This window comes from Quercus lobata, chromosome 5, assembly GCF_001633185.2.
Source record: "Quercus lobata isolate SW786 chromosome 5, ValleyOak3.0 Primary Assembly, whole genome shotgun sequence".
In the NCBI taxonomy this organism is placed as follows: domain Eukaryota; kingdom Viridiplantae; phylum Streptophyta; class Magnoliopsida; order Fagales; family Fagaceae; genus Quercus; species Quercus lobata.
Window position 1 is genome coordinate 22561137 of NC_044908.1, and position 135923 is coordinate 22697059.

A 135923-nucleotide genomic window follows, 5' to 3' on the forward strand; every position below is an offset into this window, starting at 1 on the left:
AAACTAATAAAATGTATTAAGGCCACCAAACTGCACCAATGGATCTTGGGGCAGTCAGTTCGGTTCGGGGTGATTGGTTTGGGCATGTGCCTTTTTATATTTAAAAAAACTAAATTATAGATCTTAAACAGATAAAACAAACAAGCAAAATTAATGAGAAACTATAACATTATTGCAACAAACTTTTTATTTGATAAGAATTAGGATCAGAAACGCAAATGCAAACAAAAACAAATAAAAATAAAAGTAAAATCTCAACGATACCCATAAACAAGACTAAAATACTTTCAACCACACCATATCTTTTTGCAGTGATTACAATGGAATGTCAAAAAATGAAAAATAAAACAGTGCCAATGCCAAACAATTGCGTTCAACAATACCAACTCTGCTTTGGCAAAGAATCAAAACCCCAAAAACAAAACAAAACAAGCAAAAAATTAAAAACTTTACAGCCCTAGGGCAGTACTTAAAGGTGAAGAAACTTGGATCGAATCAGTGATTGAATTGAGAGGAGAATCTGGATGTTCGATAGGTTAGGGGAAACAACGGCGGGGGCAAACGGTGAATGGCAGCGTGGGCAACAGCAAAGGCAGTGTGGGCATCGACAAACGGCATTGTGGTTATTGGTTAATTGTAGGGAGGGCATCGACCTTAGAGAGACTAAGGAGCAGCAGATTGAATGGAGGCAGGGAGAAATTATTAGGGTTGGAATAAACTGTCTTTTTGTCAAAATATCCACAAGGGGTCGAACTTGTGACCAAGGATGCGTTTTAAAACACCTAAATATGTATATGTATCAGTCGGTACATAAAACCAAAGTTTCTAATTTTCAAAACTGAAACTGACCAAAATTTTGAGAAAACAGCCAGAACAGCCTTTCGGTCGGTGCCAGTCAGTCAGCTCAATCTATTGGTTTTTTTTTTTTTTTTACCAACCCTATGAGTTACAAACTACTTGGGGCATGTGAATAATAGGAAAATAGAATCTCTATCCTTTCACTATAAAAGGGCCACAATTGAAGTATCTTCTTCTTTCAATGAATCTTGTGTTAAACCTAGTGGTCTCGTTGTCTTTTGGAGTGGTCTCGTTGTTGAGGTTTTACTGATTGTTCTTCTCTCTCTGAGTTTATTCTTTCCCTCAGCTTAGTTTCTTGATTACTCTTTTTGTTGTGCTGCTTGTTCTATTTTTTCTTCTTGTTCATCGTCATGAACAACTTGTACTTTTCCTTATTTTCTCATTAATAATTGTTTTCTGATTACCTATCAAAAAAAAAAAAAAAAATCTTGTGTTAAACCTATTCGTTATTCACAATTGGTTTTTTTTTTTTTTTTTTTTTTTTTTTGAGATAGCATTCTTGGAACTCCATATTATTTCCACGGATATTGATTTGTGATCAGGATATTTTTTAGCAGAGAGTAATGACTTTTTTATTGCGCAGTCATCTGTATGTTTGAAGCTCCTGGCTTTTGACCTTCTTGAGCTGGTGGTTTTGTCAGCATTTCCAGAGCTAGATTATGTGTTTAAGCAGTTTGAAGAAGAAAAGCATAAATTTGGCGAATTTAAGGAAAATTAGTGGAAATTTGGTTATCACTTGATAATGTTTGCCTATTTGCCCTCCACATTTTACCACACGTTATTTAATGGCTTGTGATTTTGCTTCATCAATTCATTCATAGATCTGAATTCTGTAATTAGCTTTTTTGACTTGGCGTCTTTGAGGAAATTGTATGTAAATCATGAGAATAGTGCAAATATATAACTTTTATAAAGCTCTTCTTTTATACAAATTTGTGGAGATTTTGACATTTGATGAGATATTTTGCAATTGTGCAAGAGAAGATGTAGTTGTCGTTAGATTGCCACTATAACCAATTTTGTATAATTATTGACGCTGCAATAATCTTAATCAACAAGCAGAATAAAGCCTTCCCTGTCCTGCAAGCCCTCTCCCATTTATCTTCCGTATGAACCATCCTTGTTTTCAATGATTTTATTCTAGAACAATGCACAGTTCATGGTGCTAGAAGAATTCGTATTTGAATCTGTGGCATTGTCCATAGAGGCTAGCAAGGACAAACAGAGCACTATCATGAACCAAGGCTGTTAAGGATTTTCACGAGCCATTCAAATAGATGGATGGTGTTGTTGCACACATGGGCAATACGGACTCTTCGACTACAATATAATTCCTCAGTATGAGAACTTAAGAGTGGAATACTGTTTAAGTTAAAGGTTGATATTGCAAGAGATATCAGACTAGTTGAAGCTAAGTGGAACTACATCTAGCTCGGTTTAGTAGATTTGAGGCATTAATCGTCTGATTTTGAACTGATCCTTGCATATTGGTCATAATATGAAACAAGACGTTGTAGTGTACACTCGGGTATAAAATTTTGTTACTAGAGTGCAGAGGAAGGGTATCATTCATTCTCACACTCAAATCTCGCATATCTGGAAACAGGAAATTTATTTACAATACAAAGTAGAAAAAGAGCTTGATGCGAGATGCACTTAGCTCGAATTCATGTTTTATCCCTTGGTTTTTTTTTTTTCGACACAATCCCTTGGTTGTAAAATAAATGAAATTGTAATCAAAACATAGTGATAGCCATTAATTCAGTGCCCAAGTCCCTTTGCAAAACAAGGTTCGAAAGCACGCCCATAAAATACCAAGTTAGCAACTAGGGCACCTATCTGCTCGCAGAATTGAAACCCGCAAATCTTTAACTCACCATACAACCCTAACTTGTACATGGGGAATAGATTACATTCATTTTTCAAGCATAATATTAACTGGAAACGTTCCTGATCTAAAACCCAACGACCCAGAAATTGAATTAAAAACAATAACTCTACCGCAATGTATGTCATCATTTCACAATCAATAACTCCTCCAGATTGCTGAACCCGTTCACCAATAGTCTGTAAAAAAATTGACTGAATTTCTCTCTTCCTAGTAAAAGCAATGGCAAAAACAATGCAATCATGTGTCCTGAACGCCACTTACTCAAAGCTCTTATATCATTCCTTTTCTATTAAAATGAGTGGCAGAAAATACATCCAATCCAGTTTCTGAAACAAATTCAGGCTAATTGAGCTAATATTGATTATTAATTGTAGAAACTATAATGCAGTTAAACCATTGCATGTCCAAAAAGTCTAAACAGTAACTTTAATTCCCCCTGTTAATCTGACATTGTGGGGTTAAGCTCACTATTATCTCAGTACTCGAGAAAAGTTAACCAGAAACAAAATTCAGAATTCATTTTGGAATATAACCAGGAAAACATAGTAGACGCATTCATCCTTGTCCAAAATTAAAGCAACTACATATTGAACCAAATCAAAAATAACTAAAATCATTATAAGGTTATGACACCCATCAAACATTACATTCAAAAACCAGTTCCAACATATTAAGCTCAATCTAAACTTGTAATTTGTGTACCAAATTACACCAAAAACAACTCTCCAATGATGCCTTAAGCAGTAGCAGCTGCTCCCTTCTTCCTTGGTGCAGCTTGAGTACCTAATAAAAATAGCAAACAAGAAATCAAGATAAGACTACATAACACACACCAATTTCGTTTAAAAATTACGACCAATATAAATCAAATAAGGGTAAAAATATTATACCCTCTCTGAAGCCACTCTTGAATCTGCGAGGAACGTGGCGGAGGTACCTCATCCTTCCAGTTCCGGTGGTCTTTCTTCTGATTGCCTTCACACTCCAGTTATCTAAGAACCAAGAATAATAAAATAAATCCTCATTTGCCCCAAGCACAACCCAAAAAATATAATTACTTGCAGTAAACACAATCAAATCAAATCAGAAAATATTGTTTTCATTTGTTAAAACTAAAACCAACAACAACCCAATACCTCAAATTCATATACAAATAAACCCATTGTAAATATTCAGGCAATAACATCAATTACCAAAATACAACAGCAATTCACAGAATAACCAGAAACACAATCGAAAATCGCATCCATGAAGGGCAAGGACCATTTCCTTAAATTCACACACAAACAAATCCACAAAGCATTTCAGCCCAGAAACATCAGCAACACACACACACATCATCATCACAATTATATATAATAGTAAAAACATTTTTTAAAAATGACTTTGATTTAAGCAAATCCACAAGCAATAACAACAACCCAGTTCGTAAAAACTGAAACGGAAGCAAACCCAGAAGCACAAACGAGTAACACTACTTACACATTCACTAGACAAATATATATTTACATGAATTAATACAAGAGAGAGAGAGAAAGGAGGAGGCATACAAGTCCTCTTGCGGGCAGCAGGGTAGGCACAGGCAGAGCAGCGACTCTTCTGAAGATGGAAACTGCGGCGGCCACACCTCACACACAGTGTGTGGGTCTTGTTCCTCCTCTTACCGAAACTCCCTGTTCCCTTACCCTATTCCCCCATTTTTAAAACACAGACAGAGAGATATAAAAACATCAGACACATATAGATACAGAGATGAAGAATAGATCCAGAGAGAGAGAGAGATATGCTGTGTTTGTTTACCATTGGTGCAGATGCAGATGCAAAACCCTAGGAGGAGGAAGAGAAGAGGTGTGGTTCTTCTTAGGGCTAAACAAAGAAGACTAAACGCGGCGGTGAAGTTCACGTTTTATATTAGAAATAGAACGAGGGGTTTTTGCTTTTAGGGTTTGTTAGGGCAATTTCGGAATGTAATATGAGGAGGGCTCTCATCTGGTACTTGGGTTGGGTGTGCTTCGTTTTTATTGGGCTTTTGGGTTGGGTTTTTGATGATTGGTTGAGGACGAAGATGGGCTAGATTGTGGAAGGGCCTGATTGGGATTTTCTGAAAACCTGGAAGTTAGATGATTGAGTCCATAGTCGTTTCAATATAAACGATGTGTCGTTTGTGTAGTGGGAATTTTTTTTTATAGATCTCATAAAATTTAAACTTATGGCATCTAATCTATAATGATTGCTCTTAGGGGTGATCATGGTACGATTTTGGACCATTTTTAGCACCGCACTTTGCAATGCAATTTAGCCAAAACCATCATTGCACCACACCTCAATTTGTGGCCACACGTGCGGTGCGGTTCTGTGTAATATACAATGTGCAATTTGGTCGATTTTGGGCTGATATATTTTTGAAGATGTCATGACCAATTATTACTTTGCTATTAATAATCATTAAAATATGACTGTAAGTTTTTTTTTTTTTTTTTAATATAACCTGTGTAACAAAAAAAAGTAATACAAATATGTATATGACAAAAAATATATATATATTTATGATAGATTGACAATAAACTAAAAGTGCTAAAAATATATACAAAACTAAAAACTAATCCATGTCAATAAACCATACACAATTATATATGTTAAACAAATATAACTTGTAACACAAAAATGCTTAACAAGCAACAACCATAAGATCTATAATAGTGAACCATATACACGGCTAGTCATGCGTACTGAGAGTGAAAGGGTATTTTAAACCTTTAAAGGTCATTGTTCAATCCTCTATCCCAAATCCTGAAACTTTAGACGTTAAATCCTTTAAAAAGAGTTCAAAATGAACTTAAAATTTTGAATATTTTTTTCCTTAGAATGTGATTATAGATTTCAACAATTGATATAAGAATATCTTGATAATCGAGAATTATGTCTTGAAAGTTTTTTCATGTTTAATCTTATTCGGCCCCACAATGAAATTCTGCTTGCAATTAAAAGAAGAAAACAACCATAAAAATTAATCAAAAAAAAAGCCAAAGTAATATGATTTACACAACCAACTATTTGTACTACTATCAAAAGAAGAAAACAGCTATGAAAATGAATCGAAACAAAAATAGCCAGGGTAATCTGATTTACTCAACCAACTAATATAGTAACATAGATTAAACAGACCATTAGAACTAGTAAAAGAATATAGACATGACAAAAGACTTAGGGAATGGGGAAGGAAGGAGTGAGAAGACACAACTTACAGCACTAGCACTTACAAAATGGTCTAACCTTTGTAAGTACTAATGAGACTTATAAACCGAAAACTTACTCACTAACTGACTGATGTGGTACTTTAGACCACTTTTTTTTTCTTTTTTCTTTTTTTCTTTTTTGAGATAATATAAACAGAAAACTTAGGGAATGGGGAAGGAGGGAGTGGGAAGACAAGACTTACAACACTAGCACTAATAATTGATAAAAATATTTTAGATCAAATTTTTGCAACGATATATTTATTATAATAGATAATTATTTCATGTTTGTCATTACAATAAATTAATATATCATTGAAATAGATTGTAATAATTTATATAAAGTTATTGCAATGATAACTTTGTTGCAATAACCTATCATTTCAAATTTTTCATTGCAATAAATTACAAAAATAATTAGTATCAAGTTATTGCAATGATGAATAATTTTTTTTTATTATTACAATAGAATTATAGGTTGCATTTTTACTAGAGCAAGAGAAGGTAAAGCTCGGTGACCTTTAACCATGCAAATACCAAGCAAAAGATGGTCATATAACAAATCATTCACTTTTTCAAGTTTATGTACCTATGATATTACATTAGTATGAATGGATAATATATTAGTTAATGTAATAAGAAAAGACAAGTTAGGTCGCCCTCTCTACCCTTTTTTATTTATAAAAAAGAAAAGACATGTCATTCCTTTTAATTTTTTTCATAAAGAAAAAATTATAGACAAGGAGATATATGATAGAGATATAAATTAATTTAATTGGGAAATAGATTCATAAAAAAGAAAATATATGATGGCCCTTATCCTTTATGCAGCAATTGCTACATACAAGGTTGCAACAAATCCTCTCCCTTAGTTAACATACTTAACCAAGTCAGTGGAGCTTTCTTCTTAAAAAAAAAAAAAAATGTTAGCGGAGTTTATAAGCAAACTTAGGCCCATTCAAAAAATTGATAATGCAAGCATGGGCTTGTTCTAAATGTTCAAGTTTGGGCTGGGGTCCATAGCAAAGAAAACAAGTCAAGCTTAATTTTCTTTTTGGTTAAAAAGGTTCCTGAAATCCTTGGAAACAAAAAGTGATATGAATTGGTATATTAAAAAGGTATAATAAATTATCAATTGCAAGAATTAGGATTTCTCTTTCGCTAAGAAAGCTCTAACTTTTCTTAGGTAGTGGAATTGGAGCCCCTTCTTTGTTGAAGGAGTTTCTGTCTTCCTTGGTTTAATAAGTTTATTCCTCGAAGTGTTGGGTTTTCTTTTAGGGTTACAGAGAAATAGTCATGAGTGTTTTTTTAACCTAGCCTTTTCTTTCTTTTTTCTCTCTCTTTCCCTTTTGCTTTCATCTATGGATGATTTAATAAGCAACTGGAACCAGCTCACGCTTTCTGAGAGGGAGGGTTCATGGTGCTACCTTGAGAAAGATCTGAGTTTTGAAGAATTAATTATTGCAGCACAGTTTTTTACCAAGCGAAACCTAAATAAGGAAGCCATCACAAGAATTTTTAATCACCTATGGTGGTCTCAAAACAGTTTCAAGGTGAGAGATTTAGGCTTTGTTTGGGAGGAGGGAGTGGAATGGAATGGAATAAAAGGAATATTTTTAGAATATTATTCCCTCCCCTGGTGTAGGAGTTTTAACAGAAAGAATGGAAGGTCTATTCCCTTATTTGGGAGTTTAAGTGGAATGGAATGATTAGAAGGGAACACTTTGTCCTTCCTTTTTCCTTAAAACATCAAATTTTTGTTCCTCCCAAAATTGGTAGGAATGGGAGGGAATGAATTTAGATTTAATGAAATTTTTGTAAAAACTCCAAAAATACCCCTTTAATATCATACCTTTTTACACATCACGGCAATTTTTTTTCTCAATCAGTTGTTAAAAAAATATATATATATATATATATAAAAATAAAAAATAAAAAAAAATAAAAGGTTGTCATTCTTACACCCTACTGCTCACATTGTTATTGCCCATTCTTTGCAAAGCGAAGCTGCTGCTGTTCATCAAATTTTCAGAAAGACATCTATTGTCTGTTATTCTTTGCAATTTTTGGTTACTGCTCACAAGTCTTTCTTTTTCTTTTTCTTTGTCTACTAGTCATTTATATTGTCTACAAATATTAGGTGGGTTTTTCAACTCTTACTTTGTCATTTCTAGCCATGAGGATTCTACCATGAAGAGTGATATATATTGTCTTTTATATTGCTTTGTGTGTAGTCTTTTATATTGGTAGAGTGGTTATTCTGCCATGAGTTTTATTTGTCTCTTCTTTCATTGTGTGTAGTGTTTTCTTTCTTGTTTTATCTGCTACTATGATATGCATAAGACTACGTGATATACACTTTATGCCACTTTGTCTGCTACCATTAAAATATTTGACATTTTTTTTCCTTTTGTGAAAGTTTCTTGTTCATATATTTAATTTTATGTTAAAATATAAAAAATAGTTAATTTACAATTTAAAAAGCTATCAAAGCATATTGTGAAGTGTCCAAATTTTATAATGAATAGAACATGTGCCTATAATTTCTTTACCTAGGACTCCAACTGATAACATAACTATTTTTTTTACTAAGATGGATTTGAATGATGAGGTACTTAAGACCATAATGTTTTCGGACTTTATGCGGAAACTAGCCTTGGTTCATGCTTCATGCCGTTCTTTGTGCTACATTATTCATCAAAGGCAACGATTGAAAAGACGTGTTCCTCACATTCCTACACAATCAACCATAGAAAGACAATTAGTTCATGATAAAATAATGCATCGACTTAGAACTAGTGAAAAATGCTATGATGTAATACGCATAGGTCCACAAGCTTTTCAAGGTATGCGTGACATTTTACAAAGAGACAATGATCTTCAAGACACGCAACATGCCACAATTGAAGAGAAAGTTGCCACGTTTCTTTACATTCTATCACATAATGTGAAGAACCGTACAATTTCCTTCTTTGTTTGTCGTTTTGGTGAGACCATTAATTGCCATTTTCATAATGTGTTAAGATCAATAATTATATTAAAGGATCAATTCCTTCAACAACCTAATGGAACCCAAGTGCCAGTTGAAATACTATAGAGTAATAGATTCAATCCATATTTTAAGGTAAATATATCATGTATATATTATATATTTGATAGTAGTTTAGTATAAGTATATTTTAAGGTAAATGTTTTTGAAAGATATTGTTAATTTTAGGATTGTATTAGGGCACTTGATAGAACATATGTTCATGTCAAAGTGTCTAATGAGGATGCACCCAAATATCGGGGTAGAAAGGGTTAACACAAAATGTGCTGGTAGCATGTTCATTTGATTTGAAATTCATGTACGTATTACTGGGTTAGGAAGGAATTGCTTCAAATTCGAGAATAATAAAAAGTACTTTAACTAGAAACGATAATTAGAAAATTCCACAAAGTAAATTTAATTCAAATACGTATTAGGATATATTCTTTATAATTAAAAAAATTTATAGTATATAATTAACAATTGTTATTGTTTATTCAGTAAATATTATTTTGTTGATGTGGGATATATGAATAGAAGTCATTTGGTTGCACCTTCTAGGGGAGTGTGTTATCATTTAAGAAAGTACTATGTTCGTTTTCCTGAAAATGCTAAAAAATTGTTTAATTTGCGACATGTGTCAGTGCACAATGCTATTAAAAAAGCATTTGGTATACTGAAAAAAAGATTTCCTATCATAACAAGTACTACAGAACCTAGTTATTGTGCTGACACACAAAATAAAATCATTTTATCATGTTGCACACTTCATAATTATTTAATGGATGTCAATCTTGATGAAAGTTTTATTGCTAAAGTTGATGAAGAGGTTTTACATTCTCACCGTGAACATGTGGCCCCTACTCCAAGAGAAGATGGTAAGGATGCTAGGCAAGGAGATATTATAAGAGATTTTATAACATTAGCCATGTGGCAAAACTATGTCCAAATGTGATAGTTTTTGGGTTTACTGTTGTCATGTAGTTCAAGATTATGTTAGGTTTCAATTACTTAGACCTAAATATTATGCAAAATTCTCTTTTCATTTTGATATTGCTCTCTATCTTTTGATAAATAATATTAATATCTACACAATATTTTATATGAATTTTTTGTCCAATTAATTATAGCATGGGTAAGATATCAAAGAAGAATGGTGAAGATCCAAGCAAAGAAGTACAATGGAGTAGTGTTATAGATGATGCTTTAGTGGATGCTTTTTTACATCAAGTGATGATAGGTGGTAGAGTTAATGGAACTTTTACCTCTAGTGCATATGATGACATGGTGAAAAAGTTGGTTGAAAAATTTCACATGAAAATTAACAAGGATAAGGTGAAAAATCGACAAAAGACACTAAAGAAGAATTTTCATGAATGCTATGACATATTTAAAGATGGATTGAGTGGTTTTGAATGAAATGATTCTTTAACTATATGGATAGTTGAACCCGATAGTTGAACCGGAAGTTTGGGAGCAACTCATAGTGGTAAATTACCATTTTTTGTGAGTTTAATTTTGTATTACATAATTATATCTGTTGTATAACCATTTTCTTAGTTTGTAACAGTCTAAACCTATGGCCAAGAAGTGGATGACAACACCTATGCCTAACTACTTTAAGATGACACAACTTTGGGCTAAAGATAGAGCAAGAGGTAATCATGTTAAAACTATAAAGGAGAAATGTACTAGGTATGCTGCATCGACCACTATTGATGAGATTAATAATTTGATATCTCAAAATGAAGTTTCTTTGGAGAACTTTGAAGTTGAAGATGATTAGAGGTCACCAGAAATTACTGTTGTACGTTCTCGAGTGTCATCACAAGATGCAATGTCTTCTAAAAGTAAGAAAAGAAAATTGGCAGAAGATGATGAACTTGGGAATGTAATTTCTCAGTCATTTGTTAATGTATCAATGGCAATTGATAGGGCAATTGAGGTTATGGAAAAGTATTTTTCAAAGTCATATGGAGCCGAAGTTTACCCAACTTTGGGCATATTGGACTTGGATCCAATATCAAAGACTGAAGCCGACATATTTTTTATGGAAAATCCAACATATAAGGAGATGTTCTTTGGTTTCCCAAATCATGAGTGCAAATGTGTCCTATTGACACTGATGTCTAGGCCTAAAAATTAAGAAGTTTGGGATTTCTAGGCCAACTTTAGATTTGCTTTATTTTGTTATTTTGTTTTGTTTTGGCAAGACTTATTACAGGAGTTTTTTTTAAAGATATTTGCTTGCGTTTTTAGACAAATTTTATTCTGTTGAAAATAAATATGCGATGCATGAATTACTTTACAACATAGAAACATACATAACTTGTTTTTTAGCTACAATAAATTTTTCATTTTCCATAAACTAAAATAATTTTTTATGTTCTTTAAAATGAAAGGTATGATAGTAATGTTATTATAAAATAATTTCATTTCATTCCTTCCAATGTCACTTCCAAACAATATTACTTACATTTTATTCCATTCCATTCTTTTATTTTATAACATCCAAACAAGATTTTTAAATTCCATTCCATTCCTTTAATGATTATTTCATTCCATTCTATTCTATTAATGATTATTCAATTCCATTCCATTCCCTTATAAACTCCCCAACGAATCCTTAGGCAATCACAAAATTCTTTTTGTGTTTGATAACAAACTTGATGCTAATAGGGTCTTTTTGAGCGAGCTGTGGAGTTTTGATAAATACTAGGTGGTCATGAAACGATACGAGAAGAATACTCATATATCTAATCTGAAGTTTGACAAAACAACATTTTGGGTGCAAGTCCACGACATCTCTATTAGGTATATGAATGTGCAAGCGGCAGAAAAGATTTGTGAAGTTCTTGGCATAGTCCACCACTCTACTGATTCTTCACTAATGGAAAATCTGGGTAAACTTCAAATATGAATGACTATTGAACTCATGCTACTAGTGTGGGTGCTTAGAACATGATGACGAGGATTGCGATATGTGGATTGCAAATGAAGGTAATCTCTTAAACAACTAGAAATAGTTTGGATCATATGTAAGAGCTCCACTATTCATTCTCTCTCAAAAGAATGTGGTGAATGTCCCTAGTTTCTAAAATCTAAATGTGAAAGAGTTTTATCACTAGTCAAGTCTAGCCCAAATGGTGTCAATTGTCCCAGAGCAATGGAACAGAATGAAAACATCACTCAGGCACAATTGGTGGTGGAGGATACGCTGGAGCAATCAACTTCGGTGGTTGGAGATCAATTAAGGAAAGAAGTGGGGAATAAAGTAAACCCGACTTTTCTGCTTAATTCAAGTGTTTCCTTTCCTACATGGGACACATTGGTACCAGATTTTGCGAAAGGCCAAAATCCAATTGATCGTGATAATGCCTTTTCAGAGGAGGTTTTTATATCTCCTATTAGCATAATTGATTCTGAGTTGACAAAATTTGACCCAAAAGAGGACTGTTCCCATATTCCTCAATAGTCAGACCACATTCCTAATGCAACATAACCAACTAAAGATACTGGATCATGTGAGGGGTAGGGGATTCTTTTAGTTATACCTCAATCTAGAGAGAAAAAACAAACCCAAAAGTGGGTTTGTATGAGTAGGCCAGAAAAGTACAGAGAAAATCCATATAACCCATAATTAATCTGGCAGTAGTAAACAGAGTTTTGTATAGGTTGATGATCTCCCTGAATTACCTAGTAAGAAACGATAGAGTTTAAGGAGTGATGAAGAAACATCTTTTGAATTAGTGGCAACTAGTGATCAACCCTACCAAGAACAATGAATTGCTTAGCACGAAACAGTCGTGGGCTTGAGAACCTACATATATGGAAGGAGCTTGGAGATATCATTCGAGCAAAAGACCCCCCTATCGTGTTTATAGCCGAAACATGGATAAATGAAGCAAGGTTTGCTAAAGTACAAAGAAATATTGATTTTGAACACAAATGGGTGGTTCCTAGAGAAGGTATAGGAGGGGTGGTCTTGTCCTCTTCTAGAAAGTATCAGTTAATCTGACAGTTGAGAACTTTTCTAAGTATAACATTGAAATTATACTTGTGTAGGTTCCATAGGGTAGATACTTGTGTCATAGCTACTAGACATGCTCCATAATCCTTTGTTTTTGATCAATTATATAAATAAAAAAAGGAAAAGGAAAAATGGAAAAGAATTAGTAATAATTAAATGTATATGTTTTAGTAAAATATAGGTTCTGTTGGAACATTTTAATATTAAATAATTAAAATGAGTAAATGTTATAAAATAAATGTAAAGATGTGGAGTGAATATGGAAGATGAAGAGTTGTGAAAAATGTTTAATCCCACATTGAAAAGGAGAGAGACTTTTTTATTCTTTTTAATTGTGGTGATTAATGGGCTAACATGAATTGTCTCAGATATTGGGCTAGATACGTGTGCAAGGGGGAGGTGAAGAGTGGAGGTATCAAAAATGGAAATGAATCAGCCCCTTGGATCCTCCTACTTGACAGTCCATTCAGAATAATTACCATATCCGGTGTAAATTTAATTTACAGATAATTGGACCTAATTAATTAGAATAATTGGGTAGTAATTTCGTAAGGCCCATTGACTATAAATAGACTCATTCACCCAATCCAAGTTACTGCATTCACAATACACACTAAAAAAATAGAGAGATTATTGGCAAGGAAGGGTGTTTCTTTCTGGTGGAGCTTTGGGCTGAACACTTTGTGCAGAGGTTGTTCTAGCCATACAACACTTGTTGGGCTGTTGTATCCTGGGGGAGACAAGTCAGAGAAGGTCTGCACCGGTTACAAGAGTTAGCCAACCAAGGGCTTGAATCTCCTTAAAGAGAGCGAGTGCCGCGCCTCAGTCCAAATAGTGTTGTGTATTTCCTTTCTTTATATTAATAATATTCAGAAGTACTATTCAGTTTCTCTTTGTGTATTATTTCCATTATTATTGTGTTTGCACCAACAATTTTAAGGAGATTCAAACACATGGAGTCTTCACAAGAGAAACCAAATGAGCCTGTTGGAGATCTCAACAAGCCCTTTCGCTTTAAGGGAGCCCATTTTAAGAGGTGGAAAGGAAAGGTCCTCTTCTACTTAAGTCTTCTCAAAGTCTCCTACATCCTCACTGACAAGAATCCGTCAAAAGTTCCTACCGATGAGATGAATGAGGAAGAATATATTCTCCATCAAGAAAAAATAGATAAGTATACAAAAGATGAATATAATTGTCGCTCTTATCTATTGAATTGTCTTGCCGATCATTTCTATGATTATTATGATACAACTTACAATTCTGCTAAGAAAATTTGGAAGGCTTTACAAAGCAAGTATGATACCGAGGAGGCAGGTGCAAAGAAGTATGCTGCTAGTAGATTTTTCCGTTACCAAATGGTGGATGGAAAATCGGTGGTGGATCAAGCACAAGACTTCCAAATGATTGTGGCAGAATTGAGATCCGAAGGCATAAAGATTGGAGACAATTTGGTGGTAGCTGGCATAATTGATAAACTACCACAATCTTGGAGGGAGTTCCAAAAAACTTTGCGGCACAAACAGAAGGAGACATCCTTGGAGACTTTGATCACACGCATCCGTGTGGAGGAGGAGGCTAGAGGACAAGATGCACTCATGACACAAGAGAGCAATGGTAATTCCACCACAAAGGTAAACCTTATTTCATCCAATAATAATATGCCCAAAAATCATTTTCCTAGAAATGTTCAATTGAAGCCTAAAAAAAAGAGCCTTTAAAAATAATAATAGACCTCAAGGAAGGGGAAACCCAAATAAAAATTACAATAAGAACCAAGGACCCCCTTCACAAGATCAATTTAATAGATCCTGTTTTGTCTGTGGCAAGAGTGGGCATATTGCTCGATTTTGCAAATTTCGGAAACGTGAATCTGTCCCGCAGGCTAACGTAACCGAAGAGCCTTTAGTGGCTATGATTACAGACATCAATATGGTGCAATATGTTGAAGGGTGGTGGGCAGATTCCGGTGCTAATAGGCACGTCTGCTATGACAAGAATTGGTTCAAATTGTACACTCCTTTTGAAGAAGAAAAAACTGTTATGCTTGGTGACTCTAGTAAAACCAAGGTTCTTGGGAGTGGTGAGGTTGAATTGAAATTCACTTCTGGACGTGTGCTAACATTGAAAGATGTACTTTACACTCCGTCCATGAGGAAGAATTTGATGTCAAGTTTTTTGCTTAACAAGGCTGGCTTCAAGCAAACTATGGAATCTGATAATTATGTAATCACAAAAAAGGGATTATTTGTGGGCAAGGGTTATACTTGTGATGGAATGTTTAAATTGAATGTTGAGAATAATAAAACATCTACCAGTTCAGTTTATATGCTTTCTTCTATTAATTTTTGGCATGCTCGTTTGTGTCATATAAATAGTAGATATGTGGGAATCATGAGTAGTTTAGGATTAATTCCAAGACTGTCAAAAGATTTTGAAAAATGTGAAACTTGTAGTCAAGCTAAGATTACAAAAAGGCCTCATAAAAATGTTGTAAGAAATACCGAATTGCTTGAGTTAATTCATTCCGATTTATGTGAATTTGAGGGAATTTTAACTCGTGGAGGAAATAGATATATTATCACTTTTATTGATGATTTCTCAAAATATACAACTATTTATTTGTTGAAAAATAAAAGTGATGCTTTTGAAAAATTTCAAGATTTTTTACAAGAAGTTGAAAATCAATTCGGTAGAAAAATAAAAAGAATAAGAAGTGATAGAGGCCGTGAGTATGAATCAAGTGCATTCAACTCATTTGCTCAGTCTTTGGGAATTATCCATGAAACTACTGCACCATATTCACCTGCTTCTAATGGTGTGGCTGAAAGAAAAAATAGAACTTTAATTGAGTTAACAAATGCCATGTTAATTGAATCTGGTGCACCTTTACATTTTTGGGGTGAAGCTATTTTAACTGCATGTCATGTTTTGAATAGGGTGCCACATAAAAAGTCACACACCACACCTTTTGAGATGTGGAAAGGACATAAGCCAAATTTGGGATATTTGAGAGTATGGGGTTGTCTTGCTTATGTAAGGCTTACTGATCCTAAAATGCCTAAATTAGGTATAAGAGCTACTACCTGTGCTTTTCTTGGTTATGCGATTAATAGTGCAGCCTATAGATTTTTTGATCTTGAAAACAAAATAATTTTTGAATCTGGTGATGCAATTTTTTCATGAAGAAAAATTTCCTTTTAAATTGAAAAATAGTGGGGGTGAAGAAAATATTTTGTCACAACCTAGTTCTTCTACTTCACATTTTCAAAATCAAGAAAATTTTGAAATGGAACCTAGAAGGAGTAAAAGAGCTAGAGTTGAAAAGGATTTTGGTCCTGATTATTATGTTTTTAACATTGAGGAAAATCCCAAAAATTTAAAAGAGGCTTTAACATCACCTGATGCCATATTTTGGAAAGAGGCTGTAAATGATGAGATGGAATCTCTAATTTCTAATAGAACTTGGAAATTAGTAGATCTTCCACCGGGTTGTAAGACCATAGGTTGTAAATGGGTCCTTAGAAAAAAGTTGAAACCGGATGGGTCAATAGATAAGTTTAAAGCTAAACTTGTTGCAAAAGGCTTTAAACAAAAAGCTGATCTTGATTTCTTTGATACATTTTCTCCGGTAACAAGAATTACATCTATTAGATTGTTAATTGCCATTGCTGCAATTTTTGATTTGAAAATTCATCAAATGGATGTAAAAACTGCTTTTCTTAATGGGGACCTAGAGGAAGAGATTTATATGGACCAACCCGAAGGCTTTGTAGAGCCTGGCCAAGAAAGCAAGGTATGTAAGCTAACTAAATCCCTATATGGCTTGAAACAAGCACCTAAGCAGTGGCATGAAAAGTTTGATTCCTGCATGATTGAGAATGGTTATAAATCAAATGAATGTGATAAATGTATTTATTCTAAATCATGGAATAATTTACATGTTATTATTAGCCTCTATGTGGATGATATGTTAATTTTTGGCTCAAATATGCATGTTATAAATGAAACAAAAAATATGCTTAAAAGCCATTTTGATATGAAAGATCTTGGTGAGGCTAATTTTATTTTGGGCATGAAAATTACAAAAACATGTGATGGAATATATCTTGATCAATCACATTACGTTGAGAAAATATAATTTTCATGATCACAAAAGTGTAGCTACTCCTTTTGATTCTAGTGTTCATTTATTTCCTGTGAATAATGATAATGAGATTTTTAATCAAAAGGATTATGCTAGTATCATTGGTAGTTTGCGTTATGCTACAGATTGTACTAGACCTGACATTGCATATGCAGTAGGAGTGCTTAGCAGATTTACTAGCAAACCTAGTAAAGATCATTGGCTAGCTATTGAGCGAGTTATGAAATATTTAATTGGTACCAAAAACTATGGCTTATTTTATAAAAAGTACCCTGCTGTGATTGAAGCTTTTAGTGATGCCGATTGGAATACTTTGTCAGGTGATTCTCTCTCTACCACTGGTTATATTTTTACCTTAGGTAGTGGTGCTATTTGTTGGAAATCTAAAAAGCAAACAATAATTGCTAATTCAACAATGGAAGCTGAATTAATAGCATTAGCTTCAGCTAGTGAAGAGGCAAATTGGCTCAGAGATTTGTTATATGAAATTCCCCTTTGGGAAAAGCCAATTCCACCTATATTAATTCATTGTGATAGCACTGCCACAATTGGTAGAGTTAAAAACCGTTACTACAACGGTAAATCCAGACCTATAAGAAGAAAGCACAGTACCGTGCGATCTTATTTGAGTAGTGGCATCATAACTGTGGATTATATTAAATCTAATGATAATCTTGCAGATCCATTTACCAAGGCCTTGGCAAAAGATAGAGTCTGGAATACATCGAGGGGGATGGGACTAAAGTCCATAGAATCATGAGCCATGTATGAGGATACCCAACCCAAGGACCAGAGATCCTGAGAATTGGGTTCAATGGGAAAAACGAATCATATGATGGTCGTAAGAAATGCACTATTTATTTTTTTTAAATTATTTATTCTGTAAATAATTTTTTAATTGTTCATCCCTATGATGTAAGTGCATTTATCCTGTAATGTGGAGAGGTTGAGTAAAAAACTCTTAATGAAATTTGTAGCTCGTATGAGTGGGGTGTCAGAATTGCAGGAGCACCCTTGACAAATTTCACCTATGTGAGTGTGGGGGTGGGGCCGCTCCCTATGAGATTTGGACTTAATCTCAAATACACCCATGAAACTGGGATCAGCACATGGCCGTAAAGTGCTAGCTATAAAAGCTCATGTCAACACCTGGGTTGTTATGTGTAAGCAGTGATGTTTAATTTCCCTAAAGCAGTCCTAGTTCAAGTCGGAGACCACTACGACTCTGGAGTTGAGATCGCTGTTTTACTAAGTGAAGGTTCAATGCAGAGCACACCTTCATGATGCATAGTGACCCATCTTTGCCTGGTAATCTCTCTTTAACTAAAATTTAATATTAAAATGAGTGGGGGATTGTTGGAACATTTTAATATTAAATAATTAAAATGAGTAAATGTTATAAAATAAATGTAAAGATGTGGAGTGAATATGGAAGATGAAGAGTTGTGAAAAATGTTTAATCCCACATTGAAAAGGAGAGAGACTTTTTTATTCTTTTTAATTGTGGTGATTAATGGGCTAATATGAATTGTCTCAGATATTGGGCTAGATACATGCGCAAGGGGGAGGTGAAGAGTGGAGGTATCAAAAATGGAAATGAATCAGCCCCTTGGATCCTCCTACTTGACAGTCCATTCAGAATAATTACCATATCCGTTGGTGAGTAAATGGCCCGAATTAATACTCCATTTTTATTATGGACAATGAAGAGCCATTAACCCACTTAATGGACTATCCGTTTGGGCCTATTCATTCTTCAGAAACTCCTCATCTCACCATTAATAGTGTAACTCCAGCCCATCAGATTAATATCCAACAATTAATCTTGTAACACCCATTACATCAGAATAATTGGACCTAATTAATTAGAATAAATTGGGTAGTAATTTCGTAAGGCCCATTGAGCCTATAAATAGACTCATTCAGACCCAATCCAAGTTACTGCAATTCACAATACACACTAAAAAAATAGAGAGATTATTGGCAAGGAAGGGTGTTCTTTCTGGTGGAGCTTTGGGCTTGAACACTTTGTGCAGAGGTTGTTCTAGCCATACAACACTTGTTGGGCTGTTGTATCCTGGGGGAGACAAGTCAGAGAAGGTCTGCACCGGTTACAAGAGTTAGCCAACCAAGGGCTTGAATCTCCTTAAAGAGAGCGAGTGCCGCGCCTCAGTCCAAATAGTGTTGTGTATTTCCTTTCTTTATATTAATAATATTCAGAAGTACTATTCAGTTTCTCTTTATGTATTATTTCCATTATTATTGTGTTTGCACCAACAGGTTCCATATATTTCACTAAACACAAAGATATTATTGAAGCAATATGGTGATTTGGTGTCACAAACACAGTCTTCATGATACATAGGTTAAAATGTACAGGCAATTGAAGTAAATAAACATTACCTATCAAAAGAATTTGGCAAAAGTCCATTCAAATTCAATAATTGCATATAATATTTATACTGAATCTTCTGCAAAAACATAGGGATTTAAACAATGACCTGTGACAGAAGAAGGGAATTGCATCAGCATCACAATTTTTCTAAAAACAAAACATAGGTTATATGTCTTGCTTCATTTCAGTTGCTTCATCCCTGAATAAAAACGAAGAGGAGAAATTGCAAAAAAAAAAAAAAATGGAAAGAAAGACTTAATAAGGAGAGAGAAAAAGAGACATAAAAAATATTAAATGAGGAGAGAGCTAATGAAGAGACTATTAATTAGGTAAGAATTTAATATTGTAATTGATAATGGTGTTTTGTTTTTATCCGTTAGATCTCTTATAAATTTACGGCCTAAAAAATGTGTAACTTTTATGGAGTTACACCTGGTGTAACTTGAACCCATCTATATATATATATATATATATATATAAAGCAATTTTATAATCAAATTTAATGACCTTGCTAAAGACACCAAATTTTTCACAAGAAAGTTCGCTAACTTTTTCACACACTCTGCTTACTAGGTTCCACCACAACACAAATAAAAGCTTGATTGTGAAATTTTCGATGTAATAGTATGTGAACACATACTTACGATAAATTCAAACACCTTGTTACATTGACTTATCAAACACAAATAGCATTATCATTTCCACATTAAAAAAATTCAACATTGCTTAGTATTTGAATAGAATGGAATAAAAGCATGTATGGAGAATGATTTTGATAAGTTGGAATGGAAATTTATTATTGTTATTTATGCTTGAAAGTTTAGGAATTAAGGCTACATTCATCATCTAGATCAGGCAGTGTATGTCCACAATCTCTTCTCCATCCTTGTGAATAAAGGGCCAGTGGAATTTATTTAAACTATTAAGATGTCTCAGACAAAGAGGAATTGAGATCGCAATATCCTAAGTATTGCACCATGTGCAATTACTTTTAATAATTGAGATTGAGAGTTAAAAAAGTAATTTCCAATTTCAGCCATTAATTAAATCAATAAAAAGTTGAAAAAAAAAAGTGAAGAAGTAAAAAAATTTGTGAGTGGAATGGAAGTAATTGCACCTAGATATTGCACTTGATTTCAATTCGACAATGAGACCCATTTTCGTAATTTTCTTGTTCATTGTTGCCTCAAAACTCAAAAGCCCTGAATCAATCACACATGGATTGATATATATGCTACAAATCGTTTGATGAGCTACAAGTATGTTGACATTGGGCTTTTTCTACCAACACATCAAATTCTTATTACATTTTCACAAGTTGTGGTGTCAACCCACCATAGGCCATATATAAAAATGAAATAAAATAAAATAAAAATATTATACTTAGACCCACCACAATTCAAAACAAGAGTATCATAAAATGTTGTGAGATTTTGTTGTGCCTTAAACTTTGTCACAATAAAATTATTAACATAAATTGATTTAACTAAAACTTTATTACTAAATTTTGAAAATTTGCTTAAACCACTCTTTTCTTGCCCTCTCTCTCCTTCCATCCAAACATAAGGAAAATAATAAAATCTTAAAGAAATTTAAATGGGTTATTATATATTTTTTAAGTTTAATAAAATTTTTCTTTTAAAAAAAAGGTTAATAAAATTTTAATCTTACACCACGGCCTTTAGTCACGTAATTTGAAGTAAATTTTCCTCTTTCAGTTTTATATAATATTTTATTAGTACTAATACTAATTATAATTATATTATTTCCTCTGAGCACTCATGGGGGCGCATGCTTAGAGGCTCTTCCATTTTTTTGATAAAAGTTAATAATTTGCATTTATTATAATTTAGAAATATTTTTTTTTCAAACAAATAAAAATGATAAATTTTAGAGATAAGTAATAATTGTAATTTATTTTTTGAATGTAAAAGGAAAAAAAATTATAAATTTTAGGAATTCTCTTTTTTAATACAAAATGAAATTTGTTATATGACATTTATGACCCTAATTTTAAATAAAGTTACCATTTATTAATGAGAGTATTTTTGAACCACATAAAAGTTTAGTTGAAAAAGATGAAACCTCTTTTTATATATATATATAGATAGATAATATTTTTCTTAATTTTTAATTTTTATATATATTTTTTGCTGTAATTAAAAAAAAAAGTTCATTTTGTTAACTTAAAAAATAAGCCGGCATTGGCATTGTATTTTTATAAATGCTCTCCCGCCCCTGACCCTTGGCGGGAACTCTGTATCTCTCTCTGAAAATGCAAAGCAAAGCGCGCAATATCTTGTTTTACTAAGTACCAATACCCACTTCTCAAAAAAAAAAAGAAAAAAAGTACCAATACCCAAACAAAGCCTTAGCAGCCAAAAAAACCACAACTCCACCAAAAACCAAAATCCACAGTAAGAGAGAGATAGTGAGAAATGGAACAAGTAGAAGAAGAAGGAAAATGGGAATCAAAATTCCCAGCATTTCCGTACAAGCCGTACTCTATCCAGATCGACTTCATGAACTCCCTCTACCATTCTCTCAACAAAGGCGGCGTCTCCATGCTCGAAAGCCCCACTGGTCTCTCTCTCTCTCTCACTCTCATCCTATATATCTTAGCATTAATAAAACATGTATTATCTGTTTGTTTGCTGAGAAAACCGAGTAAAACAAATGAAAATAAGATTTGGGTTTTGTTTACTTTATCTTTCTGAGGTTGTTTTTTGTTAGCATAATGTAGAGAATGTGAAATTAGCTACCCACAAAGAAATTATGTGCTCCCCACTAATAATCACATAAAATAATGCTACCCCATTGATAATTTATTGAAAAATAATAAGGAAAAACTTTAAAAATAAAAGCTTTATTCTGTCAATTTTTGTTTTGGTCCATGAAGTTGAAGACTAAACTATGATGTTTTGTAGCATTTGGGTTAGTTGAGTGAAGTGTTAATTTTGTATGCTGTGCTAAATTTGAATTATAGAATTCTAAAGGAATCATTTCTTTCGTTGGCTTATGTATGAAATATTTTTGTTGCAATAGGGACTGGTAAAACATTAAGTATCATCTGTAGTGCTTTGCAATGGGTGGTTGACCGAAGGCAACAACAGAAATCAGAAAAAGAAGGTGATTCTGGTAAGAATCGGGACGATGAGCGTGGCTCAGATGATGAGCCTGATTGGATGAAAGGCTTTGTTGTGAACAAAGATGGCCAAGGTCAGGAGAAGAAGAATAAGACAAAGAAATATGGTGTTGGATTTGGAAAACCTGATAAGAGAGGGAATCAGGAAAGTTGTAGGGACTTGTTCTCGCAGAGGATGGAGGGGGAAGATTTAGTTACAAAGAAAGAGGGAGAGAATTTGCAAAAGAAAAATGATGCAGTGGAGTTGAGTGATGAGGAGTTTTTGTTGGAAGATTATGAAAGTGATGAGGAAGGGTCTGGTGGGAAGTCAAAGAGGAAGGCTGGTGGGGGGTCTCTTAGTTTATCAAGTGATGGGGAAGAGGAAGAAGATCACTCTGATGAGGAAGAGGAGGAGAAGTTGAAGGTTTATTTTTGTAGTCGAACACATTCACAGCTTTCACAGTTCATAAAGGAGTTAAGAAAGACAGAATTCGCTAATGAGATGCAGGTTGTGTGTTTGGGTTCTAGGAAAAATTTCTGCATCAATAAAGGTTAGGTTAATTCTTATTGAGTTTCTTTTTTGGGAATTGTGTTAGAGATTACAATTTTTTAATGTGACATGTATTTCAGAGGTATTAAAACTTGGAAACTCCAATCGAATTAATGAGCGGTGCTTGGAGCTTCAAAAGAACAACAAAAAAGAGGTTTCCAAGATCAAGGTACCAAAATTTCTTATATCATTCCCATTACTTAAATTTGATGAATATTTTTTGGTTTGGTTTCCTGGAAACTTCTCTAATTGTGAGGATTGAAATATTCTATATGCATAATATGAGGCTCATTTTCTCTATAACTATGCTTGTGCCATCTTTTTAGTTCTTGTTTCAGTGACTTATTTAGTTATTTCTGAAGAGCAACTCTTTCACAGTTTCAGCTGTTTAAGTTGTTAAGGCATGTTCGTAAATGGTAGACTTTTCAGATGTTACAGCAAAGGATTCCAGAGGAAATGAATACCATGGAACCCATCATTTTTCCATGTTAATCGCTCTCATAGTATAGGTTTGTGGAGTATTACTGATTCTATACGTCACACTTATTTCACTGTACTTCCACAATTAAAATTGAAGTCTCTCCTTTTATTTTTGTAAGGAACTACTTCCTTCCCTTAAAACAGCCAAGTTCCTCATTGACATTTTATATGCATGCCATGCCATTTTCAAAGGAAAATTTTACCATGATTAAATCTAACTGTACCATTCTTCCTCTTTTATCTGGGATCTGGCTCTTCAGTGCAGGGTATACTTTTTGTGTTGAGAATGTGAACCCATCCTGCACAGCTGGCTAACTAAAATATGATCATGGTGACATTATCATACATCCATAATAATTGATCTGTTTCATGGGATAGTTGACCATATAGGAGGACACAGCATTCTAATAGTTGCATATTTTGTTTCCATGTAAAATGGGAAAATGTAGTTAGACACTTAGACTTCATCAATTCATGTAATTATGGAGCTAATAGCTTGACCAATTCATGGGATGCCCCTGTGCTTACTTGACCATATACAAGCATTTTTACCTCATTCTGTTTAAATGAATAGATGCTAGCATGTGCTGGTGAGCCAAGAGTCTTTCTCTTGACTGATGGAAGTATCAATTTCAGAACTTAGGTGCAGGAGGAAGAATACGCAGGACCAAGGCCTGTTCTGGATGCCCAATGCTTAGAAAACCTAAATTACAAAGACAATTCAGAGGTGAGATATCTCAACAAGGAGCCTTGGATATTGAAGATCTTGTTAACCTTGGAAGAAATATGGGAACTTGTCCATATTATGGCTCCCGAAGCATGGTCCCTGCAGCTGATCTTGTGATTCTACCCTATCAATCTCTTCTATCAAAATCATCCCGCGAATCACTTGGCTTAAATTTGAAGAATAATATTGTTATAATAGATGAGGCTCACAATCTAGCTGATTCACTCATCAGCATGTATGACTCAAAAATTAGTTTGTTACAGGTAAACAAGTCATTTACCACATTTTTATCTTACTACTATTAATGGTTCTTAAAAGCTGGTATTTGGATTTGTGAATGTGGTTCAGCTGCTCTTTGAGCATTGTTCTGAACTCCCTTGGGAACAAATTCAGTTGAACCAATGATAGACAAATGACAATCTTTGGCTAATGTATTTGGACCAAGGGTCCATTTGTTGGCACTAAAGTGAAAAGTGATTTTAGGTCCCAGAAAGTATGGAAAAAATGTCAAATGGTACTAATTGCAAGAGATTATATATATATATAGACACATAATAAATGGCACCAATCGCCTTTTACAATTGTTTTCCCACACTCACTTTCAACTTAAATGGGTAGGCCCCTACCTTCAAATCACATTTTGAAGGCCAGAAAGATGCAAACAAATGCCTACCAAATGGCATCAGCCCCACCCCCTCCCACCAGTAGATAAAGGGCAGAGTGTGGAATATCATGGGTTCAACCCTATACTGTTCTAAGTGGTTCTTACCTACAAAAGCTATTAAAAGAACGGGAGACTGATGATAACCTTAGAGTTCCTAGTCTTCACTTAGTGTACTTTGAGGTTAGAAACTTTTATTGTGCTAAAAATTTAAGCTTTTATGATGGTATTGTAGATGGTGGCTATTAATTTTTTAATTGTATATTGAAATGTTTAATTTTCTACAGTTGGAAAATGTACATTCCCACATAGGGAGGTACTTTGAGAGATTTCGCAATCTCTTGGGACCTGGTAATCGTAGATATATCCAAACCCTGATGGTCCTTACTCAGGCTCTCCTCCGAAGTTTACTTGAGGGTACAAGTGTAGATCTTCCTCAAACTTCTGGAGCAAATGGTGTCTTCTATGTTTCAATGGCCATTAATGATTTTCTATTTTCACTCAATATAGACAACATCAACTTGGTGAAATTGGTCCAGTATATAAAGGAAAGCAACATCATCCACAAGGTGAGTTCTTCTATTTATGTGTGTAACAGTGTGCCATATAATTTTTTCTTGCTTGCTCTTTCCCTGTTTTTGAGGTAAAAATATTCTTTGTTTGCCAGGTCAGCAGTTATGGGGATAAAATGGCTAGCTTGCAAAAAAGTTCAGCACACTATGACACTAGGGAATTTAGTGAGGAGGAAAGCACTCTGTCAGGTTTCCGGGCATTATCTGATATGTTGCAATCACTTACAAACAATAATGGTGATGGAAGGATTATTGTCTCAAGGTCTCAACCAACATGCTCAGGACAAAAAGGAGGATACATAAAATATGTTATGCTCACTGGTGAAAAGATCTTTTCTGAGGTTCTCCAGAAATTGCTTATTTTGACATGCATGGATTATGCTTTGCTTAGATTTATTGCCCCTATATTGATAATTTCATCTGAACTTCCTGCAGATTGTGGACCAAGCACATGCTGTTCTACTGGCAGGAGGAACTCTGCAACCTGTAGAAGAAACAAGGGAGCGACTCTTCCCATGGCTACCACCAAATCAGTTGCATTTCTTTACATGTAGTCACATTGTCCCTCCTGAGAGTATTTTGCCAGTTGCAGTTTCCCGTGGCCCTTCTGGTCAGTCTTTTGATTTTAGCTACAGCTCTAGAAGCTCGTCAATCATGGTGAGTGTAAAGATTCATTCATAATTCTTTATAGAAATTTCTGTCTTCTATCACTGTTAGTGATCTAATTGATTATTTTCTCATTAACTTGAAGAATGTGCAGTCCTGTTCATGGATTGAATATTTTTGTGTCGAGAAATTTAACGTTCTTTTTCAGTCTTAATTAAATGCTTGGTTCAAGTCAATTGAAAGAAACACTAATTATTTTCTTCTACATTTATTTTCCCTAGAAACTACTGTGTATGATGATTGACTATGCTTTGTTAATGGGCTTGAATTTACAGATCCAGGAGCTAGGGCTTTTGCTTTGCAATTTGGTAACAGTGGTTCCTGAAGGAATCGTTGTGTTCTTCTCTTCTTTTGATTATGAAGGACAGGTCCATGATGCATGGAAGGCTTCAGGCATCATGGAAAGGATTATGAAGAAGAAACGTTTATTTAGGGAGCCTAGAAAAAGTATGGATGTGGAATCTGTTCTTAAGGAATACAAGGAAACGATTAATACATTGTCTATTGGGGATTCAAAAGAAAATCCAGCCTCTCAGAGTGGTGCAATACTCCTTGCTGTTGTTGGTGGAAAGATATCAGAAGGTATCAACTTAAGTGATGGAATGGGCCGATGTATAGTTATGGTTGGCCTGCCCTATCCTAGCCCATCTGATATTGAGTTGATTGAGAGGGTGAAGCATATTGAAGGTCTGGGAACTTCAAATCCCATGAAACCTCCCAAATTTTCAGTCACTGAAGAAGCTTACAATGGAGATGTAAAGGCTGGGTTTGACATCCTAAGAAGTTGCAGGCGCAGAGGAAAAGAATACTATGAAAATCTTTGCATGAAAGCTGTAAATCAATCAATTGGTGCGTGATAACTACCATATGCTATCTTTAAAAGACCTTATTATGCAAGCCTGGTAAATCATATTGTTAGTTCACTGGGACATTATGTAATGTCCAAAATCCAGTGAGATGTAACCAAGCTCCAGGTTCCATGGTTCATAATGGTAGAACTTCCAAATGTGGTTCTCCATAGTGTCTTTAGATTCTATATAGAACTAGCAATGTGTATAATCCGTGGTCCATGGAGATACTTTGATAGTCTGTCCAGATGTCAGGAATCAATTCTGAGTTTTTACTTTTTCCTGTATTGTGCGTGCATATTGTGCATTGAAGGTTTTTATTTTTTGGTCACCCATGTATGCATGTCTAGAGGGTTTTATGTTGAATTTTCCTTGATACCCTTACATGTTTTGTTTCAGGTAGAGCAATTCGGCATGTAAATGACTATGCAGCAATTTTGTTGGTTGACGCTCGGTATTCATCTGATCCATCAAACAGAAGCTTATCTCACCCAACTAACAAGCTCCCACAATGGATAAAAAATCGTCTAGTTTCTTCTACTGATAGCTATGGTGAAGTTCATAGACTGTTGCATCAGTTCTTCAGATTCAACAAGAAGAGAGGAAGTCAGTAGAATATTATTTAAGTTGCTAGGACTGAAGAGAGAATGCATTGCACTTATCACGAGAGAGAGAGAGAGAGAATGCATTGCATTATACTTAAGTTGGCAATTTTTTTTAAAGCAATCCATCTACTTTTACCTGTATGTTCTCCTAAGTTGGGTGGGTCCAGAGCAGTTCTTGGAAGAAAGTAGGACAGAGCTGACAGACACAAAATAAAGTGGCTGAGCAGCCGTGATATGGACACTTGGCTAAACTGAATGATTGAAAATAGTATACTAGCATTGATGAATTCCAATCTTGTTATAGAAGATGATTTTTGGTTATACTTCATAGTGTACTTTAGATCTGTATTTCTTGTCCCTCATTTGTAATTATGACAATTTTATTTTAATAATTGAATTGATACAGAATAATTTTTTAATTTCAAAATTGTTTTCCAAGCTATGAGAATTATTAGTGGGTCAGATGCTCATTTTCTGTAACACTTAAATCTGGGTCTGGACATGTGTGTCTATGTGTTTCTTCTCCTTTTGGGTTTTCTTTCTCCATTTCTCTGCTCACTAGCTAGTAGCTAACTTGGAACCGAAAGGTGCTGCTCACTAATTAGTTTTCATTGTAAAGAGATTACTAAGCTGTATTGGGCCGCATTTGGTACGCAATACTGGAGTTCCAATTTTATCCACAGATTACACCAATCACTTCTCTTGAACCACTAGAGACGTTTATTTGGTTGTTACTATAATTTATTACATATAAAACTTAGATTATCTAATATGTTACCATCGTAACAGGTCTAGCGCACTAGAGTATTGGACGAAAGCTTTTACCCTTTGCAATGAATTTGACTTAGGTCCAATGCTTTAGTGCATTGAACCCGTTGCAATGGCAACATATGACCAAAAGTGGACATATGTCATCATTGCAACAAGTCTAGTACACTAGAGTATTGGACTCAAGCTTTACTTTTATCAAAAGACTTGGCTTGAGTCTAGTGCATGACAACACATTACCAAAAGTGCACGTGTCACCATCACAGCAGGTCCAATGCACGTGGACCCAAGTTTTGCTCCCTTCCCAAGCACCATGACAGTTGACAACAGTCATGTCATGAACTCTTTTCAGGGTTTGAGTTTGCTTGCAGCTCTTAGAAGGCAGGGCTATAATTGAACTTAGTTAACTCAACAGTTACTTGCCAAATCTATGCAAGTGAAACAAAATTTGTTTTTTCCTTTAGTGTATGAGGTTGATGGGAGGATTTTAAGTTTTAACGTTGCAACATTGAGAAGGTGACTTAACTGCAGCACAGGAAACGAAATGCACTTTAATGACGTATCCTGAAATCAAAGAGCTCTAATACCAGCCTCATTAAAGATTGGAGAACATAAAGCGCTTTTTGTAAATGCAGTGAGGAATTTACACCGACGACACCTATAATTGATGTCGAAATGCAAGAAGATTATTATTTAGTATTATTTATGTTTATAAGTCAATTGTTTTTTTATGTTTTAGGTCCTATTAATTTATTGAGCTATTAGTATTTTAATTTGGAAACAATATTATTTTTTGTAATAAGGCAATTAGGGTTTCCTAACCAATTAGAACTAGGGTTTATCAATCCTTTATAAGCAACCTATTGTACTCATTGAAAAAATAGTTGATATTTTGATGAATGAAAAAAATGGTTGTTTGGTCTTTCTTTGGTCTAGTGCTAACTCCAGGTTTACCTTAAGTGCTGACTCTTAGTAATTTCCTCGCTTGGTGCTAACTCCTAGCAAAGCATAAGTGCTAACTCTAGGTCATATCTCTTTATTTTGTTGTTGTTTCAATTTTGTTTTGGTTATCCTGCGTTAATAATGGGTGATCAATTAAATATCCAATGCACCAACTTGATTGGCTCTTGAAAAGTATGATGATCTCTTTTTTTTTTTTCTTTTTTAGAAAAAGAGCATGATAATTTTGGATTAATATTTGTTAATAAAAAAAAGTTGAACATTTGATTGAGGAGGTTTAAATATAGTTCAACTACTACTTTTAGTATGGGACCGTTTTGGTCCCTATTGTCTAAAAAATGTATAAAGATAATCACGTAGTGGTTGGACGGTTTAAGTTTAATACAAGGAATACTACAAAAGCTTTACCAACCCACTGGCCACTGCCTTTACCTTTGCATATTAATGAATGCCACAGCACCACTTTTCACAACAAGTAGTCAAAAAAAGGAAACATTCATAATCTTTGGATTCTAAAGTTCTCAGTCTCATAATCTAATTTAAAATATCTTCTGGACATATAGAATGTACCTATTTTTACTTTAGTTTGGATGTACTATGTTCTGGCCGTCTGATTTGTAGTCATATAATCAAAGGATTATCAAGTTTGAGAGAGAGAGAGAAAGGAAAAAAAAAAATTATCTTATATGTCTGATATATGCATTCACCCTCTTATAATAATATGGGAGTTTAAAATGACTAGGGGATTCACAGATGGTAAGAGGAAAGATGCATAAAATAATTATTAGAGAAAAAGATAAAAAAAAGCATCGACAATATAGAAAGGCGTGGACAAAAAGATGAAGAAGCCAAAATAGAAGAAAATGTTCCCTCTGGATTCCATTGCCTTTGTCTTTAGGTTACTTTAAGAAACTTGAATTGTCTATCTTCCTTATCTGTATATTGGAAGCAGCACCAGGAGAAGACAAGAAGCAGCAAAACAGATAGGAGCTGTGTCTGTTCTTGTAGTTGTAGACCCTGACTGTAAAGCAGCCTACGATACACTAGAGCCACAAAATGCTGCTTGGAAAAACTATATATAAAACCAAGACCCTTTTTCAGAAAACTCTTGAAAACCTCCAGTATATCTTCTTTGGAGGGTACCAGAAGCTTTCAAAACCAGCTTCCTTCAGTCCCTTCTCTCGTCGCAGTGGCAAGCGAAAAGATCATCAAAGAGATCAATTCTATACTAATTTTTGTGATGAATGGGAGGCCAATCTATGTAAGGCGAAGGAGAGCTACGATAATAGTATAATGGCCTCAAAAGATCCCAAGAAGGAAGAAGATGCATGTGGTGGAAGCTTCATGAAGTTTGCAAAGCAAAGTCCTGTGGACAGCATAGAAGAAGGGGTGGTAAAAGAAAAGAACAAAGAAAGTCCCCAAATAGAGAAAGGAGAAGAGTCATGTTCTAAGAAAATGAATGGAGCTTGCCAAGGTTTAGCGCAAAAGAAGAAGGATTTGGAAATGATGGGTGTAGGTGATGTGGAACAAGTGTTGGACATAGAAGAGGCTCTTCACTACTATTCTCGCCTTACAAGCCCGGTTTACCTAGACATTGTCGACAAATTTTTCACAGACATGTACACAGAATTCTCTGCTCCGCATGCCTCTGCCAGCATCAACAATTCGAAGAGACTTGACTCGATTAGCGTGTAGATGGCCATAGTAGTGAGTTTTTCTTTGTGCATATGGATTTGCTTTTTCTTTATCTTGTTTTCCTTTCTTTAATTTCCTTTTCTTTTGTTTGTGTTTTTGTGAGTTTGATTTTCATTTCCAGCTTTATTGACCATTCTTAAGTGTCTCCCAATTGATATTTTCCTGAGTCTGTCTTGTTACCAATAGACAAAATAAATTCTTCATGAAGTTAAAAGAGTTATTATTTCCACCCCCATTACTTGGGGTCTATGTATTCGTTCTTTAACATGAATTTCTCTGTGGAGATGCTTGGATACAACACTTGTTTACTGTACATTGAGCTAAAGTAATATCATTCTTACTTTCAAGTTTCAACCATCATGAGTGTATTGGGTATTCCCTTTTCACACACCGACACACGTTTGGTCTCGGTCGGTGCAAAAGCATGCCCATTAGAATAACTATACATCTACAAACCCTGTTGTGAGAGGAATGAAACAATCTAATGCTACAAAGTAATGAATACAACAAAAATTTTCAGAAAATCCACTACCATTTTTTCGTTGAATAAAGAAAAACCAATAGCAATTATCTGTTTTCTGGGTCCTGAAACTATGGCAGAAACAGCAGAGATCTATTAATGTATCTTAGTATCTAAACATTTCAAACCACTATAGACTTGAGAGACTGCAACTGTAGCAGGTGAAATAGAATGCATATAGCACATGTAACAGTTGCCTGAACAAGTATAACAGCCCATTCCAACCCCTCCACACCCCCCCCCCCCCCCCCAAAAAAAAAAGGGGGAAAGAAAACCTTCCTCACCCCACTTTTGAACAATTGAGGCGGATATGACCCGTTGGTGCTGTCAAGACTTGGAGGTTTGAGAGCTTCATCATTGCCAGGGCAAAGTCTCGGCGGAAAAAGGAGGTATGTGAAGCATATGCTCTGACCCAATTCCCAGTCTCTTCCCCTGCCATTAGCTGCTGGTCAACATAAAGGATTCCTCTACCTTGCAAAAGACTATGGTAGTACAGGGTTCCAAAAGGTGATCTAGGCCCCTCGTAGTCCATAGCCATTCCAGGCTCCTCAGGTGAGGAAGATGGCAAGCCGTCGTGGGAAGGTGATTGTTGTGCTCCTGATGATGACAGTGAGCTGCCATAAGAATAGGCTGTTGCTGAAGAGGAAGAGGAAGATGTGTGGGTGTTACTGCATTTTGATCTCATGAGGTTCAGGAAACTTGTTTCTACAGATGGGTCAGGCCCATCAGTACCGCTGAAGTTGTAGAGACGGTTTTGCAAGAATTTGCAGTGGATCACACCGATGCTGTGGGCACCTGGGAGTAAGGAAACACTCAGATTCTGATTCATTATAAATAACAGATATTTTTGAAAGAACGGTATCATTTCTATATCCAACCAAAAGTAAAGAAAAAGAAGAAACCGGACATTACACACATGAAAGACAAATTCATATCAATCAAACACTCCGACCAGGGGTTTCATGGGCACAAACTCGCAAAGTACAAATGAGTAAGTTAAGATAGAAAGCGATTAATTAAAGGCATTTTTCTATCATTTTCGATGGAGATGAATCATGTTAACTTCAGTCAATTCCAGCATAATGTCAATCAACATATGTGATTAACTTAACTCACTCAAGTTTGATTACTTAGAAAACTGTCATTATCTTTAGCAGATGCTGAGAAAACTGAGGAAAAGAGAGTGCAATTCTGATGTGTATTATGTTGTATTCTCATTCAAGAAAAGCGGAAACAACTTAGCTCAATTAAGCCACACTATTTACTGCCCTCAGTTGTGTTAATGTTTCCTCAGGTCCTAATTACTGAATCATGTAATATTAACAAGTTGGTCTTAGTAAATTTAGAACATAAATTTGGTACTTTTACTTAGCATCCAAAGGGATGATGATTTAAATAACAGAGGTTTATATATACAAAGAACTTTAACATGTCTTTGAGCTACTGGCCGATCTACAGGACTATCAATCAACAGGTTAATTCAATTGATGAGAACTTATACCTAAGAGACTGACAGCTTCTCTTTCATCAAATCCTCTTGATGCAAAAGATGCAAGGGTTTGGGATAGATCATGAAAGGGTGAAGGAAGCTCATTTGTTGCAAGGTCTGAGAAAGAATTAGAGCTGTCTCTCCTACCAGTACACAGAGGATAGAATGGACCACCAGCCTGAAATTCACAGTTTTAGTATACTTTTATGAGAGAGAGAGAGAGAGAGAGGTGCATTTACCAAAGCAACACTATCTCTGGCTGCCAAAACAAGAATGTCAGCACAAGAAACAACTCCAGGGCATGCTTCTTCGAGCTCTGACTTGATAATGCCAATTACATCAAAACCTTTTAACGTTTCATTAGGAGGAGACTCTTTCTCGGAATCAATTCCTTCAGCAGCATCCAACAGAACAGAAGCGTCACATCCCTGCACCACTATCAAATTCAATAAAAAACAAGGAACAAGAAAACTACCTACACAAACTAGGAAAAATTATTACAAGGAATGGATCAATATCTGGAAGTTCTAACAATATCCACATCAAATGTGAAAAAGTAAAAACAAGCAACATTGATTAATCATTTCGAAACCCGAATTCCAAATAGATCTCACAAAGCCTGAACAAATCCCACAATAACTTCTACAAGAAAGAACAAGCTTTCACATAAATACTGTTCAAACTTGTACAAATAAGAAAGAACACAAAGAACCCATAATTACCATCAGCAATGTTTTAAAGCAACACGTATAAAAAACAACAAGAAAGCACAAGAAAAACTCACCTCAATGAAGCAGTCATGGAAGACAAGCCGGAGGAGGGCAGGAACCACATCAGGCCGAGCTTCATGCAGACGCTGGACAACGGCTCGAACAATTTGCTCGGCTTGCGGACACGAATTGCGGTAGAAATTGTACTCAAGTGACCCTGAATCATTGAACTCAAGAACATCTTTCTTTGAAGACAAAACCATGGGCCGAGGCAATGGCGAAGCCGAGAAAACCAAAGATGAATTCACTGAAGAAGACCATCTAGCAGTGGTAATACCCTTCTTGGGTTCAGCATTTTGGTTCTTGAGAGAGATCCAAACGCATAGTAAAAATATAAGAAGGCTTAATTTTCTCATTAGCTCTATGTCAAAGATTGGAATTAGCATTTGATTTTGTGTTGTGTACTTGGTTTCATGGACTTGTTTTAAAGATGATGGTGGCGGGAAAGGTTGTGTGAAATGACGGAATGCCCCTTTAGCTTAAAAGTTGTTAAGTTAGTTGAAAATGTAGTAGATTGTGTTGTCCTTGAAATTGAGATTGATCATGGCCGTTGATGGACATGAGTCACTGCTGTTTGGTGGGCCTTATATGAATATGAGTAATGGTCTAAATTGATCATTGCTATTTGGGGCACATAGTACCATATGCAAATATGGACAAAATAATATAAAGACAATTAAAAGGAAGAGTACACAGAAATAGGACCAAAAACAGTTTTGAATAAAGCCCATGTAGCCATGAGCCCATGACTCCAAGTCCCAACTACAAGTCCAAGTATGTTCATCTAACCCCATTTTACACAAAAATAAATAAATAAAGTCAGAAATACTATTTTGGTCCCTACATTTTGGCCTCATTTTCATTTTGGTCTCTATTTTTTTATTTTATCACTTTTAGTACCTAAAATGAAAAATGCGTTCTATTTTAGTTTCTATCGTCATCTCACTAATGGAAATTATCTACATAGCAGACGGAGTGCACTGTTGGCACACTAAATGGTAATGTGACCATTTAAAAGAAAAAATTTTATGTGGGTTCCAATTAGCTCAACTGGTAAAGTCTCTGATTGTTGTATAAGAGATTTGAGGTTCAATCCCCGCCTACACCAAAATTGATTGGTGTCTTGGTCTGATAATAAATAGCTATTATCAGGAGCGGACGCCATAGGTTGAAACTCTCTCTAAAAAAAAAAAAAGTTTTATATATAGATCAATAACGGTTGAGTACAAATACAATTTTGATTGCTACAGTATTCTTTCTCTATTTTTCTGATCCCTTCCTCAAGGAGGGTCTCTTACATTATATAACTCTTTTTAGACCATTTTGATCCTACACTTATAGGTCATCTGAGCCCTTATTTGAGTACCTGTTCCATTAGATATCCTTTTTGGTTTTCTGTGAGCTGTGGTAGTCAAGGCAACACTGTTTAGAGGTCTTCTCCAAATAAATGTGGCCAAAAAAGTAGTTGCAGTGCATTCAATGCGATGATAGCAGATTTTCCTTAGATATTTTTGGGTTCCCCTCCTCGTATGTTCATGATGCACATCTTTATCACTAGAGTTTCATGGAAGGTCACTCTGATTATTATAATACAGTATTCTTTCTCTATTCTTCTGATCCCTTCCTCAAGGAGGGTCTCTTACATTATATAGCTCTTTTTAGACCATTTTGATCCTACACTTATAGGTCATCTGAGCTCTTATTTGAGTACCTGTTCCATTAGATATCCTTTTTGGTTTTCTGTGAGCTGTGGTAGTCAAGGCAACACTGTTCAGAGGTCTTCTCCACATAAATGTGGCCAAAAAAGTAGTTGCAGTGCATTCAATGTGATGATAGCAGATTTTCCTTAGATATTTTTGGGTTCCCCTCCTCGTATGTTCATGATGCACATCTCTATCACTAGAGTTTCATGGAAGGTCACTCTGATTATTATAATACATATTTGAGCTGTACTTATCATTTCCGAGGAGATATTCCTCCTCAGACAATCTTTCTATTTGTATCTTGTTTATTAAATCTTGAGTCTAAACCGTTCATTACCATTCATTCCTCCTCGGACCACTCACGCTCTTGGCTAAGGCCCAATGACCAATATATAATTTGAGCCCTTAATCCTATACCACCCATGATTTGTTGTGAAAATATTATAAATGTAGTACTTCTCTTATTTTAATGATCACGTTAGCATTTAATGTGCTAACAGTGCATTCCGTCTATCACATAAACAATTTCCACTAGTGATATGACAGTAAGAACAAAAATAGAACCCTTTTTTTTTTTTTTCATTTTAGAGACTAAAAGCGCTAAAATAAAAAAGTAATGACCAAAATGAAAATGAGGCCAAAATATAGGGATGAAAATTGTATTTCTGCTAAAAATAAAAGAGAGAGAAAGGGTAGATTCTCAAGTGTTAAATTTTGGCGTAGGTGGAAAAAACAGATCCATGGTCCATTACATTTAGCTGTACCACATGCTTCATAATGTATCACATTCATTACAAACTGAATACAATCAATCAATCCTGTTCACGGATTTTGGCTTTGGACAGGTTACGTTGGATAAGATTCATTACCATTTTTTCACGGATCAATGTCCCCTCATTATCAGGCTTATTAATTTCACATATATTTTCACATTATGGGTGGCCATTGTTTAGCTGTCTCCTTCAATGCGATGACAAAGACGTTCTTTATGACTTTCATCTAGAGTTAAAATTTCTGATATCACACTGCTGAAGAATGCCATATGGCTTGTGGCTTCATAAATATGAGTAACCTGCACAAGGGGCATAAAGGAGTGTTTGTCTTATAGAATCGACCACTAGAAAACAAGCGGTAAATGAATCCAACAGGAATATTCAATCAATTAATCAAATTACAATGCTTTCAAGCTTTACAGTAGGCATGCCCGGTTGGCACATGAATCCAATACTTTGTCTATAAATTGCTTATGGGGAAAAAAATTATAGCAATGATATACTGTGAAAGAGAAACTGGACCTTGCGCAAAGGAAATCTCCAACCCCTCAAACCCAGTAAAGATTACAAACGATACAGATTGGCTATTGAAAAATCCAGCACTGCCACTTGGGATGCCATATCAAATCATGCTCCAATTGAATTTGAAAAATGCATAACCCATCACCAAGCCACTAACCTTGCAATTATATTCTTAAAGCATTACCCAGTAGAATTTTACTAGCATTTGCCCTTCCAAATGAAATCAGTAACCAGAAGCAGATACTAAAACATTATGCTCCTTCAAACGCCTCTGGAAATGAGCCAAACGATTTTGTAGTTGCATGATTCCTGCAGCCTTCTGAGATAGAATGGTATTCAATCTAGAAACATAATCATCCAGTTGATTCCCAGGTTGGTCAGCCTCAACCAGTAGGTTCATCTCCTGCAAATGCAAATGAAACATGTAAAAATGGATGCAAACTAGTCATCAATTGAAGTCCTCACATCAAGTTTACACAATAAATAGAAGCTAGATGAATTTCTGATTTGAGAGTCCCCAAGGAACTCTCTCGTGGTGTAGGATACAGCATACTAAACATTGCCATGAATATCATTTTATCCCCTCTGGCAGAGACCATGCATATGATTACATTCCAAAGTTAAGCCTTAATGGTCAGTAAAGATACTAAATAACAAACTCTAAGGAAGAATTCATCAAATCACACACCTCTTTAACAATATTCATAGTATCCTCCACTTGTTTCCGATGAGCATTTACAAGATCTTCCTCCTCCTGAAAACAAGCAACAATAGCTTTACTTGTCAAATAATGTTGGTTTATGCATAAATTCAATGTATCATTTGTTGAGTGTTTTTACCTGTAAGAGGGCACTCAGATCATCATCTGAATGGGACTTCTTGGGTTCAACTTTTGGCAGGTCCCCCCATTTAGTCTGACCATTGGGTTTCCTTATTTTGTCTTCGGAAGTAGAGAGATTGAATGGCTCTAGCTTCCCATTCTTCTTCCATAAAGGTTTCCCTTGCTCATATGACTCCTCAGTTGCATCAAAATCATCTCTTTCAGTTTGTTCAGGCCATGAATCAATTATGTCATCCTCAAAGTTGGATGCAGGCACTGAAGACAATGGTACAGTTGTTGATTCCTTAAGGTTGAAGGTTGATGATAATATATCCTTTTTAGGATTGTTTCCTTTCGAAAGGCTCTTCACTCTGAAATGTAATTTTTCTTTTTATATTAGGATATTCTATTGGAAAGGGGCAGGGATTGTTTAAAAATGAGTACAATCAAGACTAGAAAATTTATTTTGATAAAAATACTTATTTTCACCTGTCAGCATATCTTAATGTGTTCAGAGTATGTTCACATGATCCCGAGCTGGGAGATATGCATGATATCATAACAGTGCGTGAGTCACCAACAAATGAATCCCTCAAAACTTCGGTTAATTTGCTGCCTCTGAAAGGAATATGACCCTGGTCATTGTCAAGAGCTCTAATGCATTCCTTTAATGCAAGTAAGCTCTTATTGATCTCAGCACCTTCCATTCTGCATAACATATTTTGAAACAGCTAATTAACAAGCAAATCAAGAAAAGAAAGAGCAAAAATTACATAAATAGCATATTTTACCATTCATCACTTAAAATTACTTTATTAGTACCATCACTATCATACAAGAAACGCTAGAGAGAGAAACATGGAGAGATGTTAACTTTAGCTACTATAAACCTAATGGTAAAATATGAGCATTGAAACCTCCTTTGGCAAGCATATCTCCCTATGTCAATATAAACAATCAGAATGTACAATATAATGGGCCTAGAGTAGTATAGTTAAAAACATTTTTTGGGTTATAAAATTTTAATAAGTCTACTCACATTATTATTTTCCACTGAATTATTTTATTTTGATGCAAATAAGTTTGCCCATTCATTTTTTAAACCCTTATGAGTGCAGCAGTGACTCAATGAGTAAGACAATGGAAAAGTACAATTAGAAAGATATCCTAGGTTTAACCTGCCCAATAGTGACTCAATGAACTTAATACACATCATATATTTTTCCTACTGTGAGAAATGTTATTAGACTACAAAGCAGATAGGTTAGCTTTCTTCATGGATTAAAAATGAAGCAAAGCATTACCATACCTTGTCTGTTTATCATTATCTGTAGTGTCTGCACCACGTTCACTTCCAGCAAGATCTATAAAGGAGAGCTTTCCAACACCACGAGGTGGCTTTGATTCATTGCCATCAACAGACCTCTTGATAGCAAGCTGAAGTATGGCATGTGAACGGGAGGATTCTTCATTTGCACCCGTTGTTCCAGTACTTCTTGTGGCACTTCCTTTCTCAATGAGTTCCTTAATGGTTTCCACATCTGATACTTTGTACTCTTGCAAACCGACTATGCAAACTTGCTGCTTCCCATCCTCTCTCATGCAAAGTTTTCTGCAATATCATAGCTATAGTTTTGGAACAAATTTTGAGATGGCAAACTTTAACCAAATGGGGGAGGCTATAACTTACTTCCGATCATTGAGGAGATCAAAAAGTTTTCCTCCATAAATTTCAAAGAAGCTGACAAACAACTGAAACCCTTGATTCCTATAAGTATGGTGCATCAACCTCAAGATATCACGTGATGCCTTAAGGGGCAATGGCTTCATTGTATAAGTTTTTCCACTCCCTGAAAAAGCAGAGAAACAAGAAGCATAAGCTTATTTAGAGCATTTTTATTTTAAATGGGTCAAGCCAACATGAGGGCATCAAATCCTCATTCTATTGGCATAAAGAAATGAGTTTCCTTTGACTTTACAGAATTTAAGACCTTTTAATTTGATGTGAAACAAGCAGATAGTGACTCACCAGTCACCACATGACTGAAATAAAAACACAATTAGAAAGTACATCTTGTTTGACAAAGCAAACTGGTTTATGTTTTAAAATGGCCTCAATCATGGAGGCTACAATATGATCTTGCACTAACATTCAGTTAATCACGAGAAGGTGCAAAGTTGTTCAAGATGAGGTATAAAGCATGTGTATCCTCATGAACAACTTACTTGATAATGGAAAAAACAATTACAAAACAACTTCAAAACAATTGAATGATTTATTCTATTGAGAGAGTTAGCTTTCACTAATCAAATAAACAAAGAATAATTCTGAGACTGAGTTGTCCAAAATTTTTGTAATAGCATCTAGTGAGATTTGGTAGACAGCTATTCACCTGTTTGCCCATATGCAAAGCAAGTTGCTTTTGTGCGTTGAAAAATGATGGGAACTATGGGCTCAACAGTCTCACGATACACCTAGAGAAATGAAATGAAAATCACAGATTGAATCATCAGAAGCCATGTTTGTATATTTTTCTTCTGCATGCTCAATTACTTGCTTTGTCTATGTTCTGCAGTTATTTTTTGTTCTATCAATTTTATTGTAATACACTAACCTCATCATTTGAGACCTCTTCATTCAGAACTGCATCAAAAAAAAATTCATGCTTCTCTACATATTCTGTGAGGTCAACCTACAGAACATTCAGAAGATTTTAGGAATATACAGCAACATAAGCAAAAAAAAAATGACAAACATATTAAAATAATTAGAAGTTCCAAACACCAGAAAATCAGAAGATTTATTTTTTATACATATTTTTCTCATTCTTATTCTTTTAATATACATCATGGAACCTTTTTAACATAAAAAGGCCTGCATTTGTGGTACCTCCTCAGATTGTGTAGATTTAATTGGATTGGATTGTATGATTGTGTATTGTGAGGGTGTGCTAAAACCCACATTGGGTGTTTACAATGTAGATCTTGATTATATAAGTGATTCAAGAGCACAATGCATAACTTGATTAGTCATTTTCAAGTATAGTGCATATGTGGCTAGTGCTTTCCTCGGGTTTTGATGAATGGTGCTAGAGCCAACTTTGTAACATCATGTGGCACTGCATCACAAGAACGCATGCCCTATAGAGGACATTTGTGATAAGTGGGGAAGATTGTGATACCACAGATTGTGTGGATTTGATTGGACGAGTGTGTTGTGTGGAAGTATGATGCATCAAGTCTTTACTAGGCAGATCTTGACTTACCTTAAGTTTGGTCTCATGAACTGTAACAGAATTAGAATGTGTATCTATAATATCTTCCTCATTCTTTGCTAATTCCTTCTTATTAAGTGGTCTCTTGCGTACCTGCATGAAGACATTGGAAGCAAGTCTTAGAATAAAAGCTAGATATTCAAGCCATGTTAGTTAAGCATGCCAAATCTTGAAAGGAAAGGATAACTTTTTGTGCAAAGCAAGCTACTTCAATAATGTGACAGAGTCCACAGAGCAGTATCTCATTGTTTGGGCATCACATTTCATTGGAGAAAACAATGGAATTCTCAGCTAGCATTAAAAAAATCCATATAAGAGATAAAGTTAAAGAGAATGAAAAGAACATACCACGACTTTTATCTTTGCTACAGAACTCGATTTCTCTTTATCTGCAGCAAAACTTTTCAAGAGGTTGTTTTCCGGCAAGCCACGAGTTCTGCCGGTTTGTTTGTTGTTAATGTAGGGCTCCGAATCATCAAAGCTTCTGCCACGAACAGGACGATACAGAGAAGCACCATCATACAGACCAGAGACTGGCATCTACCAATGAGATAGACAACAGCGTCAGCCAAATTAAGCATACAAAGATAATTTCAATTCTTGTTCAAAACACAAGCTACTTTCCTTATTCTACAATGAGGTCCCAAATTCAAATGGCATATATGATCAACTTCAAATAGCACGAGTTTAGCAAAAACAAACAGTACATTATTCCATAGATCGAATCAACCCAAAAATATATAACAGTCAATTGGAATACAAACCCAACTCAGCCAAAGATTCATACAAGATTTAAGCTCTAATTCAAGTTATCAATGAAAACCCTTTTTCTCTACTCACATGAATAAACAATTATATTGACATTTGGAAAGAACCCAAACAAGGAAGCACTTGCAAAGGGTCAACACCCAAGTCAAGTTAACAAATTCCATACTATTATCACAACACGAATTCATCAAAATGCAGATTGTGGAAATGTCAAGAGACCCCACACCTCAGGCAGAAGCTCGGTATCGAAAGAATGCAGATCCAAGAGTCCAGGACTGAAGTCGCCACCAGGCGAATCTTCGCCGCCACCACCGCCGCCGCCGCCGCCATTGTTCTTCCTGGACCGAGAATTACCCGGCCCAGGCGGCGTAGAAGGCTCCAACAAAAACTCATTCCCACCATTGAATCCCCTCTGCGCATTCCTATACATCCTAGACCCTTGCCCACCTCCACCACCGCCACCATAGAATCCATAGTCCTGCTTTTCATCACAAACAATCAAAGGGCTGAGATCTAAAGTTAAAGGCATCAAATCCAAGACACAAATCCCAAAACTTTAAAGTAAAAAGTTGAAGAACCTGAAGAGGAGGGAGAGAAGGGTTGGTGGAGGAAGAAGAAGAAGAGTAGAGGTGTTGAAGACCAGTGGATTGGAGCCAGCGGCCATTGGAGGAGCTTTCAAGAAAGTTATCTGAGTACTGACGCTGATGGTGTACCCCTGCCGCACCAGATCTCTGCCCTTGTCTCCCAACTCCGTTCATCTCTCCGATCCCAACTCCGATTTGAAGTTCTGGGATGACCCTTTTGACTATAATATACCTCCGATCGTAGTTTGAATCGGAGCTTTACTTTCTCTCTCTCTCTAAAAAACTGTCTCTGTCAGTGCTTGTGTATGTGAAAAAAATCAATATTTTGTTACTGAGATAAAGGAGAGAGAAGAAGAAGAAGAAGGGTTGTGTGAGGTTTGTTTGTTGTGTTTTGTAAGAAGTTAACGTGAGAACTGAAATGGAGGCTGGTGTGTGAGGAAGAGTAAATGCCAAGAATATAGCAGAGAGAGAGAGAGAGAGAGAACTTTTGAATTTTTGAAGAAATGACTGAGACTCAGTGAGGTGGGACAATGGGGGACAAGCGTGATACGTGTGGGAGAGCTTTACACGTGTGAAATTTTGTAATTTAAAATTTAAATCTTTCATTACTCATTCCCTTATTTAAGGAAAAAAAAAAAGTTTTCAAAATATATTACAAAAAAAAAACAAATAAGGTCAGAGTTTTGAACAGTTTTCTTTCTAACCGTTCAAGTAATCATTCTTTTCTTTTCATTTCTTCTCTAATATTTATTTTCACACATTTTTTTTCACATATATTTTTATAAAACTTAAACAACATTATTAAAAATCTTTTATCAAACAGGTACTTGATATTAGGGTTGAAAATTAAAATGATTTAAATTAGTATATTTTCATTAAAAACACACCTAAAAAAAATCAATTGAGCTAATACACTTTTTACCGTTCAAATTTTATCTTGGAAGTTGTGATTCACAACTATTTTCGCTGTTAGAGCATTCGCACTAGTACTTGGATATGTCAAATGTAAACTCTAATTTACAATTCAACCCAAAAGCAACCCATAGCTAGATTGGTAAACATGGGATATGCCAAATTTTTTTGGCATAGTGCTACAGTGCCATCGCAAATATAGGATGGCACTATAGCAACTTTCTATATCACAAATTATTATTTTAATGGTATTGTAATATTGTAGTTACTTTTAAAAAATATATGATGGTACTATAGCAACATTATATTATTTTAATGAATAGAATAGGAAAATAAAAGTTGAAATATTGGGTATTTTGTAAAATGGTATGGGATAATTGATAAAGTAATTTTTTGGGATAGTAAAATAGAATAGTCTGAAAATACCGAATATGAATGCTCTTAGAACTGCAATTTTGGGAACCTAAACTCATTTACAATTGGACGTATTATTGATAAGTCTGTGAGGGTGGGGGGAAAATAGGCATTTGCTCTTAATTTATAAATTATGCAATAAAATTTTTATGTTTTGAAATTATTTAGCAAAATGTCCCTGTTTTTGAAACTCGACATTAAGTTCTATGCATATTTTGTCACTTAAATTTTTTTGAAAATTTAAATAGAACTTGACATTGCTAATGCCGAGTTCCACTAAAAATATATATAGAAATCGATTTTGAGAATAACGAGTTTTACACATAAAAAATGAGGACATTTTGTCAAATAGTTTCAAAACAATGACATTTTGCTGAATAGTTTGTAAATTATGGACAAATACCTATTTTTCCCTAAGTTTAAGAACCATTTAAGAGGTTTGAAATTGTGTAAATGGTGAAATATGTAAGAGAAGGGGATTGTGCTATCATAAATTAGCTAGATATGCTAAGAGTTTTGTAGCTAAATTGATATCATTTATTGTTTTCAACAAAAATATTTAACTTCAAATCCAACACTACAATTACCGTATTATCAAATAAAAATAAAAATAAAAAACTAGCTAGATATAACACATTTATATAAAAGGTTATTATGTCCAATCACAAGGATTTCCAAAACTTTTTACAAAGTTAACTTAATAATTTAAAATATGTTTCTTAATTTTTTAAAAATTATAAATAAATGAAATTTGTTATTCTTATATAAAAAATCATTGGCGTGTATAAATGAAAACATGAATATTGATTTGAACCATTATGTAGCAGATTTGATGAGTTTTACTTACTTTTTTAAAAAATCTATCTAATTAAAAATATCAAGAGTATATTAATAAAAATGGAAATTAATATTTAGTTTTAACGATTAAATAAATATATAATAAAAATTCGATAAAAATAAATTATAGTATATTAATAAATTAGTTTACCAATTTTTTTAAAAAAATACGCATAATAGAAAGTTGGTTATTAGATTATTTGAAAATTACTACTAATATTTGAAATGTGGTGTTTAAAATTAAGGACTTGAATTGAGTCGTGTCCAATTACACTAAACTCGTTGAAACGATACTACTTATCCAACTGTGGATGTGTGGCATTATCAAAATGAATCCAGTACAACTGGACGCTTTTATTGGGCTTTCAAAAATCGAAAAAAAAAAAAAAAAAATAGCACAACATTTTCTACAACCATTTTTCCCTGGCTACTTGTCACTAGTTTTCCCTCCAATACTTGCAATTTATAAGTCAAAATTGTGTCAAGTTGGGTTGGGTGCTAGATTTTTTTTTGTAACTATAAATAGTGTTGAAGGAGAAGAAAAGGACGTAGGCTTGGGGATGGGTCCGGTGAGCATGTTAACTTTGTTCCTTCTATGGTTCATCAACCACCGTCCACATGGTGGGGACCACCACCATCACCACTACCCTCGATTTGTAGTATAAAATCGTGATTTATTATTACTCTCTTTTTTTAATGTTTCATGGCGTTGCGCGCTTGAGCTTGACTTTCTCTTAATTCAAAAATTTTCCCAGATATTTTAGATTTGACGTTGTGGCCACGTGGCAAGATTATGCAGCTGCGTTTTATTTATGTTGAGAAGGGCCCGACATTTTTCCTTCATTAGTGGACCTGGTACGGCGGCGTTTGAATGGTACAGTAGAGATGGGATTTAAGATTTTGAACGTAGTTCGTAGATTGGGTGAGCCCCACCGATGTCACAGTGGGCGGTACCGCTCAAGCAAAACTCTTGGACCCAAATCAACACTCTTTTTCATTTTTAATTTTGGACGATTTTGTAAAAGAAACCAAAGTTTGTCTTTAATTTTTTTTTTTTTTTTTGTGATTTTATTTTAAATCCTATACGCTAAGCTCACTAAAAGGAAAATAAAAATGCTAATGGAAAACCATTTTTTATACTCCATTGTAAGGACATAATTCTCTGGCGGCCCAATAAGGATGTTGGGCTCGCGTATGAAAAATCCCTCACAATATGATTTGTAGAGAGTGGGCTTGAAAAGCTAGCCGTTGGTCACGGGGCGGTGCCCGGTCCTGGTTTTAGAGGAATTCGTGTAGAAAAAGGATTTGGGCTTGAACGTTTAAGCCCTACGGCATCGCATCCTATGGGATGGGCCTCCTTGGACTTGATCCGAGGACCATTAGGGTCTTACCCCAGTTACCCGACGATGGGTTTTTTCTGTAATCTCAGGTGTTGTTGAGATGTTCTCACCCAGATCGTCTCCCTTTCTTGGAGGTGGAATGGGAGTCCCCCCTTCAATTTACTTACTTTCTTCTTTTATACTCGTCTGCGTTAACTGTCCTTCGTTCACGTGTAGGGTCAATCTTTACAAGACTGATATTTGTCCCATCAGTCTAATCCCAGAATTGTTGGGGATGGTTGATAAGGCTGCAGAGTACGGCTCTATCAGGTGCAGAGTCTTATCTGGAAGGGTAGTAAGGATAACTTCCCCTAAGATATTTTGGATCTCCTTACAAATTCGTTCCTATACCAGTTTTACCCCTTTATTCTGGTGGGATTCTGGATTTGCCGAGGACTGAACTGTCCTCGGCTGCCTCCCAAAACTGTTTTGTGCTCTGTATTGTAGAGCTTGGGCCACAGCACTCCTCGGCTTGGGCCTTCGAATTTTCCAAGAGCAACTGGGCCTGGCCCTTAAATTATTGGGCCCCACAATAGCCCCTCAAAACCCTGCTACCCGACTTCTTGGTTGGAAATGAGGGTTTTGGTAAACCCGGGCCTTCAGTATGGCTTTATTTAATTCAGCCCTGCATTTAATGTGGGCGGTTTTCCACCTGTCCAGGAAACTCGCCGGTTTACCAGGTATTCCCTTTAATCCCTTCGTAATCTCCTCCTGCCGTTTGGCTGTCCAAGATGCGCCTTTAATGACTTCCCTTTACGAGGCTAATTTGCGTTCGACGACTCATCTGATGGGGTGGGGAAGTGGAACGGACACACCTTTATTCTTCAGATTCCTTTTGGAAATCTGAATGAATTTAATTTCCTTCGTTTTGCCCTTCCTATAAGAAGGCAAGCAGGAGGCCATCACTTTCGTGCAGACTCCCTCTCATCCTTCTGAGATCTGAAACCCCTAGCTTCCCTTAGCGTTCACTTAACCCCATTGTAATACACCCAATTAGAATGCGTTTACCATAACGAGTGATGAAGGAACCATACCCCTCCTCAAAGCACCGTGTTCTAATAAAACTCGAAATGGCTCGGTCAGGGCAAGGCTGGCGGAGACTTAAGATTCGTCTCACCTTCCCTTCAGCCAAAATCCGAAGCAGGGACTCATCACGTCCAACTTTCGGCGTGATTGAGTCGAGAACTCCCATCATCATAACCAACCGCTCTCTTATGAGCTCACCTAGTATGGGCCCAGCGTGTTAGGAGTCAGGACCGAGGCAGGGACTAAGTGTCTCTGCTTCTTCCTTTCTTCGTTCACTGGTGGCCCTCTCCGCCTTCCTTTCCCAGTCTTCCCAGCACCAGATCCATTCTGGTGCTTTCTCTTCTCCCTCTTTTGCTCCCTTTCTTTCTTTTCATCTCTTCTCTCTTCTTCTCCTCCTTCTTTACTCATGTCCTCCATCTTCCTCATTCATCTCCTCCATCTTCTTCATTGATTTCTTCCTTACTATTTTCTTCTATTTCATCTTTTTCCAAAGAAGGTTCTTGTCATAACATGAGCAGCATTAAGGCAGAGATTGGAGAGACCTTTGAAGACGAGTTTAAAAGACGCCTGACTGTTTACATATCTGTACTACGGATGTTATTGTTGCTTAGGCAGTTCACATTTTGTATAGGCTTGTTTGAGCCCCTCTTTGTACGTTGTAATGATTTTTCGTATTAATAAAAAATTATTGTCATTTCATTTCGCATATTCTGTCTCTTTGTTTTTATAAATTTGCAAGTGCTGCTCGGCTCAATAATATCGCATCTAAATCAATGACGACTAAGACCAAGATACTTAATAATAAAAAGATGTTTCCATAACTCCATAACTTTAATAGAAGTGCTTGGCACAATAAGGCCGACCAGTGAAAAGTAATACTTACCCATGCTAGCCGAGGAGAGAACCGAAGGCTTGATGCCGTGTGAGAACCATCTGAAGACATATCACCCGCCAAATGAACAGCCCTCTTAGGCTACTGAATATTGGGGCGTCCCACCACCGTCCTTACACCTTTGTTGGCCTTAACCTTTTATGGTGTTTAAGCCGTGGACGGAGTAACCTGACATTTTTTTTATCAAGTAGCCCATCTTACGGAATTCAAACCTCTTCTTATCCAAGTAGTTGGTTTCTCCCATTGGCTTGGGTCCGAGGACCATATAAGGCCTTGGTTCTGTCCAAAACTTGTAAGGTTTATTTTTTGTACTTGGTTTCCCCATAGGCTTGAGTCCGAGGACCATGCAAGGCCTTGGTTCTGTCCAAAACTCATGATCTTTTTATGTACTTGGTTTCCCCATAGGCTTGAGTCCGAGGACCATGCAAGGCCTTGGTTCTGTCCAAAACTCATGATCTTTTTATGTACTTGGTTTCCCCATAGGCTTGAGTCCAAGGACCATGCAAGGCCTTGTTCTGTCCAAAACTTATGATCTTTTTAGGTACTTGGTTTCCCCATAGGCTTGAGTCCAAGGATCATGCAAGGCCTTGGTTCTGTCCAAAACTTATGATCTTTTTATGTACTTGGTTTCCCCATAGGCTTGAGTCCGAGGACCATGCAAGGCCTTGGTTCTGTCCAAAACTTATGATCTTTTTATGTACTTGGTTTCCCCATAGGCTTGAGTCCGAGGACCATGCAAGGCCTTGGTTCTGTCCAAAACTTATGATCTTTTTATGTACTTGGTTTCCCCATAGGCTTGAGTCCGAGGACCATGCAAGGCCTTGGTTCTGTCCAAAACTTATGATCTTTTATGTACTTGGTTTCCCCATAGGCTTGAGTCCGAGGACCATGCAAGGCCTTGGTTCTGTCCAAAACTTGTATTTCTTTTATGTACTTGGTTTCCCCATAGGCTTGAGTCCGAGGACCATGCAAGGCCTTGGTTCTGTCCAAAACTTGTAAAATTTCTTTTATTCGGTTTACTTTTCGACCATAAGCCCCTATACCAGGGCGGGGAAAGTTGGCTTGAGGCCGGAAGCCCCTAGAGATGCCCGCGCCCTTGGCACTGTAAGGCGTAGCCCCTAGCAGAAGCTTATGCCGGAGCAACAACTGTATGTCGCCGGAGTCGGAGGAAGCCCCAGGAATTTCTGCTTGCTAGAGAGCTGACTCCACCGCCACCTGCGCCAACGCGCAAGCTTTCCCACAGACGGCGCCAATTGTAAGGACACAATTCTCTGGCGGCCCAATAAGGATGTTGGGCTCGCGCATGAAAGATCCCTCACAATATGATTTGTAGAGAGTGGGCTTGAAAAGCTAGCCGTTGGTCACGGGGCGGTGCCCGGTCCTGGTTTTAGAGGAATTCGTGTAGAAAAAGGATTTGGGCTTGAACGTTTAAGCCCTACGGCATCGCATCCTATGGGATGGGCCTCCTCGGACTTGATCCGAGGACCATTAGGGTCTTACCCCGGTTACCCGACGATGGGTTTTTTCTGTAATCTCAGGTGTTGTTGAGATGTTCTCACCCAGATCGTCTCCCTTTTTTGGAGGTGGAATGGGAGTCCCCTTTCGATTTACTTACTTTCTTCTTTTATACTCGTCTGCGTTAACTGTCCTTCGTCCACGTGTAGGGTCAATCTTTACAAGACTGATATTTGTCCCATCAGTCTAATCCCAGAATTGTTGGGGATGGTTGATAAGGCTGCAGAGTACGGCTCTGTCAGGTGCAGAGTCTTATCTGGAAGGGTAGTAAGGATAACTTCCCCCAAGATATTTTGGATCTCCTTACAAATTCGTTCCTATACCAGTTTTACCCCTTTATTCCGGTGGGATTCTGGATCTGCCGAGGACTGAACTGTCCTCGGCTGCCTCCCAAAACTGTTTTGTGCTCTGTATTGTAGAGCTTGGGCCACAGCTCTCCTCGGCTTGGGCCTTCGGATTTTCCAAGAGCAACTGGGCCTGACCCTTAAATTATTGGGCCCCACATCCATTATTTCAATTTCATTCTCTTAAATATCATATCATTTTCATTCTTTCTTTTTTATACTTTAGTATGAACATTTCGGAAAATGTCTCACTTTTTTTTTTCCACTTTGAAAAGGTGGAAAACATTGTCCCCCATGTTATGTTAATTTTAGGGCCTGTTTGAATATTGTTTATTTTGCCGAAAACTGAAAATTTATTACTGAAAACATTGTAGAAAAATAATTTTTAAACCATAAAACATTGTTGCTGCGTTTTTTGGGGGTTGGTTGGTATATAAATAGTGTCATGGGACCAGCCAAAAAAAGGCAAAACACGCGTTCATTCCTAGGCAAATGCACACTTACCTTAGTTAACTTGTGTTTTTGCTGTCCAAAACAATAAAAGAAAATGCAGAAGATGTTTTATGACGAAATAGTCAAATCGCAATTTGTAATAGTTAGAAATTTAGATACTTGCCTAAGCATATTAATTTAATAAAATTTGGTATATATATATATATCAAATATCATTAAATTTTTTTCTATTACTAATAGAACCTTACTCTATTTTTTTTTTAGTATCTGTATTCAATAAAAATTTCCATTGAATTATAAATTCATTAATCAAATGTCAAGGTGGGAAAGTGTATTTTCCTTCAAATTTGGGGTGAAATGTCATTTTTTCAAATCTCAAGGGAAAAGAATGTAATTACCCCTAGTTTATTTAACTAGATAGAATTATTTTCATTCGAGAACTTATAAAAATCTTACTCAGAATTCTATCTTAAGTAATAAAACTTGCATGATCCTATCTCAACGAAGACAATTGAAAAAGTAGTAGTTAGCCCAATCAAAAAAATCCTAGATTTGACACATAAAAATGGACATGCATTTTAAATTTTCATCCATTATATAAAATCCAAGAAATAAAAATGTTATATGATGCATAAAGTTGATAATCTATATATATATATAAAACCGAAGCTTTTGAAGCTTCCACAATTTTCCACGTCAGCATAATATTAAAAAAAATAATAATAATAAAACTTTTTTTAAAACCCAACCCGATGCTCTGCGTTCTCCCACTATTTTATTTTTCTTTTTATTTTAGGTTTTATACCCACTCCAGAAAGACCAAATACCCTTTCTTCTTTGTCGTTCTCTCTGCCTCTCTCAGTTGATGCTCTGCGTTCTCCCACTATTTTATTCTTCTTTTTATTTTAGGTTTTATACCCACTCCAGAGAGACCAAATACCCTTTCTTCTTTGCCGTTCTCTCTGCCTCTCTCAGTTGATGCTCTGCTGCCTCTCTCAGTTGATGCTCTGCGGTCTCCCACTCTTTTATTTTTCCTTTTATTTTAGGTTTTATACCCACTCCAGAGAGACCAAATACCCTTTCTTCTTTGCCGTTCTCTCTACCTCTCTCAGTTCTCAAAATCCCTAAATCATAGCCCATGGGCACTCTCTCACTCCTTCAGTGGCAAAAAGTGCCAGCCTCCGGCCACCGTCATATATCGCCATAGCTAAGTGCAGGTATTTTTAAACAAGAAAATTGGTGTTGTATATGATTTAATTTTCGTTATCTTAGATTTAGGTACTTGGATTTGGTTTGATTTTCTTTAATTTAAGTATTTGGATAATTGGTTTTGATTAAGGTTGAACCCATGCAAAATCAAAGATATCTGCTTCTTCTTCAACTTTCTCTCAGCCTCCATCTTTTCCCTGAAAAACACAAAACACGAACTGACCTCTAACCTCTAGGTTATTGGTGTTAAATACACAAGAAAATGAGGGGAAAGTTAAGAAGATTCTGCCGTGCGAGCCTTTTAAAAGGCGATTCTGACTTTGTTGCTGTCATGGTGGGTTAACCCCTGAATCTGTCTTTATTAATCTTAATTTTCTTAATTTGTTTTTTTTTTTTTTTGGTTTTGCTTTGGGTTAGTAAATGAATTATGAATGAATATTGGCCTCAGTGCTGTTTCAATATGTCTCTCTTATTTTTTAGGTTTGATTTGTTCAAGTTTAGTTGAAGCTGCTAACTCTGTTAGTTGACCAAATTTGTTGATTTAATGATTTTAGCATCATCTTCTTAAATCGTTTTCTAGGGAGGGTTTATTACTTTTATTTTATTAGTTATTGAAGAAGACCTTTGTTCATGTTAGGTACACATTCACGCAATGTTTGAACCAATCTTAGATGCCCTAAACTGTTCTTTCCTTTTTTTGGGGTTTACAATAAATGGATTATAGGAATTCAAACCTAAAGTCTTTCTAGAGAGAAAATTGAATAACACCATTTACTTATCATTGGAGAGGATGTTGTTCCTGTGATACAACCTCATAATTATGAATAGCTACTTTTCATCTATAAGGGCAGGAAGAGAAGATGTGGAAATTTGTGGTGCTTGCATGCCACAAAACCTGCATAAGTTTGCATACTCCTAATTTGGCTTTCAATATTGGTCATTGTCCCTAGCAGGCGATACAGCAAGACTTCATTTGCATCTCTCACACCCACATGAACCACATTGTGAGTGTCCTTTTTGTGTTTTACTTACTTTCTCTTTGTTTATATTACTCTTGGTATTGGAATTTTTTTGTATTCTTCATTGTGTGTGTGATAAATTACAGTGGTTAGATGTTAAATACTTAGTAACTATTTATATACATTTGTATTTTGTTTAAAGTTGTACTACAAGTTGAAGATTTTGGTTGGTGACTATGTTATTTGCTCCCCAAAGCATTTGTAAAAATGTCTAAACCAAACTTTCCATCACTTAGGAAGTACAAGGAAAAAAATCTAATAGAAAACTTTCCATCCTTTCTGAAAGTTATTTTGAATCTTAACTTCAATGAGAAGGCTTCACTGAATTTTTTCAGATAAGCTTTCACTTTAAGGAAAATATTTCCTATTAATATAGCAGTCCTACACTCCTATTGTTGAGTGCTCTGCTTATGGGGATATTTAGATTTGCTTAGGAATTTTGATTCATGGGAACTGTTTTTGTTAAGGTGGTACTGTCTTTGTTAGAAAAAGAGGAAAAGGAAGTTTATAAGAAGCCTAAATCTGAGATAAAGAAAGGGTATTTCTCTCTCCATTGTTACTTCCTAGAAATGCCAAAAATAACTGTTTCACTTGAACTTGGGACCTATATGGCTTGAATTGTTTAAGAACTTTGTATGTCTGAAGCAATTTGGTAATAATTTTCATTTTTTAATCCTACTTAGTTTCTGAAGATATTTTTTTCATCTATTCTTTGTTCGCCGATATCTATTTCTTTCAAATGGTAAATGTTTCAGTGACTCTACTTCTTTACACTATCAATGTTAAAGTTGTTCTCTATATACAGGTGTTGAAGATATCATTGTGGCTGCTACTTCTAAAGATAACACCCTAAGGCTGTGGAAGGTAAAAGGCTATTTTTCTTCAAAATATATCGAATTCTTGTGGGAAAGAATTCCATCCATGTTTGAACCATACTTTCTAGAATAATAATAGTAACAATAAAGAAATGAATAGATATTTTGGAAATCCTATAACATTTTTAGCAGTTATAAATAAAACCCTTGGTATCCGTACCTCAGGAGGTACAAAAACAATGCAAGAGAGCTTGGCGAGCTTCAACTTTTAGAGTTGCTTCCTTTCTAATCGAGTCTAAAATCTTACCAATTGACTCTTCACAATTCATGCTAGGTTCGTTAATTCTGCTTCCAACAATCTCCCTCTATGTTCTTGATTTTTGGTTCTTTATTTTGTGATTTTTAATTATTTTTTTATTTCATTCCTTTTTCAATAAATATTAGGTTCTGTTTTTCAAAACATGGAAACAATAGCCTAAACTACTGGATGGGACTTTTGTGAATTTGGTCACTAAGGCACAAAATATATGAGAGCAAAATCTACATTAGGTTTGTAGCATATTAGTATTGACACAAATCCTTATTATGTTATATATTAAAGCAAGACCATTTAGCACATGAATATGGGAGTAAGATATATTGTATATGTACTATAGTTTCTGCCTTTGTCTGCAAAGTTTTACTGGGCAGGAACGTTATGATGGGGAGCTTTCGCTGTATAGCCAGAGAAGAACGAAGCAATCAAAGAGAAACTCTTTGGGATGCAGTGTAGATTCAACAACAATATGCTTGCACCTGTTTTCTTATATTTAGTATGATAATTTAAACAAAAGTCTTATGAAAATAGTTATTTATATTGATAAAATATAGTTAGTGAAGCTATCCCTGACCAATTTAATAAGATTTTGTTGAGTTGATTTGCAAAACTCTTCAAATATTATAAATTTTTGTTATAAGTGCATGTCGTATAATTTTACTTTTTGTTATTGTTTCTTTTAGACGTGATATGTAATATTTTGATTTGAAATTTTACCTTTTTTGTTGTGCAGGCAATAACCAATGTTTAAACATCATATTATTTTTCAAAATTTTGTCGGTAGACTAAGAAATATGAGACAAGATCACTAAATATACACACACACACACACCCCTTGGCTCACCAACTCAAATCCTTTACATTCTAATGAATTATGTGTGTTCCTTTGAATATTAGTGTTGTAATTAACCATTGTAATTAACCATTTGTGTGACTTATTCCTTAAAATCCGTAGTGAAAATGTCCATTTATCTTAACTAAATTTCTCTCAACCCTCCAAAAACATTAATAGTGACATTCATTTTCTCACTAGATTGACCACTCCTTAATTGGAAAATTTTAGTATTTCTAAGAACTTTCCCGTGCATCGCACGGGTTAGCGACTAGTATTTACTTAAAATAAAATCACCATTTATAACAGAAATAATAACAACAAAAATACATAATGTTAGTGAAATTAGTAATGCACAAGAAGCAATATCCACCTCTTTTTTTGTTGCTGAATAACAAGTATTCCACCTTTGTTTCCCCTTACGAGAAATTTAATATGATGTACTTGCATCATGTGTACGTGTGACCAATGTGATGTACGTGTCCTAAAATGACCGTTAGTTCTATGATCCAAATTAAACTATTATTGTGATATTGTACAATGAAGCAAGCAAAACACTTTCCCCAATTTCACAATGTATACAAATTATTGATCATTCATAATAGTGGCTTCAAAATGTAGAATACCATATACATTGGACATCTATAAAACCATCTACCATTGTTTTCTACTCCTATCCATGTACAATACCATGGGGCCAGCTCTACAGGCAAATAAGTGCCTCAGCCATACCTATTGGCATTTAACATAATTATGCAATATCATAAAAAGAATATCTCAACTACTACTATGCATACCCACGTAACCATCAATACAGAAATGTTAGCACCAAAATGAGAATCACTCAGATACAAATTTCAAAAATTATCTAAGTCAGAGGATGAGTGATGTTAATTATGAAATGTATGAGCACTCGGTTGTCTTTGTTGAGCACCACTATCATAATGATGGAGCTGTGTGTTGGGCAATACATAGTTTGGATGGTAAATTCCAGAGCTTGTTGGGAAATTTGTGGGAAATTCTGGAGTAGGAGGCTAGGAGGATGTCGTGGTTTGCATGAACTCCAACCGACTCTAAGATAAGAGCTCGAGCCTTGCGAAGTCATCTGTACCTCTCTGTTAATGGGATCTGGGAACAACAACAATGCACTCATGTATTCTGTTGAACCTTTCGTTACTTCATCCAACTTGTGCTCTAAGATACAATGACAAATTATATAGGACTGAGCCATGTCCCTAACAATTTCAGCTAAAAGAGCGTCACAAAGTTTACCAGTTGTTTTATCAATCTTACCTATAGTAGTCTCTTTCCCATCACAAGGAGAAAAATGGAAATTAACCCTGATTTTCAAACATTATAATTAGTAAGCCACGTTTTCAAACTATATTTTTTACTAGCATCTTGAGGTTAAGAGGCTCGATTTTGGACTATAAATCGAGTCTTTGAGGGTCGGTTTTCATGTTCTGATCGGGTTCGAGGTGGCAATTTGTCCACCTGGAAATCGAGTCTTAGAAACTCGATTTATATATCGACGCTCAAAGACTCAATTTTTCTTTAAATCATTCAGACTAAAAAGATGAAATTTCATGAAATTTCAGCAAGTACAAAACACAAACACAGATCAAAGATCAGCCAGTACAAAACATCCAACCAAATCTACCCTAACAACCAGCCATCAGATCAGAGAGAGAAAGAGGTCGCGCGCTGTGACTTGGGTCGCGTGTTGTGACCTGGGTCGCACTGCTGCGACCTGGGTCGCGCTGCTGCGACCTCGTCGTCCAAGGCTTGATGTTCTTGGAAGGCGGCTCCTGCTCTGATAGTAGCACCAAGAAATGTTTTGCTGGGTAAGAAAATGTGAGATGATGAAGATAATAATAAGGAACGGAATCCATCAAACACGTGCTGAAACATTATATAAATCGAGTCTTACAGACTCGATTTCTAGGTAGTCGATACGTGGAAAAAATGCCACATTAGACATGATCAACCCATGAAAATCGAGTCTTTAAGACTCGATTTATAGGCCCTAAATCGAGCCTCTTAAACTCGAGATGCTAGTAAAAAATATAGTTTGAAAATGTGGCATACTAATTATAATGTTTGAAAATCAGGGTTAATTTCCCATTTTAGCCCCCATCACAACGTCTACAACGTGGACCACTAACTGAGCTAGTACTCCTACGTCTACACCTATTGACATCATGATTGTCATCATCAAAACTCTACACCTACTTTCTCAGGTTGCGACTTTAATGGGGTGAGTGAGACGAGGTGCTTTACATCAACTAGATCATTAGTGTCAACCTCAAATAAACTCTACACCTACTTTCCCAAGTATTCACATGTCTTTAATATTATATATACAAAGTTTTACTCAATAGAAACAAGTAGCAAGGAAAACACACCCTCATCACAAAGGTCACTAACCTAAAACCTCATTCTAAATCAACACATGACAACTGAAACAACATGAGGGACTGTCCCTTGCACATAGGGCAAGCTATCATACTCCCTAGCAAATTACAATAAAACATCACCATTGTACCTAGGCCCCATCTGTATCCTAGTTTCCCCCTTTATATATAACTGTGTGTGTGAGAATTAGGCAATTACAATTGATGTGCTCGTGTAGAGAGGAAGCCAAAATGTCTTCATTTATACAAAATTATAATTGGTATGCTCCTATACCACATTCTGATATGAATAAAAAGAGAAAGATATCATATATAAAAACACTTTCATATCCATTTCATATCATAGAGACAACAAAAATTGAAAATAATGGAGAAAATCCATGTCACTATCTCACTTATCCATTTCTATTTTCATATGTTAGTGAAAATTATACCTGCTAGAAACCAAAATTTTTGGCATATCAAGCTCTCTTACTACAGACACATTTTCCGATATGATGAAGAAACTAATACTGTCTTAATGGAAATATGTGTCTTAAATAGTTACTCCACATGATGTTGTAACGATCAAATCGACTGGTCATGAGCCCTAATCGGACCATCAGATTGAAAGTTATCATCAAATCAAGTTTTAATGGTTGAGATGCACTATCACAAATTGAGTCCGACTATATGTGATTATGAACAATTGATTTCAATTGGTTATAAGAGAAATTACATCAGATCATGTATAAATGTGCAAAATGGAAAAAGGTAGTCCTTTTACACAATTTGGCCCAAAAAAGCACCCACATCAGTGGGTGCAAAATTGTGCATTTTTGCACAATTGCTACAGTAATCGTGCATATATACACGGTTACTATAGCTAAGGGTTATCAAATAACCCATGACCCATGGGTTGGCCCAGTAGCCTGCTAGCCCACCAGGCTAATGGGCAGCCCAGCCCAGTAATATTGAAGCCCGTGGGCAGCCCAGTAGCCCAATGGGACAGACTATGGGTTGGTTTCTTTACCCATGAGCGCCCGGTGGGCTGGTCCGTTAGCCTAGCCCAGTAGCCCAACCTGTTAGCCTGACTCATTGCCCAAAATTTATAACAAAATAATTTGGGGGTTGGGTGGGTGAGGGATTGAACTTTAGACATTATAAAAACTTTAAGACCACACACCTAACCACTAAATACTTGGAATGATTGTGATACAATATGCATAATAAATATATATTTTGGTATTAGTCTAGTAGCTTTGATTTTTAAAACAAAGTTACTAAGATGACTGTTGCCCTACCTCTGTGCCTCTGGAAAGAAAGTCATTCTTTCCTTTGATAAATTCCAATTCTTTCTTTACAAGTTACAATTATAGTAGAAATTCCTTTAAGAAAAAAAAAAAAAAAAAAGCTTACCGTTGGTTGGAAGAAATTCTTTCCTTAATGAGTTGATATTTGATTCTTCATATATTTCCTTTAAGAATTGATATTTTATTCTTCAAATAGTTTCTTTAAGAGTTGATATTTAATTCAATGTACTTATTTATTCTTATCAATAAAAGTTAATTAATCTTATTTTAGTACCTTTTTAAGAGGTATGTCTTAGTATTTTTTTTAATAGAATCTTTTTAGTAGATTTAATTGTTCAATTTGATAGTTTGTAATAATATATAATTATAATTTTTTTGGTTAAATTTTTATAACCCCATTGAAGACCTGTTAAAAATGCCCATGGGTAGCCCATTAAACCCACCTCACTAGCCCAGCCTGCTAAAGCCCAAATGGGCATTGCCCATGGGTAGGGCCATGGGCTAGGGTTTTTCCATCCAGCATGGCCTGACCCAGGCCATTGACTAGTCAACGGCCCGTTAAACCCAGCCCAGTAGACCCATGGGCCAAGTAAAAACCCAACCCGACCCGGCCCATTGACGAGGCCTAATTGTAGCGCTCCTATTTATTATTTTAATGTTATATTCGCATAGTGTAAAAACCACCTTTTGCACACTTTTTCTCTCTCCTCTCACTGAGCAGCACCCACGCCGAGCAACTTGTTTCTCCCTGTTTCATTCCTAAGTTAATCCTCTCATCTTCTCTCTTCCTCTGGTTCTTTTCAGCTCTTGCTCATTGTCATCATCACGGGAAATTATGTGATCGATTTGGGGTTTTTACAGCACCATGAGGATGGTGAATCAATCTGGAGGTATCTCTATCAGGCTTTGGGCAATTTTCTCTAAGAAGGTATGAGTTTTTCTCATTGAGATTTTAGGGTTTTTTTTTTTTTTTTTTTTTTTTTTTTTTTTTTTTTTTTTTTTTTTTTCGGTTTCAAGCAATATTCTTAGGAATTTCTCTAAACTAATTTTTTTTTTAGGGTTTCTTGTTTCAATTTTTTTTTTGGTTTTAGGGGATTCTTCGGACACACCTGAATTCCTATTTCTCCCCTGTTTCGGACTGCTTGAACAGGGTATGTACGTTCTTGAGGAAACTTAGAAGTGGATATAATTTTTTTATGCATTATTTCATGGTGGGTTTGTGCATTGAGGAATTTTTTTTCTATGATAGATCGTTGTTGGTTTTCAGTTTTTCAGAGTTAATATGCAACATTCTAGTTCTTCCAATTTTCATGAACATCGCCAACAGGTTTGGTTTTTTTTTTTTTTGGTTTTATTAATAAATTGCTAATTAAATTTGCAAGATTTTTTTTTTTTAATCAGTAGCCTGTCACTGGAACTTACGCATTATGTATGAGTGTATGTCCAATTATATATGGGAATCTTTGCTCATTTGTTTACTAAAAGCTTTAATTTTGTTGTATTGAAAATTTTTTATATTGATGCTTTCGCTAGCTTATTGGCCAATTTTAGGATCTATACAGGCAATCCTAAGTAATCTGTTTCTTAATGTTGTTGCCAGGTACTAGTGTTAACTATTAAAATTAGTCCATCTATTTCAGCACAAGAAGACCTTAAACTGGCTGCAACAGACCAGGCTAGCTGATTTAGATTTTTTGAACCAAAATGGACTTTGTTGTGATGTGTACTTAGTGCCTAAGCTTGTTGTTAATTCTGTTTGGTTAATTGCTAACTTGGCATGTCAAATGCCTCTAAACTATAGTTGGTTTAATCCAGCTGTTGTGTAATCGGTTGGGTTGCTTTCTCCCTTTTTGGTATCATTACTTGTTAGTCAGAACAGGGTTTGCAATTTAGGTTTTAGTTTCTTATGGAAATTCTTGTTCTCATTCAAATTGGTCATATTGTATACATGTTGCTGATTTGGAACATCTCTGATCATGAATTATAAAATGCTTGGAGATCATATTAGTTACTGCCAATATAGGTTGTACTACCCCGGTTAAAAAGTGGCCTAAGCTTGTTGTTAATTCTGTTTGGTCAATTGCTAACTTGGCATGTCAAATGCCTCTAAACTATAGCTGGTTTAATCCAGCTGTTGTGTAATCGGTTGGGTTGCTTTCTCCCTTTTTGGTATCATTACTTGTTAGTCAGAACAGGGATATACTTTTTGCTAGTCAGAACAGGTATCATTACTTGGTATCATTACTTGTTGTTAATTATAAAGTGTGATAATTAGATCAACCGATGACATATACTTTTTGCACATGTGGATTTTTTGGTACCTGATAATTACTTTGGTGTTGCTTATTAGTGTTGCTTCTAAATTACTTTGGTGTTTGTTAGGTGATGGACTCACAAAATCCCTTCTTCCTTGACATTTTACAAGACAAGGAACAAGGTTTTGAGTCTTTTGATAGTAGTATTTTGATGTCTACTCCGCATTTAGACGTGAATGTCCATCAATCTCCACCTGAAGTTGAAATGGGACAATCTACACCCCCCATTGCAAAAAAATCAACTACTAAAAAAAGTCAACGGGGAAACAACTTCACAGTAGATGACAACATTAAGCTAGTATCGGTGTGGCTCAATGTTAGCTTAAATGCCATGACATCGATGGACCAAAAACACACAACATTTTGAGATAGAATTTGGTCCATCTTCCACAATGACAAGAAATTTAACCGCTCCAAGGATTCTTTATGTAGTCGGTGGTCAACAATTCAAAGGGAGACCAACAAGTTTTGTGGATACTTGGCTCAAATTGAGAACCGAAATGAAAGTGGTAAAACTGAGCATGACAAGATATTTCGACTCAACATCTAATATGTATTGTATATCAATGCACTTTTAGTTTTATGATTCTCATTATTTTAAATTTTTTTACTTTTGTAGATTGAAGATGCAAAAACTATGTATAAAGAAAATAGCAAAAATGCATTTTAATTGGAACATTGTTGGAGAATTTTGAGGAATGAAGCTAAGTGGTTGATTCAAAGAGATAATTTGAAGGTCTGCACTAGACAGCCAACCACACAATCTTGTCATACTTTTGCAAGCTCAATAAATCTAGATGAAGATAATGATGAGATGAACTCCGGCGAAACCTTGGAGAGACCTATAGGCAAGAAGGCTGAGAAGGAGAAATTAAAGAAAAGAAAGAATTGTGATGACGTGGTCTCAATACTTTCCTTCCAATTGAACGAAATCAAGGAAGAAAAGAGGAGAATGCATGAGGAGAAAAAGGAAAGTATGCGCATTGCATTAGAAGAACGAAGAGAGTTCATGCACATTGCATCCGAAGAAGGAAGAGAGTTGATTCGTATCAAGGAAGATAAGAATAAACTAGAAAAGAGGAAAGCGGAAGATGAAATTATGATGAAAGATACAAGAACCATGGATCCTGAGCAAAAAGAATACATTTGCCTACGTCGTTTAGAAATCTTGGAGAGGTTAAGGTCTAAATTTCCATCATCATCATAATTTGAATATTATTATTGACAATATCTAATTAAATAATTTTTTGTATAGTGCAAAGATACTATCACATAGTTGACATAGATGATTTGATGTTAGACATCTCTTTTGTAGTATCACTTGTGCAAGGAACATGATTATTCAATCTCTAATCATGTTAGATATATTTTTGTAATCTTCACTTGTGTAAGGAAATAGATGCAATGTTGTAAATTTTGTATTGTGCACGGACAATAGTACTTGATTAATCAATTTAATTTGTGATTATATTCTTGTCATTCTGTTTTGGGTGAAGCAATGTCTCTGTTTTGCGAGTGTAAGCAAAGAGCTATCTGAGATTCTATCTGTTTTGGATAAGTGGTTTATTTTCTTGATAAGTGGGTGAAACAATGTCTCTGTTTTGGATAAGTGGTTTATTTTCTTGATATCTTTTTTACTCTTTTTTTTCCCCTCTCATTGTCAGCATATATATAGCACGTTTTATGTTGTACAGAGATTCTATCTAGAACTTTATTTTGTACTTTCTTGTCTCTTTTGTTTCTCCATGGTATTAGAGCCACGTTATTGTGGCCTCCAGTTGTCTCCATTTATAATCCACAAACTTCCAATCTTTCTTGGCATTATAGGAAAGCAAATACACACATCACAAGCCTTTTGAAGCTGTGACGCATTCCTTCATTTCACTAATTCAAATAAATAATCTCATAGAACATCAAAGGAATGCAATTTGCAAATTTTATTCTAATATTAAACTTAGTAAATTTCAAAGTCCAATGAAGGTTCACATTAAATAAAAGTAGTAATACTTAGAAAATTAGAATTCCAAATTCCTACGACTGGCCTTGTAGTTGCCATAGATGCTCAACGAGATCCGTTTGAAGTTAAGAATGAATTCCTCTATCTCTAATGGAATTATGGCGTTAAATGAACTGCATAAGGTTATAAGTGGGATTATATGACACCGGTTCGGGTCCACTATTATCGATTTGATCATAATCAAAGTCATTTGCTCCAAGGTAAGTATGTCGCTCATCTTCAATGATCATATTATACAATATTATACATGCCATCATAATGTCCTTAAGCGTTTCAAGGTGGAAAAAACATGCAGGCCCACGCACAATTGCAAATTGCGCTTGAAGTACTCCAAATGCACATTCGACATCCTTTCTTGCCGCCTCTTGTGCGGAAGCAAAATGTTGTCTTTTACGGTCTTGTGGTGCTGGAATTGTTTTGACAAATGTTGCCCATGATGGATATATACCATCTGCAAGATAGTACCCTATCGAATAGTCATTACCATTTATCGAGTAATTAACCGGAGGAGCACGCCCTTCAGCAAGCTCAGAAAATACAGAAGACCACTCTAGGACATTGATGTCATTGTGAGACCCTGATAACCCAAAAAATGCATGCCATATCCAAAGTTCATATGATGACACAATTTTCAAAATTATCATTGGATCACGGGTATGACCAATATATTGACATTTCCACTTACTTGGACAATTCTTCCATTTCCAATGCATGCAGTCGATGCTCCCCAGCATTCCTGGAAATCCACGGTGTTGGCCAACCGCTAACAACCTTGCAATGTCATTGTCATTTGGTGACCTCAAGTACTCTTTAGAAAAGATTGAAACTACCGTTTTGACAAAATTTTTAAAGCTTTTTATTGCAGTGGTGACTCCAATCCTCAAGTATTCATCCATGAAATCAGCCGACACTCCATAAGCAAGCATTCTAATTGCGACGGTCATCTTCTGAAGGGAAGACAACCCGAGTGTGTTAGCCGCATTTCTTTTTTGAACAAAATATGGTTCAGTAGCTTCAACTCTTGAATGAATACGTAGAAAAAGAGAACGACTCATTCGAAACCTCCTTCGAAATACATTAGGAGGATACACTGGTGTTTCAGCAAAATAATCATGGAAAAGCCTGTCATGACCTTGCAAAGGATTACGCTAGATAAACCTACGAGGTTGAACAGAATGACGACGTGATGTTGATGCTCCTTCATTGTTTAATTCTTCTATGGCAATAGCTAGAGTAAGTTCCACCTCATCATCATCAGAAGATGAGTCAAATGGAGGCTCATCATTTGGAAAAATAAAATCAATGTCATAATGGGAATCCATTAAGAGAGAGAACAAAAACCGAATGGAAGAGATAATTTTGTAGAAGTGTATGGAAATTAGAGAGAAAATGGTCATATTTATAGAGCAAGAATGTGACTTGAGTTTGAATTTCAAAATTTTGACATTTAGGTTTGAATTTATCATTGGGTTTAAAGTATAAAAAATATGACCTTTAGGTTTGAATTTACCATTGGGTTTAAAGTTAAAAAATATGACATTTAGGTTTGAATTTACCAATGGGTTTAAATTTCAAAAATTTGACCATTAAGTTTGAATTTACCATTGGGTTTAAAGTTTAAAAAAATGACATTTAGGTTTGAATTTACTATTTGAATTTCAAAATTATGACTGGTGGATATAAATTTAAAAATTATGACCGTTGGGTCAAAAAAAAAAAAAAAATTCGGCGGCGTTCGTCGGAGTCACTATTTCGGTGGCGTTCGCCGAAGCCACTATTTCGGCGGTTTGGCCATTTGACCTCCACCACAAGCGGCTCCATTGGCCGAGCCACTGGTGTTGGTTGTTTACTTAAAATATAAGTTTAAATTAAAAAAGTATGACCATTATGGAAAATAATAAAAAATTGATAAAGAATGAATATTTTATTGAAATTTCTTGTAAAATAGATAAACTGATGTGGGTGTTTTGTAAAAGTGATGGTGTAAAATAGAAAAAGTAGGTTTTTTGTGTAAAATAGACGGAATCTTTTCCACCAGTTGATGTAATTGCTCTAAGTATAATCAATTTGAGATTGATGATATATCATAATTTGATTGGTTAGGACTACATTTTATGGTAGGGTTGCACACACATAATTAACTAAATAGTTAAACATTAATTATTTAATGAGTAATTTGTGCAATTATCTTTTAATTAGAGTAAATTTGGAATCAATTAAGTCTGAAATGGGAGTGATTGGAGCCATTTAATGTTAATTGGGAGCTAATTTGGGACCTATTAATGTTAATTGTGTTGAAACCATTTTCTAACAAATGACCTCTGCTCACCATTTCATCGATATCTCTCATGATATTTTGAATCTGTGAATGAGGTTAATTTTCTCAGAAACTAGACATCCGAGGCTTCAATTTGAGCACAAGAATGAGACAATTCCGATCATAATTGAGTCAGATATGATTTTTCGAAATTAACTCTACAGGCTGTTATAGCAGCTACGGGAAAACCAAACTTTGCTTGTTCCTCATTTTCATTAATCTCCACATTTAATGCACTAGATTTCCCCAAAGGCTAAAATGAGGTCTAGGTTCATGATTTTTTATCAACTCTCATTAAATGACCTTCCATTCATATTTCTTCCACCACTACTATATAAATCTCTCATCTCCTTCATTCCAAAACAAAAACCCCCCTCTCTTCCCCTCTCTTCCCCTCTCTTGAGTTCTAATGAAGTTGAGTAGTCTTGTCATATCTTGGTCTTCCTAAAACTCAAGGTATTGAGTGAGACTCATTCTTACTCTCCTAACTTTTCTTTTCCTCCACCCTTAGGACCTCTACCAAGAGTCTCCTCCACTATATGAATCTTGCATGAAGGTATAATCCATTTCTTTAATTTGTTTTTTGTGTTGCTATGATGAGAATTTAATATTAAAGTATGATAATTCCCTTGAATATGTTTGAATGTTCTTAATTGTTTTTATATTTTCTTCACATGTTCTTGGTTGTTTATCATATGTTCATGCATATCACTAGATTTAATTTTAAATCCACATCAAAAATATGAAAAACATGTTTATTTAATAATTCTTTCAAATCCTTGAATTTAGGTTATCACCATCCACACACATTCACTAGAATTTATTTTTTAATCCAAATGAAATGCTTAATAAATTAAATTAAGGTTTATCACATGCACACACTTTAAATTCAACATGCAAATTAATTGATAACATATTGGATGATGTGATATGAATGTTGGTCATCATAGTCTAGAAGACCGGTTTCACCGGGTAAGGTGGGTGCCTAACAACTTCCCATCTTGTAACATAACCTCCAAGCTTAGATCAAGGGTTAGTAGATCAAATGCTTATCCATGTAATTTTTGATTTTTAGATTGTAACTAGAAAACAAAGCCATGTACTTTATCTTAAATTGTATCTAGGACCAAAGTCATGTAATTTTTCTATGATCAATGTAAATTCAATTTCAAATTAATAAAATGATGAATTTTTCAATTATAGTTTTCTTATTTTTCCAATAATTAAATAAGTGGCGACTCCATTGTAAAACTCTTAATCTAAAGGGAAAAATATAACTAGTCAAACCTCCACTTTGAGAGGCAATAACACGATTCCACCCATTCACGTGAATTTGACCCAACATTCCTATAAAAATAGACCGGGGGCACGGTCTCTCACAATTAATCATCCTCCATCAGACATTCCACAAGCACCATTGAATATGCAATAAGAAAATAAATAGAAAACAAACACTCTAATTTATAAAGTAAAAAATCTTGTTTGTCCCTAAAGTTTGTATGAATTTCTTTTTTTGTCCCTAAACTTTAAAAAGTTGAATTTTCATTTCTAAACTTTCTAAAGAGCTTTTTTGAATAGTTTAGGGCCGAATTTTTTTTTTTCAATGATTTAGGAATGAAATAAGATCTTTCTTAATTTCTTTAAGGACAAAAGTGTAACCCTTTCAATAACTTAGGAACAAGTAAATGGACTTTTTCAAGGAATGAAAACAATTTTCTAGCCATTAATTTATAAACCAATAGATCCCCCAAAGCATACAAAACCCATATAAGAATCATTCATTAATCACACGCATCAATAGAGATTTCCTTAAAAACAACCCATCGTTTTTTTTAAATGCATTTTATGCATAGAAAGCTATGAAATTAATTCTCAATAGAGATGCAAAACACGGCTTTATTACTCAGTTTAGTCCTAGAATGTGTTCCACATAAACCCTAAGAAAACTGATATCACAACAGTATAGGTCATTTTGTTCCTGTTCCAAAATTATTGAACCTATCTCTAGGATGCCTAGAGATCCTCTTCAAACATTTTTGGGAATCTTTGAAGAACTGTAGAAACATCAATTTGGATTTTATTATTATTTTATTTTGGATATATTCAGAACTAAAACTTGCCCAAAATCGTATAGTTCAAGCTTGTATATGGAAGGAAAGGCAGCACATCTACTTAAGATAGTCAATAGGCAGAGTCATATCATGCAATGATTGGCTTCTTGAATAATATGCTAAATAGGTGCTAGTATAGTTGATAAAAAACAGTGGTTGCAATTATATTCCACCTCCCACCTGAGCAATAATCAAAAGTTTGCAGTTCATAGGACATTGCAACTAGGCTGTAGACCACAAAAACCATTGAAAAGCTGAACCATTACAAATATTAAAATAAACCGGCATGGGCAATTTGTCATTACACTTGGAATGATAGATTAATTAGACCCAATAACAATATAGATTAATTAAATGCAACAACGTATGTAGCCGATCCTGTGATCTAATCTCTAGATATAAATCCATAGTTGCAAACCTACCATGAGCAATAGAAAGAACATCGAATTATCATATATAAACGGTATAATGCATGAACCTCAATGCTTGGGTTTGCAAATCAACGCTTCTCACTTCTCAGAGCAGTGTAAAATATGAAGGGATAATGGAGGGTGCATTGAGAGAGAGAAAGGGGGGACACCATTAGATGCAGAATTCAACAATGTTGATTCCTCAAAACCATGGCAGAATCACCTCTGTAGTTTAAAATGCTACTTATTACAGATACCTGTAGGATCTGCATTCTTGATTATCCAAGGATGCTCTGTTATCTTCTGAAGAGAGAGCCTTTTTGAGGAGTCCTTGACCAGAAGCTGCACATATTTTCAGATTACAGTTTCAAGAATGCAATTATACCTATCAAATGATAGCACTACTTTACACCCAGATATAAATATGAAAACAGCCATGACCAAACATACCCGAAGAATGAGATCTTTGGCTTCTGTAGAAACACAATGGGTGGAAGGGAAGCTCAGGTCAACCTTCATTATCCTAGTACATCCAAATACAACTTATCAAACTAAAAATAACACAACTTATGGTATAATTTTCTTCCAAAGTAATCACACTAAAATTCTAAAACTATTATCTCTACCCTACCTCCTAAATGTATCACTTTGACTCTCAGCCTCAAATGGAGGGACACCATAAAGGAACTCATAGCAAAGGATACCCAAAGTCCAATTATCAACTGCGTAGTCGTGAGCCTTGTTCTCCACCATTTCTGGCGCTAAATAATCCAAAGTTCCACACATTGTGAGTCTCTTGCTTCTTGACTGTACAGACCATCCAAAGTCCGCAATTTTCAGTCGACCCTACATATATAGTTATAACTAAGTTAATCAAAAAATCAGTAATTTCTTTTGCACTTCCTCAGTAATAATATTTAATATCAGTCCAAGTTAAGGGACAATATCATTGAATTTTATCAACTAATCATTGGCAAATATCTATTAAATATATGTAACAATAGAAGAAGAAAAAGTGGAATATGTCTCTGTTTGGAGATTCGTAAAAATAAATTTTTTAGTGGATGTTAATCAATAACAAACAGAATGCATCATGAAGTTGAGCACTACCACCTGAGGATTCTAAAGAAACTTTTGTTCAAATACAAAAAAGAAACCAACAAGAAAAAAGGAAAGAAAGAGGGATAGAGAGACATTGTACTGTTCATAAGCTCAAGTGTTCAACCTCAGTTGCAATTTCTGCTATGGATTGTGCCAAAAAATAAGTAAAAACATTGTAGGTGTACTCATATCGATAGAAGTATTAAGCTGAGAGGAGTCAAAAACATAGTTTTGTTCAATTGTGCCTGACCTCAATTGCAAATTGCAATTTCTGCTTTAACACTGTACAAAACAAAGTTACATCCAAATAGTCCCTTGATAGCTCTACTTACTGTGTAAATAAGTACCATATCGGTATACCATAGATATTCCCAAGTATAATTGAAGTTCAAAAAGATATAGTCATGGCTTTATTAAAAGAAAAGCAGCATCACAAAATTTGGGTGATTTTTTTGAACCAAAAACCCAGAATATTTTGGCATGCAATAACATACAGATAAAAATCCGAAATTGACTTCTTAGAATTTTGGCTAAAGTTGTCAAGTATTAAGCCAGCAAAATGAATAACAGGTTCCTAAGTAAAATTAAAAGGACAAAAAGAAAAGTCATAAGGATTGTTTAAGCATACCTCATGATCAAGCAACAGATTTTCTGGCTTGATGTCCCTATGAATCACATGCTTCTCATGACAATACGCCAATGCTTGTGCGAGACTCATAATGTACTAAAATTCACAAGAGGGATACACCATAGATAAGGATCTCTCCGAAATATGGGTACGGTGTACTAAATCTCACAAGCAATAAAGAATTAAACAAAAGAAAAGAAAAACCTGTATAACTAAACACAGCACTATAAAGCAATACATAGCAATCATGCCTAAAAAGTATACCACATATAGTTGAACTGAAGCAAACCTCAATGACCCAGAAAATTATTCATACTCCATTAACAATACTCACTACTCACTCATAAACAGTAGGTCCCACTATGAATTTAATTAACAAGACTCATGAAGAAGCAATACTCCTAGAATATTAAATAATTACTCCAATAACCCCATCCCCAACATATGGGTTTTTTTTTTTTTTTTTTTTTTTTTTTTTTGTTGTTGATAAATTCAATAGTTATAATGGGGAATGAGGGATTTGAAGTTTTGAATTCTGAATTTATCCATTGGAAACATGAGGAGATGCCAGTTGAGTTACAAGGCTCTTGCCTCTTGGCACACATGGGTCCTTTTGAAAAATAAGCAAATTTTGAAAGTTCCCATTATTGGGTCCTCAAAAAAAAAAAAATAATAATAATAATATCCAAATTTTTTTTTCAAATTTCTTCTATTCTTTCCTGAATTTTCTCAGTAACCAAATAGAGAGAGGAAATACCGTGGCAGCTTTGTTCTCGGAGAGAAAGCCGCGTTTTCTGAGCTCTCCATAGAGCTCGCCGCCATGAGCATATTCGAGAATCAAGAAAATGCGTTCGGAATCGTGGAACCAACCATAGAGTCGAAGTATATTTGGGTGGCGAAGACTGGTTTGAATCTCCATCTCCCTTTTCAACTGGTGTTGAATTTTGTACTTCTCTATTTGCTCCTTGAATATCACCTTCAACGCCACTATGTATTTGCTCTGAACAAAAATTCCAAAAAAAAAAAAAAAAAGTGAGTCAAATTGGGAAATGCTCTCTCTCATTGCTTTAGAAATCGAAAAGGAAGTGTGAAATGTAAGTTCACTTTGGCTTCTCTGGCGAGATAGACTCGACCGAACTTTCCTTTGCCGAGTGGTTTGCCGATCTCGAAGTCTTGCAAGGACCATTGCTTCTTATTCGGCGCTTCGATTTGGGTTTGGGTTTGGGATTTCATTGGTTTTTTACGTTTGGTTTGTTGGGATTTTGGGGGAAAAAGGGTTTGCACTTTGCAGAGTGTGAGAGAGAGCGCCAGTTTAAAAAGTTCCTTCCCCGGTTTTGAAAAACTGTATATTTTATTTAAATTGAGAGAGAGAATCGGGTGCAAACGGATACAATTGAATCCGATGATGCGTACGATTGTACAAAAATGAAAAAACCAAGGAGAAGGTTTAGAGGGAAAAATTTGCAGAAAAACATATTTTTGGAAAAATATTAGCAAAAAAACATGTGGAGGAGGAAATTAATTAGTTAGTTAGACTGTTTTTTTTTTTTGGAAAAAAAAGATGGAACTCGAGTTTTAGCTTTTAAAAAAAAAAAAAAAATGGAACACGAGTTTTTGAAACTCGAGTTCCAAGTTTTTTTACACGAAACTCGAGTTTTGTATAAATGGAACTCGAGTTTCTTAGACTCAGGGACTCGAGTTCCACCTTTTTTTTATTTTTTGGTCTATGTCAGACTTCATTTAAAGAGAGAATGGGTTGGAACTCGAGTTTGTTAAACTTGATTTTCAAAAACAATCCAACTAACTAAAATATTTCATCTGCATGCTATGTATCAAAATTTTTTCTAAAAATCTACTATTTGGCAAATTTTGCCAGGTTTAGAGCATTTGCATTAGTCTTTATAAAATTTGTTGTTTATTTTAGCATAAGAATTCAACTTTTTTTTTTTACACAATTACTTTTTCAAAACACTCAAATCAGATTATCTATTATATACTCTATTTTATTTAAATAATCATTTTATTCATCATTATTATTTCACTCTCTCTAAAGATAACTCTCACTTCTCTAGACCACACTCATCCTGTCACCTCTCTCTCCTCGCAAACCTCCTTCTCAACCGTCGTTGTTGCTCTTTGTCGTCGTCGTTGTTGCTACTTCATCTTCTTCTTCTTCTTCTCGTATCCCAAACCAAAACCACATCATCATCATCTTCTTCTTATCCTTCTTCTATAAATTACCCCGCAGAATAACACAAATCAAAACTACGATTAAACCAAACACAAGTTTACAAGAAAGACAGTAGCATCTCAAACTTGACACTACCTCACCGCCTCCAACATCACACCATTGCTAAGCAAGCCCCAGTTACAGCAACCCATTACTGGCACCTCTGATTCCTTCCCACTTGATGTCGTATTGCCATGGTCCTCATTTGATTTAATCTAGGTTTTGATTTCATCTAGGTATTGCTTGGTTCTATAATGGGTTATTGTTAATTTTAGTTTTGGGGTTTTTGTATTTGGGTGATACTTCCTTGACCAATGGTTGAGGCTAGGCCAAGTGGTGGTTTAGTTGTTCGGTTGGCTATAGGTTACAACTTTATTTAATAAAATAAATATTACTACATATTTTTGAAAATCTAACCGTTCAATTGTATATTCTTTATGCTTTTACTACACTTGTCAAATTTTGTGTCAATTGAATGTTATTTACTATATGATCTAAAAGCTTACATTTTACGTATAATTTTATAATACAAAAATTTGTAATTTAAACAATTTATTAATGACATAACTATTGATCTTTAATTTTCTAGAAATTTTACAAGCATGGAGGATATAAGAAAAAGATGTAATCCAATGGTGGATTTGTCAAAATTAATTTCAATAAAAAGATATTGAGTAAGGTTGTAGTTTAAGACTATAACTAATTTTGTAGCTAAATTTTGTCATAATAAGAATATACATGATAGATTCTCAAAATTCATATCTAATACAAATATATAGAAGGAATTCAAAAGGTTTATCCCCAAATTAGTTTGGAGAGAAATCCTTTCCTTCAAATAGTTTAGTTAAACTCTTGTCTTTATAACAACATTTTTTTTTGGGACAAATGACGATATTCAAACTTCTTTAAGTATCAGACTATTTTCTTGGGTATGTATAGTCTCTATCCTACACAAAATAGGTTATTACAAGGACTAATCCCTTTAGGATGACCCCAAAATATTGGCAAGAGGTTTTGAACTCAAATCTTATGGATATCATGACCTTTTAATTCAAAACACTTGGTACTAAGTGCTAAAAAAATGTTTCAAAATGTTAGTGATGACAGAATAATAAAGAAGTAGTTCAAAATTACACCATTTAAGTTTGAATTAATTGTCATTTGGTCTTTAGATATTTATTTTTGTGATTTTCATCCCTAAAGTTCACATTCACTGCCAACCTTTATCGTTTCGTCCATAGATATTCATTAACCATTCAAATAAACATTTTTAACACTAAAATCTATTAAAAATTTATTAAATTAAAAATAAAATATAAAATTAAAAAACATTAATACAAAATCACCCATAGTCAAACCTACTCCCCATTGCACGATCTCTTCCTTTCCCCCTCCTCTTTTATTTATCAACAAATTCATTTCAGATGAGATTTCCGTTGAAATTGGGGATCTCAACTTTAATAGTTTTTTCCCACTTTGAGTCATGCCTTTCTATAGGTTGGTTGTATTGATGTAGACTATTAACTTATTGAGCTTTACTCCTATGGTCACTCCTACAACTAGGGGTAGCCATTCACTAGACCATGATAGTCAACATTTCAATCTATCTTTAATGGTCCGTTTGGATTGAGGGGGAAGAAGGGGGAGTAGAGTTGAGTTAACTGAAAAATAGGCTATTTTTCAGCCAATTCTACTCCATTCTCTTTCACTCTCTCTTCCTCCCTCTCAATCCAAATAGGCCCTAAACTTATCCAATTTCATTGACTTGGTGATTTCAAGCATCGTCATGCTACATGTGACGAGGTATTTATGTTCCATCTTTTAAACAAACACGTTTCTTTATGCACTCAAGTATAGTTTGTGAGATCAATTAGGTATGAGAACATGCATGAGATAGGAAAAGGTAACAAGGAAGGATAAGGACCGGAAAAAAGGATTTTTTTGAAGTTGGAAAGTTGAAGTACTAGATTATGCAAATTAGAATTTCCAATCTATTGGAAAAGTAGAAGTGAGAAGAATGAGGCGGTTTGACTGGGATTTTGTGAAGGAACTAAAATATTTTGATGGTGGACTTACTAGGGAAATGTTGAAATTTAGTTGTTGGGGTTGAATGCTTCAAGCTTGAAATTTTTTTTGCGTAACCTAAAATTGAATAGGAAGAAGTTTTTGTAGCGGCTAAAACTTTGATGAAATGATTTCCCTTCAACTTTAGAAGAAGGATCAAATCATATGCTTTAATACTAAATGATGCATGAAAATTAATACGTGCCTTTAATAGAGAGTTCACAACTCAATCTAAACTTAAATATGAATTTTTGAAATTTACATACAATATCTCCTTTTGCAGTACAAATAAATATATGGATATTTATAACTTAGGAGTTAGTTATTGGTGATATGATTATTCATAACTAACTCACATTGATCATAGGTTTGAATACAATTGTAACATATTAATCACTTGCAAAATTTAATAAAATACATGGCTTTAGCTTCTAATAACTTTCTAAAATCTAATATGTACATGTGCCAACAATTAATTTTCCCTCAAATTTTCAAATGCTACAACAACATGATACGCGTGGATTTAACCATAGAGTAATGCCACATGCACTCAAAATTTGACAACTTTTTTTTACACCTGCTGAGTTGATAAACTTTCACTAGTTTTCATCTAAAACTTATCACCATTAACATCGTTTTTTAACCTACTATTAACAATCTGTCACATCAATAAGTGTCAAATTTTTCGTGTCTCTAGACTTTTTCTTTAGCTATAATAAGCTAATAATGATACAACATGTGAAATTCATTCACTTTCCTGCCCTTGTGCCATGTCACTGATGTTGTCATCGTCTATGTTATGGCCCTTATGGGTTATATCCTACATTTTTTTTTAAATAAAATTAAAAATTTAAAACATCAAGTATCTACATTAAAATTAGCTATTCAAAATTTATTTTTGTCAAATCCCCTTTTTTATTGTAATTATAAAAAATAAAGGGTCAATGAAGAAGATAAGATCATCCAAACTACTATAGTATTAAGCAAGACAATGGTTTGTTTTTTTTTTTTTTTTTTTTTTTTAATAAATTTAGCAAGATGATAGTTAGGGCTTGTTTGGTAGGCTATTTCTAATATTGTTTAATTTTTGTAAAAATATATATAAGTGAGACAATGTTTAAAAATATGTATGGTGGTGTTTAAACAATAATTTTTGTTGATCAAAATTTACTGTTTAAAACGGTTAGCATACAGTGCCTTAAACTTTAAAGATATGTTACCAAGGGTCAAAATCTGAAATATTGGATCACAACTCACAAGAGTCACAAGTCACAAACAAGATTATTCTATACACGTAATAGCTGAAATACACGTTACCTGTAAAAACAAGAACCCTTCAACCTCGAAAGTCTGAATGTAGGAATAAGAAATAGAATCGAAGTTTCTACACTTCGGTGGTAAGTCACCGACTCAGCCTGGAAACTCCACCGAAACTTCTCGAACTCACCACCACCATCCAACCAAACCCCTTCACTTTCTTTCCCATCTTATTATACATCCACCCTCCCAGTCTCTCTTCTCCAACCCCAAAAGCCAACCAATACTCATTTCCTCTTCTCTTCTAATCTTCCTATTTTTTTGGTTCAGGCAATTTCACAAATACTTGGTGCGATGGCTGAAGACGGTGCCGTCACGCTCTACAATAGCATCGCCATCACAGACGCCAAGACAAGCCCATTTTCCCTCAAGGCTGGGCTGACCCAAATACTACGCGGCGGAGCCATTGTCGATGTCACAAACGCCGAACATGCCAAGATCGCCGAACAGGCTGGTGCATGTTGTCTCATTGTCTCGGACCCATCTCAACAAGGCATTACTCGCATGCCAGACCCGTCTCTCATCAAGGAAATCAAGCGCGTCGTTTCGATCCCCATAATGGTCAGAGCCCGTGTCGGCCATTTCGTCGAGGCCCAGATTCTCGAAGCCGTTGGGGTCGATTACATCGACGAGAGCGAAGCTATTGCTCTTGCAGACGAGGACAATTTCATCAACAAGCACAACTTCCGTTGCCCATTTGTTTGTGGGAGTGAGAACCTCGGTGAAGCGTTGAGCAGAGTGAGAGAAGGTGCGGCTATGATAAGGATTCAAGGGGATTTATCTGGGTCTGGAAATGTAGCGAAAACCGTCAAGAATGTGAGGGCTGTAATGGGTCAGATAAGGATCTTGAATAACATGGATGAAGACGAAGTTTTCGCCTTTTCGAAGACCATAAGGGCACCCTATGATCTCGTGGCTCAAACCAAGCAAATGGGCAGGCTGCCAGTGGTTCAATTTGCCGCCGGAGGGATCGTGACTCCGGCCGACGCGGCGCTGATGATGCAATTAGGCTGCGATGGCGTGATCTTGGATTCTGAGATTTTCAATTGCTCGGATCCGTATAAGCGTGTTCGGGGCATAATTCAAGCTGTCAGGCATTACAATGATCCACATGTGTTGGTGGAGACTAGCTCTGGGTTGGAGGATAGCAATGCTAATCTGAATCTCAGTGAGGACAGGATCGAACACTTTGCACATGAAAGTGCTTAGTGGGTGCAAGAATCATTGTAATGTATCTCTTGTCTGTTTCTGAGCGCAGCATGTGGGGTTGTGTTTTTGTGTTGTAGGATAATATGTTGTTGAGCATATGAGTCTCTTTGGTTTTGGTACTAATATGATGTAGAGGGTACTAGCCACTAGGTCTGTCTTGTTGTTTTGCTCATCACTGTAACCATGAATCTGATGTGAATGCTATATGCTGCATATGATTCCGTGGAAATATAGAAATGAAATAATATAGTTGGTTATTCAACTTGTCAAAATCTTGAGGACTGGTAATATGTCTGTGAACAAGATAAAACCAATAGCCAATCCTGCAAGAAAAGCCAAGTTACCAAAAAGAATCAATGGTTACTAAATTCAATATGAGCACAGAGACGTTAAATTGGTGAATGATTTTTCACTTTTTCTGTAACCTCTCCCCCACCCCCCAGTAAACTTCGTGTTTCTTTAATTTAGATGTTGACGTCTATGAAGAGATACATGAATTGTGCAATGATTATTACATATGGTCCATAATTTGATTATTACATATGGTCCATAATTGATCGTTACTACAGCCTCACCCCCACCCAAAAAAAGAAGATATTTTTGCCATTTTTTTCCTTTAACTTTGAAATGCAGAAGACTATATTGAATATTTTCAAAACAACAACAAGAACTTATTATTACAAATGTATCAAACACAAACCTTTGTTTGTTGGCTTTCACATTGGGAAAAATGTGAAAAGGATAAATCCCGGGGATTGAGTTTATAATAGTTGCTGCTCTGTTTATTTTCTTTTGAATGAAAAATAAGATGATTTATTAATACAATCAAATTAACAGGGTGGGGGGGGGGGGGGGGGGGTGGTGGGTTGTTCTAGGATCTTTATCTTTGAAGAAAAGACAGATTTCTACTTATCAAAAAAAGAAAAGACAAATTTCTGCATTTCTTTAACTATTAGCCAGCCATTAGTTCCACCCTCAACCTCTTCTGAAGTATTTGATATGCATCACACAATTTGTTTCGACCTTTCTCCAATACTTCTATGTTATGCATAGTGTCAATCTCAATCTATACAATATATAAAATTGTTGAGCCTGAGAGGGGAGGGGGGGAAATCGTTTATGGGACTCTAGAGCATTTCATTGCGGGGGCCATGAGGTCCTTGCAAAGTAGCTTGTTTTGAATTACTCAAGTCCACATAGGCCACCAAATTCAGATCTTTATCTTTGCATATAAGAAAAGTTCTGCATTTCTATGACTATTAGTCAGCCACTAGCCACACCTTTAATATTCATCACACAATTCCTTCCCTCATTTCTCCAATACTATATGTTATGGATAGTGTCAATCTCAATCTTTATATAAAATCTGTTGGGCCTTCCTATGGTTGTGCCATTGTTGGGTCTGACCTTTCTCCCTATTTCATAATGCAGACATAACTCTCTTTCTCTCTCTATTGGCTTCACTTTTAAGCAATGGACGTTTCTGAATTTGTGTCTTTTTAGCTGTTCAAGAGCATTGCCTCCCAGACAGTTGCTCCTAAGTTTCTATTTACATAATAAATTGCTGTGAAAGATTATGGTCACTGATGGTTATGTGCTATAACTGAGAGTTTCAGTTGGCAGTTAATTTTATGAAGGATTGGATAATCAGAGGGTCGGTAACGCAGTATTTTGGAGAAGTTTTTGTTGAATTTAATGGAATTAGAGGGTTGGAACTTAGAAGATGGTGTTTTTATTTATTTTCCTCAATTCCAGCACTTTGCAATAGATGGAGCTGATTGTTCCTTGCTGGAACTTGGTTTGTGTTCTGAGTAGGTTGGAGAAGGCTTTTAACACACCTTTCAATTCATAGCCAAGAGGTTTTAGCATCAATTCTTTTTTAATAATTTTTTGCTAGGTGTACGAAAAAAGGCTCCAAGAGGAACTATGATTTCTATTTCTTATCTAACCTGTCTTCTTTTGTTCTGTACATATAAATCTCCTCACGTTGCAGCCAAAAGGGTAGTTTTGTTCAGGCACTGTTTTTGGGCGAAATTTTTGGAAATTTTTGCATGTGCTTTGGTTTCTTTTTGAGTTCGGCTTTTAGTGAAAGTAATTCCAATGTTAGTTATTGTGAATTTGGGATTCAACGATAGTATAAGGCCGTTTTATATCTTGGTTTTTTTGAATTTGAATTGGCTAGTTGTTTATGTTCTGCATATGACAGACCAATATGCTTATTTAATGGTAGAATCCAAAGGTGTTTGGCTAGCCCTCCAATTGATTTTGAAATCCAAGGGCCTTGTGCGAGTCTATAGAGGGATTGGTGCAGGACCTGCCCATGCGATGTATTTTTTGGTTTATGAGATATATAAGAAGGTTTTCTCTAGTGGCAACCTGAATAATTTGACAATAGTCACCGTCGCGGCTGTGTCTGCAACAGTGACGAGTGATGTGGTGTTTACCCTTATAAATACGGTGAAGCAGAGACTACAATTTAATAATATTTTTTAGGGGGGGGGGGGGTTGTGGGATTGTGCGCATAGAGTGTTGAGGGAGGGTTTGGAGCATATAGGAACAGGGTGTTGATGAATGCACCATTTACCACAGTGCATTCTGCAACCTATGAGGCTTCCAAGAGGAGTTTGAAGGAGATTTCGCCAGAGTGTGAACGATGAGTGGTTGGTTGGGAATGCCACTGCTGGGGCAGCTATTGGGCCTTGGCTGCTGCTGTGACAACACCTCTTCATGTGGTCAAAACCCAATTGTAGTGTCAGTTATAATAATCTTTTTATAGTATAACTCTGAAAAGTTCTTGCATGTTTGTTCCACTTAGTATATATATCTTTGAGTGTTGGTATTGGTGAAATTATTTTATCTTAATAGAGTTGGAATTGAGGTAGGAACCCAACAGTGATGCAGAAGCTCACTCTGCTTTTAGCCTAGAAACGAACTGTAATGTGAAAAGATATTTGTTACAAAAATTTATGTATGCTACCCAACTCAACCTACTCATTGTAGTTGATATCACCTTTGCAATCATGGACTCTGCATTGATCTCCATTGGAAATGGATTACAATTTCTTACTTTCATCATTTTCTGAATCCAAGTTATTTGCGCATAGGTTGCTATAATCTTTTGATTGGTAAGTTGCATGCACTTGGTGGGTCTTGAACCTACAATCTTAAACTCCACCTCGCTCTTACAAGGGAAGGATGTGTCATTTAAGCTAATGCTCATGGTAAGTGCCTTTCACCCAAAGTAACATGTTCCGAGTTGGAATCCTAGACGCCACAGAAGTTGGAGTTTTGTTCATTGGGTAGGACCTTTATAAGTTATCCTTACTAGGAATTGGGCTGCAATTGTTGCCCTGAAAGAGTGGTTTGTAACTTTGTATCAAAATTTTAGGTGTTGCAATAACATTAAGTTCAACTACCAACCAAATAATTTATACTAGATTTGTTTTTTGTCATTTGTGAAGAATTTTTTCAAAATTCTGGAGAAAAATTTCCATATTTAACTTTATATTCATGACTAAGCAGTAGTACTCTCCCCTTCTTTGTGAAGAAGCTCGGAACAAAAAGCTTTAGAGTTGAAGATAGACACTAGATGTCCATCACAAACTTATAGATTCCATGTCACCGAGAATAACTTAACATAAAGACGGGCCAATAGATATCCATTTGTATTCAGCAAAAACTGAAAAATAGATCTCATTTGTATTCTTGAAATGGGAAGTTTATATGAATAATAAAAAAAGGAAATGGAAACTTTATAAGTAAACTGCTAACTGGTCCCTTTAATTGATACACGAGTTTCTAACTCCACTTAACCCTGCTTTTGCTAGATGTTACAGTCTCCAAAACTGATTAGAATGCATCTCATGATTTTTGACTGTATTTACTGTGTTTTGTGCTTCTTATTCAACTTACTGTTCCTATCTGTTGATGCTTATCTGGTGATAGTGCTCATGAGGGTGCCATTGTATTTGGTCATGCATTCGTGCTTTATTTTGAACAGTTCCCTTCAACCTCATTATAGGGAAAAATGAATAATCGGAGAAGTAGTTGTTCAAAAACAACTATGTAGATATACTCATTTTTAAATGCTTATACCTTAATCTCTAATACTTTAAGATGATCTGAATGATGGTTAGCAACTAATCATATCATATAGGATGGTACTTTCTTAATTGATTATTTATATTATAAATTGATCATTACATAATTGGCTGTACAGGGTGTTTACTGATGTGACAAACTTAAATGTGGCTCCATTGGGAATGTAAGTCAAACAATAGTTAAAAATGATATATACAGAGGGCTCTGAGGGGATGAGTTCTGAGGATGCTTTTCAATGCTCCTACTGCTGCTTCTTCCTTTAACTCAATGGGAATGGTAACAGTGGCACTGTCACCTGAACTACCTTTAATAAAAAGGGCACTCAATATTTTGCAGTGGCATTGCGGGTACACCTCCATATTTGACAACTAGGACTTTTCCTCAAAAACGGGATGAGAAAGCAAGACAAATATGCATTTTTTTCCAATGACCTGGTGACGTTCTATGTGGAATCAAGCACACACAGGTATATCTTGAGTTTAGATATGATTATTACTAGGCTATAAATTTGTAGGTCAAGTACGACATTCGGCATAGTTTTTCCTAAACCGCTCGCATAAACAATTGGTGATTTAGCTATGATTGGTTCTTTGTCTCTCTCTCGATTCTTCTTTTCTCTCTCTCTAAGTTACGACACTAAACCAATCCTACTGTTAACTTTCAGAATCAAACATATTGGTGAATTCTAGGTCCTCTTATTGAGATTGCCAATTTTGAAGTTAACCAGATCTTTTCCCAGATCATGGTCCTTTGCATTTCCTCTGTCAGAGCCATTGCATCCTCTCATAGTGGACAAACAAAAACAGGTTCTTCAAAATTTCCTGCAAGTTTAATGTAATTTTTAAATGACAGATAGGATTTGTTTCATTTAATTTAGCGTTTACAAGTTATCTAAACCAACTTATCAACAACTTCAAAGAACAAAGAATCACACTACACAATCCTAGCATTAGACTCAAAGACCACACAAGCTTATAAGAAGGTGAGGTTCGTTGATTTTATTGTCTAATATATAATTTTGTTTTAGTGTTTTGGCAATTGGGGTTTTACTTTAATCATGTGTCTCTTGCCATATTTCTTATCAAGCATTTTATCTGCTTAAAAATACCTCAATTTTGATTTATATCTGACTTTTTCTTTTATTTCCATGTTTGGTTTAAGGCATTCCTTAGCTGTACCCCCTAATAATATGAAAAATTGCTTCATATATAGCTTAAATTTGGATTTGCACTTAATTTTTTTAAGGAAAATTATTAGATAATCTTGGAGTACCTAATGATTACTCTTTTTTTTTTTTAATTACATTTGATTTTGTTACTTTTAGTTGATTAATTATACTAGTTGTGGATTACTGTTTTTTAAGGTCTTTGCTGCAAGAGGATTACTGTTACTCTTCTCCTTGTGCTATATTATAAATAAATTTTAGACTATACTCGCTAATTAAGTTAAAAACAATAATAACTTCTATAATTCTTTATCAAAGGGTTTGAGATTATTTTAATACCTTTTCTATTCCTTTGGTGCTAGAGTTGTTTTTGAAAGTTCCTCTTCATGCTTATGTATGGTGAATTTTTCATGTAATATTGATAGAGTTGCTGTTATTTATATATAAAAAAATGTTGATATAGTTGCTGTAATTTGTTCTTATTTGATTTAGTGGTTATAGTTTTATCTCAACCACTTGGGTTTTCTATGCCATTTATTATTGACAGTTGAATCCTTATGGTAGTTACTCACTTGGTCTTCGCACTTAATTTCAATTGTTTATACCTATAGGAAATTCATAGACTACACAAAAAAATTAATTTTCAATTTCTTTAGTTATTAATTTTATTTTGAGCACCAAAATTCTTGAATGAAACTCAAATAATTATATTGCTCACTTTAGTAGTTACTTAATGATTTGGTAATTTCCTTTTGTTTGTTGCATATTGTATTTGGGATTAGAAACAATTAAAAAGGGTTAGATTGATCGAAAGCACTTGCAGACTTGTAGTTGTTTCAATCATAATTCTAGAGGAAAAATGATCAAGAGTTGAAAATCGTAAGAGTATACTAATTAGTAATTAATGAATACTAAGAATATGCATTTGATGTATCAATAATTATGCTGACTTGGAGTTAAACTAAATATTTAACACGCTGCTACTAGCTCCATGGTTGATCTTGAGTAATTTCTTTGCCCCCACTTTGAAGTAGAACTTTTAACTGCAGCTTGAAAGATAAAAATTTGCAATCAAAATCTTTTTGTCTAAAGAATTCATTTATTGATTTGATCACTATTATATATATATATACACATCTGTAGGCATCAGTTTCCAATGAACTGAGAATTTTTTATTTAAGACAACTATTAATATACTGAAGTAAATCTTGCGTTATGTGGTGTTCTAGGATAAGGAGTGATCCATTGCATTGCCTATCCATACGTGGTAGATGGATCTTGATGCATACACCAGATTGATGCCGATTGATTCCATTGGTCCAGATTGTTGCCGATTTGACACTGAACTTATGGGGTATGCTTTGATTTGAATTTAATTTTTGGTTTTTATGGGATTTGACTGCCATTTTTAGTGTGAGTTGATGTTTCCATATTTGATGTAATATGGGACCTTATTTATAGCCCCAGAGGAAACATTATTGGTACGATGATTTTCATAAAAGAAATTGTAGTGAAAATTTCCACTGCTTAGTGGTGATGCTAGGCATACTTTAGGCGGTGCTACGGTTTGTTAGTTCTTCTTGATTAATTCCTGCACGTGTTCCTGCAAATTTCTTTAAGAATTACGTTCTGCATCAGATCAATTACTGTAATAGTGGGGAAATAGCATATTTTATAGTTCCCATCTACTGATATTGAAGTAATATTTCTGGCTGTTTGTTTTTCAATGCAATGAAGGTGAAAGTTATCTTTTTGCTATTAAGAGATATTTCAATATTGATTCTGTTTTCAAGCTGGCCAAAAGAAAATTTTGATCTTTCTTCTAGAAATGAATTGAACAATTGAACACAGAAATTCTTTATAAATATATGATTCTGCTTTTGCATAAATTAAAAAACTTCTGCATATTATTTAGGAAAAAAAAACGCAATGCATTTTGTGTAGATCTGCGACTAGTTTACATAGCAAGCTGAGCAACCCTGTTATTTTATATCCCTTCTTTCATTTTCTTTTTCTCATTAGTATTTCATTAAACGAATTAAGAAACAAGTGGTTTGGCCAATGACATTGTGCCTGCAGATCTCCAATGGGGAATCCATTTATCTGCTTCATGAAGAACCAAATTGTCATGAAGGTAGTACTAGCCCAGGTGCTTTGAGGGGTTCATAGTTGAAATTACCAATTTAAAGCATGCCAATTTCTGAAGAAGCCAGAGAATGCTCTATCTTGATGTCCTGGCAGTCATCTGAGTAAAAGATGTGAATGTCCCCCTCTCTCTCATTAAGGTAATCAAGCAGATAGTCTAGGCATTTTGTGAAATCGTAACTATTGGAGGCTGATTGAGTATTGCGACAGTTTCATTCTTGGTGAGATGAGTTGGTATATCATAAACAGCAATACACATAAGTTTGGGATACCAATACCATTTGTTTATGTGCGCGCATCATCTTGAAGAGGCATTCATGAGAATAATGGAAGACACAACAACACTTCGGACACATGAAAATTTAGTTGGTGTGGTCATCATTTACTGATCATTGAGATGGATGGAATGTATGGTTGGTAACGGAAAGAAAACAATATCGAGTATTATACTATTATAGGGACGAAAAAGCCTGCGTGTTTGTTAAGAAGATGCTGGTGGTGCCTCGTTTGCACTATACTGCTGAAGGATTGTCACATTTTGTGCATGCAGCATTCCTAGTTCAAAGCCTCCTGAAGGGGCTCCATACAAAGAATTGCTGGATGCTGGGTATATTCAGTCTGCCAGAGCCCCTTATGGTGTTCTAGTTTTATTACAAAAGAAGCAAGATAGCTCGCTGTGTATGTGTGTGGATTACATGGCATTGAATAAGGTGATAGTGAAGAACAAGGATCCGGTTCCCTTGGTTCAATATCTGTTTGATAGGTTATGAAAAGCCACTTACCTCGCCAAGCCACTTAAAAAAAAAAAAAAAAAAAAAAATCAAACGGGGTCACTTTTATAAACCAGTTTTCGACTTTACATATCTATTACGGCATTTATTGTTACAAAATATATATGGCCCGGGTTAACATTGAGGTCAGTTGAATCCTTGAATCGCCCAATAATTAAATCCAGATAGTGAGCAAAAATTAAATCATTGAACTTTTATAAACATCAATAATTCTTCTCATTGCATACAATAAGAAGATAAACCTAATCAGTTATAGGCGTAGATCCCTTATTAAGAATCTCATTAACTCATTAATTAAACACATTAATATAGCCATAAATGCTTGATTAGTCAATCATGTATAGCCCTTATCACACAGGCGTCACACAGGTGTGTATATAATAATACATTCAAACATAACTACTGAATTTTTTATATTTATCTCACTTCTATCACTGTAATTGTGACATTATTTAAGGAACAATTTTCTAGCACTTCTGCAACTCTGTTGATAAAAAATGCAGGTTGTTTTGGAGGAGAAAGTTGAAGAGCTTCATTTGAGAGCATAGAAACAACATCTATCATGGTTGGTCTATCTAATGCGTGGTCTTGTACACATAAGAGACCAACATGAATGCATCTTAATATTTCAGATGGAGGGCATGATTCATCTAGTATTACAGGGTCTATTAGCTCTAGAACCTTGCCTTCATTCCATAATTGCCATGCCTGATACAAGTCAATTTGTATGCACAATGTTACCTATCAAGTTCAAAATTCCATGTATAATTTAAGAAGAGGCAAGTGAAAAACTTACATATCCAATAAGGTTGAGTAAATCATCAGACTGATAGCGACTATTATTTTTCTTGCCACACACGATTTCTAATAGTAGGACTCCAAAACTGAATGCATCGGTTGTTATCGAAACAACACCATTCATAGCGTACTCTGGGGACATATAACCACTGAAATAATAATTGACCAGTGAACTTTAGTGTATGGACAAGCACATATATACACTAGCACAAACTCACAAATAGAATACTTACTATGTTCCAACAACTCTATTTGTGTTTTCTTTTGATCCTTTCAATCCAAATATTCTAGCCATGCCGAAATCAGATATTTTTGGATTCATCTCCTCATCAAGCAAAATGTTTCTTGCTTTTAAGTCTCGGTGAATTATTGTAAGTCTTGAATATTTGTGGAGATAAACAAGTCCTTGAGCAATGCCTTCTATGATGTTGAAGCGTTTTTTCCAATTTAATAAATACTTTTTAGTAGAATCTGACTCAAAATAAAAAGTAATATCAAGCAAATGTTAAGTATTGATTAACATCATATAAAAGAAACAAAAATCATCGTGTAAGCAAACATATGCCTTACCAAAGAGGAAGAAGTCTAAGCTTTTGTTGGGCATGTACTCATAGATTAGTATTTTTTCTTCTTCTTGAATACAAAATCCTAAAAGCCTGACGAGATTAGTGTGTTGGAGTTTAGCAATGAGAATAGCCTCATTCTTGAACTCTACAAACCCTTGTCTAGAATTTCTCGAAAGTCTTTTTATTGCAATTTCTTGCCCATCAGGTAATTTACCCTGAAAGTATATATTAGGTTAGTAATATTTTACTCACATTATCTTAATTCAGTCTCTACTAACTTTATTTGATTTTCTATCAAGATTCTATTGAGCCCTTGAGCTCAGTTCAAGTGTTAATTTATTGATTGGACGAGTTGGATTAGCTAGGCTAGGCCTTAAGTTCGAATTTCATACAAAAATAATTAAATAATTAAAGAGATAGTATTTGCTTAAGTAGAAGATTTAAACAATTTATTGATTGGGTGAGTTGGATTATTTAGACTAGGTCTTAAGTTCAAAATTCATACAAAAATAATTAAATAATTAAATAATTAAATAATTAAATAATTAAAGAGATAGTATTGGGACAAATAGAAAATTTAAACTTTATCAGAGAGAGAGAGAGAGAATCACAAACTAACCTTATAAACTAGTCCAAAACCACCCTCTCCTAATTTATTTTTGATTGAGAAATTACTTGTAGCAATAGAAATGCTTTCAAAGTTGAAGATTTGCAGCTCATGGTTAGCTTGCCCATCTTTATTTTGCTTCTTCACTTTGTCATGTACAGGGGAAGGTATTACATTACCTCCAAGTTCTTGTATAAGCATCTTTTCTTTCCTTTTTCTCTCCCCTAATTAACATACATGCAAAATATATCTTGAAAATTTGTTGCTTCTTTCATCAGTAATATAGCTGAAGCATCTAGGTAGGAACATCAATTACCTTTTGCTCTGTGTTTTTTCCATTTTGTGTAGCATAAGAAGCACAAGGGGATAAAAAATCCCCCTACCACCACGATGAGCCATATCCACCACCTTTTTGCGTGGCTGTGATCTACACCTATATTGTGTGGTACATGCATGGACAAACAAATTTTTAGCATTCTACTAGCAACCGTTTTTCTATTAATTTTGTTTTTCTTATCATTTACCATGATTTGAGATGAAGGAACTGCTTGTGCATTAGAAATTAAACTAAGATTGATAAATTTCATTGCTTTGGTTAGAGGAGTGCATAGGTCGGGTTGAAAAAACTATATATATATATATATATATATTAGGTTGTGTTGGTTTAGATGGGTTAAAAAAACTGAGTTTGGCTTACTTCTAGTAATTTTTAAAATGAAATCTCCCTTTGTTTTAATGATAAAGTGCCACATCACCCACTACCTAAAAAAAAGGTGGAAAATAAAACCTACTACCACTTGTCATTGTGTATTTAAAACAAAATAAGATTTCTATTTAAAAAAGTATTGGAAGTAAGCTAAATTCAAAAAAACTATCAACCTGAACCCAATTTAACCTACCACTCAAAATAAAATTCCAACCCAATCCACAAAACCAACCCGAGGTGTTGGGTTGGAATGGGTCATTTTTTCGGGTTGGTAAGTTGGATGCACACTTCTAGCTTTGACTTTGACCTATAGGGGCATCAAATCTTTTGAAATTATTCTCATTATTATTTTTTCCTTTTTTATTATTTATTTTTTGAAATAAGGTTAGGGTCTTTGTTCATTATTCAAGTATAGACAACTTTAAGTCTTTTAACCATTGAAACTCTTATTCCATATTAAGAAGTTATATGGATCCTTAAATGACAATTCCTTGTTAGAAAAATTTGTGTAAGTAAGAATTCGAACAAAATTGAATAAAATAATTGTGTAATACAGATATTAATTAGATTTGTTTGTTTATGTTTTTCTAGTGTTTTAGATGTAGAGCAGTAATTGTCTCTTATAACGGAAGCATTTGCACATTCGGATGATTCTCAATCCCCAAAAGATAAAGCTTATGCTAATAAAAAAATCAAGCAGCCACATCACTTCTACATATCATCCATACATCACAGCCATGCATATCATCCGCTCATCATCTGTTCCTACTTACCCTTTGTATGTACATGTCAATTATATAGATTGATGTGATAAATTGGGTATGAAGTAGACTTACTTGGTGATTTAATATTGTATATTGTCCGTCCAACAGAATTAGTAAGATATACACCTTCTGGCAATGGCAATGTGCTCCAAATTTCACAGCCAGCATCGCCATCCTCATTTGTAGATGCATAGGCAATACAAGAACAATTTTTCAAGCCTTGGCCTGACAATCCACAATGGTCAGGTTGTCACTTTCATTAAACTCAAATCCATTGCTGCTGTTGCCCTTGAAAATACTGGGAAGTATATAAAGATTGGAACCAGGACCCTTGCACTCAGGAAGCTTTTGCACCGCACATCCATCAGTCATACCAAAATAAATGGGATAGTAAGTGGAACGACTACAGCTGACTAGAGCTCCGCTGGAATCATTAAGTTTTCCCAAGTAATCTATCAATAACCGCGGGGTTGTTGTGATGTCTTTTCCCACAGAGTAATTGAAGTATGTTTCATTCTCATTTGATACATAGCTAAAATCATTGCTCGAATATGGTAATTTGAATTGACTATTGTTCCAAGGCTCGCTAGTCCAATAGATGTTCCCATGCCATAAGATGACCAATCGATTTGTTTGGTTAGGGTCAAGGCCAAACGTAAAGGACCCTACCTCAGGTACCATCTCGCCTCTCCATGATCTTAGAGACCAAGTATGTCCTGTTTTCTGATTAACTCCAAGTTTCATTCCTGGCAGAAGTGTGTGAGTAGGATAATCAAAGCTTTGCCACAATTGTCGCCCTGTACTCTGTTCTTGCAGTACAAAATTACCTGTACTCTGTTCTTGCAGGTAGAACAGCACTTGTATTACTAACTTCTTGTCCTGAATATAACACAACAGAAAGCCCCCCATTGTATAAAATTTTCAAGTTCCCGTAACCATCAATGGTGAGAGTAAGAGTCGTAAGACTTCCAGAATTGTTAAAAATAGGAGTGTCTCGATTGGCAACCCACACTATATACTCCTGCGAGACTGCAAGGTTATAGTTGTACCATATTCCTAAGTAGTAATTGTTACTTTCAAGTTCGAAAAATCCTAATCTGAAGTTTCCTTGAGCTGAAACTAATTCATCCCTATCCTCGAATTTGATCTCCCGTCCTTGAAATAACGTGTCAAGCTGGGAAGATGGCCCCAATAAGAGTAGCAGACATAACAAAGCGAGGACAAGTTTTTGTGCTTTGCTTGCCATAATAGTTTGTTGATTTTTTTGGTGAGCTACGGCAGAGGAAGGGATCAGACAATGGTAGAAGAAGCTCTTATGCAACCACCTAAACTGAACAATAAAGTCTCAGAATCAACGCAAAATCCAGTGCTAGACTAAGGTAACTATTTGTCAAAACCCATTTAAAATAACACAGAATCTTTCTCAATATCACTTCCCATTTACTTGGAGAAATCAAAACTTTGGATGAAATGAAAATAAAAAGAAAAGAAGTTATGAAGTAGCAATAAATAGACAATTTTAGAACTATAATGTTTCAGCTCACTCTAAACAATTAAAATGAACTTTACAACAATGCATATATGTAATGTGCAAAGGGTTTAAAATAGCGTGCATGAATTCTTTGTAGAATTTGCAAAACAATATTGTTTTAATAATAAATATTTAAATCAACACAGTTTTGAAATTATTTGGGAATTAATTATTATTATTTTTCTTAAAATCATATTTTGAAAACATGGTTCCAAGTGTACAATCACGTTAGCGTAAATCCTTTCTTGAAACAAAAATTTTGTAAATATAATTGTGTTTTTTAAATTACGCTTAAAAAAAAGGCTAGCTTCTCAAAAGATTCAAATTGGAACCAATTTAAGTTATTATAGATCAAATATTAGCCAGATCAGCATGGAATGAGCTTAAAAGAGAAATATATTAAAAAGTAGCTGGAAATCTATAAAGAAATAAGAAAAGGGAAATTTCATTGAATATATTATATATGACAAATAAATCTTATAAGTCTAAAAGTAAGAAATTAATCCACAAGTTTTTAAAAAGTAACAAAATAAATTTTAGTCCATTTATTTATTTGTTTTTTTGATGGGAAATTTTAGTCCACTTTTATGTGAAACGGTTAAATTAATGTTATTTTTATTGATATTGTAAGGACGCGTTTCGTGGCGGACCGTAACAGTGTCGGGTTCGCACGTGAAAAGGCCCCTAACAATATCATTTGTAGAGCGTGGGTTTGGAAGGCTAGGCCTTGGTTGATAGGCGGTGGGTTTTTCACGGTGTTCGTACCAGTTTAAGTTTTCCTACACCCCTGGAGTCTTTCTCCTGGAGGTGGGCTGGGAGGCTCAGGTTTCTGGCCATTTTTCCCAACCCCCTCTCTTGGCGCACCTTCCTTTTTATTATATAGTCCGTCTTGGCTGATCCTGACCCTCCACTTGTAGGTCAGGCAGGAGCTTGTTTCTGTATCCATCCCATCAGCTGTCCTGTCTAACTTTCTATTAGTTGCATGGACCGACGTTCGCACCGCCCAAACGTCTTTTCTCATTAACCAGCTCTGGGTATTGGCAGGTGCATTTACTGAAGGGGGTCGGCCGCACTTTCCCTGGTCCGAGTTCACACCCTGCTTCCCTATGGGCCTCATTCCGTTCACATCCCTTTGAGGGGGCTGTTTGGGGATTGCCTACACCAAGGTGTTGGTCTTCCTGTTGAAGCTATGGAATGCCGAGGACAGGGTAAGTTCTCAGCCGTTCCCCTTGCTACCTCGGCCACTGAGCATTTGTCTTCGGCAAGGTACCTCCTTGGCACGGGCCCTGGGCCCAGATAGAGTTTGGGCCGGACTGCAGAACTCTCGGACCCACAATAGCCCCTCAAAATCCTGCTATCCGTCCCCTCGGACGGATATGAGGGTTTTGATGACATCATGGATCTGCCAATGCCCATCAATCCTTGTCATCTAGCGATTCCCGAGGTTTTTCACCTGCCCAAGGCACGTTCTTAGAGCCGTTGGAAGGCGAAACGTGGCCTCATTAAATACGGGCGGCTTGGTGCTTCCCACGTTCAACGGTGTGATGGGAATCGAACGGTGGTGATCTCCTGGCCTCTTTGGGCAGGAAAAAGGGGGTGCTGTTTACCCTAGAAAGTATAAAAGATTTTTTTGGAGATGGATCCGTCTCTCCAGTTCTATACTTAAGAGTTTTAGTGCGTGTATCCAGGGTTCATCCGAACTTCCGCCCAAATTCAAGTCTATCTCAAGCACATATAGCCCATCCGAAGCGTAATTCTCTTTTTATGTAAGTTCCCTACCTCTATTTAACTCACGTTTTTTCTTTTCTGGATTTATTTCTCGTTAGCTCCCTTTCTTTTCCGTCGCGGGTTAGGTTTGTTTTAGTAAATGGCGAAGGCGGCTAAATTGAGATTGAGGAAGTTGGTTGATACTGAAGAGGCGATGAATAAGTTCATTGTTGATTATAGGATTCCTCCCAACGTAAGGCTGGAACACTGTAAGATGGGGGAATGGCACATTAAGAGGGGGACGGGCGCGGTTGTAATTCCCGTCCTCGCCTTTGTAGAGGGAGGTATGAGAATCCCCATGGGACCAGTGACAAGGGGTTACCTCAGGCATTTCCGTTTAGCCCCTACCCAGTGTGCCGGCAATGCTCTTAGAATTTTGGGTTGTGTGGACGCTTTAAACGAGAAGATGGGTTTAAGACTGACCCACCATGATGTAAACTGGTGCTATAACCTCCAAAAATTGAAAGGAAAGACCTACTACATGAGGTCGAGGGATGACAGGATTCGGTTGATCCAGTGCCTCCCTGATTCCAACAAGGGACTGAACAAGGATTTTCTTATCGTCTCCGGGGAGTGGCATGATGGCGATCCATGCCCCGTAGTAGAAGGAGAACCAGGTGGGGTATTAGGAATGGAAGAGGGATAACCCTTTAAACCATTCTAAACTAACTTCCTAATTTATTGACGGTTTACAAGCATTTGAACATGTATATATGAAATTTTGTTTTTCCTTGTTCCCTCGGATTACGTTGTTAACCGCCCTCGTTGATGCGCACTATTTGCCTACGAACTCTGCGCTGATTTATTTTACTATGTACAGATAGCTATGTATGTAATACAATTATCATCATGTTCCCCGAACCCTAATTTACTTGCGCCCACAGAGGCCTTAGATTTACTCCTAACCTTCGTCTCACGAAGATATAAGCACCATTTTTGACGTTACGCATAATAGCTAAAACCTGCTTAATGCCTGGTTTCCTTCATTCAAGTAGTTGGTTTCCCCATAGGCTTGAGTCCGATGGACTATGCAATGCCTTGGTTCTGTCCAAAACCTAGTTTTCCACATCCCGGTAGTTGGTTTCCCCTGAGGCTAGGACCATGCAATGGTTCTGTCCCCTGGTAGTTGCTTGGGTCCGAGGACCATGCAATGCCTTGGTTCTGTCCAAAACCTAATTTTCATTACATCCAGGTAGTTGGTTTCCCCTGAGGCTTGGGTCCGAGGACCATGCAATGCCTTGGTTCTGTCCAAAACCTAGTTTTCATTACATCCAGGTAGTTGGTTTCCCCTGAGGCTTGGGTCCGAGGACCATGCAATGCCTTGGTTCTGTTCAAAACCTAGTTTTCATTACATCCAGGTAGTTGGTTTCCCCTGAGGCTTGGGTTCGAGAACCATGCAATGCCTTGGTTCTGTCCAAAACCTAGTTTTCCACATCCAGGTAGTTGGTTTCTCCTGAGGCTTGGGTCCGAGGACCATGCAATGCCTTGGTTCTGTCCAAAACCTAGTTTTCATTACATCCAGGTAGTTGGTTTCCCCTGAGGCTTGGGTTTGCAATGCCTTGGTTCTGTCCAAAACCTAGGGTAGTTGGTTTCCCCTGAGGCTTGGGTCCGGGACCATGCAATGCCTTGGTTCTGTCCAAAACCTAGTTTTCATTACATCCAGGTAGTTGGTTTCCCCTGAGGCTTGGGTCCGAGGACCATGCAATGCCTTGGTTCTGTCCAAAACCTAGTTTTCATTACATCCGGGTAGTTGGTTTCCCCTGAGGCTTGGGTCCGAGGACCATGCAATGCCTTGGTTCTGTCCAAAACCTAGTTTTCATTACATCCAGGTAGTTGGTTTCCCCTGAGGCTTGGGTCCGAGGACCATGCAATGCCTTGGTTCTGTCCAAAACCTAGTTTTCATTACATCCGGGTAGTTGGTTTCCCCTGAGGCTTGGGTCCGAGGACCATGCAATAACATCCAGGTAGTTGGTTTCTGTTGGGTCCATGCAATGCCTTGGTTCTGTCCAAAACCTAGTTTTCATTACATCCGGTAGTTGGTTTCCCCTGAGGCTTGGGTCCGAGGACCATGCAATGCCTTGGTTCTGTCCAAAACCTAGTTTTCATTACATCCAGGTAGTTGGTTTCCCCTGAGGCTTGGGTCCGAGGACCATGCAATGCCTTGGTTCTGTCCAAAACCTAGTTTTCTCCTTGTGCGGGATCTTGGCTTTAGGGGAGTTAGCTCCTCAGCCAAGCCCCTAGAGTTTATCCATACAGTTAACGTTGCAAGGTACCTAGTTTACTCTTTACAGGGGACCTTGGCTTTAAGGGAGTTGGCTTCTCAACCAAGCCCCTAATCAAGAAACGTAGTTCCTAACAGAACTTTATACTTAGAACTCTGTAACCAACGGCTAGACATATCGGAGAAACTCTATCGACCCACTTCCTATACCAACACACAAGCCCTTCCCACAGACGGCGCCAATTGTAAGGACGCGTTTCGTGGTGGACCGTAACAGTGTCGGGTTCGCACGTGAAAAGGCCCTTAACAATATCATTTGTAGAGCGTGGGTTTGGAAGGCTAGGCCTTGGTTGATAGGCGGTGGGTTTTTCACGGTGTTCGTACCAGTTTAAGTTTTCCTACACCCCTGGAGTCTTTCTCCTGGAGGTGGGCTGGGAGGCTCAGGTTTCTGGCCATTTTTCCCAACCCCCTCTCTTGGCGCACCTTCCTTTTTATTATATAGTCCGTCTTGGCTGATCCTGACCCTCCACTTGTAGGTCAGGCAGGAGCTTGTTTCTGTATCCATCCCATCAGCTGTCCTGTCTAACTTTCTATTAGTTGCATGGACCGACGTTCGCACCGCCCAAACGTCTTTTCTCATTAACCAGCTCTGGGTATTGGCAGGTGCATTTACTGAAGGGGGTCGGCCGCACTTTCCCTGGTCCGAGTTCACACCCTGCTTCCCTATGGGCCTCATTCCGTTCACATCCCTTTGAGGGGGCTGTTTGGGGATTGCCTACACCAAGGTGTTGGTCTTCCTGTTGAAGCTATGGAATGCCGAGGACAGGGTAAGTTCTCAGCCGTTCCCCTTGCTACCTCGGCCACTGAGCATTTGTCTTCGGCAAGGTACCTCCTTGGCACGGGCCCTGGGCCCAGATAGAGTTTGGGCCGGACTGCAGAACTCTCGGACCCACAGATATTATATAATCAATTTGTTACTTTTAAAATTATATGATTTAACTTGTCACTTTTTAAAACTTACTTAAGAGTATGTTTGGTAATTGTTTTTTTTCCCTCTTATTTTCTGTTTCCAAAAATAGTTTTCTATTTTTTAGCCTAGAAAGCTTGTTTGGCAATCCAAAATAAATAGGAAAAAAAAATTATTCTCAAAACTCAGTTTGTGAAGGGAATTGTTGAAAACAATTTCTATTTTTGAAAAATCAATGAAAATATGTGCCTAATTTAATGAATTTGTCCTATTTAAGGAGTTAGCAATAGTGCTCAAATCCTACTAATAACAAATTGTAATATATTTTTTTCTCACTCTTCTCTCGCACAAGATTTTTTCCCTTTATCTTGTAGTACTCTATTCAACAATCCTAAAGAGAATCACCACCTTACAAGTAGGAAGATCCATGGCTTCTTCTTCACTACGTCTCGAGAACCATGACTCTCTCTCTCTCTATACCAAATTTTGAACAGATCTATGCGAGAACTTCACTATTCAACTTCTTACCTCCATAAATTTACAGACCCAAGGGATATCTCTAGTTTTGGTCTGGAGTTGGGGCAAGTTGTGTACAAAAGGAGCTCCGCTATAACTTGTCTAGAGTTGAGACAAGTTGTGTACACAAAAGGATATCTAAGTTATTTATTTATTTATTTTAATTTCAGAAAACTATCTTTTTATTTCAACTAGCTAAAAATGTTTTTGATTTAAAAAATATAAGAAAGTTTTTTTTTTCCGATTCTCAAAAATAAGTTTTTAAAAATAAAAAGCAAAAACTGTTATCAAACATAGCCTCAGTTTAGTGGGATTAATTTATTACTTTTAAAATTATATGATTTAATTTGATGCACACAATTTCTACCTTTTGTTAAAAGAAAAAAAATTGTTACACACTAATTATAGGTTTAGAATGTAAGTTAAGTGGAAAAAAGGCAAAATATGAAGCAAAGGATAACCTCAAAAAGTGATAAGTGTCGTGCCGTCAGATCTTTACGCACATTCGAAGTCAGACTCCTCTGTTTCCTCTGCAACTTTCAACCTAACTAAAAAGAAAGAAATACACACACTGAGTTAAAAAATAAAAAATAAAAAAGAATTGACATTGAGTGGTGGTTTTTTTGATAAACTTGAGTGGTGGTTAGGAGCTTAGAATTACATTGGATTGTAAAATTCTGGAAGTGTAAGAGATGGAGAGAGAGAGCCTTGATCTGACTGGTGAATCTGATTTTGAAGAGAGACAAACTCGTGGCTCATGGGCTAACTCTCATCTTCACATTTACAGAAGGGATGCTTTGACTAGAACGTGGAGATCTTATTTTGCATGGGATAGCTCACCAAACGCGCCATCAAATGTTCCCTTTTTACCGCAAAAGGTCTTCTCCATTTTAAATAATAAAGAAGAACGACTTCCACCATTGGAAGTCGTTCATAATATAATATAGACAATTATTCTGATATGTAGTTGGTGGGTCGTGTTAAACTTGTAGCAATCAGGCTGGCCGGCCTAAGGGGAGAACTAAAATAGGTTTTTATTTTTTATATATTTTTTTTATAATTTATGTTCTAAATTCTTTTGAAGTTCATTATCCAGATTTGTTATATTGTAAAATTCAACATCATTGTTATTTTGCAATTGTATCATTTCATTATCTTTAAACTCTTTTTGGTAAATTTCTTGCTTATTCAGTTATTTGTGATATTTTCATCTAATTTTGTGTTGTATTTTGTTTATTACTAATAACAAATTTATCCATTGATCATTTTTGAGACTTAATTAATTAATTTTTTTTTAAAGTTTTTTATATCCTGATACATATTTTATTGTAGACATTTCTAATCAAACAATATATTTATAAAAACTAGAATAAAAAATAGCTTTCAAGTGTAGAGTAATAGAACCTGATGTATATAAAAAGTATTATTGTGGTTTCACCGAACAATAACACCTGCATAAAATAAAGACTTACTCATTATATTACCTATAACTAAAATATACATATATAAAAACGCAAGATTAGAAAGAAAAGAAAAAGAAAAAAACCAGCCAAAATAGAATTTCTAGTGTCCAAGCCTAGCCAGACAAGAATAAACCAAGCCCAGCCAAAACAGACCCTATTACGGAAGTATCACCTATAACAAAATAATAATAATAATAATAATTAAATAAATAAAAAAACAAACACAAGCTTTTTAAAAAAAAATAAAAAATAAAAAACTAATTCAAGTCTTCAAGGCCTAACGGCCAGCTAGAATATAATGTAGAAGTAGGCCCAGCGGCCCCCAGCCAGCAACAGATAAGAAACAGAACAAAAGGAAAGAGAACAAAAGGTCAAAAACGCATCTGCATAATCAAAAGAAAGAGATCAAAACTATACCTCAGTTGGTCAGTCCTCAGTTCATATCAAAGTCTTCAGATGTGATCGGATGATTATTGATTCGGAAGCCCGTAGAGAGAGAATGCGAGAGGCGGAGAGCAAGAGTTGAGACTTGAGAGAAAGAGGTAGAGAGCAAGAATGTGAAATAGAAACGGTAATAATTTTAGGGATTTGATATATTTTTTTATTTATTTGTTGTAATTTATGATTGTTTTGTGGTTAATTTCTTTGACCAGATTTTGTAATATGTCTTGTTGAATTTTGGTTTATCTAGATGATAATGATATTATTTTTGGGACAATTTATTTTGTTTAGACCAAAGAATTTTTTGTGGTACCAATGTTTAACAAGATATACTAGAATTTTTGTTCTTTAATTAGAAGGATGTGCCAAATTTTTGTTAAATTCATCTTAAACTAATTTTTTTTTTTCCTACCTAACCCTACTTGTTCAAAATTTTGGGGCCTCCCTTCCACTTGGGGGCCATAGGCAATGTCCTAATTGAACTAGTGGAAGGGCCGGCTTGGTGGCAATATATATAAGCATATTTTAATTACATGATCAATGAAGTTATCTAAACTTATTGTATCTCTTCATTAAATGTTTAGTCTTAATTATAGAAAGCCATTTGATTACACCCACCTAAAAATCATTTCAAATAAGTGGTGGATAATATGAACAACCTACACCACCAAAAATAATATGAGGACTATTTTAGCAAAACATTTCATTTTATTTACAATCGACATTTAGTGATACCTAAAGAAATATTCCAACTTTTGAACTTGCAATTTAATAGATAATCTGTAATAAATTGGTAAAAAAACTAAACATCCTACACTACCCAAAGATAACATAAAAATTATTTTAGCATATCAAAAGATAATATAAAAATATTTTAGCATATCCTTTTTCATTTATTTATAATTGAGAGTTTGTCATACTTGAAGAAACAATCCAACTTTATTTACAATGGAATTTCTCAGCAAAGCAACTCATTCAACAATGTCCTATTTCTTTTGGATGATTCTTTTGGTTACATAAATTGTTTGGGTGACAATGGAATTTCATAGCAAAGCAACTCATTAAACAATACATTGCAGAAAAGGAGAAGTAATATGTTTTGAGTATGTGCAATTGTATCAAGCCCTGACCGCTCTTATATTTGTTTTTTATCAAGAAATATTGCTACTTTTGCCTCCATAGTGGAAATAGCTCTGAATCTATCTATGACACTTGTGGATCACCAATAAATAAATAAGAAAAAAAATGTAATGCAAGAATGAATAAAAATGATATAAGAATTTAAATCATTTAACATATTTTTAGTGTACTTCCAAATACATGTGACCAAATCTAATAGTGGAGAAGTTCTTGAGTAAATGCAGCTTATCTGATCAGAGTTTCCCATATATGCCTTTCTGATATGAGTACATAAAGAGTAATTATTCAATTATCACTAGCTTGGGCATGAACATTTTTACAAATGCCTCTGATTGAATAGCATGCAATAGTACTCTAAAAACTGTCAAAATCAAAATTTACATATTCCCTATCGAGATATTGCTAATGAAAAATAGTTTGCAATTTAGGTTTTCCCTCCAATTTCATTAAAAATTTTCCATTAAAAATATATCATTCTCACATGAAAAATATCTATAAAATTAATTAAAAATATTTTTTCATTAGTTAATTACATACTTTCAACCACAAATATCAAATGGGAAAGATGTATTGCTCAAAAAAGAACTAATTTATAAAATGTTTGAACTAAAGAACTAATTTGCTTTGCTTTCTATTTTTTTGACTAATTTGAACTAAAGGACTAATTTTTTAACTAATTTAAACTAAAAAACTAATTTTTTGATTTATGTAATTAAATAATTAACTAAAGAAGAGGAAAACATTTTACAATATGTCTTTCAAGTGTATTACATATTTAATGGGAAGATGAAACTTGCAAGTAAGAACCACCCAGACTAATAGATGCATAAAATGTTTACTAGAATGTTTTGCTCTTCTTGAAAGATGTATTTTAATAGGATGCATCAACTTCCTTGACGTATTTCAAGTTAATTACATATTTAAAAGGAAGTTGAAACTTGCAACGACATATTTTATAGACCCACCTAGATTTTTTACTATAATGACGGTTAGTAAATCAAACCCACCCAGATTTCTAGGATGCATAAAAGATGGCATGTCGTTATAATCCCAGCCTAATACATCTTAGGTGGGGAGAGAGATTTAAGCCTTATAAATCTCGATTAAAAAACAGAATCTTAGCAAAAATAAAAACACTTGCACAATGACTTAAAATTGAAACCATGAATATCAGACCATGTCTAAACCAAAGACCATGATAAACACAATTATGTACAAAAATTATTGTAGAAAATTGAAACACCAGGAAAACAATTTGCTTTGATTCTAAAACCCAATCAACATGTTATACAATCATGATATCGAACTAGGCTATGATACCAATTGTTTGAAAACAGCGAAAGCAAACACCATAGCACTACACTAAGAAATCAAAGTCACACTAAGTCATTGGAATCACATAGAATTAAAAACCCAGCAATCAAAAAACTCAAAATGAATAGACCCAAAAGAGGTAGAGCTCCAATTAAAAAACCTAGCAATCAAAAATTCAATACCCTAAAAAAGAGGCAATAAACAATCAGCCACACCATAACATCCTTATAAATCTCGATTAAAAAACACAATCTTAGCACAAAATAAAACGCTTGCATAGTGACTTAAAATTAAAACCATGAATTTCAAACCATGTCTAAACCAAAGACCATGATAAACACGGTTATGCAAAAAAAATATTGTAGAAAATTGAAAAACAATTTGCTTTGATTCTAAAACCCAATCAACATGTTATACAATCATGATATTGAAGCAGGCTCTGATACCAATTATTGGGAAACAATGGAAGCAAATACCATAGCACTACACTAAGAAATCAGAGTCACACTAAGTCGTTGGAATCACATAGAATTTTTTTTTTTAAAAAAAAACCAGCAAAAAAAAAAAAACTCAAAATGAACAGACCCAAAAGAGGTAAAGCTCCAATTAAAAAACCCAGCAATCAAAAATTCAACACCCTAAGAAAGAGGCAATAAACAATCATCCACACCACAGCAGGAAAATGACAGTAAAAAGGGGGAAAAAAAACATCAAGCAAAAGAATGGACCACAAAAGAAACTGGGATTTAGAGATACCTCAATCGAATTATCCAACTTCTGTCAATATTTATATAGTATTGTGAGGAGAGGAAGACAAAAAAGGAAGGAAGACAAAGAGGCTATCGTTAGAAGGGAGAGAGGCTGGTGTGAATTAAATGTGAAATCGTAGAATAGAAAGTGGGGAAGGGGAAAGAACTAAAATGTAGTAAGAGGAAATTGAAACTGTAAGGTTGAATTTTATCAACCATCTTGTTGGCTTTATTTTGTACCAAATTTGCTTGTATTTTAGCAATTAGTAATCTTGTATTTAGGTGGGAATCATGTAAGGGTAGTGAGTGAGAGAGTGTGAAGAAATGCTCAAGATTGTGTAAGAATGCAGAGAGGCAAGCCGCCAAAGCTGGCACACGTGCGAAGCATGCAGGAGAGCTGAAGAGTCATGCTAGTTGTTGCACTACAGGACAAAAGTCCCAGGTTGGCCAAGCCGTTAGCTCGTGACTTGAACTCGCGACTCAGTCCAATCGCGAGGCCAAGTCACCAGACCACCCTGTTTGGGAAAAACTGACTCTTCGCATTCCTTTCTCATCCCACTATATATAGACCTTTATACCCACGAAATATAGAGAGTTTCAAGAGAGAATTTTAAGAGAGAAACCCTAGAGAATTTTAAGAGAGAAACCCTAGAGAAAAACAAGATTGAATCATCCACAATCTTCACATAGAGACTCTTCAAATTCCTCTACTCTCTTCCTCTTTATTGTTACATCCTTGAGAGGTTCATTACCAAAACCTTTTCTCACCATACCCACATTTGTGAGAAGGCCATTTGGTGATTGGGAAGCAGTTTGTAAGGGACCAATTTCATATTGGTTGATGCTATGGGCTATAGTGGAATCCGGTAAGTTAAAGAAGAAATAGGTTCGGCATAACCTTATTGGAGTAGGAGCTTGGAAGGCTTAGGTACATTTGGTAGATTAGGTTTGGAGGGTCTTCTGCTGTTCATATATCCCAACTACATTCTTTAGTGGATTATTTACCGCTTGGAAGGTGGCGAAGAGGTTTTACGCCGAGGGCTTCGGTTTCCTCTTCGATAACACATTGTGTGTTGTCCTTGTGTTTGCATCTCTCTTTCCTTAATCTTTGCCATTTAATTTCTGCTGTGAATGTGATTTTATTTGGTCTAAGATTGTTTATCAATTCTGTTATATGCTTATGTTCATATTCCGCATATTAATTGTTTGATAATAAGCTTGAATCGATAATTTGTTAATTAGGGGTCTAAACGTTCAAGGTGTTTTATACATTAACTGAACTTTTAGAAACCATGTAAGAAAACAAAAAGTTGAAACCATGAAAACAAGGAGTTTTGAAAGGGTTTCTGTTGAAAAGGTTTTGGGTTTGAGTTTTATGGTGGAATTAAATTTATAGGAAGTGGGCCTTATGTTACTATTTGTAAGGTTGAATTTATTCAACCATCTAATTGGCTTTATTCCGTGCTAAATTTGTTTGTATTTCAGCATTTAGTAACCCTGTATTTAGGTGGGTTTGTTGTAAGGGTAGTGAGTGAGATAGAGTGAAATTTGCTTAAGAGTGTGCAAGAAAACAGAGACTCGCGGCTTGGCCTCGCGGGTGACTCGCGGCTGCAAGCCGCTAGACGCAGCACACGTGCCAAGCATGCCGGAAGGTGAACAATCATGCTAGCTGGAGCACTACAGGACAAAACAGGACAACTGCCCATATGGTTATCTCGCGACTAGATCTCGCGACTTAGTCAAGCCGCGAGGTCAAGCCGCGAGCCACCCCTGTTTTGTAAAACCTGACGTTTCACATTCCTCTCCCACTCTAGTATAAATACCCTTTTTACCCACAAATGTAAGAGAGCTTCCAGAGAGAATTTTGAGAGAGAAACCCTAAAGAAAAATAAGATTGATTCACCCATAATCTATACATTAGAGTCTCTTCAAATTCTTCAACTCTCTTCCTCTCCATTGTCAAATCCTTGAGAGGCATTTTACCAAACCTTGTTCTCACCATAATCATCAATGTGAGAGAGCTGTTTGGATTTTTGGGAAGCAGTTAGGAAGGAACCAATCTTTATTGGTTGATGCTACGGTCTAGTAGCGGAATCCGGGAAGCTAGAAAAGAAAAAGGTTCGGCGCAACCTCGTTGGAGCAAGAAGCTTGGAGGGCTTAGGTGCACTGGGTAGATTAGGCTTGGAGGGTCTATTGCTGTCTATGTATCCCAACTATATTTTTTAGTGGATTATTTACCGCTTGGAGGGCGGCGGAGAGGTTTTACGCCGAGAGCTTCGGTTTCCTCTTCGATAACACATCGCGTGTTGTCTTTGTGTTTGCATCTTCCTTCCTCTTTATCTTTGTCTTTTTATTATCTGCTGTGAGTTGTGATTTTAATTTGGCTTAGATAGTTTTACCAATTCCATATTATAGCTTATGTTAATTTTCCGCACACTAGTTGTTTGACATAATGCTTGAATTGGTTAAGTTGTAATTTGGGGGTCTAAACATTCAAGGGTGTTTCTACACATATTTGAACTTTCACTATTTATTTGTTTTAAATGCAAATATTTGACTGTTCAGCTACCCAAATTTATTTTATTCATTTTCTTCTTTCTAATTTCAAGTAATTGTTAAAATTGAATAATTTATTATTTTTTTAGGATATATGCACATGTTTGACTATTCATTACAAATGTTACTATTCATTAGATGCAAATGTTTGATTATATTCAACTACCCAAATTGATTTCAAATTTTTGTTTTCTTCTTTCTAATTTCAAGTAATTATTAAAATTGAATAATTTATTACCTTTTTAGTGGATATATGCACATGTTTGACTATTCATTACAAATGTTACTATTCATTAGATGCAAATGTGATTATATTCAACTATCCAAATTGATTTCAAATTTTCGTTTTATTCTTTCTAATTTCAAGTAATTGTTAAAATTGAATATTTAAACTTTTCATCTTCCTATTCTTAAAAAAAAAAAAAAAAAAAATCTTCTTTTCTTCCTCCAACTTTTCCCCTCCCTTTTTGCTTCTTTATCTCCCTATTACTCTTTATTTTACCGTTAAACTTCCTTCATCATTTCCTCTTTCTTATATTTTGGCTCTTCTTCTCTCCATCTTATTTTGTATAAATTTGATATCACTTATTCCATTCAATCCATATTTTTTTCTACACAAAAATTGTGAGTACTCTCTCTCTTGATTTTTTTTTTCTTTCTTATAACTCTAATTTAGGTTGATGGTTTTTTTATTTTTTATTTTTTTTTGTGTTGTATTTTTCAAATTTACCATCACAAATGACTCTTATAGCTTTGGTTGAATTTTGGTTTGGGTTAACATGTTTTAAAAAAAAATAAAAAAAAATGGAAATTTGAGTTTATACATGGCTACGAATTTGAATGTGCCTAACAATGGACTTTCACTGAATAGAGATGTATTCACAATGTTTTTAGCTTCAAATACTTCTTTGGTAATGTGAATTTGAGAAAGAGAAAAGGGTAGGCAAAGGATGTATGGTCTTTTATAATCCCCTATGTCTTGAAGAAAGTGGGGGGCATTTCCCTTCTATTGGAATTTTGTATAGAAAACATTTTGCTATAAGTTCCTTGACTTTTTTTTTGGGGTAATTTTATTACAAATAATTAGCATCTCCACCATCAAATTTTTAGTGAATTTGAACTCTCTTGATAAGCTTTTACTTTGCTTAGTTGATCATCTTTATTGAAAATGCCAAAAAGAGAATAAGATAAAATATAAGGCCAAAATGGGCAAATGCCCCTTTCACACAAAAAATCCAGCATTTTGCCCCATTTCTCAAACTAATTAGAAAAATACCCCTGTTTTGAAACTCGATTTTCTAAAAATCAAGTTTCAAATGTATAACTCGATTTTTGGAACATTGAATTATAGCGAATGTGGACTTAGAATTTTTTTTTTTTTTTGGACCTAGAGTTCCATGAACTCGAGTACTTTACAGGTACTCGAGTTCATGGAACTTGAGTTCCAAATTTTTTTTTTTTAAATTTTAAATTTTCAGTTTGTTATAACTCGATTGTCCAAAAATCGAGTTTTAAATTGAAACTCGATTTTTAGAAAATCGAATTTCAAAATAGAGGTATTTCTCTATTTAGTTTGGGAAAGGGGGCAAAATGCTGGATTTAAAAAAAAAGAAAAAAAAGGCAAAAACCCATTTTCTCCTAAAATATAAATACTATAGAGAATCTTTAAGCTATTAATGTTTTTATGTATAGATACTCAAGGAATTTTTTCTTTTTGCATTTTATTTTATTTATATTTCCACTTTATGATATATGATTTATTAATAATGATCAATTGTATAGTTATCTTTATTTACTTTTTCACTTAGTTTCAATTGTGAGGAAGAAAGAGATGTGGATCTATATTTTGGAGGAAAATGTACCTATAAGAGTTGAATTGCATACATTTGTATAGTCATAAACAAAGTATACTTAGTTACAACTTGGTCTAATAGTTCTCACACTATCAATTAAAAAAAAAAAAAAATTGCATTGTGTTTTCATACATATCTCACTATATATAATACTTGAGTACAAAAAACTTCTAATTTAAAACATAATTTCAAATAACACATATTGAACTTTTAAAAATGTACAATCTAATATATTAATTTAATAATTATCTAATAAAAAATAATCATATCAAATTTTCTCGCGCATCGAGCGGGTCTGCGACTAGTATTAAATAATAAAGAAGAAGAAAAAAAGGGTTTCCATCTTTGCAAGTAGTTCATAGTAATAAAGAATTATTCTGATAAGGAGTTGGTTGGTCGAGTTAAACTAGTGGCAATATATATACGCATATTTAAATTACATGATCAATGAACAAGACAAAGCTACATGACTATTAAATGAGTTATGATATTAAAGCAGACGCGCATGCTCATTTGATACTGAGTTAGTATGGGATGGGTTTTGATTTTTGATTTTGTGGGTTTTATGGGATTTGACCGCTAGTTTTTTAATTATGAGTTGATTTTACTTATTCATATTTCATATTAGTAATGATATTCCATTTCTCATTAGTATTTAATTTAGTCAAATTTACAAACAAAATGCCATGGTTAATGACCAAATTGTTGATGTACCATCTGTCATCTTAGTGCAAGATGAGCATGCCTACCCGTCTCTTATTAAGGTAATCAAGGAGATGATCTCAATTCCAGTAATGTTAAGGGTCTGTTCTAGGCATTTTGAGGAATTGTATTTCTTGGAAGTTGATTGAGTATTAGCAACAATGTGATTCCTGGTGACATGGATTGGTCCATTAATAAGCATAAATTCAGGTCTCATTTGTTTCCGAGTGCATCGCTTTGAATGGAAGAATCATTCATGAGAGTAAGCGAAGACACAGCAATGCTGTGGATACATGAAGATTTATTTGGTGGGGTCATCATTTGCTAATCATTGAGATGGATGGAATGTGTGGTTGGTAATGAAAAAAAATTAATATTAATTATGAAATGGCTAGGCTCGCGCTATAGAGTTATGCAGCACAAATCAAGCAAATGGCTAGGCTGCCTGCTTGGGGCAATACTTCTAAAGTTGGGGCACTCCCCTTTTTGTTCTCAACAAAATGTGATTCCCAATGTTGGGGCTCTTGTTTATCCTCAACGAATATGATTCCTAAATTAGAGGTAGTTCTCCTTTGTTTCGTTGTCTCAACATTTAATTTGTCCAAATACTGTCATCTCAATGACTTGTCTCTCATGAGCTTAGACCTGTGTCACCATTTTTTAGATTCGCCATCACCATTACCAAAAGATCAATTCTCCAAACACTGTCACCACAAAATTAGCTCTCCAAATACCATCCTTTTCTCTCTTTGGTTGCCTCCAAATAATTCAATTAGACAATGCTAAAAGGAAGAACACATTTATAACATGGATTTAATGATTCTCATCCTCGAACGGTTTAACTCTTAGATATCATGGTTTGTTCCAAAGTTCTTGTTGGAAGGATTTTCTCTTGCTCATTTGAAAAGGGAAAATAGTTTTCTCAAAATTAACAAGAAACACCACTGATCACTTAATTTATTTACACTGTAAATAATAATATTAATATCATTCATTTCTAAAATTTCTCAAGAACATGTTCATTCAAAAGTCACTATGCAAACTTCACTAAGCCTTCGTTTGGGAGGAGCGAATGGAATGGAATGAAAAAAAATATTTTGAGATTATTATTCCCTTCTCTTATTTAGAAAGTCCATTTCCTTCTTTGAGAGTTTAAGTGAAAGAGAATCGAATGGTTAGAAGGGAAAATTCATTCCCTCATTTTTCCCTCAAACCCTCAAATTTTCATTCTCCAAATTTGGAGGAATAGGAGGGAATGGATTTAAGTTTAATGAAAATTTTATTGAAACTTCTAAATTACCCCTTGAATCTTAGCCATTTTTATTCTCAACTAGCTGTACAAATATTTTTGCTCTCTTTGCTGCTCTTTCTTTCTCACGCTACTACTAATCTTAACCAGCCATACCCAACTGTGAGTCTTTCAATTGTTTTGATTTCATTGATTTTGTGAATGCTAGTGTATGCTATAAGTTTTTCACTTGTATGGAGTTTAATTCCTATTTTGTCTTTTGTGTGAATGCTAGTGTACTATACTTATTATGCAATTATTCATTGGTTTCTTTAAAATTGTATGATTACCTACTTGCCTTAGAAGTCTAGCCGTACCCAACTAGCCGAACCCAACTGTTAAGTCCAGCCATACCAAAGGTCTCCATCATCATCAATTAGAATTTTTCTTCCCATAAAGAAAAATTTGGACCTATTCCTTCCCTTAAAGAAGTACGTAGGTAGCCTACCAAAGGCCCAGTCCGCTCACACGCACAACCTTAGGTTAGGAATGACTATAGGAAACATTTGACTTTCTCATCATTTTTAAGATTTCAGTCATAATCAAAAGTCAAAATATATCACTTTCACAAAAATATGTTCGAACAACAAAATCTTTCATGTTTTGGGCCTGAATAAAGCCTTTTCAAACAACAAAAATTTTCAATTTTGAGTCCAAAGCCCAAAAATATTTTGACACGTGGAATTCCTTAGAATGTCCCTTGTGATCTATGCAAAATTTTCAAAATTCCCAATGCCCGAATTCAAAATTAAGGTCATATCCCTTATTTAAAGCCTTCAAGTTAGTGCCCTAATGGGCTAAAAATTTCCACAGTTATACAATTTCAAATTTCTTGATTTTAAAATAGGTTTGACTTACCTCCAATATTTTTTTAACTGAAGGTCTTTTTTTATTTTAAATACACATTGACAAATGGTAGTAAGTTTTAGTTTCCATATTTTATTTAGTTAGTGGGTGATGTGACAGTTTTTCATTAAAATAAAATGAGATTTTAGTTAAAAAAGTATGTGAGGTAAGCCAAATCCATCCAAAATTTCCCACTATCAAATCAAGTGTTTTTCAAAAGAAGACCTCATGGTTTTTGGCCTTTTCATTTCAAATTCAATTTCAATTCAGACATAAAACACCTTAAATTGTCATAAAACCTTAATTTTAATTTCAAATTAATTATTGCTATTTCAATTCATATTACTTTCAAACTCAAATTTAATCACTTTTAATTCAGAGGTAAAACACCTTAAATGCTCATAATTCTCATTTTCAAAACAAATCATATTCATTCATGAGGTAAAACACCCTAATCGGTCCTTGAAACCATTTTTTAATCATTTCATCTCAAATTTTCTTTTTAAGTGAAACCAAATGAGGTAAAACACCTTAAGTGGTCTTTAAACCTCATCTTTAAATGTTTGTCTCAAATCAAATTTGGGAGTTTATAAATGAATGGAAACGAATAGAATGAAATTGAATGTATTTAAGTAAGGAAAATGAATGGAAAAGAAAGGAATGGAATGAAATTAAGTAACCTTATTTGGATGTTTTGAAATAAAGGAATGGAAGGTGTGGGGCCAGAGAATTTATGACCCCGGCCCACTATACATTAGGGCCTAAGGCCCGCGCCGAGGAGAGACGTTGCCGAGGACATGCAGCAGAAGTCCAAATGGCCTAGAAATGTAGCTGAGGACGATACTGTCCTCGGCATCCCAAAACCTAGAAGGGAAGAACGACACGCCATCAAAGGCAGTCCCCAAAGCGCTCCTAGAAGAAAAGACGAGTACAATAGAACTCACATGGGGGTACAGTGTAGGAGTGGTTCAAGGAAAAACTGTCACCTTCGCATTGAATGCGCCAACAAACGTCCTAACCACATTGATGGGAAAAGACCCCTGAATAGTGTGGCTTCAATTATTGCAACTAACAGAAAGTGGGGGAAGGCGGCTGATGAGACAAGCACTCGAGTAGTTACCTGTCTGATCAACAGATGGAAGGTTATGATCAACTGAGAGGGGCTATATAATGTAAGAATTCATCCATGGGAAAGTGGGGGGAAGAAAAACAAGAGTATTATGTATCGTCTCTTGGACCATTGTAACCTAGTGTAAAAGGAATAATAAGAACATTAAGCTCCTCGGACGAGATCCAATGACCGGAGCCACTCAGGCTGTGCCGGAGAGAAAGTCTTCTTGGACAAGCTCAGTTCACCTCTGTGCAATCATCATGAACACCATGACTAACTATTGTCCGATAACCAAGGCCTAGCCTTTTAGCCCACTCTCTACAAATTTATTGTTTGGGCCTTTAACATTCGAACCCAATACACCAATTTGGGGTCGTTACAAATTGAGTCCTTACAATTGGCATCGTTTGTGGGAAAGGCTTGTGCGTTGACGCAGGTGGTGGTTAGTCATGGTAAGATCAGACCCCTGTCAATGAGGGTCCCTCGAAAGAAATAGTTTTGGCAGTGGTGTAAGCTATGTGAAAGCCCCTCCATCATTTCCAGCAGCTAGCAGTTGTTGCCCTAACTCAGCTCCCACTCAGGGCTACACTTCGAAGTGCCAGTGGCGCGGGCAGTTCTAGGGGCTTCTAAAATCAAGTTTATGCCCCACACACATGCAAAGGGGCTAATCCCCGAGGGACCAGAAGTTTTGGACAGAACCAAGGTCTTGCATGGTCCTCGAACTCAAACCTATGGGGAAACCAACTACTTCAAGAAAATATAAGTTTTGGACAGAACCAAGGTCTTGTATGGTCCTCGGACTCAAACCTATGGGGAAACCAACTACTTTAAGAAAATATAAGTTTTGGACAGAACCAAGGTCTTGTATGGTCCTTGGACTCAAACTTATGAGGAAATCAACTACTTCGAGAAAATATAAGTTTTGGACAAAATCAAGGTCTTGCATGGTCATCGGACTCAAACCTATGGGGAAACCAACTACTTCAAAAAGAAAGTGCTAGACAGAACCAATGTATTGCATGGTTCTCGGACTCAAACCTATGGGGAAACTAGATACTCCAAGAAAATCTAAGTACCAGACACGGCCCAAGAACACGCTCGGCACCTCGGATGATGCCTTTAGGTCCCTAGAAGTATGCCTAGACACAAATTCAACGCCCCATGGGCACGGGTAAGTTAGAATTCTGGGATGTGATCCCAAATATATCATATACACAACCATTCATACATGTTAAGATAACTAGTTCAAAAACCATGAGATTCGCAGCAATAGTAAATATCGGCAAGGGCAACGAACATATAATTTAAAGGAAAAAGGAAGAAAGGAATTTCATACATATAGTCAAAGAGTTTAATTACAAGCAAATTCCAAGGTCCTAAAAAAAAAAAAGGAAACTAATTAACAGCTAAACTAAAAATAAATACAAAAGTTGGCCAGGGCTCCTACTTCTTCAATTTGTTTTGGCCACTTCCTGGAGAGGCTGAGCAGGATTAGCCTTGGGACCCTAAGAGACATCCCCTTCCTGGGGAGGCCGAGCAGGATTAGCCTCAAGACCCTCGGAGACATCAGTAAAGGAAATGGCCTGAAGGGGCTGAACCAAGAGGGTCGACTCCTCGACATCAGAGATCTGAGCACTGACTGTGGACTTGGCAGCCTCTTGAGGCATCTCAGGATTCAGACCTCCAGGTGTTTCTGTCACCCCATGAAGCTTTCCTCCCTTAGTCGACTCGTCAGGAGTGAGAATGAGCTGAGCAGCTTTTGGTTGAGCAGCCTCAATCTCCTGTGGAGCGCTCACAGCCTTGGAGCTGGTGAAGGCGGTCTCACGGATGGCCGGAGGATAGTACACCTTCTCCGCCTTCCACAGGTCGGACGAAGCTTTCACCCCAGCTTGTTTGAGGGCTTTATTCCAAACCTGGGAGCAGTATAGCCTGCATACACCAGAGATTTGAGCTTTAAGGGTGGTCTGGGTATCGGCCACCCCCGCATCGTAAGCCTCATCCTCGGCCTTGTCCATAGAGGTCTCGGCCTCCGTTTTGGCAAACTCAGCCTCTGTCTTGGCCCTCACGGCTTCGTCCCTGGCCCATTCCGCAACGCCCTTAGCCCTTTCTGCCTTGGTCAGTTTCTTTTTTAAATCACCGATCTGCTCCTTGGCTATCTCCAATTGCTCCTCGGCAGCAAGTAGGCCCCTCCTCTAGTCCTTGGCCTGTTTTTGGGCACCGTCCAGGCCTGCCTCAACGCTATCCCTGGCCTTGGTCATCTCCTTCAAGTCCTCCCTGGCCTTTGCGAGGTCAGCCTCAGAATTTTTAAGGGTTCGCGCAGCCTCTATACGTTTATTACGCTCAAGTTCTGCAGACTTACTCTGCCCCTTAGCCTCATTCTCCAGCCTATAGGTGGTCTGAACGGCCCGCCAATTGAAACAAACACATTATGAATGAAAATCTAGGAGTAAAGGTTGACGGAGTCATAGGTATTAGGAGCCTTACCATGCCTAGGTACCTCTTCATGCTGAGGAAAACCTCTTGCATTCTCATATTCTTCAACTCGGTCATGTCAGTGGGGAGCAGCAGGGTCTTCTCCAACGCGTCAGCCACATAAGCACCTTCGCCGTCTCGGAAGCTCCTCATGGATGCATCTTCCATTAGAGGCTCCCCGTGGAGCATTAGGGCAGGAAGCCAAGCATTGGGCGCGGATTGGGTATCGACCCCTTTCCCTTGGCCTTGATGCCCAATCTTTAACTTTTTTTGAGCTCGCGGGGTTTCGTCCTCCTCTCGAGAGGAGTGTGATTTCCCCCCGTCCATTGGCTCCTTACCCTTGAAACTCTTATTCCTCTTTGGGTCGGTGGGCTCAGGCCGAGGAGGCAGAGTGGATGGGGGAGGGGCAAGAAGTTTGGGTTGGGGAGATTATGGCTGCGACCGGGAAGGAGAAGACCTAGTCTGGACAGGCTGGGGCTGTGGTGGGGGAGTTGGAACATTGGATTGCGACCTTCCCTGTACACCCTTCCTTAGTTGGCCTTCAAGCAGGTCGAACAAGCTGGTCGGAGGCTTCCTCTTAACACCCATCTCCACTCGAGAAGATGTTCCCACTGACAACAGTTCCGCCTCGGACAAGTCAGGGTCACCTAGGTCACCGGAAGGATTCTCGGATGGATCAGCCTGGTCAAATACATCAAACCCCTCTTCGGATAGACCCAAATCACCCTCTTCCTCCGCTGCTTGGTAGGACGGAGAAGAGCCCGCCAACGGGATGCCCTCCAGGACAGGAGATCTTTCAGAGATCAAAAACCTGTGCTCGACTACAGTGATTTTCTGAAGCCGAGGATCGTTAGCTCTGATCAAGTGCTTCGGGGTGGCAAATGACTTCTGGATGGAATCGTACCCTAAGATTTTGTGAGCGGCTCTGACTTGACCATCCTCTTCCTTTACAAAAACCGCCGCCTTGAGAACGGTCTCCAAATCCTCTCGGTTGATCAGATGAAAGTGTCGGTGAAAGGCGTGTGGATCTGCAAAAAGAAGGCATGTTCATAGTTAGTAACCGAACCACACAAAATTAAGACGGCGTAAAAGATTGGCCCCTTCCTATTCTTTACACCCCACTTGGTTCTCCCTCCACAATTGGGCAAGGAAGGCTATTGTGCCACTCCCCAGATACAATAAGAAAGTCCTTGTTCAATCCTTTGCTGGATTCGGGGAGGCACTGGATTAGCCGAACCCTGTTGTCTCTCGTCTTCATGTAGTAGGATTTGCCCCTCAAATGTTGGAGGTTGTAGCACCAGTTTACATCATGATGGGTTAGTCTTATCCCCATTTTTTCGTTTAAAGCGTCCATACAACCTAGGATCCTAAACACATTAGCAGCGCATTGGGTGGGAGCTAATCGGAAATGCCCAAGGTAACTTCTCATTACCTGCCCTATAGGGATTCTCACACCCCCTTCTATAAAGGCGAGAAGGGGAATCACCACCTCGCCTGTTCTTCTCTTAAGATGCCATTCCCCCTCCTTGCAGTACCTCAAACCCACATTGGGAGGTATCCTATAGTCGGCGATGAACTTTTCCATCGCCTCTTCGGTCTCAACCAACTCTCTTAATTTAACCATCTCTAGAAACTGCTAAATAAACTCAAGGGATGACGGGAGAAGGAGAGGAACAAGAGAAAAATAAACCCAGAAGAGAGAAAGCATGAGTTAGTGAGAGCAGAAAACTTACAGAAAGGAGGAAAAGTTCCTCGGACGGGCTTTTTATGCTGGAGAGAGACTTGAGTTTGGATGGAAGTTTGATTGAACCTAGAATATGTGTGCCAGAACACTTAAGTGCGAAAGTGAAGAGACAAATCGGTTCTAAAAATTATTTATACCTCCCATCAAAAGTAACTGTATGGATTTTCCCGCCCATAAAGGTAGGGAAATCTCCACTGTTAGATTACCATCGCATCGTTGAACGTGGGGAGCACAGAGCCGCCCGCATTTAATGAAGACGCGCTTTACATGCCAAGGCACCAAGAACATGTCTCGGGCAGACGAAGAGGCTCTGGTACTGATAGATGACAAGGATTGACAAGCCATGATAGAGACTTGATGTCATCAAAACCCTCATCTCCGTTCGAGGAGTCGGACAGCAGGATTTTGAGGGGTTATTGTGGGGCCAGAGAATTTGTGATCCCGGCCCACTATACATTAGGGCCCAAGGCCCGCATCGAGGAGAGACGTTGCCGAGGACATGCAGCAGAAGTCCAAATGGCCTAGAAATGCAGCCGAGGACGATCCTGTCCTCGGCATCCCAAAACATAGAAGAGAAGAACGACACACCGTCAAAGACAGCCCCTAAAGCGCTCCTAGAAGAAAAGACGAGTGCAATAGAACTCGCATGGGGGTACAGTGTAGGAGCGGTTAAAGGAAAAACTGTCACCTTCGCATTGAATGCGCCAACAAACGTCCTGACCACATTGATGGGAAAAGACCCCTGAATAGTGTGGCTTCGGTTATTGCAACTAACAGAAAGTGGGGGAGGGTGGTTGATGGGACAAGCACTCGAGTAGTTACTTGCCTGATCAACAGATGGAATATCAGGATCAACTGAGAGGGGCTATATAATGTAAGAATTCATCCACGGGAAAGTGGGGGGAAGAAAAACAAGAGCATTATGTATCGTCTCTTGGACCATTGTAACCTAGTGTAAAAGGAATAATAAGAACATTAAGCTCCTCGGACGAGGTCTAATGACCGGAGCCACTCAGGCCGTGCCTGAGAGAAAGTCTTCTTGGACAAGCTCAGTTCACCTCTGTGCAATCATCATGAACACCATGACTAACTACTGTCTGATAACCAAGGCCTAGCCTTTTAGCTTACTCTCTACAAATTTATTGTTTGGGCCTTTAACGTTCGAACCCAATACATCAATTTGGGGTCGTTACAAATTGAGTCCTTACAGAAGGTAAGTATCCTTGTTTGGAAGTATTGTAGAGAGAAAGGAATGAAATAATTTTATAACAATATTATTATTAGACTCCTATTTTAAAATACATGGCAAAATATATGGTAGTATTTTGAGAGTTTTAGTAAAAGAATTTATTAAATCTAATTCTATTCCCTTCAATTCCTCCCAATTTTGGGGAGAATGATAATTTGAGATTTTGAGGGAATAAGAGGAATGAGTATTCCTCCTACCCATTCAATTCTCTCTCATTTAAACTTCCAAACAAGGGAATAAATTTTCTATTCCCTCCATTAAAAGTCTCAAAGAAGGGAATGGAAGAATATTTTAAAATTATTCATTTCATTCCTTTCCTTCCTCTCAAACGAAGGCTTAGGATAAACTTTATTTCTCCTACCTTCATGGGATTGACAGGGTTTCTCCCACATAATTTAGGCTAGATAGTAGTTCTCCTAAATTAGTATGAATGGCTTTAGTTCTCCTACTTTGAAGGGATCAACAACAGTTCTTTCACATCGTTTAGGATCAACAATAATATTCTTAAATCCGTAAGATTGACTTTAGTTCTCATACCTTCAAAGGATTAACAGTAGTTCTCTCACATCATTTCGGATCGAAATTAGTTCTCCCAAATTTATAAGATCAAACTTAGTTGCCTTACCTTTAAGAGATTAACAGTAGTTCTCCCACATCTTTTATGATCGATAGTAGTTCTCCTAAATTTATAGGATTGACTTTAGTTCTCTAGCCTTCGAGGGATTGACAGTAAGTCTCCAACATCATTTAGAATTAACAAAAGTTTTGCAAAATCCTTAGGATCAAATTTAGTTTTTCTACCTTCAAAGAGTGACTAGAAGTCTCATATACATAGGATCAACATTAGTCTCCTAAAGCTGCGGAACTAAGAAAAGAATCAATGGCATTTGACAAAATTTTTTTTCCCATAACACAAAGATTTAAGTGCACTTCTTCTCACACAAACAAACACTTTTCCAATTGAGTCTCAAATCCTAGCAGAATTAACATTCTGAAATCCCCATTACAAATGTACACTTTCTCTCAAATCCTTAATGGACTCATCTCACCTTCACCAATCTAGTTGCAAAATGTGCAATCTTTTATCAAATATTAGCTCTCGCTTTTCAAGCTCTGCCTTGAAAGATAGTTTGTGGACATCCCACTTTGCAACCTTCTTTTAACCTTACTAAGCCCTTACTTGGGAGGAGGGAATGGAATGGAATAGAAAGGAATAAAAGAATAATGTTAGAATATTCTTCCCTTCCCTTATTTGGGAGTTTTAATTGAGGGAATGGAAAGTTCATTCCCTTGTTTTGGAGTTTTAGTGGGAGTGAATGAAATAGGTAGGAGGGAACACTCATTCCTCTCTATTTCCTTAAAACCTCAAATTTACATTCCCTTCGAAATTGAGAGTAATTGAAGGGAATGAAATTAGATTTGATGAATTTTTCACTAAAACTCCCAAAGTACCTCTATATATTCAACCCTTTATTTTAATATTGGGGTCTTATAGTAATATCATCATAAAATGATTCCATTTATTTTCATTCATATCCATTCCTTTATTTTAAAACATTCAAACAAGGTATTCTTTTCTTTTCCATTATGTAAAGTTGTAATTTACTACTATTTTGTGTTGGCTTTAATTTCATGCCAAATTTGATTGTAATTTCTTTAATAATTTTTCCCTGTATGTATGTGGGTTTTTATTTGTAAGGGATGAGTGTGAAAGAGTATGAAAACTCAAGTTTCAAAGGATGAATAAGTGGTTTTCGCAAATGTCTCACGAGAAGCTTACCTGTGAAAGAGCCATGTGTAGACCACATGACTAGAAGATGAAGAGTCATGCTAGGTTGGGGATTTTCGCAAGTGTCTCGCAGGTAAGGCCAACCCACAAAGGACTCACAAAACTTTTTGTTTGGCAAAAAGTGAAGTTTTTCTTTATCAAGTCTTTACCCACACTATATATACCCTCATTACCCACAAATTGTAAGGAGTACTTTTCTAAGAGAAAACCTTAGAAAATATACTTGAGAGTTAGAGATTGTTATACCCACAATCATCTACACATTTCCTTGTGATTTTCTTCAACTCCTACCTCTCCATCTTTACATCCTTGAGAGTTTGCTAGCCCAAACACTCATCACACCCATTCTGAGTGTAAAGTGAGAATTTGGTATTGTTGGGAAGCAATGGAAGGAGCCATTCATTGGCGGATGCAATCGGGTTGAATTGCGGGATCCGGAAAGCTAAAGAAGACAAGGCTCCGAGAAGTCAATTGGTAGTAGGAGCTTGGAGGGCTCAAGTACATGGGGTAGACTAGGCTTGGAGGGTCTTTTGTTATTCGTGTACTCTAACTTTATTCTCTAGTGGATCGATTTTGACTTGGAGGGTTGCGGAGAGGTTTTTCATTGAGTTCTTTGGTTTCCTCTTAGATAACACGTCTCGGTATTATCTTGTGTTTGCATCTCTCTTCCCTACTCTCAAGCTTTCCTTGTATTGTTGATAATGGATAAATATGGCTTAGGGTAGTGATAACGGCTGTTTGTGCTTCTTTACTCTTGTTTCGCATTTAGTATAAGTTAGAGTAAAAGCTATTTAGCCATAATTTTAATTTGGGGGTGTAAACAAGCTCTTGTGTATTTACACAAATCCGAGCTTTCACATTCCTTTCCTTTGCTTAAATACATTCCATTCCATTCTTTTTTATTCCCTTATAAATACTCAAAACGAAGCCTAAAAGGGAAATGCTATTGTTTTTGGACATACGTATAAAATCATAATTCCAACCATAGGATTTACTAATCCTTTATTTAAAAAGTCTAAAAGTCCTAATGATAAAAACAACATATCATGAGCTTCAATCAGGCCGCTAGATTTAAAGATCAAGCTACATCAAGTTTTAACGGCTAACATGCATTCTTGTAAATTAGGGTCAAGTCTACATGATTAAGGCTATGTAATTTTGATTCTTTCTTAAAAGAACTAAATTAAATTAATTAGATTTTAAAATCTCATTGGTTTAAGTTTAAGACAATGAATTAGTAAAAAGCATTAGATAAATCTTACATGATAAGTCCTGCAAAATAAATCTAGCAAGAAAATGATTAACTTTTCATTTTTTATTTTGCCTCCATGAAAAAAGAGACAGAAAGTTTAAATTTAAAATTAAAAATTACTTGGAGAACACTTTGAACATAAAATAGCTAAAAAATATCTTTTTAATTATGAAATTATTCTTGAATAAATAAAAAATGAAGCTAAAATTGTTCAAAATTTGAAAACAATTTTTAGACCCACATTTTGGGGTAATTTTGACATAGTAAACATTTAAATTTATGAACAAACAATATTTGTAAAATGGAAATGTTAACCAATGCCCTTAGGGCATTGGTTTAGGAGCTATTTTTAGAAACATTTTATTAGGAGAATGATAAAACAATAAATGATGTTGCCAGCTTTTTATATTTCCCATAAAAGTAGTATCAAAATTTTCCTATTACGATTTATTAACAATTGCTCTAAGGACATTAATCAACATGACTCTTGTAAAAATCATTGCATTTTGAATCATTTTTAAAACTCCACTGGAATCACCTTAGTCCAATGTGAGTCAAAAGTTATCACCAAAATCTTGAGGCATGCATAGATTAGGAAATTCAGAGAGATTTGACACTTTTATATAGCGACAAAGATGATCAGCACCTCTATCATTGAAGCTGGCATTTTTGTCCTAAAGCTCCAAAATTTCAAATTTCAATGCCACTTTTTTTGGCTCTAAACTTGCAAGTGGATAGATATGAGTTCAAAAACTTTTAGATGGATGGAAAGGAGGGCAATTTGAACTCTCTAATCCATTTACAACAATAACATCTAAAAAGCACACCCCTCCCCCTTCCCTTCAAGTGGATAGATATGAATTCTTTGGATGTTTTACCTTGCAATCACATATTTTGAATGATATAAATTCTTGAACGATATGATATGATTATTGGCTACCATAGTCTAGAAGATTGGTTTCACTAGGCAAGTTAGGTGCCTAACACATTTCCAATCCTATAACCTAGCCTCCAAACTTAGATCAAATATTAGTAGATTATGCTTATCCTTAAAATTTTCTCTTTTCTAGATTGTGACTATAAATGAAAGTATTTTATTTTGTTTTAGATTGTATCTAAGACCAAACAATGTAATTTTTGGTTTACACCAAAGAAATGTACAATTTCAGTTTCAAAATCATCAATATTATGTATCTTTTCTGAAAGTTCAAATAGTGTATAAAACACTATGAACGTTTAGACCCCCAATAGCAAAATTACCAATTAAAGCTTTATGACAAACAATAAGTGTGCGGAAAATGAACACAAGCTATTAACAGAATTGGTAAACAATCTAAACCAATTAAAATCACATCCATAACAGAAAATAAAAGGCAAAGATTAAGGGAAGAGAGATGCAAACACAAGGACAACACAACGATGTGTTATCGAAGAGGAAACCGAAGCCCTAGACGTAAAACCTCTCTGCTGCCCTCCAAGTGGTCAATAATCCACTAGAAAATGTAGTTGGGATACATGAACAACAATAGACCCTCCAAGCCTAATTTACCCAGTGTACCTAAGCCCTCCAAGCTTCTTGCTCCAACGAGGTTGCGTTGAACCTATTTCTTTTCTAGCTTCCTGGATTCCGCTACTTGACCATAGCATCAACCAATGTGAAATTGGTTCCTTCCTAACTGCTTCCTAAAACACCAAACAGCCCTCTCACAGTAATGGATATGGTGAGAAAAGGTTTTGGTAAAAAGCCTCTCAAGGATTTAACAATGGAGAGGAAGAGAGTTGAGGAATTTGAAGAGTCTCTTAACGAAGATTGGGGATGAATCAATCTTGTTTTTCTCTAGGGTTTCTCTCTCAAAATTCTCTCTAGAAGCTCCCTTTCTTTCGTGGGTATAAGGGGTATTTATACTAGGGTGAGAAAGGAATGTGAAGAGTCAGGTTTTTTTTTTAAAATAGGGCTAGCTCGCGGCTTGACTAAGTCGCGAGTTCCAGCCGCGAGGTAACTGAATGGCCAGTTGTCCTATTTTGTCCTGTAGTGCTCCAGCTAGCATGACGCTTAAACTTCTGGCATGCCTGGCACGTGTGCAGCTTTTGGCGGCTTGCAGCCGTGAGTCACCCGCGAGATCCAGTCGCGAGTCCCTGTTTTTCTTACACACTCTTGAGCATTTCTTCACACTATCTCACTCACTACCCTTACAAGAATTCCTCCTAAATACAAGGTTACTAATTGCTGAAATACAAGCAAATTTGGTACGGAATAAAGCCAACAAGATAGTTGATTAAATTCAACCTTACAATCTCCCCCTTTGGCTATTCTGTGACAAAACCCTAAAACAAACTCTAGACTTAACATGTGAGTTGGGAACAGTTGAACATAACTCACTCATACCTAACTCTAGAAACTGTGAAGCTCTTGAATTATATGAACATGAATCTCTCGAAACATAACAATACACCATGATCATTGTATGCAGAAAAGCATGAAATGCATATGAAGCAGGCATGATGTGATCAAGCAAAGATGGAGTTAAGAAACAAACCATGGCTTGATCAAACAAGCAATCACTACAAGGTAGTGACCACAATGCTCATTCACACTTGGAATGAACACTTGGACATACAAGCTAATAAGATCAATGCAAATCGCTTGCATGCCCAACACTTAACCAATGCATAATACACTAAGTATATGCATCTAGGAACAATCCTACAAGGGCACAAGAGTGACATTACTTAAAAGGAAAATGCATGACATTTAGTTAGAAGTACTGATTTAACAAAGCAAAAAGGCTGCATAAAGCATGGTACAAATCATAAAGCCTACAAATTATGAAAACAAATCCTAAAAGCTTACAAAAGCAACATGGGTACAAAAAAATTACCAATACTAAAAAAAAAATATCATCAATATTAAAAACCAAGGTGTTTCACAAAAAATCAACAGAAGAGAACAGCTAGCCACAATAACCACAATAACCAGAAGAGTTTTATGAAAACTATAAGTTAATAAGTAAGACACAAATCAAAAGTATGTGTGGTGTAACTCCCCCTATTACTATGCACACTTCCCTTTGAGCTTCCTCCCCCTTACTGTATGCTCTCCCCCTTTTTGGCACGAATAGCTAAAGGCTGTCTTCTAACTTTTGGTGAATAGCATGTAGTTGATTCTCCATGGCCTCGAGACGCATTTGGACTTGGTTGTTGGTGGAGTAGAGAAGTGTCACCATTCCCTCAATGCGCTTATGAAGACTTTCAAACAAACTACCCAACCTATCAATTTGAGGATCAGACTGTACTTGCGGAGTGCTAGTTGGTTGTAATTTAGGGGTGACATGCGAAGAGGGTGTGGTATGTACATATGTCTCTGACTTACGAGCAGACGGAGTAGTAAGAGAGATGTGTGCACTCTTTGGTGTTTTAGAGGAATGACTTTTTGCTGGCTTGTAGAGTGAACATGAAAATTGGACACGGACGGGTCATCATTTTTCCATCTGAGGGAGGATTAATACCTTTACGAAGAATGAACTTCATGATGAGACTGCAAAATGGAATACATCCTCGTGTTGCTGATCAAGCTACGGTCTTCCTTATGGTTTGAAAGATGTGGGCACAGATATCAATGGGGGCTCCTGTAATAAGATCACATAGGAATTGAGCTCTTCCCGAGATTGATGGAAGTCGTGTTGGACAGCGGGTAAAGATTGGAGAACATGATCAGCTTTAGTGTGGTTAACTCAGGTGCAAACTTGGCAGTGCTTATGGATGTGCCTTTACTAGAGAATTCATGGTCAGGTCCAAGAACTTGTAGAATGTCTTGAGTCTCTGGAGTTCAATCATCATAAGGAGTTAGATCCACATTCTTAGGTCTAGTGATGTGGAGAATTTCGGCTATGGAGTTCGGGTTGATGATAAATTCCTTTCCTCTTACCTAGCAAATTAGCTCAGCTCCAAGGTCACTTGTATTAGAGTAGCATTCCTTAACCAGTTCATCCATTGGGTCTTCAAAATTTCCGAATAAGTTTGCCCAATCTCTTGACTCAAAGATCTGAGGGACAAAAGTGGTCCCCAAGGTGTCAAACTCAACCACACGTTCCACTATAGGAGATGCCACGTCAAAGATGCTTGAGTAGATGTGTGAGTTAAGAGGAGTTCTAAACCTCTCATAATTGGAGTCTTTAGATGACTGAGATGAGAATCGAGTCTGTTTAACAACCGGGGTTGATGAATCATCAGTTACAATGTCTTTGCCTTTAGAGGATCGACGAGACATTTGCAAGAGAACAGGCACACAGCAAAGAACCAAAAGCAACACCGAAGTATTGAATGAGGTAGTTGAACCAAAATGGCGATTGTTCAGTAACAAACCCAATGTCAAGTGAACACTGAATAACACAGAGTTACAAATAACTGTCATTGTGACAATCTACCATGAGCATGATATGCACAGATCAAGCACAGTTGAGAACTAAGGAAGGATAGCTCAAATTAGACCACAGTAAGACTGGAACAGGTATAAAACAGCAATATGTATGAACAGTGGAAACCACATACATGCAAAATAAAGCATACGTCTATGAGGCATATCTTGATAAGCATGAAATGACTTGAAATACTCAAGATAGAAGCACACACAAGATATGGCAACTTAAAATCACAGTATTATAAGACAAACAATCCAAAGCCTCAGACATTCTTAAACACCCAAACTCACATACAGAGTAAATCATAGAAAACTCCAAACCCATATACCTAATGAGTATGTAAACCAACAAAAGGCAAAGCTCAGAACAAAGATTAGCACAATAAGACTAAATTATGATAGCAAATGAAATCAGCAACAAAAGAAACCGACCCTAAACAACCAAACCCAGCAATCTAAGTAAAAACATGTTTGAACACAGTATATCTCAAATCATAGTGACAACTCATAAAGCAAGAAAATAATACTCAAAACATGAAATATGAAGTGAGGAAGAGAAGATCCATACCTTTTTCTTGAAGATTTGAGAAGAAATGAAGCAAAAATGGAGTTTGTAGAGAGTGACACAGAGTGTTTGGGTTAGTTTCAGTTGAGAGAGAAAGTGAATAGTCATAAAAAGTTCAAGGGAAAACTGAAAAAGGTTTTAAAAACTACCCTTATTGTGCAAAACACGCACTTTTCGCGACTGAGTCAAATTACGTGCAAGTCGCCAGGGCCAGCCGCTAGAACACTTCAAGCCAAAAGTTTTGAAAAAATTTGCTAAGTGTTTTTCGCGACTGGAAGTCTTACTCACGAGGGAGTCGTGAGCTGAGTCGCGAAAATCTCTATGTACCCCTTGCGATTGGACCTTCCACTCATAAACAAGTCACCAAAACCGACTTGCAAGCTCACGATTGTGGCATGCGACTTGTCTAACCCGCGACTGAGTCGCCAAACACAGGGCAACACTGTTTTTGAAATTTTCAGTTTTTGTAAGAACAAAATACTTTCCAAAAACAACTAAAACACTAAAAAATCTTTTTGTATTTGAATCAACAAAGATTGAGCATGTGAAAACACATTTTATCAAGTACAATCACACAAATGAATATGACATTCATTGAACATAAACTTGTGTGTTGTGTGTAGATATCAACAATGAGATAGTCCTTAGTTTAATGTGAAGTTTTAATGATCAATTCAACCAAGGCATACACAATTAGCACTAGATCATGTGACCCATCTCAATTATAGAAGTATGCATATATGACCTCCCACAAGACTTGATTACAAAACTTGGAGCTTTACATTTGGCTCCTATTTCAATCATAACATTTGATCTTTTTGATCCTTTAGAAACAATCACATCTCATTGTGAGAATGATGTTTGATATTTCACCTTGATGAGATAGCCTTTGGCTTTTTGAAAAATCATACACTTTATTTTTGGTCGCTTTCCCTTTTTCCTAGTTGAATACTAGTATGTGCGACAGGCTTTTGCAGCTCAATATCTCTTTACATTTGATGAGCTTTTTTTAGCAAAAAAATAAAAAAAAATAAAAATAAAGAGTGGGAAGATATATAGGCACAAGTCTATGCATGTCTCAAGATCAACATAACCATTCACTAATCATTCATGACAAGTTTGAAGATCTATTTACAACAGTCACATAGATTTCAAGATTTCTTCCACAGTGATAAGAGTGCAAAGGAACAAGCTACGCTCGTAAATGCACAAAGCCATTAGCACAAAGGTACAAGGCAAAACAAGTTTTGAGACAAAACTCAACAATGTCAGTCAAACTTTTTGATTTTCTACCTTTTATGTGGTTTTTGGATTTTTGACACATAAGAAGGAAAAGATTGATCAAAAGCAACATAAAAAATGAATGAAAGTATGCAAAAACAGACAAACAAATTTCAACCCACACAATCAATAATTAAACAACCAAACAAAGTCACAAAGCATAGGAAGTATTGATGCATGAACATGTTGTAATGCTTATGCATGAGTACCCTTTTTCACCCACACATCACTTGCGTTTTGGGTGATTTCCTTATAGGATTGGGTATGGGAGTTAGGGCTTTCAAACCTTCGTGTGAAGCTTTCCAAGCAGTTGGTGAATGCACCAATCATCTTCATCACGTCTATCATTTCGGGATCACCATTTCGATCTCTTGATGGTTCACTAGCCCAATTTCTCCTGTCATTTCTAGGTCCTCGTGACCTTAGAGCAATTGCATTATTCATTGCTCTCAGCTTTTGACAATTTGGTCGGGTATGCCCTTGAAGTCTGCAGTGATGACACATATAGTTCGATCTAGGACCTCTTTGTGGTCATGGACGAGACTTGGCTCAGGATTTAGACCTGCCCACAGATTGATTACGAGGGTTGTTCAACATCCGTTGGTCCTCCACATTCCTCTTCTCCTCCATCTTGGGCTTTTCAACAGTAGGGCCAACTTCAAATGACTCTTTGGCCTTTATAAACTTCACTTCTTTCGTGATATTGCCCGATGAGCTCTCCCTCCGGTATATCCTAACCTGGATTTTTCTGAAAAATGCTTTTGAGATGAAATAACATCATCTAGCTTCTTGGTGGATACCCTCTCTATCTTAGCATTTGCTTGCACAACCTCTTACTCAAGAAATCTCACTTTTGTGTAGGCTTCTGACAGCTCACCATTCAGTGTCTCTATCTCACATTTGGCCTCCTTATAGCAAATTAGGAGACTTTTATAGTCCTCCTATGCCTTCTTCATCTTTCTCATAGCTGCCTTGGCCACCCTTGTGTACTCACCCGACTTCTCCAGGAGTGAGTTATAATTCTCTTGAAGATTGGCTGCCCTTTCATCTTCTTCTGCATCTGATTCTTCAATAACTCCCAATGATTCTTCATCACTATGCTCTCCAAGCTCTTGTACAAGCAAATTCAACTCATTTGAAGACTTGACACGGGCAATAGTCATAAAAGTAGAGTAATTCTCTTCTTCGTCACAGCTTTCCTCAGAATCAGAGTTGGATGAATCTGAGTCACTCAATGTCGTGGCATACACCATGCCTTTCGATTCAAATAATTCGGACATTCTTTCTTAAAATATCCATGCTCGTTGCATTCAAAACAAGTGACACCTTATGTAGATTGGGATTCTTTTCCATCTTTCTTTTTGAATTCTCTTTTCTCCCTTTCTGAACTTTAGAATTTCCCTTTATCACCAAATTTACCATTATTCTTGAATTTCAAGAATTTTCGAAAATTTTTCACAAGGTATGCAACATCTTTGTCAACCGTATCCTCATCCGATGAGTCATGGACTTTCAACCTTTCATTAATGGTCTTAAGAGCAAGAGATTTGCTCTTCCGTTGAGTGGGTAGCGAGATTTCATAAGTCTGAAGAGAACCAATCAACTCTTGGACTTTGATGTCATCAAGGTCCTTGCTCTCTTCAATCGCTGTCACTTTGGTACGAAAGCTTTCTGGCAATGACCGAAGGATCTTCCTTACTATTTTAGAATCCTCCGTTTTCTTCCCCAAATTGAACTTACTGACAACCACCTCATTCAGCTTGTTATAGAAAGAGTCAAATGACTCATCCTCACTCATTTTAAGCTCCTCAAATTGAGTGGTCAGCATTTGCAGCTTGGTGTCTTTCACTTTCTTCATGCCTTCGTAGGTGGTCTCCAATATCTCCCATGCTTCTTTGGCAACGGTAATGTGAGAAATCCTGTGAAACTCATCTGGAGACATACCACAGAAAATTGCGTTAAGTGCTTTACTGTTAGCATTAGAAGCGGCGAGTGCTGCCTTATCCCATATGGATTTGGCTGCCTCAGGCCTGGTTCAACCTATATCAACAGCATCCCAAACTGATTCATCAATGGAACATAAAAATGCTCTCATGCAAACCTTCCAAAATGCATAATTACTACCATCAAAATATGAAGGTGCATTTAGGGATTGAGACCGGTCCATCTCAATATAGGGTCAATGATCACACTATGGTAATGAAACCAATAACAGTGTACCCGCTCTGATACCAAATGAAAGTTCAAATAGTGTATAAAACACTATGAACGTTTAGATCTCCAATAGCAAAATTACCAATTCAAGCTTTATGACAAATAATAAGTGTGCGGAAAATGAACATAAGCTATAAACAGAATTGGTAAAAAATCTAAGCCAATTAATATCACATCCACAGTAGAAAATAAAAGGCAAAGATTAAGGAAAGAGAGATGCAAACACAAGGACAACACAACGATGTGTTATCGAAGAGGAAACCGAAGCCCTCGGTGTAAAAGCTTTCCACCGCCCTCCAAGCAGTCAATAATCCACTAGAAAATGTAGTTGGGATACATGAATAACAATAGACCCTTCAAGCCTAATCTACCCAGTGTACCTAAGCCCTCCAAGCTTCTTGCTCCAATGAGGTTGCGCCGAACCTATTTCTTTTCTAGCTTCCCGGATTCCGCTACTTGACCATAGCATCAACCAATGTGAAATTGGTTCCTTCCCAACTGCTTCCCAAAACACCAAACAACCCTCTCACAGTAATAGATATGGTGAGAAAAGGTTTTGGTAAAAAACCTTTCAAGGATTTAACAATGGAGAGGAAGAGAGTTGAGGAATTTGAAGAGTCTCTTAATGAAAATTGAGGATCAATCAATCTTGTTTTTTTTTAGAGTTTCTCTCTCAAAATTCTCTCTGGAAGCTCCCTTTCTTTCGTGGTATAAGGGGTATTTATACTAGGGTGAGAATGGAATGTGAAGAGTCAGGTTTTTTTCAAAACAGGGCTGGCTTGCGGCTGGGCCTCACGGCTTGACTGAGTCACGAGTTCTAGCCACGAGGTAACTGAACGGCCAGTTGTCCTATTTTGTCCTGTAGTGCTCTAGCTAGCATGACGCTTCATCTTCTGGTATGCCTGGCACATGTGCAGCTTCTGGGCGCTTGCAGCCGCGAGTCATTCGCGAGATCCAGTCGCGAGTCCCTATTTTTCTTGCATACTCTTGAACACTTCTTCACACTATCTCACTCACTACCCTTACAAGAATCCCACCAAAATATAGGGTTACTAATTGCTGAAATACAAGCAAATTTGACATGGAATAAAGCCAACAAGATAGTTGATTAAATTCAACCTTACATTTTCAATTCTCTTACTTTCTTATTTTCCATAATAAAATTAGTGGCGACTCCATTGTAAAACTCTTGACCTAAGAGGGATAATAACATCAATAGAATCTTCACTGTCTTTTGAGAGGTAATAAACACAACTCCACCCCATTCATGTGAGCTAAGTGCCAAAAACCTATAGAAAAGGTTTGGGCCAGAGGTATGGTCTTTCACACTAGTTAGCTTAACTGGTAAAATATTTTATTGGTGAATAAGAGATTTATAGTTTAATTCTTGCCTATAGCAAAAACTAATTAGTTTCTTAGCTTGATAATGAAGAGCAATCATCATGGAGTAGATGTAATATGTTTAAAATATGTTTGAAATGCTATCTTATCTATCATTTTTTTTTATCCCAAAAATTGAATTAGTAAACACATACAAGCATCATATTCTTCACATTACATATGGTAAGAAGAAAGATAAAACAAATCAGGTAACAGGCGTGTTGCATTTTTTAAAAATACTAGTAAATCATTAAACACATTGATTCAGGCTTGTCTAGTCAATCAGGTAGGCGTGTATCTAATAATACATTCGCACATAACTAGCATATTTTAATATTTATCTTGCTTCCATCACAGAAATTGTGACATCATTTAAGGAGCAATTTTCTAACTCAATCATAGAATCTTCTAGCTCTCTTACAACTGTGTTGATAAAAAATGCAGGTTGTTTTGGAGGAAGGAGTTGAAGGGTTTCATTTGAAAGCATAGAAACAACATCTAGCATTGTAGGTCTATCTGTTGCTTGGTCTTGTACGCATAAGAGACCAACATAAATGTATCTCAATACTTCAGATGTAGGACATGATTCATCTAGTATTGTAGGGTCTATTAGCTCTAGAACCTTACCTTCATTCCATAACTGCCACGCCTGATATAGGCAATTGTATACACAACATTAACTATTAAGTTCAAAATTCCATTTATAAGTTGTTAAGTGAGAAACTTAAATATCCTATGAGGTTGAGTAGATCATCAGACTGATAGCAACTATTATTTTTAATAGTAGGACTCCAAAGCTGAATACATCCATTTTGATTGAAACGACTCCATTCATTGCATCCTTCGGAGACATATAACCACTGATGTAACATTGACCAACGAACTTAGTGTATGAACAAGCACTTATTCACACACACACAAATAAAATACTTACTACGTTCTGACAACTCTATTTGTGTTTTCCTTTGGTCCTTTCAACCCAAATATTCTAGCCATACCAAAATCATATATTTTTGGATTCAACTCCTCATCAAGCAAAATGTTGCTTGCTTTTAAGTCTCGGTGAATTACTCTTAGTCTTGAATATTTGTGGAGATAAACAAGTCCTTGAGCAATGCCTTCAATGATGTTGAAGTATTTTTACCAATTTAATAAATACTTTTTAGTAGAATCTGACTCAAAATAGAAAAACAATGAAATGGAAATGATAAGTATTGATTGACTTCATATAAGAAGAAAGAAATCATGTAAGCAAAATTTCGAAGCAATGAACATATGACCTACCAAAGAGAAAGAAGTCTAAGCTTTTGTTGGGCATATACTCATAGATTAGTATTTTTTCTTCTTCTTGGACAGAAAATCCAAAAAGCCTTACGAGATTAGTGTGTTGGAGTTTGGCAATGAGAACAGCTTCATTCTTGAACTCTACCAATCCTTGTCCAAAATTTCTTGAAAGTCTCTTTATTGTTATTGATATTTCTTGCCCATTAGGTAATTTACACTGAAAGTATATTGTGTTACTAATATTTTACTCAGAATCTTTATTTAGTCTTTGCTAATATTATTTAATTTTCTATCAAGATTCTATTGAGCCGTTGAGCTCAGTTCAAGAGCTAATTTATTGATTGGACGAGTTGGATTAGCTAGCCTAGGTCTTACGTTCAACTTTCCTACAGAGAGAGAGAGAGAGAGAGAGAGAGAGAGGTGTCAAGAGCTAACCTTATAAACTAGTCCAAAACCACCCTCTCCTAACTTATTTTCACTTGAGAAATTACTTGTAGCAACAGAAATGCTTTCAAAGCTGAAGATTTGCAAATCATGATTTGCTTGCCCATCCTTATTTTGTTTATGCACCTTTTCATATACAGTGGTAGGTCTTGCATTGCCTCCAAGTTCTTGTATTAGCATATTTTGTTTCTTTTTTCTCTCTCCTAATTAACAAACATGCAGAATATAACTTGAAAATTTGTTGTTGCTTCCATTAGTTGTATAGCTGAAACATTTACAGTTGGAATATCAATTACCTTTTGCTTTGTGTTTTTTGCATTTTGTATAGCATAAGCAGCACAAGGTGATAATAAATCCCCCAACTGCCACGATGAGCCATCTCCACCACTTGTTATATTCAGACGCTGCTTCATGGGGAAACAATTTTTTAATGTTCTACTAGCAACAATATTTCTATTCATTTTCTCTTTCTTATCATTTACTATTAATTGGTTTCATACATCAAGCAGCCACATTACTCAAAGCCATGCATATCATCTGTTATTCTTACTCATTGTATGTACATGTAAATTATATACATTAATGTGATAAATTGGGTATGAAGTAGACTTACTTGGTGATTTAATATTGTATACTATCCATCTGAAAGAAATAGTATAATAACTAAGACTTATATCTTCTGGCCATGTGCTCCAAATTTCACAGCCAGCATCGCCATCCTCATTTATAGATGCATAGGCAATACAAGAACAATTGTTCAAGCACTTGGCCTGACAATCCACAATGGTCAGGTTGTCACTTTCATTAAATATGAATCCTTTGCTGCTGTCGCTCAACGAATAGGTAAATATCTGAATATTGGAATCAGGACTCCTGCACGCAGGAAGCTTTTTCATCGCACATCCATTATAAAATTCAAAATAAGGGGGATCATTAGTGAAAGGACTACAGTCGACTATAGCTCCACCGGAATCATTAAGGTATCCCAAGTAATCTATCGTTAATGATGTGGATTTTGTGAAGTCTTGATTTATCAGAGAGTAATTGAAGTACGTTTCATTCTCATTTGATACATGGCTAACATAGTAGTTCGAATTTAAATGTTTGAAACAACCGTTGTACCAAGGCTCACTAGTCCAATAGATGTTCCCATGCCATAAGATGACCAATCGATTTGTTTGGTTAGGGTTCAGGGCTAACGTCAAGTCCCCTACTTCAGGTACATTCACGCCTCTCCATGATCTCAGAGACCAAGTATGTCCTGTTTTCCAATTAACTCGGAGTTTCATTCCCTGCAGAAGTGCGTGAGTAGGATAATCAAAGCTTTGCCACAATTGTCACCCTGAACTCTGTTCGTGCTGTACAAAATTACCATTATCAAGTAGAACAGCAATTGTATTATTGCCTTTTTCCTCTCCGGAGTATAGTACAATAGAAAGACTCCCATTGTCTGAAATTTCCAAGTTCCCGTTATTATCAATGGTAAGACTTCCAGAATTGTTAAAGATAGGAGTGTCTCGATTGGCAATCCACACTAAATTGTCCGGGCGTTGACGGTTGTCGTTGTACCATATTCCTAAGTGGTAATTGTTACTTTTGAGCTCGAAGAATCCTAATATAAATTTTCCTTAAGATGAAACTAAAGCCCCATCCTGAAATTTGATCTCCTGTCCTGGAAATAATGTCTCTAGCTGGGAAGATGGCCCCAAGAAAAGTAGCAGACTTAACAAAGCGAGGACAAGTTTTCGTGCTCTGCTTGCCAAAATACTTTGTTGATTTTTTGGTGAGCTATGGTAGAGGAAAGGATCAGAACAATGGTAGAACAAGCTATATTATGCAACCACCTTAACTGAATAATAAAGTTTCCGTGTATCAACACAAAATCCAGTGCTAAACTCAGGTATCTATTTGTTAAAACCCATTTAAAATAACACAGAATCTGTCTCAATATCATTTCACATCTACTTGGAGAACTTAGAACTTTGAGTGAAGTGAAAAAAAAAGAAAAGAATTAATGAAGTATAAACAAATTGACAGTTTTAGAACTATAAGGGATGTTTGGTATATGAACTAAAAAACATGTGTTTTGTTATTTGAAAACATGCGTGGAAATACGTGTGAATAAAAAAGTGTCTGAAAATACGTGTAATGTTATTTAAAAACTGAAAACATGTGTTTGAGTAAGTGTACCAAATGGGGCCATAATGTTTTAAGTTTTAACAATATGCAGGTGATCATACCGAACTTAGCAAAACTAATATGCATTACTCATATTCTTGTTCATTAATATTATATCGTAACATAATCTAGTAACAGGCGATCAGCTCACTCTAAACAATAAAAATGAACTTTAACCAATTAAGAAAAATTACACCTTACCATCCTAAACTATAATTTACCATCCTAAACTATACCTCAAATTACACTTTACTCCCTAAACTTTTCGAGTGCACATTTTGCACTCTAAACTATGACACTTGTTACACTTTAGTTAACTTGGATGGAAAAGTATGACATCATGTGAAAAAACCCAATTGCTTGTCTTCTCAATCCTTTAAAAATAAAGAATAAATTACACATTACCACCCTAAACTATATTCTTGATTATACTTTGCACCCTAAAATTTGGATTTCCATCCAAGTTAACAGCAAACTTAACGTTGGGATGCAAGGTTTAACAAGAGTCATAGTTTAGAGTGCAAAACATGCATTCGAAAATTTTAGAGTGCAAAGTGTAATCTAGGGTATAGTTTAGGGTAGTAAAATATAATTTTCCATGCATACATGTAATTTTGAATTGTAGCAATTAGAAACTTTACAAAGGGGTTAAAATAGTGTGCATATATTCTTGGTAGAATTTGCAAAATAATATTTTATTTTAATATAATTATTTAAATCAACACAATTTTGAATAGTTTTTTCTCTGCTCTCGTCTCTCTAACCTAGTTTAGGGCGGCGAGACTGTAGAACTCATTATCTTCCTTTAGGAGTGATACTCATCCCCTCTATTGACAACGTTAATAGTAGGGCTAGTGGTCTCTTTCTTCTTGGGGTGGGGAAATAGTAATCCTTCTCTTTCTTTTAGTGGCTTTCGAACAATGGAAGAAATTCTGGACGATTGGAAACGTTTCTCCCTTTTGGAGGAAGAAAATAGCAAGGTTACCCTGGATGATGAAAACCAGGATTCTACAGAGGTGATACTTGCAGGTAAATTTATGACAAGAAGGGCGCTTAGCATCGAGGTGGTTGGAAGAACTCTCAAGCCACTATGGAAAACCCGGAACGGTTTTGAAATCCAGGATGTGGGAAATCATATATTGCTTTTTGTGTTTGATAATGAGAATGAAGCAGAAAGGGTGTTAGCTACTGAACCATGGACGTATGATAAACACCTAATCATTCTGTCTCGGTATGATGGGTCCTACCCTATTCAGAAAATTAGGTTTCATACAGTCAAGTTCTGGGTTCAAATCCACGGCCTCCCAGTGAATAGGCTAAATGAGAAGATAGCTTATGGGATCGGACATAGCATTGGGGAAGTATCAAGAGCCTCACAGTCTGGTGAGTTAATCGGAGGTAACTTTCTAAGAATCCGGGTAGGCATTAACATCACGAGACCCCTTAGCAGAGGGCGTAAAGTCCTTCTGGGTAGGGACAAAGAGGTTTGGATTAATTTCAAGTACGAGAAGTTGCCAAACTACTGCTACTGGTGTGGGATGGTGTCTCATGACGTGAAGGAGTGCAATGTGTGGCTTTCAAGTAAGGGTTCGTTGCCTCTGGATCAACAAGAATACGGTCCATGGCTTCGAGCCGATCCATTCTCAGTAGGACGAAGATCTGTTATGTTTGTTCCAGGTTCAGGGGGTGATTTTGGTGGAGAAGAGATCCCTGTGAGGACCGGGAGTGAACAGGAGCGGAGATCACAAGGGGCGGCGCCACCACAGGAAGCTGTTACAAACCAGGTTGACCTTAATTCTTCCGAGGTTAACCAAAATATAGGAAACCCAGGTAGTTTGGCTAATATCACTCAAACTTTCCATGAAGATAATATTCTGGACTGTCCTGAATCTCCCCCTACTATGATGCCTGCCAACATGCACACAAATATGGTAAACTTTGAAGCTCAAATTTAGGATATTGATATGGAATTAAATAAATTTGATACTCATAATTCCTATACTGTTAACCCGGGTATTTTGCATGAGTTGTCTCCTAGCTTGCCTATATATTCTGATCAGGTACATGCATGTGAAAAGTCCACTCTTGCACCCCATAAAGTTGCACATGACTCCACTAATGAATCACGTGATCTTGAGGGGAACCAATTATGTTTAAGAACCTGGAAATGTTTGGCACGTTTGAAGCAATTCTCAGAAGAAAACATGCATGCTCCAACTTTAGGCAAACGTCCTATAGAAGTGGAAGGGGATGCTGAGGGAGAACAGTCTCGAAAGAAGATTCAAATTTCTCAGGAAGTACACAATTCATTGGTGGAGGCTGCTGAGCAACCCCGCCAATCCCAATGAGCTTCTTAGCATGGAACTGTCATGGGCTTGGGAACCCATGCACAGTTCGGGAGCTTGGAGATTTAATTCGAGCAAAAAATCCCTCTATCGTGTTTTTAGCCGAGACATGGGCAGATGAAGTAAGGCTAAATGAAATCAAAAGAAATTTAAGTTTTGATAATTTTCACTTTGTGGAAAGAATAAATAGAGCTGGGGGCTTGGCTCTTCTTTGGAAAGACTTAGTGGATCTACATGTTGAAACGTCCTCTAAGAATCACATTGATGTGGTGGTGGAAAAAGGAAAAGAAGGAGCTTGGAGAATCACTGGATTTTACGGTGAGCCTGCGACACACAAAAGAATGGAGTCTTGGAATCTTCTTCGGGAACTCAATTCTTGAATGACACTTCCTTGGCTTTGTTTAGGGGATTTTAATGAAATAATCCGTCAATCTGAAAAATTGGGTGGTAGTGTTAGGAGCCAAACACAAATGCAAGTTTTCAGAGATGACATAGACGAGTGTGGTTTTATGGATCTCGGGTTCACAGGCTCTCAATTTACTTGGAAGAAGCATTTCAATGATGGCCATTCGGTGTGGGAATGATTAGATAGGGGTATGGCTAACAGTGACTGGCTGCTTAAATTTGCAGGGACCATGGTACATCACTTACCATCTTTTTCTTCAGATCACTGTCCACTGTGGATTGTGCCAAGAAATTTGCTCCTACCAAGTGCATCTAAACCCTTCAGGTTTGAAGAAATGTGGCTAACAGAGAAAGGGTGTACTGATATTGTCCAAGCAGTTTGGGCGGTGAGTGACCCAACTGACCCGGGTACCAAAGTAATAAAAAAGATAGAGAGATGTGGTATTGAATTGAAGAAATGGAGCATGAAAATTTTTGGAAGTGTGAGAAAAGAGCTGGAACTGAAGAAGAAGGAGATTGGGAAGGCCGAAAGGGAAGCAATGAGAACTGGGCAGAATTTTCGAGTTAGAGAGTTGATGTCTGAACTCAATAAACTCATGGAAAAGGAGGCCCGGATGTGGTTGCAAAGATCTAAGCTACAATGGGCCAAATTTGGAGACAGGAACTCAAGGTATTTTCATGCAAGAGCTACACAAAGGTTTCGAAAAAATTCCATATCTTCTCTTAAAAAATCTGATGGCACATGGTGTGGTAATCAAGATGAAGTGGCGGACACAATAGTAGCCTACTTTCAAGATTTATTTATGTCAACCAACCCCACCAATTTGGAGAATACTACCCAGCACATTTATCCTATTATAAATGATGAGATGAATGCAAGTCTTGTGGCGGATTTTGAAGCTTGGGAAGTGCAAGAAGCAATCAAGCAAATGGCCCCACTAAAAGCCCTAGGCTCGGATGGTATGCCCCCTATCTTTTATCAAAACTATTGGGAATTACTGGGTGAGGATGTCACCTCTTCTGTGCTTTATTTTCTTAATTCTGCATCTTTGCCTACTAACCTTAATCACACTTTTATTACTCTCATTCCAAAGGTTAAAAATCCGGAATTTGTATCTGAATTTCGGCCTATTAGCCTGTGTAATGTTTTGTATAAAATTTTTTCTAAGGTTTTAGCAAATAGGCTTAAAAAAATTCTACCAAATATTATCACTGAAAACCAAAGTGCTTTTATGAAAAGTCGGCTTATTTCAGATAATATTTTGGTGGCTTTTGAGTCTTTACATAATATGCAGAGACACACAGGGAAAGATAACTACATGGCCATAAAACTTGATATGAGTAAAGTACATGATAGGGTGGAGTGGACCTATTTAGAAGCTGTGATGAGGAGAATGGGGTTTGATGAAAGATGGGTCAGATTGATGATGATTTGCTTAACTATTGTCTCTTATTCAATCCTGATCAATGGCGAGCCTAAAGGTATGATAGTCCCAACCCGAGGTATCAGACAGGGTGATCCACTATCCCCTTTTTTGTTCTTGCTGTGTACTGAAGGGTTGAATGGCCTAATATCTCAAGCAGCCAATTGTGGTGACATAAAGGGTTATGCCTTATGCAGAAATAGCCCGAGACTAACACATCTTCTGTTTGCAGATGATAGTCTTCTCTTTTGCAGGGCTACAGAAAGGGAGTGCAATAACATTTTGGAGATACTAGATGTGTATGGGAGTTGTTCTGGCCAACAAATCAACCAAAATAAAACTACCATCTTCTTTAGTAAGCTTACTTCTGAAGATACAAGAGAGCACATCAAACAAGCTTTGGGGGTGTTAGAGATCAAGCAGTATGAGAAATATCTAGGTTTACCATCTTTTGTGGGGAGAAGGAAGAAAGCTAGTTTTAACTACATCAAGGAGAAGATGTGGAGAAAGTTACAAGGTTGGGAGGAAAAACTGCTCTCTCAGGCAGGGAGAGAGATCTTGATTAAAGCAGTAGTGCAAGCAATTCTCACCTACACTATGAGCTGTTTCAAACTTCCCCTCGGCCTATGCAATGAGTTGGAGAGCCTTATTAGGAAGTTTTGGTGGGGTCAGTGGGGAGACAGACGCAAGGTTCATCGGGTGAAATGGGAAACCCTTACCCAATCTAAATCTGTAGGGGGCATGGGGTTTAAAGATTTGGCTATTTTTAACGATGCTTTGTTGGCCAAACAAGCTTGGCGTCTTCTTCACAACAAAGATTCGCTTTTGCATAGAGTCTTTAAAAGTAAATTCTTCCCTAATTGTTCTTTTATGGAAGCCCTAGATAATCCTAGTGGCTCACATGCTTGGCACATTATTCTTAAGGGTAGGGAAGTATTGTGGAAAGGAGCCCGGTGGAGAGTGGGTACTGGAGAAACCATCAAGATTTGGGACTATCCTTGGCTGCCTAGCTTAGAGCATCCAAGAATTTTATCCCCAACAATTGATGGTTTACAGGAAGCTACAGTTGACTGCCTCATAAACCCCATATCAAGGAGCTGGGATAGGGAAGTTTTATATGGTTATTTTGCTCCTATGGAAGCTGACTTAATTTTAAGAATACCCCTTAGCCTGACTAAGGTTGAGGATAAGCTCTTTTGGCCTCATGTACCTAATGGAGTCTATAATGTGAAGTCTGGCTACAAGTTTCTTGTTAAAGACAAATCCGGTCCACTACCATCTCCCCCCTCCCAAAATGAAGCCACAAGTTTTTGGAGCCGTTTGTGGAAGCTCTCGGTGCCAAATAAAGTCAGAAACTTTTTGTGGAGGGCCTGTAGGGAAGCTCTGCCGGTCAAGAAAAATTTGGTTTGCAAGAAGGTCCTTGATGATGATGTTTGCTGCCACTATAACGTGAAGGCCGAGGATGGTTACCACGCTTTGTGGGACTGCTCTTCACTCTCAGCAATCTGGGAAACTGACTTGA

At 36.1% G+C, this 135923-nt stretch overlaps 9 protein-coding genes and 3 pseudogenes across 10 annotated transcripts in view; 5 read left to right on the forward strand and 7 right to left on the reverse strand.

Moving 5' to 3' along the window:
- Positions 1-1810, forward strand: part of LOC115989594 — a 12394-nt gene extending 10584 nt beyond the window's left edge. Inside the window, exon 16 of the mRNA XM_031113353.1 lies at positions 1442-1810. Coding sequence (XP_030969213.1) covers positions 1442-1576 — 135 coding nt within the window. The 3' untranslated portion in view covers positions 1577-1810. The remainder of the gene's footprint in view (positions 1-1441) is intronic.
- Positions 1811-3237: 1427 nt separating this feature from the next.
- Positions 3238-4659, reverse strand: LOC115988340 (60S ribosomal protein L37-3). The gene is made up of 4 exons (XM_031111872.1): positions 4550-4659; positions 4300-4435; positions 3640-3741; positions 3238-3532 (listed from the first exon to the last, which is right to left on the reverse strand). Exons 1-4 carry the CDS (start codon positions 4550-4552, stop codon positions 3486-3488), a joined length of 288 nt encoding a protein of 95 aa, XP_030967732.1. The 5' UTR covers positions 4553-4659; the 3' UTR covers positions 3238-3485.
- Positions 4660-21836: 17177 nt separating this feature from the next.
- Positions 21837-28234, forward strand: LOC115992336 (ATP-dependent DNA helicase DDX11). Its single transcript, XM_031116493.1, has 9 exons — positions 21837-22165; positions 22628-23257; positions 23337-23425; positions 24373-24726; positions 25412-25693; positions 25792-26037; positions 26132-26353; positions 26638-27211; positions 27610-28234. The coding sequence occupies exons 1-9, from the start codon at positions 22021-22023 to the stop codon at positions 27822-27824; spliced, it is 2757 nt and encodes a 918-aa protein (XP_030972353.1). The 5' UTR covers positions 21837-22020; the 3' UTR covers positions 27825-28234.
- A 2156-nt stretch (positions 28235-30390) lies between these two features.
- On the forward strand, positions 30391-31551 carry LOC115992337. Its single transcript, XM_031116494.1, has one exon. The coding sequence runs from the start codon at positions 30600-30602 to the stop codon at positions 31236-31238; it is 639 nt and encodes a 212-aa protein (XP_030972354.1). The 5' UTR covers positions 30391-30599; the 3' UTR covers positions 31239-31551.
- Positions 31552-32006: 455 nt separating this feature from the next.
- LOC115992879 (putative Peroxidase 48) lies at positions 32007-34512 on the reverse strand. Its single transcript, XM_031117123.1, has 4 exons — positions 34032-34512; positions 33487-33675; positions 33260-33425; positions 32007-32553 (listed from the first exon to the last, which is right to left on the reverse strand). Exons 1-4 carry the CDS (start codon positions 34401-34403, stop codon positions 32039-32041), a joined length of 1242 nt encoding a protein of 413 aa, XP_030972983.1. The 5' UTR covers positions 34404-34512; the 3' UTR covers positions 32007-32038.
- Positions 34513-36799: 2287 nt separating this feature from the next.
- On the reverse strand, positions 36800-42959 carry LOC115991289 (kinesin-like protein KIN-13B). Of its 2 annotated transcripts, none has more exons than XM_031115000.1 (12): positions 42457-42959; positions 42105-42356; positions 41459-41650; positions 41102-41203; positions 40451-40528; positions 40229-40310; positions 39526-39685; positions 39145-39447; positions 38325-38543; positions 37855-38206; positions 37704-37769; positions 36800-37418 (listed from the first exon to the last, which is right to left on the reverse strand). In XM_031115000.1, exons 1-12 carry the CDS (start codon positions 42634-42636, stop codon positions 37239-37241), a joined length of 2166 nt encoding a protein of 721 aa, XP_030970860.1. In that variant the 5' UTR covers positions 42637-42959; the 3' UTR covers positions 36800-37238. The 2 variants fall into 2 exon arrangements, with proteins under 2 accessions (XP_030970860.1, XP_030970859.1); XM_031114999.1 differs by having other exon boundaries at positions 42105-42359.
- Positions 42960-62567: 19608 nt separating this feature from the next.
- LOC115990177 lies at positions 62568-63407 on the reverse strand. The gene has a single exon (XM_031114030.1). The coding sequence runs from the start codon at positions 63405-63407 to the stop codon at positions 62568-62570; it is 840 nt and encodes a 279-aa protein (XP_030969890.1).
- Positions 63408-67137: 3730 nt separating this feature from the next.
- On the reverse strand, positions 67138-70430 carry LOC115991723 (serine/threonine-protein kinase Aurora-3-like). The gene is made up of 6 exons (XM_031115591.1): positions 70135-70430; positions 69788-70030; positions 69031-69126; positions 67933-68147; positions 67752-67824; positions 67138-67643 (listed from the first exon to the last, which is right to left on the reverse strand). The coding sequence occupies exons 1-6, from the start codon at positions 70261-70263 to the stop codon at positions 67542-67544; spliced, it is 858 nt and encodes a 285-aa protein (XP_030971451.1). The 5' UTR covers positions 70264-70430; the 3' UTR covers positions 67138-67541.
- A 4154-nt stretch (positions 70431-74584) lies between these two features.
- Positions 74585-76114, forward strand: LOC115991722 (pyridoxal 5'-phosphate synthase-like subunit PDX1.2). Its single transcript, XM_031115590.1, has 2 exons — positions 74585-74721; positions 74912-76114. The coding sequence occupies exon 2, from the start codon at positions 74936-74938 to the stop codon at positions 75848-75850; it is 915 nt and encodes a 304-aa protein (XP_030971450.1). The 5' UTR covers positions 74585-74721; positions 74912-74935; the 3' UTR covers positions 75851-76114.
- An 885-nt stretch (positions 76115-76999) lies between these two features.
- On the forward strand, positions 77000-83653 carry LOC115989216 (annotated as a pseudogene).
- Positions 83654-84469: 816 nt separating this feature from the next.
- On the reverse strand, positions 84470-88739 carry LOC115990178 (annotated as a pseudogene).
- A 37919-nt stretch (positions 88740-126658) lies between these two features.
- Positions 126659-128229, reverse strand: LOC115990179 (annotated as a pseudogene).
- Between the last annotated feature and the right edge of the window lie 7694 nt (positions 128230-135923).

Coding starts and splice junctions, on each gene's coding strand:
- LOC115988340 (XM_031111872.1), bottom strand. Junction 3,742..4,299: donor TGCTGCCCGCAAGAGGACTT/GTATGCCTCCTC, acceptor CTTGGTTCTTAG/ATAACTGGAGTGTGAAGGCA. Junction 3,533..3,639: donor CAAGAGTGGCTTCAGAGAGG/GTATAATATTTT, acceptor TATTTTTATTAG/GTACTCAAGCTGCACCAAGG.
- LOC115992336 (XM_031116493.1), top strand. CDS start 22,021: ATGGAACAAGTAGAAGAAGAAGGAAAATGGGAATCAAAATTCCCAGCA. Junction 22,166..22,627: donor CATGCTCGAAAGCCCCACTG/GTCTCTCTCTCT, acceptor TTGTTGCAATAG/GGACTGGTAAAACATTAAGT. Junction 27,212..27,609: donor AGCTGTAAATCAATCAATTG/GTGCGTGATAAC, acceptor GTTTTGTTTCAG/GTAGAGCAATTCGGCATGTA.
- LOC115992337 (XM_031116494.1), top strand. CDS start 30,600: ATGCTGCTTGGAAAAACTATATATAAAACCAAGACCCTTTTTCAGAAA.
- LOC115992879 (XM_031117123.1), bottom strand. CDS start 34,403: ATGCTAATTCCAATCTTTGACATAGAGCTAATGAGAAAATTAAGCCTT. Junction 33,676..34,031: donor TCCATGACTGCTTCATTGAG/GTGAGTTTTTCT, acceptor ATAGTGGTGCAG/GGATGTGACGCTTCTGTTCT. Junction 32,554..33,259: donor AGAAGCTGTCAGTCTCTTAG/GTATAAGTTCTC, acceptor CCTTACTCCCAG/GTGCCCACAGCATCGGTGTG.
- LOC115991289 (XM_031114999.1), bottom strand. CDS start 42,636: ATGAACGGAGTTGGGAGACAAGGGCAGAGATCTGGTGCGGCAGGGGTA. Junction 39,686..40,228: donor CTTTGCATATGGGCAAACAG/GTGAATAGCTGT, acceptor CTGCTTTTTCAG/GGAGTGGAAAAACTTATACA. Junction 37,419..37,703: donor CTATGAATATTGTTAAAGAG/GTGTGTGATTTG, acceptor TTGCATTTGCAG/GAGATGAACCTACTGGTTGA.
- LOC115990177 (XM_031114030.1), bottom strand. CDS start 63,407: ATGACCGTCGCAATTAGAATGCTTGCTTATGGAGTGTCGGCTGATTTC.
- LOC115991723 (XM_031115591.1), bottom strand. CDS start 70,263: ATGAAATCCCAAACCCAAACCCAAATCGAAGCGCCGAATAAGAAGCAA. Junction 69,127..69,787: donor CCGAGAACAAAGCTGCCACG/GTATTTCCTCTC, acceptor TGTGAATTTTAG/TACATTATGAGTCTCGCACA. Junction 68,148..69,030: donor ATCTGTTGCTTGATCATGAG/GTATGCTTAAAC, acceptor CTATATATGTAG/GGTCGACTGAAAATTGCGGA.
- LOC115991722 (XM_031115590.1), top strand. CDS start 74,936: ATGGCTGAAGACGGTGCCGTCACGCTCTACAATAGCATCGCCATCACA.